This window comes from Cupressus sempervirens, chromosome 8 (assembly GCF_028749045.1).
Source record: "Cupressus sempervirens isolate cs-2001-9-10 chromosome 8, ASM2874904v1, whole genome shotgun sequence".
Taxonomy (NCBI): Eukaryota; Viridiplantae; Streptophyta; class Pinopsida; order Cupressales; family Cupressaceae; genus Cupressus; species Cupressus sempervirens.
In genome coordinates, this window is record NC_143125.1 from 177141420 (window position 1) to 177285598 (window position 144179).

General features: G+C 35.7%; 1 protein-coding gene across 5 annotated transcripts; it reads right to left on the reverse strand.

Annotated features, from left to right (window-relative positions):
* Positions 1 to 40770: 40770 nt before the first annotated feature.
* Positions 40771 to 99435, reverse strand: LOC149542137 (14 kDa zinc-binding protein-like). Of its 5 annotated transcripts, none has more exons than XR_016355430.1 (6): positions 99328 to 99435; positions 99013 to 99144; positions 90051 to 90137; positions 89722 to 89869; positions 41347 to 41587; positions 40771 to 41257 (listed from the first exon to the last, which is right to left on the reverse strand). XR_016355430.1 is itself a non-coding variant. In XM_089797171.1 (6 exons), exons 1-6 carry the CDS (start codon positions 99357 to 99359, stop codon positions 41190 to 41192), a joined length of 585 nt encoding a protein of 194 aa, XP_089653297.1. In that variant the 5' UTR covers positions 99360 to 99435; the 3' UTR covers positions 40771 to 41189. The 5 variants fall into 5 exon arrangements, 3 of the variants coding, with proteins under 3 accessions (XP_089653297.1, XP_089653296.1, XP_089653295.1); XM_089797171.1 differs by having other exon boundaries at positions 41470 to 41587; XM_089797170.1 differs by having other exon boundaries at positions 41470 to 41587; positions 99013 to 99150.
* Positions 99436 to 144179: the final 44744 nt, after the last annotated feature.

Here is a 144179-nt window from a genome sequence, read left to right on the forward strand (position 1 = left end):
TTTCCTAGGAGAGACTATGTTGGACTAGTTATAATAATAATATATTGAGACAAACAAAACGAGGTAGAGAGAGGAGGATAATGTGAAATGGATGGAGAGCTAGGGAGGTAAAAAGGAAGGAGAAATTAACCTATAGATGGGAGGGCGAGAGGGTGGGAGGGGAAAGTGATGACCTTGGGGGGGGGGGGGGGGGGGGGTGGGGAGGGGGAGAGAGGGTGAGAGAGAGTTTCTATTAAGAATGTAGTAAAGAAAAATTTGTCTTACTCCATTTTTGTTGACTCTCTTTTGTATACAGTAGTTAATGATAAGGTTTGGTCTTCAGGTTAGTGCAAGATATTGCGTCTCACTTTTGGCCAAAAAGTGGAAGTGTTTTTCCTGTTTTTGAAATATTTTGTCAATTGATGCTAAAATTTGAGGCATTTAGAAATTAAATATTTTAAAAAACTCCACAAATAAAAATTGTAGTGCCTAGGATCTTCTTTTTCAATATGTAATTTATTTGTATACCCATATGATAGTTTTTTTTTTTTGCATGGATCTTTAAAAACCACTTTTTCAAAATGCTTGTTTCAGGACCATACCACGCTTGTGTATGGACACCATACTTTGACACAACTAAATATTTTTTTGTGAATCCTTTTAAATGGAGTTACCTAACACACCAAAGATTGATGAGAATATTTTTCTTGAATTTTTTAATTAATTTTTTTTATTAATTTTTAATTGACGATTAAGAAAATTTCTAAAATGTCTCATGTACAAATACCATAATTTAATCAAAATTTATTTTTTTAACTTTAAAAGAATTGTGTGAGGATTGATTACATGTAAATTAATTTACAAAATATGAAAAATAAAAAAAGTTATTAAAGTTTTAGTGAATGTCACTATTTAACATTTAAGAGATACTTTTGATTAATAAATAATGGAAAAATAGAAAATGAACTCATAACACTATAAAATTTACATTTTTGAAATCAGAACAGTAAGACCTATAATGGGTTTTTGTTTTGTCAAAAAAGTCAATGGGGACAACCACATAAAAATTACAACAATCCCTAAAATTGTCGATTAAATGCCTTAGAAAAAAATGGTTCATGAAGGCATGGCTTGGTGGGACCAAGCCTATGCCATGCCTTTCCCCAAGGCAAAACCCAAAGCAAATTCACGGCCATTCCATATTCTTGCCTATGTCAACTAGAATCGGGCACTCGATTTGTAATTCAAAAATTGGGTGCCCAATTCAGTTTTAGCCATTGACAAAAATGGGCACCCAACTGTTTAAAAATAGGGTACCCAATTTTTAAACAATTGGGTACCCGATTCCAATCTACCTGTTGGGCTCCAAAAGATGCCCCACAAACCACTTTTCAATGATTGCAATGATTGAATAATAGTTTTGATCTGCAACAATGAATTCTATCATAGTTATTATATTTTCTTGTCTTCTTCTACAATTTGCAAGTTGTTGATTCGAATTCAAAACTGGCGCAAACATGGGATCAAAACAATGAAGAAATAAGAAATTAAAATTTTTCACAGATGAGGAGATTGCAACAAATAAAGAGCATGAAGCACAACACTAATGAGAGAGAAGACAAAGAATTAGAGAATTGAGAAATGTTTCAAAGGAGAAAAACATTGAGGATACCACACTGGATGAAGAGGTTGAAGAAGAGAACCCATTACAAGGAGATTCAGGTGCACATTCTAATCAAACATTCAATACAGGTGTGTCTCCAAACCCTTGATTTTTTTCTCATGATAAAATTGGTAATTTTTCAGAAGCGGGTTATGATTTAAATGATTTAGATTTTCTTCATGAGAATAGATTGTCAAACGATCATGCATAATAAACTCCAATGGAAATGCATGCCCCGAAAGAAATACCATGAAAATTTGAAAATAAGATTCAAATCCCAAATAGCAATGAAAATGAAATGCCAATTGAAAATAACAATTATATGAATGTAGACATAGAAACACCAATTACTAAACAAACATGTCAGAATGATGCTAAAGTGCCTAAACATAATTTTCATTTTCCTAATGATGTGCTAGATAATCTTGAGGGATTGGTTTCATGGAGACAAATTAGGACACATGCTAATAGATTATATAGACATTTTTTTATAATAGAAATTTAGGTTTCAATGTCAGTTGATGTTGCAACTAATTAAAATGTTTGAAATGCGAAAAGTAATGAAAAGGTTAGGAATGTATGCAAAACTCAAGAATAAAAATGAGTCTTTAAAACAAGTTGTATCCACTATTGCTAGTGCCTTTGATGTTATTGGAAAGAGAAGTCACTCTAAAGATAAGAATGCAGCACGATGAGCAATAACAATAGCTTTAGTTAACAAATCAACAACTAACAAAAGATTGATTAGCAACATAAGTGGATATCTTAATGTGAATTGTAAGACTTTAGAAAGAGCTATAAAGAGAAGGGTTAACTTTGAATGTGATCCAGCAAATATTTTGTGGACTTCTAGTGGTAGACTCTCGAGATGTGATATGAAACTTACTAGTGAAGTTAAAAGTTTGGTTGAAAAAATTTGGCATGATAATACAAGAGTATCACCTAATTCAAGAGATGTTCTTAAATTGAGATTTGGGTCAAAAATATGTGATCCACATCCTAAACACCTTTTGGACATAAATCAAGCTGAATTGTTTAGAAAATTTGTAGATGGTAAGGTGTTAACTATTACCATTAGTCAAAGGTCTTTGAAAAGTGCAAACCATGGTATGTAAGGATTAAAAAGGAAAGAATCACATGTTGTTGCAAAAATTATATTCAATTTCATTACCATTATGATGTATTTCGATCTATACGTGGTACCATGCATAGTAAAGAAATGTTGCAGGAATGTGGTATAAAAATACCACCTCAAATTATAAAGGATTTCATATTACATTTGTTTTGTAAGCCACCTAATGATCAATACTTTCTTTTTAATGCATGTCTTTCTAGTACATGTGATATGTGTGGCAATATTTCTTTGTTAGATGAATGTTTGCATGAAAATGCTTTGACTACTTTTGGACAAAAATTAGTTAAGGTAAAAAGATTGAAAAATATTGAACATCCATTGAAGGATGGGAAGATTGGAAGAAGGTGTGTTCTAGTTACATATAAAGTTAGTTGTCATGCATTTATGGATGAGTTTAAGAGTGTGATCATACCAAAATATGTTAAACACTCTCAATATGCTAGATGGGTTGATGAACAATTTCACATATGTAAGAATGCATTTCCAATTGGTACTATACTTTTAGTTGTTGACTTTGCAAAGAACTACACTTGCATTGCAAGATTAGGTACAACCACAATATTACAATTCAGTGCAAGTAACAATTTATGTTCATATATTTTATGGGCATGCACTTGATAGTATAGAGAAGGATCGAAAAATATTGAGAGAGTGCCATTTTTATATGAGTGATAGTAAACTTCATTCATCTAAGTTTGTCCAATATTGTTTCAAGGTCTTTTATGATAATTTAAAAGAGAGACAAATTCAAATGACACAACATTGGATATGGTCAGATAATTGTATAAGACAATTCAAGAATGCTAGAATGTTTTATTGATTGAGTAGGACACATAGGCAAACTAATATCCAACATGTGTGGAGTTTTTTTGAGGTTGGACATGGTAAAGGAGAACATGATGGTGTTGGTGCATGTGTGAAGAGAGCCCTTAGTAGAGAGCAATTAAAATTTGAGGAAAAAGCCAAATTCAAAAATGCACATGAGATTGTCAAATGGTGTAACAAATATTTATACACGGGATCGAGTGAGAACTCTACAAGAAAGTGTTTCTTCTACCTAATTGAAGAGAAGAATATCCTTTCAAGATATGACTGTGATACAATTAGTGGGTCTGCTAAATGTCATTCATTTGGGAGTTTAGATTCTAACACTTGGACTATATGGACTAGGGAGCTTGCTTGTTTTTATCAGTTTTGTCTTGCAGGTGAATGGGAAGAATGTGAGAATATAGAATGGGTTGAAGATTGGGAAAAAAATGATTAGCACCTACTGGCACACATTTTAAAGATGATATAGTAAATGAAGACCAAAATGTTACTTTTGCATCAGAAGATTGTAATCGTTAGACCTCATACAACCTAGCATGCACAATTTAATTAGATTTTTTTGTGATCATGCTTCAATTTATATTATTTATTTATGTACATGTAATTAATATAATTCAAGTACATACATGTCTTTAACATATTATTTATATATGTGCACATGTGATTAAAGTGTTTATGTACTTTATCTTATGTTGTAGGACATGACATATTTATGTTTTTATTGCACCTAATGATAACAATGAATAGATTGAGTATTGGCTAGCTAGAGGTGTGGAACCTAAGAAAAAATTAATATGTCATCAAGTAGACGATGATGGTTTTGAGTATCCAATTGGGTCTATCATTGTAGCTGGCACCTGGCTACATAGATACCTAACAAGAAGAATTGGTTTACTAGCATTTGAAGACTACCAATCTGAAAAGAAGATTTTACACTATTCTCATTTGGTTGTGGCAATGAATATCAAATTAGAAAGATACAAAGGGAGAATCACTAATAAGATATTATGGACAATTTCAATGGACGAGCACGAGACAATCATAGATGCATTGCAGAAGAGAGAGGATGCAGATGGTACAATGGGATGACTACATTTAAATCAAACACATGTAAGTTTTTTCTTTATTGTGCTATTTTTTATATATATCCTTAATATATTCAATTACATGTATGTATGCATTGTTAATAGAAAATTAGAGAACTTATATATACCTCTTATTCAGGTCTCAATTACAATTTATGCAAATTTAAATGTTAAGGTGGATCAAACATCAACATCTTGTGCAATTACACATAGTGAGTACATACAAATTACACAAAATTACATAGTTCAGATAGCTCATATTAATTTATGCTTTTATTAACATGTGTTTTTGTTTTAAAATTTCATTTTATTGGACCTCATTTGAAGAAATGTGTTGAACCAATTTTATAGTTTGAGTTTAGTTCTATAAATATGCCATTAACATTGTCTTACATATATTGTGAAACATGTTGTAAACATCTAAAAATAAGAGTTTACTTCTATTTGAAAGTTACAGGTGTACACTTGATATTATAAATTAATTGTCAATTCAAGTAATGACCTCCTAATTTTTTTCATTAATTTTACATTCAAACATGTTTAAATTAATGTTTGAATATATAAATAGTTAAAATTATTGTTCATGTACCATATACTTACAAAATGTGCCATAACATGAATAAAATATGTTGTAATAAAGAAAATAGTTTGAATACTTACAACACGATCTAACATAATAATATATACTACATATACTAGCATGATAAGAAGTGTTAAAAAAATAGTGCATGGTCTAACATGTCATAACATGATCTATGAAGTCAAAAAATACATATAATACAACTAACTATCCTAATACAAAGTGTATCAAAATAAACAATGTGTCATAAAAACACAATCTAAAGGTGCCAAAAAGGCCTAATCTATTTGATCTATAGTCCTCTTTAGTCCATGCGAAGAGGACTCAGATGGATCATCCTATGTAACATGAGCTATCTCATCATGTGGGACACCCTATGAGGCAGATGGGTCATCCTATGTAACATGAGTTGTCTCATCATGTGGGACACCCTGTGAGGCAGATGGATCATCCTATGTAACATGAAGTGTCCCATCATGTACATGCTTAATTGAAATGGGTTTCAAAATCTAGCTTGCAAATAAATTAAATATTCATTACATAATAAAAATAATACCAATGGGATGGGTGTCCCTCTGTAACGGGAGGAGGTGCACTATGAAAGCTACCAAATGTGGTAGTCATGAGGTCTTATAATTTATAATACATACATTTTTAAAATTTGATAAAGAGCATAATGAACTATGTACGTACATAAATCACAATACTAACCTCAAAGGATGATGTAGGTACCTCCATCTAACTTAGTCCTGTACTCTCAACAAAACTCATGGTGACATAGTCCTAAAATTATGGATCCATAAACATTGAGTCAAAATTATATATACATGAATTAAAAAGTATGTAAACTAAAAGGTACATAATTTGTACACTACATTTTTATACACTATAAAAACATGTGTGTGTGTGTGTGTGTGTGTAAGTAGTCACTACCACTAAAGTGTCTAAAGATATGCTAGCACGATGATCATCAGCATGTCTCACATGGTCAAAAGATGGAGTAAAAAATAAACTATAGCGAGGCCTATATGGATAAGTACAACCCATCTCCTATTCATAAAATCAAAACACATAAAATTATACACGTGAATCAAAGTTGTTTAGATTATAAGTTAATAACAATGTACATATATAAAAATAGTACAAATTATTTTTCTTGAGTCAAAAGTTCATACCGTAGGTATTTGAGGCTGTGCCTCAATGGTCAATTGATCAAGACCTATACTGACATCAAATTATGTAGTAGCAAAAAATCCCTACAAAATTAGATAAAAAGAACATATGAGCACATTTTATTAAATTTGAGTTTGAATGTACATTTTTATAGTGTAATTCAAAGTACATACTATATGAGGGATGTCAACATTTGTAGGTCTCGAAAAAAGACTGTACTGCCTCCGAGGAGGAACAATATCATCCATCCTCTATTGTTTCAAAATCAACATACATTAATATGGTTAATACAATTACACATGTATGTAGAAAGTAAATAACTATGTACTTTATATTTAAATTTTAATTAAAATTTTACTTGTAGCTCTTGACTATCTCCGGGCTCTCCCTACATGAGGTCAACAAATGATGACACATCAATATCATCACCATCATCACCATAGGTAGCATATACATCATCATCAAAATCATAATGGTCATTATGTACCACATCAACATCACTATGGGGACCTCTGCATATATCTCCACAACTAGTACAAATGTGTCCAAGTGGACGAATATCTCATGCCTACATCCACTGCTCTGTTAAATTTCTCAAAAGGGCACTCAATGAGGTAAGAGCAAATGGCACCACTCAATGATGGTGTGGCACCGAGACAACTGGTGTAGGAAGAGGTACGAGAGGCTAAGGTCATATGTGATTTCTTGTTCTATCACTCATCTTTTCCCCAGGCCTATCCTAAGGCATCACTCCACCAACCCCCTAAAATGCTCTAATATCAAAATAATTGGGTTTCAAACCCAATTCAAACTCAGCCCATAGTTTCTTAAGGAAGTACATGGGCACCTCATGATTAGTGTGTGGTGGATGGTCAAATACCATCTACCACTGCTCCTGAAAGTGTGTTGATATATGCGGATGTGTGCACCATCTAATAGAAATGTGAGGCTTCTTCTTGCTAATCTCCTCACCCATCTTAGGGTTTACAAAATATCTAATAAAATGTCATTTAATTATTTTGAGATTATGGACCTCTCTATAGGATAGGCTATCAAAATAATAGCCATGCATGTTTTGCCTCCATAATTTAAAGCTATCAATATTAGAATCCAAATGCTCAATAGAGAAAACAACGCCTTGCATGCTATCTCCAAGGTGTAGTAGGTGAGGAGGGGGTGGGCCTCATGCCTGATAGTCTCAATATCTCACATGAGGTCACTAACATTACACCTCATGCTCTCCCGCAAATCCTCTACGGTAGGTGGTGGAGGAGGACTAGGTGGTCATGGAGGTGGGGGTGGAGGTGGAGGTGAAGATGGAGGGGGCGGAGGCGGCAGTGGGGGAGGGGGAGGGGGTGGGGCTGGATCCATCAAATATAATCTACATATATGTTTAAACAACATAAGAAAACACAAAATTACTATTTAATAAAATAAATCTAAAATATCAATTATATAAATGCACAGATCTTTAAAACCCTATCAATTAAATAAATAAAGTTAAAAACTTAAGTAAATTTTGATGTTAAGGCTAATTGAACATTATACAAAATTTAAGCCTAATCATAAAATAATACTCCAAAAAACTATATTAATAAATCAACTTAAATGTGAATTCTAAAAATATCTTATATAAATATGTTTATGATTATGCCTTAGCAAATTTGTAAAATTAAGGATCAATATTAAAACAATTAGGATTGAACATATAAATAGGATTGAATATAAAATATTAACATTATCAGATTTCCACAATTTATTAGTAAATGTGATTATATTTTTTTATTCAATTTTGTCTTTTTAGCATCACTCCTTTCTTCTTTTTCTATTCTTGCACTCTTTCTTCCTAATGATGGAAAGAGGGGTTGTCAATGAGTTTAAAGATCTTTGGTGAACAAAGGGAACACCCCTCTATCATTAGCTCTTAGTCGAAGAGGTTCGACTTGTGGCTCATGCTCCCATATTTGATAGGTACACTTCTACGTGTTATAAAATCCTCCATCCAAGAAAAGGGGAGATTTGGAGGCTAGAAATGAATAATAAAAATGACATGTGACTCCAAAAACTATTTTCTTTTGTTTTTTCTCTAATTTTTTAATAGAATTATTGTTAACAATATCATTAAAAATACCATTTAAGATGTATATTAATAAATAAACAATCGAGTTTAATTATCAAAAGGTCAAGAGCATTGCAAATTGTTGCTAAAAGATAGCTAAATTAAGACTTCTTCTTTTACTCTATTCCTAATATTTGTAACATATGTTTTGAATAGTAGGTATCAAGGAATGATATCAATGGTATTGGGTGTGGTAGAGAAAGTGCATGCACAGATCTTAACACTACAACCTTAGGTTTTTGAATTCTTTGTCTCTACAAATATGGTGTCACTTCAAGTGATATTCACAAATTTGTTGAATCATAAAACAATTGTTTATGTTGGTTTTTATCTTGCGACTTAATGACCTTTTATAATTTATGAATTATTTTGGACTTAACTATAAAAGGCTATGATCATGTATCTACCAATATTTTTCTTTGCCAATAGGTGTACTTATGCTTCCTATTAATAGAATGTTCACACCAATTCATAGAATAAATGAATAATTTATTTTTAAATGATCAAATTTGGATTCAAATGTTTGGTAGAATATACTTTAAAAATAGAGTATGCACTTCTATAATTAAATTATAAATGTAAAATTGCAAAAAAAAAATTGTATTTTCAAATTGAAAGATTTTTATAATTATTTATAAAGTATAATTTTTCTTCCAATTTTATTAATTATTATAGTTGAAATCTCAAAGTACCAAATATCAATATTAATTATATTACAATTTATATTAACAAAGGATGAAGTTGTGTCTAACTTGATATCATATCGTATATGTTGTCACAATTCAAAGATAATGATGGGAAATTTGTATGATCAAATATTCATTCAAATGAGGAGGAGTTAAGGAGCATTTTAAATTTATATTGAGCTTCACTTATTGCATTTCCTAAGGAGAAAATTTTGGATGATACCAAGAATGTGTATCAAAAAGTGGTGTTTACTTATAGGCAACTTCATGTTTGATTACTAGATCACAATTATGTTTTGTGTAAATGTCATACTAATAGTTAGGGTGATAAAAAGATCTTAGTTGGAAGATATTATTGGATGTCCGTGTGTTTTTCTTTCTTATGGAAGATTCGATTATTTGTCAAATTTATGACACTCTAGCTATGTTCAATGTGAACAAACCTCATGCTAAAAGAATCAAACACACATATAAAGATAAAATCCGTATCAATTGAAATGTACTCTCTACATAAATTATGATGAAAAGTTAAGTCCTACATATTGTGTGGAAAAATTTAAAAAAAACCTAAATCATATTTAAATATCATTATCAAGAGAAATATTAACAAATTAATATAATTAGATTATAAGTGTATAGAATAAGTTTTTCTTGAAGTACTATTTTATAGTTTATCATTTAAGATTTCAATATTTCTTCAACCCAATTTAAAATCATTAAATAAAGTTTTCAAACCTAAGATTAAGATTACTTTCCATTATGGACCTACTGTTATGGTTACTTGGCTAGGGATCAAGTGTTAGGTTTAAGATTTGAAGTTACAATCAAAATTAGGGTTTAACATTTAGGATTAAGTTTATTAATGATGAGGGTTAGGCTTAGAATTAAGTTTATCAATTTTAATTATGTAATTTGGTTAAAAATTTAATCAGTGTTAGGGTTAGGCTTAGAATTATGGTGAGAGTGAGATTTTACATCAAGATTAATACTATGTTTATGGTTAGTGTGTAGTTTTATTTAAAAAGATATGGTTTTAAGGTAAGGGAGCACATTATGTAACACCTAGCCAAGGGATCCAAAGAACTAACCTAAAGTTTTACTAAGTAAGCAATAACATACAATAATACATAAGAAAACATAAGAGATTGCATTCCTTAAGGCCCAAGACATTGAGTCACATTTAATTTTTAAATAATTATACTAGAAGTAAAATAAATAACACATCCAAATGAAAGAATAACTACAAGTTCAATCCATATAAATAATATACTTTTTTTTTGAATGCCACTTGGAATTAATTCGAAATGCACAATCATCCACTATACATGTCACAGGGTATGAAAGGTTGAAAGAATATACATTTATAAAATAGATTACATCATCCCTTTCCAATCCATGAAACAAAGTACAATACAATAAGTAAAATCATTAAATACTTAGTTTTGTGTTTCGATCCCTTGGTGGTGTGTTAAACATTAAATACTTAGTTTTATGTTTAGGGTTTAGATTGAATTATTGTGTAGTTATGGTTCTAGGTTGAGGTTAGACTTAGGAATATAGTTAGTTTTACTTTCTTTGGTATATGGTTTACAAACTAATTTATAATTAATTATTATTTAGTTGAAATAAATATAAAATAATGAATGTAATTACATGTTTAAACAATCTAATTTACATCTATCTAATCATTCAACATTGTAATTTTTATTAAATACATTGAAACATCTTAAATAATAATTTTTAAATGAACATCTACAAATTTAAAAAATTAAAATATACGAGACTATTTAAATGAACAGATACAATAATCTAAAGAAATTACTATTTAACAATGGAAATTTACAATTTTACACATTAAAAGTGAAAAAAAATTAATAAATTGACAAAATTATAAAGCGTAAAACTGAAAATAATGAAACAAAATAGTAGAAAAAAAAGTAAAATATATGGTGTGCCAAAAAAGAGCAATAGGGGGTCAGTAGAATTCTAAAAATGGGCTTCCATATGTTGCTAAAATTGGACTCACGTTTTGGGTAAGTGCACAAAGTTGTGGTGCCAAAAGGGGGGTATAAGTGGACACCTTTTTCCTAAAATCAGCAAATTCTGGACTTCAACAAGAATTTTAAGATAGTTACGCTCAAAATTTTAAGATATGACAAAAACAAAAGTCGTAGTCCTTTGAATCTAGTTTCTAAACTACTAATTTTTTTTCAAAATGGTTTAGTTTTAGGTCCTCAAAAAAGGGGGCCACAGAAAGTGGTACTATTTATTCCAAAAAAATATAACATAGTACAAAGTGTGGCCCCCCTAAAATTTTAACTTTTTTTTTAAAATTCTTTAATCGCTCCGGTCAAAAGTTACCTAACACTATGTAGTTTATCCCAGATTTTTTGGGTAATTTTATAATGTGTATTTTTTTTTTAATGAATTTTTTAATTAGACCCATCCCAAAAACGTGAAATATCTATGTGCTCCCCCTAGAAATGATTGAAAACTAATCTAAAATCAAAACTTCTTTTTTTCAAAGTGTGTAGAATGGAGTCTAGTTTCTAAAAAACTAAGTTGTTACAAAATTCAATGAATGAGCTAAAATCTATAGCCCAATTAGTACATGGTGGTTTTTGACAAAAAATGAACATACATTCAAAAGAAATTATAGATGAAAGACTTAAAATAGTTCAAATTAAAAATAAATTATATGGTTAGATAGCTAACACAGAGACCTATAATGTTATGTAACCTGATCTTATCGATAGCCAACCACGAGGAATCTTGAAGGGGAGCACACAAGAAAAATCAATCATTTTTTGTATGTTTGCTGGAAAACACATCTCAAACCTGTTTATAAACTCCAAACCTTTGGGTTGGATCTCCAAGGCAAAACCAAGCCTTAGGCTTGGTTTTAATGCAAAGCTTTGAATAGCACGTGCACCCTATAGTGCGTGTGCCCTATAGCGCGCATGCGCTATTAAAATGCTATTGAATTCGAGGTAGTGCGCACGCACTATAGTGCGTATGCACTATTGAGACCTAAATTGCAAACCAAAACTAAGAGAGAGCTAGGGGGGTGGGGCGAGGGAATGGCTATTTGTGTGTGTGAGAGAGATAGAGAGAAACTAGGGGATGGGAGAGGGGAGAGAAGAAGTGAGAAAGAGTAGGGGTGGCAGAGAGAGTATAGGATGGGAGATAGAGGAAATGTGAGAGAGTAGGGGTGGCAAAGAGAGTACAAGATGCAAGAGAGAGGAAGTGAGAGAGAGAGAGAGTAGAGGTGGCAAAGAGAGAGTACGGGATGGGGGAGAGAGATTTAAAGTAGGGGATGGGAGAGAGAGGAAGTGTGAGAGAGAGTAAAAGTTGGGAGAGAGAGATTGAGAGTAGGGGATGGGGGAGAGAGAGAGTAGGTGGTGGGAGACAGAGTGGTAGAGGAAGAGCGAGAGAGAGGAGGATGGGAGTGCATGTGTGTGAAAGAGAGAGAGTAGGGAATGGGAGAGGGGGAAGATAGAGTAGCTTGAGAGAGAGTAGGCGATGGAAGAGAGAGTAGGTGATGGGAGAGGGAGTGGGAGAGGGAGAGAGAGAGGGGGGATGGAAATGTGTGTAAGAGAGAAAGAGAGAGTGTGTGAAAATGTGAGAGAGGGTAGGGGGTAGCAGAGAGAGAGTAGAGAGGGAGAGAGAGAGAGAGTGAGAGAGAGAGAGAGAGAGAGTGAGAGTAGGAAGTGGGAGAGGGAGAGCGAGTGAGAGAAAAAGTAGAAGATGGGAGAGGAGAGAGGGGGGATGGGTGTGTGTGAAAGAGAGAGTAGGGAATGAGAGAGGGGAGAGAGAGATACAGAGAGTAGGGGATGGGATAGAAAGAGAGTAGGAAATGGCAGAGGGAGTGGGAGAGGGAGAGAGAGGGTGGATGGAAGAGAAAGAGATTAGGCAATGGCAGAGGGAGTGGGAGAGGGAGAGAGAGGGGGGATGCAAGTGTGTGTAAGAGAGAAAGTAGGGGATGGGAGAGAGTGTGAGAGTGTGAGAGAGAGTAGGGGTGGCAAAGAGAGAGAGTGAGAGTAGGGGATGGGAGAGAGAGGGAGAGAGTGAGAGAGAGAGAGAGAGAGATAGTAGGCGATGGGAGAGGGAGTGGGAGGGAGAGAGAGAGAGGGGGAATGGAAGTGTGTAAGAGAGATAGAGTTGGGGATGGGAGAGAGTAGGCAATGGGAGAGGGAGTGAGAGAGAGAGAGAGGGGGGGGAATGGGAATGTGTATAAGAGAGATAGAGTAGGGGATGGGAGAGAGTGAGAGTTTGAGAGAGAGTAGGGGGTGGTAGAGAGAGCTTGTACAAGATGGGGGTGAGAGAGAGAGAGAGAGAGAGAGAGAGAGAGAGAGAGAGTAGGGGATGGGAGAGAGTGTGAGAGAGAGTAGGGGATGGAAGAGAGAGAGTGAGAGTAGGGGATGGGAGAGAGAAAGTAAAGAGGGAAAGAGAGTACTTGAGAGAGAGAGAGAGAGATAGTAGGTGGTGCAAGAGGGAGTGGGAGAGGGAGAGAGAGGGGGGATGGGAGTGTGTGTGACAAATCTAGAGAGTAGGGGATGGGAGATGAGAGAGAGAGGGGGGGATGGGAGTGTGTGTCTATGAAAGAGAGAGAGTAGGGGATGGGAGAGGGGAGAGAGAGAGTAGGGGATGGGGGAGAGAAAGTAGGCAGTGGGAGAGGGAGTGGGAGAGGGAGAGAGAGAGAGGGGGAATGGGAATGTGTGTAAGACAGAGTAGGGGATGGGAGAGAGTGTGAGAGTGTGAGAGAGAGTAGGTGGTGGCAGAGAGAGCTCATATAGGATGGGAGAGAGAGAGAGAGTGAGATTAGGGGATGGGAGTGTGAGAGAGAGTAGGGGATGGGAGAGAGAGAGTGAGAGTAAGGGATGGGATGGGAGAGAGAGAGAGATCTAGTAGGCAGTAGGAGAGGGAGAGGGAGAGAGATAGGAGGGATGGGAGTGTGCGTGATAGATGTAGAGAGTAGGAGATGGGAGAGAAGAGAGTGGGGGGATAAGAGTGTGTGTGTCTGTGAAATAGAGAGAGTAGGGGATGGGAGAGAGTGTGAGAGTGTGAGAGAGAGTAGGGGGGTGGCAGAGAGAGAGTACAAGATGGGAGAGACAGAGTGAAAGGATGGGAGAGATAGAGTGAAAGGATGGGAGAGAGTGAGAGAGAGAGAGTAGGGGGCGAAAAGAGAGAGAGAGTACAGGATGTGATAGACATAGTGAAAGGATGGGAGAGAGTGTGAGAGAGAGTAGGGGATGGGAGAGAGTGTGAGAGAGAGTTGGGAATGGGAGAGAGAGAGAGAGTAAGAGTAGGGGATGGGAGAGAGAGAGTAGAGAGGGAGAGAGAGAACTTGAGAGAGAGAGAGAGATAGTAGGTGACCTGGGAGAGGGAGTGGGAGAGGAGGAGAGAGAGGGATGGGAGTGCGTGTGAAAAATCTAGAGAGTAGGGGATGGGAGAGAAGAGAGAGGGGGGATGGGAGTGTGAGTGTGTGTGTGTGTGTGTGTGTGTGTGTGTGTGTGTGTGTGTGTGTGTGTGTGTGTGTTTGTGAAAGAGAGAGAGTAGGGGATAGGAGAGAGTGTGAGAGTGTGAGAGAGAGTAGGGGGTGGCAAAGAGAGAGTACGAGATGGGAGAGACAGAGTGAAAGGATGGGAAAGAGTGTGAGAGAGAGTAGGAGGTGGCAGAGAGAGAGAGTACGAGATGAGAGAGACAGAGTGAAAGGATGAGAGAGAGTGTTAGAGAGAGTAGGGGATGGGAGAGAGTGTGAGAGAGAGTTGGGGATTGGAGAGAGAGAGAGAGAGAGTAAGAGTAGGGGATGGGAGAGAGAGAGAGAGAGAGAGTAGAGAGGGAGAGAGAGAACTTGAGAGAGAGAGAGATAGTAGGTGGTGGGAGAGGGAGTGGGAGAGGAGGAGAGAGAGGGATGGGAGTGTGTGTGAGCGATCTAGAGAGTAAGGGATGGGAGAGGGGAGAGAGAGAGGGGGATGAGAGTGTGTATCTGCAAAAGAGAGAGTTTAGGGGATGGAAGAGGGGAGAGAGAGAGTAGCCCAAGAGAGAGAGAGAGAGTAGCGGATGGGAGAGAGGGGTGGATGGGAGTGTGTGTAAGAGAGAGTAGGGGATGGGAGAGAGTGTAAGAGAGAGTAGGAGGTGGCAGAGAGAGAGAATGGGATGGGGGAGAGAGAGAGAGAGTGAGAGTAGGGGATGGGAGAGAGTGTGAGAGAGAGAGTAGGGGATGGGAGAGAGTGTGAGAGAGTAGGGAGAGGGAGATAGAGAGAGGGGGATAGGAGTACATGTGACAAATCTAGAGAGTAGGGGATGGGAGAGAAGAGAGAGGGGGGATGGGAGTGTGTGTGTGTGTGTGTGTGTGTGTGTCTATGAAAGAGAGAGAGTCGGGGATGGGAGAGAGTGTGAGAGTGTGAGAGAGAGTAGGGGGTGGCAAAGAGAGAGTACGAGATGGGAGAAACAAAGTGAAAGGTTGGGAAAGAGTGTGAGAGAGAGTAGGAGGTGATAGAGAGAGAGAGAGAGTATGAGATGAGAGAGACAGAGTGAAAGGATGAGAGAGAGTTGGAGATGGGAGAGAGTGTGAGAGAGAGTTGGGGATTGGAGAGAGAGAGAGTAAGAGTAGGGGATGGGAGAGAGAGAGTAGAGAGGGAGAGAGAGAGAGATAGTAGGTGGTGGGAGAGGGGAGAGAGAGAAAGAGAGAGCAGCCCGAGAGAGAGAGAGAGAGAGAGAGAGTAGCGGATGGGAGAGAGGGGCGGATGGGAGTGTGTGTAAGAGAGAGTAGGGGATGACAGAGAGTGTGAGAGAGAGTAGGAGGTGGCAGAGAGAGAGAGAATGGGATGGGAGAGAGAGAGAGTGAGAGTAGGGGATGGGAGAGAGTGCATGAGAGAGAGTAGAGGATGGGAGAGAGAGAGTAGAGAGTAGGGGATGGGAGAGGAGAGAGAGAGGGGGATGGGAGTGTGTATCTGTAAAAGAGAGAGTTTAGGGGATGGGAGAGAGAGAGAGTAGCAGATGTGAGAGTGTGAGAGAGAGTAGGGAGATGGGGGAGAGAGAGAGAGAGAGAGAGAGAGAGTAAGAAGTGGGAGAGGGAGGATGGGAGTGTGTGTGAGAGATCTAAAGAGTAGGGGATGGGAGAGGAGAGAGGGTGAGAGAGATAGAGAGAGTAGGCGGTGGGAGAGGGAGAGCGAGAGAGAGTAAAGGATGGGAGAGGGGAGAGAGAGAGAGTGTGTAGGGGATGGGAGAGGGGAGAGAGAGTAGGAAGAGAGAGAGAGAGTAGGGAGAGAGAGAGAGAGTAGGGAGGGTGGAGAGTGATGTGTTCTCACATAGTGCATACGCGCTATAGTGTGTACGCGCTATGTGAAACCACCTAAAAAAGGTCAAAAAACAACTTTGGGGCTCGTTTCATTCATTCTCTACTTTTGTTTTGTTCTGCACTCTGTTATCCCGACAAAAATTGCGGGTTTCAACATAGCAAACACTCTTTCAAGGTGGCAAACACTATTTCAAGCTAACAAACACTATTTCAAGGTGGCAAACACTTTTGGAAGCTAGAAAACACCAAATTCAATCATTGGATACACGATTTGAAGACTTTTTGAATATTCCTTGTATAGAAAAGGTTAGTGCAATCTATTTTAAATATTGTTTGTTGATATATAGATACAAATTTGATTATAATTTGACATGTTGTTTAATATATAGTGAATTCATTGAAATTTGTATGTTTCAATGAAATGTTATTTCGAAATGGTTAGAAATTTGACAAGTCGTTTTATATATATATTGTGTATTCATTCAAATAATTATAATTTTTATATGTATTTGAATAATTTGTAATTTACACATTTTAAGTAATTCAAATGTTTGAATAATTTGACATGTAGAAATCATCATCATGCCAAGGAAGAAACCAAAAAATCAAACAAATGAAGATAGGGAGAGAGATTTGGCAATTAAAAGAGATAAAATGAAATTACTATGTGAGCAAAGAAAATTGCAAAGAAATAATGAAGAATTGACTTTCGAAGAGGATCAAGAACCACCGGTACCAAGAAACAAAGAGAAAGAATTGGAAAGTCAAAGAGAATGAATGAGACTGTTACGCTCAAGAAGACAATTGAATTGTGAAGCTACACCATCTTCTAATGTTGGAGTCATATCATCCGCTACACCATCTTCCAATGTTGAAGTCATATCATCCTCTCATGTTGAAGAGACACCGATTTGTAGATCCGACGATATACACACTTCATCATGTCATGTTAAAGGCACAACATCAACACATCAAGTAGGTGATATTCCATCTTTTGCATCTTATTGCCAAGGCACATCATCTTCGGTTCAAGGTATGCAATACACTCAACCTTATGTTGATGTTCAAAATGTTGAGAGAATTGAAGAGATTATAACACCTTCTAGAATTCGTTTTAGAAGACCAAAATATTTGATTGATATTGATAGTAACATTTTGAAATCAATGCCTGACAAGATTAGCAAGTGTACTTGTCAAAGAAAAGTTAATCGTATGTGGAGATTATTTTTTGATGAATTAAATATTATAGGTCAATGCCAATTATTTGTTGAAATGATGAGAAATTTAAAATTTAGGCCTATCACGAAGATTCTTGGGCTAAGAACGATGGATGATTCAAATGAAAAAAACATTGTAAAGAATCTAATGAATGCTTATGACAAAGTGGGTTCTAAATCACACACCAAAGATAGTAATACCACAAGACGAGTACTTACATCGACAATAGTAAGTAGCCAAATGAAAAAAGCTCGACTCATGAGAAAGACAAGAAAAACATTAAAAATTGGTAGAGGTACTCTAAGGAGAGCCATGCTAAGGTGTGAGAGATTGGAAGATCCAACAAAAAATGAGTTATGGACATTTAGCGGTAGACTACCGCGAAAGGATAAAGAAATTAGTGAAGCCTTGAAATCATTGATCGAAGATTTTTGGGAAAATAACACATGTGTTTCCCCTAATAAAAGAGATGTTGTAAGAAGGAGGATTGGTAGCCAAAATCGCGAGCCACATGCGAAACATTTTTTGGACACAACTCAGACACAATTTTTTGCAAAATTTATTGGTATGTATCCTCAAATTCGAATAAGTCAAAAAAATTTTGAGATGGGTAAACCTTTTTATGTGAAGATAAATCACACACGCACAACTTGTTGTTGTAGGATACATATTGAAATTTCTAACCATTTTGATATTTTTAGGCATATATGCGTAATTTTGCATTCTCAGTTTGTTTTGCAGGATTGTGACATAAATGAGCCACCAAGATCTTCAAGGGAATTCATATCCAACATTTTATGTGAAATAAGGGAGACATCATGCTTGGATGGTACGTGCTTATTTTGTGGTTCTTTGCAACTTTTATCAACTTGTCAACATATGGATAGTACACATGCAATTGGAAATGAAATAGTAGATTACGGAAAATTTAAGACAGAGACATATGCTCTAAAAGATGGAAAACATGGTAAAAGATTTGATTTAGTCATTGAAAAGATTCCAGTGTATGAGTTCATGAAGATTTTTCATGAAAACATTATTTACGAGTATGCAAGGCATACCCATAGAGCTCGATGGATGGATTTGCAATTCAAGTTGTGCAAGGATACGTTTCCACTGGATACCATTGTTTCGGTTGTAGATTTCGTAGAGAACTACACACTACAACCACAAAATGAGGTGCAAGCAAAGTATTATACTTCTCAATAAGTTTCCATATTTGTTCACATAACATTCATGCATTCACCTACAAGTACAGAGGATAACAGGAAGATTTTGAGGGAGTACCATTTTTACATCACCAATGATCAATCACATTCTATGGAGTTCGTACATGGTTGTTTTCAACTATTTTATAGAGATTTGGCTAACAGGGGCATCACATATCGTCAACACATTATTTGGTCAGACAATTGTGCATCTCAATTCAAGAATGCACGGATGTTCTATTGGTTGAGCAGGATGCACAAGTTGTGTAGAATTCAATACATGTGGAATTTCACAGAGGCTGGTCATGGAAAGGGAGAGCACGATGGTGCAAGCGATGCATCAAAAGAGCCTTAGCTCGTGAAAAACTAAAGTACAAAGATGGAGCAATATTGACAGATGCAAAATTTATCATCCAATGGTGTAACGCTACAATGGGTCCAGGTAAGGAAGGTGAGTCTACGGTTCGTAGATTTTTTTGGTTGATAGATAATACTAACATTGCACCATATCAGGATTGTTGCACACTAACAGGATCCAATGAGTTGCACTCTTTTAGAAGCTCTAATGTAGGTTCATGGAGTATCCAGACACGAAAAATGGCATGCTATTGTCCATCATGTGCAGAGGAAAATTGGAATGACTGTGAGTCGACTGAATGGGTGGACAAATGGGATATACGAGTTTTGGACCCAATTGACACCTATCGTCCCCCACAAGCACTGGAAATGGTACAGATGGAATCGTCTATTGACTTTGATCGCTTGTCTGATCTAGTGCAACCTAGTAATATATATATTTATATATCTTTGTAATTTCAATCTGTAACTTTATAAATTTTACGCAAGTATTTTCTGAATTAATGACCGCATTTTGTACATTTGTCACTGCAGGCCATGTTTTTGCTATTATTGCACCTGAAGACAATGAAGAAGGGATAGATTATTATTTGTGTCATTGTGTTCAAGCCAAACAAAAATTGGATCACTCGGTTATAGATGGTGAAGGTTTAGAGTACCATGTTGGTGCAGTGGTTGTAACCAGCACATGGCTTAGACGATATTCTATGAAGAACCCTAACTTGTGGTTATTTGAGGATTGGCAAACAGAGAGGAAGATTCTTCATTATTCAAATCTTGTTGTCGCATAAAATGTCCACTTGATAAAATATGGTGGAAAACCACATAATAAGAATCTTTGGAAAGTTCGCGAGTCAGACCACGAGGCAATACTTGAGACATTAAAATGTCGAGCAGATCCAATTGGCTCATTAGATTGAATACAGAGAGAGGGAGAGAGAGAAAGAGTGATCAACTGGATCCAAATACATTGTTGCAACCTCTTCCCCAAGACTGTCCACATGACTAAGGTGGACCGTATTGTTATGATGCGTAAGTGATGAGATTTAGTTTAAATCGTAGATTTTATGTTTTGATTTGTTTAGAATCTAGATTTTATGTTTTGATGTCTCCAATTTTTTTAAAGCTAGAACAATATTTTTCATATTTTCTCATTGTGACGATATTTTTATTTCATTGCATGTTCTCTTGGATGACAGGAGGGAGAGAAGAAAAATAAGTAGATTTCCAAACAGCCAGCTACACTTCTTCATGTAATTTATTCAAAAAAAATTTAACTATTTATTTCATCATGGTTGCCACCATTTGCAAAGCATTAGATGACGTCCTTGGGGTCAACATGTGGTGGGGATGGAATTAAAAGGGAAACATTTTTATCCCCACAAGTATTTGGTTACCCAAGGTTTGTGACAACCTCCTACAACCAATCTGGTTGTGAATCTTGCATTAGCAAGCTTAATCTAATATCAATGTTTGTTGTATGCTCAAGGTTTTATCTCCTATAATAGTCCACTGGCTGGTTCAGGTTTTCTAGTTGGGTATTTTTAGGTGCAATTGTACCTAGTCCCTTCATATTTTGTCCATAACTCCTCAACAAAGTGTTAATTGGTTCATCTAATAAGCCATTGATTTTTAGGAAGGATTCAATAGTGATTTCCTCCCCCTCGCTTTACAACTCATCAATATTTGCATCATCTATAGTAGTTGTTTCTTCTGATCCACTACTTGTGGGTTGTGGTTTAGATCCCTATTTTCCATCCTCATCAACAATGAAGCACTTTCTTGGGCCTATATCATTCACTAAAACCTCCCTATTCAAGACCATATCCCTATCCTATGGAAACCACTCATTATATTATCAGGTGTAAGTGCCAAATTGGAGGCTTTGCTGGATAACATTCCTAACTCCTCACGACCAATATTGATTTGAGGGTTCCTAGCCAATCACACATTCCAAATATGTTTTAAGTAAGATTTTAATGGTAAGAAAAAACTAACATCCAATGATTGACACCTATAGATGGTATATGCTACAAGTGACACACAATCTATGCCCAACTTCTTTTCTTTATCAATTATTTTCCATGTCATATGGATTCCATGATCATCAAATACTAGAAGACACCTTTTTGAGAGAAACACCCCACATGGAATTGTTCTTACAAAGTGGTCTAGCCAATTCAAGAATAATTGTTTCATCATCCATCCATGTACTTGCACTGCCATGCAGGCCTTGAGATCATAATTGAAAATGTAGTTTTTTATATGTCTCTTAGCCTTGAACAAATAAAAATTGGAATTCTCTAACCAACAGTAATGTAAGGAGACCCACCCTGCTAGTTTAGGCCACTATACCCAAACTAACCAATGACTTCTTCTGATCCTATAGGATTTCTTCCTGACCCTATTCCCAAGAGGATATCTCCCAACTATCCCCTTCCCTAGGATCTATGCACACCAATTGACTATGTCAACTTCAATCACCCCAATATTCAAATGAAGGCATTTTCTCTCTACTAGGAAAAATTGGGCACAAACCCCAATGCAATATCTAGGGTTATTATATGGTCCTCAACTTGATATTTCCAAACTCTCCTAATCATCACAAGACTCCACTCACCAACCCAAATCATAGATGTCCTTTTCTTTCTTACTTGACCTACTAGGTCTAGAGCCCCAATTAGGCCAAAATTTTCAAACTCACTAGGTGCTCTTGCACCATTCTCCCCATGTGACAAAGAACTCATGGTGGATAAATCTGAAGGAATTTCATAGGAATACCTTTCTTTCCAAAATCACTCTCATCTATCAATGTTACTTCAGATTCGGGTTGATCCTTCCATTTGATAAGATGCTCCATAGAGGTGCCATGACAAGTCTTCTTCTTGATTCTTGAATCCATAACCTTTTCAGCTTTTGGCTGAGATTATAATGGGATAGTGACTTCTTCAACCTTTGATTTTGTTTTTCCTTCTATGAGTGTAGGCCCTTTATATTGAACTTAGTCCTTGACATTAAAGATAAGGTAAATTTCCAAGTTTGGTGGGAGTTCTATTTTGTCGGCATTAGAACCATAATTTGCAAGTACCTTACAAGGTCCTATCCTATGCATTTGTAGCTTGGTTGGAACACCCTATACAAGTACCAAAACTCGTCCTTGGCATCATATCATGGCCTCAACACCTTGGATCATCTCAAAACATCTCATCTAACATGTTCCAACTCCTTGCACACTCTTAGCAACTCATCTCTTACACTTTCTCAATTTTGCCTCTTCTAGGCTTGTTCCAACTAGCCCTTGCCAGTCACTAATTTGTTGTTTTCTCCAAAATTTTCCATAGAACTTCCTAAACTATTGGGTGATTAAAATACCCTTTTCCTCACTCTAAAATATACTCCAAAATCAACTACACTTGTTTTGTAAAATATCACTCAAAACTGGCTATTTCAGTCTGCCAACTAGGCCTAGTTTGAGGCCATTTACAAAGCAATTCACAATCCCTTGACTTTTGGAACTCCCATGACCCAAAAAAGTCTTAAGAAATGACTCAAATGCAAGGATTCTTCTATTTTTTTGGTCTCATGATCAACTTTACAATGGTTTTTACAAAACCCTCCTTTCTAGCCCCTTTACCCTAGGGCTTTCTAGAACTCTTACTTTGCAACATCTCTAGAACCCCAAAATGGTTCAAACACCTTCACTTTGGTTATATTAGATTACTTCAAACATAAAATGCAACTCTTGTTTGGAGAAAACACTCAATCCACCTTGGGAGCAATCACATACCCCTTTTTATGCACTCAAATTTAAGGGAAAACTATGCAAATACTTCTTAAATGGTTTCAACACTCGACTCTTCAGATGGAAATGGTTATTATAGAATCAAACCAATAATAAAAATCCAAAACTTGAGGTTTCTCAACACTCAACAATCAAATTTCAAAACTGTTACCAACACTTACTACTAGGACAATTTCTAGTTTTAACAGTCAAACTCCCAAACCATGCAAAGGACCCCCCGCTGTTTTTGTATTTTTAAACACTCTTTTTGGAGACCTACAATAACCTCTCTCACTTTTTGGAGATCACACTCCTTTTTCATTTTACGACGCCATCTCGGGTGATGTTGAAACTTGCAATGTTGGCTAGTACAAAGTTGCCAACTGCCAAATCTCTCTCACCTTTCCTCATGAGATCGAACTGTCTACTCCATTAGCTCCATGTGGCCGGGTAAAACCTTACCCCAACCTTGTCCTATCCCCTTCAGTGCTCGAACATTCTCAGGCATGCCAATCCAGAATGTCCCCAAGGGTCACTAAATGCCATAGGGCTGCAATCTTTGATGGGGCATTTCTCGGAGCTCGTGCAAGGTATGGATGCGATTTCAGTTCCTACAGGACCGTGTTGCAGAGACCTACAATAACCTCTCTCACTTTTTGGAGATCACATTTTGTTTTCATTTTACAATGCCATCTCGGGTGATGCTGAAACTTGTAGTGTTGGCCAGTACAAAGTTGCCAACTGCCAAATCTCTCTCATCTTTCGTCGTGGGATCAAATTGTCTACTCCATTAGCTCCGGGTGGCCAGGTAAACCTATCCCCAACCTTGTCTTGTCCCCTTCAATGCTTGAACGTTCTCAGGCACGCCGAACCCGAATGTCCCTAAGGGTCACTAAATGCCACAGGACTGCGATCTTTGACGGGGCATATCTTGGAGCTCGTGCGAGATATGGATGAGATTCCAATTCCTACAGGACCGTGTTGTAGAGACCTACAATAACCTCTCTCACTTTTTCAAGATCACATTCCATTTTCATTCTACAATGCCATCTAGGGTGATGTTGAAACTTGTAGTGTTGGCCAGTACAAAGTTGCCAACTGCCAAATCTCTCTCATCTTTCGTCGTGGGATCAAACTGTCTGCTCCATTAGCTCTGGGTTGCTGGATAAACCTTATCCGCAACCTCTTCTTGTCCCCTTCAGTGCTCGAACGTTCTCAGGCACGTTGAACCAGAATGTCCCTAAGGGTCACTAAATGCCATAGGGCTGCGATCTTTGATGGGGCATATCTTAGAGCTCGTGTGAGGTATGGATGCGATTATAGTTCCTACAGGACCATGTTGCAAAGACCTACAATAACCTCTCTCACTTTTTGGAGATCACATTTCGTTTTCATTTTACAACGCCATCTCGGGTGATGCTGAAACTTGTAGTGTTGGCCAATACAAAGTTGCCAACTGCCAAATCTCTCTCATCTTTCGTCATGGGATCAAATTGTCTACTCCATTAGCTCTGGGTGGCCAGGTAAACCCTATCCCCAACCTTTTCTTGTCCCCTTCAGTGCTCAAATGTTCTCAGGCACGTCGAACTAGAATGTCCCTAAGGGTCACTAAATGCCACGGGGCTGCGATCTTTGACGAGGCATATCTCGGAGCTTGTGCGAGATATGGATGAGATTCCAATTCCTACAAGACTATGTTGCAGAGACCTACAATAACCTCTCTCGCTTTTTGGAGATCACATTATGTTTCCATTCTACAATGCCATCTCGGGTGATGCTGAAACTTGTAGTGTTGGCCAGTACAAAGTTGCCAACTGCCAAATCTCTCTCATCTTTCGTTGTGGGATCAAACTGTCTGCTCCATTAGCTCCGGGTGGTTGGGTAAACCCTATCCCCAACCTCTTCCTATCCCCTTTAGTGCTTGAACGTTCTTAGGCACGCTGAACCAAAATGTCCCTAAGGGTCACCAAATGCCACAGGGCTACGATCTTTGACGGGGCATATCTATGGGTTGTCAATACTTCGACTATACTTTAAGTCAACAATTATCAATATGTGAAAAAATGGAACTCGTTGTATTTTGAAGTACTGAGAAGATGGCCTTGCCCTTCCCCAGGAGTTTCAGAAATGGGAGACATTAGGTAAGAGAGTGAAAATGTTGCTATCGCTTCAACGCACATGACGCAATTGGAAATGCAAATGTTGATGGTAATCATTTTGTGATAAGGGAGAGATTAGGGATGATCATTGTTACTATCTCTTTAGTAGTGGAATTTTGTTTTCTCTTGAATTTGGTGGTGGGGGATCAGTGGTAAGTCTCCTTGGATATTCCTTCTTATGATGTTAGTGACAAGTGTTGCTCTTTGAAAACACTTGTACAATCTTTTTTAAATTATTAGATAAAAAAAGAGAATTGTAAGTATTAAAAATGATTAGCCTTTAGTTCCTAGAAGATCTTTATTTCCCCATCAATGCATTTAGAAAGTTAAGTTTTAAGAAGACCATAAATAGAAAAAATTAGAGAAGTGATTTAAACATTTATATTGATTGGAAACACGTGAGTCTTGAGTTTCCTCTACCTTTTAAAGAATGTTCCTTAGCTAGCAGACCTAATTCCACATTCCATAAGACTTTAATTGCGCTAAAGATTTAGGAAACCAACTGCTCTAAGATAAAGCTTCCTGGTCAATAATAATCTAGCCTATTGAGGTACATAATACTTCTCAATTAAACTTGTGTTAATTTAGTATTAATTTTGTAATTAACTACAATTTCAGTATCTGTGTACAAGGGGTGACTGAGAAAACTATTTGAGGTCCAATTTGAAAATATATTTGTAAGGATCTCAACCAAGGTTCACAACTTCGATGATTAATACATTCATTCAGGCCAGAACCTCACTACAAAAAAATAATATATAAAAAAGGTAGTGAATAATGTCATGTCTAGACCCAAATCAACCAATGAAAGTCAAATTAGCATAATGTGGAACAACAATATATGCATTGAGTGGGTTGTCATAAAAAAGCTTCATAATAAAATTCATGTCTAGAATTAAAAGACCTTAAAGAACATTTATGCTTGTAACACAAATGGCCATTCAAAACTGAATATGATTACAATATGTGAAATAGCATTACAAGAACTTGTAATGCTCTTGTGAACATCATGTTAATTCTTGTAAGAATCCCTAAGATGCTTGTTATACTCAAAATTTTGTTGAAATTGAATTAATTTTTATCTTTTCGGTTAATTGGCTTAGGGTGATATATGCTTCTTGGATGGAATAATGAGTTCGTGATTAACTCTGTATTAAGATTCATAGCATCTTCTAGTTATTTGCAAAGGAAATTTATAAATTACTTGCTAATGTCATATGGCTTGCTTGAGAAAGATGTATGTGTTCTTATTGATGGGTACTAATGACTATCCACATTTAGTTCTTCAATATCCTATTTGACAAGCTTTCCATAGACATTTTTTTGTCATACTAAGTATTTTTGAAAACATATTTGAGTAGAAGGACTACAGTAGATACTATATGATGTTTTAACAAATAAAGTAATGGGTTAAAGACTATTATTTCCAAGGTATTATGTCATAGTATTTTAATTGTAATGATCTTAGACTAATGATATTCTTGAAGGTAACTTCGACATGCAGCAAGAAAGACAACCTACAACCAAGGCTATATTGTGCCTACAACCAAAGCCATAAATGCTCATAGCCAAAGCCACTAGTGCACATAGCCAAAGCCATGGATGCTTATAGCCAAAGTTACAAGTGTTTGCAGCCAAAGCCATGAGTACATGAAGTCGATGATCACAATTGTTTACAACTATTCACCAGAAACAGCTTCTTTGCAGTTTTTGAGAAATACTAATAAAGCAAAAAAGAACATCTACTAGTTGGTAGACATAATGGCAACTCTCTAGCAATTGAATTTAATTTCATACATGCACATATCTAATTTAATGTCATACATGAACATATCTAATTTAACGTCATACATGAACAAACATATAATATAAAATGATAACCAATAATGTCATATACATTAACAAACACATAATATATTATGATAACCAATAATGTCGTATATGAACAAACATATCATATATTAACCAATAATGTCATACATCAAATACGTCATACATCAAATATAGAATGTCATATGTACATCAAATGTGTATCGAATATGTCTCTCAGATGCCTATATATATACATGGGGAAGGAAACAAGTCTCTATATATATGTATCAAATATCTCAACTACATCTTTTCCTTCCCACGAGGGGAAGGAAACAAGTCTCTCGACGTCCTCTGCCATCGTGTGGAGGGAGACAGTGGAGATGACGGGGCCCTCCTGACACGCTCACTTGACTTCTTGTTGAGGCTCTTCTCCAGGTCCAATTGATACAAAGAAAGTAGATATGAATCAATATTTATTATACGTTGAAATCAAATATATGTACTCACAAAATCAATTATTTTCTTACTGCCAACAAATAGTCACTCTGTAAGTCCACCTCAAATGCTCGTGGACGATCAGGCGTGACAAGACCCTACAACAATTCAATAAATATAATCACTTGTAAATAACATTAAAAATTTTGAGATTAACTATTATAAACAACAACTAAAACGAAGAAAATTCTTTCATACCTCCGTCAATGGCTGTGAGCTAGCCACAGCTGCGGCCACTCCACTATCAACAGACTGTCATAGATGAGGAGGTGTGTCCGACATCGTGAGCTGCATGTCATACAATACACATTATATCTAACATGAAACATGGAATAAACATAATCAAATGAATTAAATTAACATGAAACAACTGTACCTGTGTGAAGCTCGTATGATGTCTCTGCTCTGCGTCTGTGGTAAAGGTTGAGGGTCCTGTGGAGAACTGATGCACATGCATATTTTTTTTGGTCAATCCTTAATATGATTACGTAATAAATATATGTATTAATTAAAATAATTAAATTGATACATACCTCAGGACTCGTCGAAGGGACAAAAAATGGGCCTGGGGGATCGCTGCTAGGCCCAGGAACACTTTGACCCTAAATTTTGAACAATGTCAATAAATCCTAATTAATTAATCATTCACTATACATATGAAATGTGATCAAATTAGTAATTTACCTGTGTGTCAATGCCAAATGTCTCGTTCAGGAACTGATTGGTGACAAGCCCATCATCTGCACCATCTCCGACATGAGTGCCAAATGTGCATAGGGATCCGCATGAAGTGCACATGTGACCATGACGTATAGAAGGCTCCCCCTCAACTAATGGGCTTTTGGAATGGATGAGGGTCTGGGTCAAAGCATTAATGGTCCCTAGAGTGTTGGCCTCTACATGTTCCTTCACAACTGAAGGAATAATCACATGCTCGCGCTATGGATGGACCACGGCTGCCCTAACTACATTAGGGTCACGACGTGCTCCTGGCCTCTCAAATGATGACCCCCCACCTCTACCCTAGGAGTCTAACATATCAAAATAATTGGGAATCTCCCCAAGGACAAACTCACAATATAATTTCTTCAAAAAATACATGGGGACCTCGTGATTGTTGCAAGGAGGGGCATCAAAAACCATCCACCATCTATCCCAAAAATTATTTCTAATAGCATCATGTATGCACCAATGGATGGGGAATCGTTTAGTACCCTCTCTAACAGTATTTTGCTCACCGGGTTTTCTAAATAATGCACATATACTACCTTTTGGTATTTCCTTTTTTCTAACATCTTCATATGACAATTTATTTGCATAAAATCTTTTTTGTTCATCCCTCTTAGCCCGCCAAATATCTAACTGACCACTAACTGAGGCTATCTGAGTGTGAATGGATTCGAGGGATGATGCCAATTGAGCCCTCATTGGATTGGTTTGTCCGGATTCTCTCAACCGAGCAATGATTCCTTCTAATTCAGTTTTGCCTCTCTCTATTTCATTTCTTATATTTTCTTGTGTGCCTGGTGGAGGTCTTGCAATTGGTTCAGGTTGTGGAATTTGTTCTTCTTCTTGAGGAGGGTTTTGGTTTTGGGGTTCTTGAGGGTTTTGATGTTCTTGTGGATTTTCTGGTTGATTATGAACATTTCTTGATAAAAAATCAATTGAAATTCAAATAAATAAACAAATCTAAATGAAATTTGTAAAAACCCTACAAAAGAATATTAAAAACTTACAAAACAATATGAAAAATATATCAAACAATGCAAAGTTAGGTTTATATCACTTACGGCGTCGTCGTGGGTGCGCTTGTGGTCTTGAATTTCGTCGACGAGGAGGCATTTTGGCAAATGGTGGTGCAAATGTTGAGTCTTCAACTTGCGTACCCGCTGCTCACTGTAGGAGTAGAAGAAAATGCTGATGAAAATGACGGGCTGCAGGTTTGCAACCCATCATATATACTTTTTATTTTTTAAAAGCACGCGCTATAGTGCGTACGCACTTTTTAAAATAGGAAAAAAAAAATTCTTGTCACCTTTTTGGCACCACAACTCGGTGCATATGCCCTTTTGTAAAAATGAACAAAAAGCCCCAACAAATTGGCTTTTATTTTAAAAATATCAGGTACCCAATTTGTTAAAAATCGAGTATCCAATTTTAAAAAGAAGTTTGAGCACTCGATTCGTATTCAAAAAATAGGGTACCTGATTTTTTGAGTATGGATCAGGTACCCAAACCACGTTTTTAAAATTGGAAACCTGATTTTTAACAAATTGGGTACCCATTTCTTGAAGGTCTCATTCCACAGAATTGACTTCTGCGGAATTGTGACCCAACTTTGTGCTATTACCCCTTCATTAAATCATATTGGAACAATAATGGACTCCCTAAAAGTTCTTAATACATAAAACATAGAAATGAGAATTTTTTAATGGTCATTGATTCTAAGGTTATGAGGCTAATGCTTTCTAATGTCTTTATAAATTGTATTGCCACATGACTTGATGAGATCATTTGAGTAATTTTAATTGTTGTCTGTAAATTTATGAAGAAACTATTGAAAATAATTGTTTAATTGTTTATATGTCATTGATGTTACAAAAATGTCACACTCTAACCTAGCATAGCTAGTGTCAACTGAGGTCAATCAAGACTCTAGTATCAACTAAGTAGAATTCAAAAGGAACCAAGTTGAATTGGTCATCAAAGAAAATTAGTGTAAACCGAGTTAGGTTGGTCAATGAAGGGTGCTAGTATTAACCAAGTAAGGTTGGTTACCAAAGGAATTCAATATTAACCGAGTAACTTATTTCAGTGTTAGCCGACTATCAGCAAAATACCTTTGTTAATTAAATGGTTAGTACAAGTTGACTTAATGGATCTTAATTGATTGTTTGAAAGGGTATTCAAGTCATCTTGTCATTGGGTTTCATATATATGAAAGGTCAAGTTGTGGATTAAAGTGTGGAATATGAAAAATGAAGAAAAGATGAAAAATAAGAAGGATATCTGATTAAAGACACAACATCCAAGGAGCTACAAAGAATATTCTAATCAGGAAGGATCTAGAGGTTAAGCCAAAACAAAGGTCTAAATTTGCAAATTCAATTGCTTGATCAATCAAGTCGATCATTGTTACTCTCTAATAATTGTAGAAGTGAATAAATCTCTTAACAGAGTTGACTTAAGTCATTTTGTAAATCCTCTAACAAGGTAGTATGTATTGATTGAAGTGTCTAAAGACCTCTAACAATTCCACTCCTAATAGGGTGATTCAAATCCTCTAACAAGATCACACCTAACAGTGTATTTTGTAACCTTTAATAGGGTTGGTTCCTAACAAATCTCACATCAGAAGAGTGAAAAATTGTAACTAGTTGCATTGGTGGTTTTTCCCAAATTAGGTTTTGTTAGCTGCCCAAAATATTCAAGCCCAAGGTTCAAGGCTTTCCTTTGTAAACTTCATAACATTTGAACTGGTTCAATAGTTTAGAGATTCAGAAGGTTCAAGAGTTCGGCTTCAAAGGTTCACATGGTTCAGAGTTTAATATGCAAATCATTTCTCTAAAGTACAAGTTTTGATGTAATGGCAATAAGTACAAACTCAAGAGTTGAAGTTGTGCTTAGCAAGCCAATTGATGACATGGTTTAAGTGCTTTGGTCTCAACACAAATAGATACTCAAATTGTGAACTCAAGCAAGTTCAATGTTTAGTTCAAATTATCAGGCTCAAAATCACCAATCCACCAGTTAAAGCTAACAGATGCAAAATATTCAAAGCCCATTTCAGAAGCTTACTTCAAGTTTTCAAATACAGGCTCATGGATTTCATGTTCAGTTGTAGTGGTTTAGAGTTTAATGATGGAAATGTAGAAGCAAAGTTTGGACTCAAGTTTTGAGTTTTAAATAAGAACATGAATTGAGAAGTTATAAACATGAAAGCCAACATTTGAAAAGTTTCACCACTTTGAGCCATGATTTCCAAATTTGTCCATCTGATTTTGATTGAGTGCATCACTAGGAAATGATCAAAATGTTTCTCATGCCAAGGAGGTAGGAAGATAGTGACATGGCCTTCGACATGGTTTTAGTGTACACTGCATATGTCAGTACCCCATTTATATAAACTCTATGAAATTGTTGTGCAATTATGCATATGTGTGAGTAGCCAGTCCAACTATTTGATAGAATGCCCAAGTTTGGTATGCCACCACTATAGCGATATAGACACTCGCATCTTTCAGATATAGATAATATTCTCAAAGCTCTATGTACAAGGTTTAACTTTCCAAGTGGATCTATGAAGTTTCATTAGATGCCTGGCTATAAAATGTTGTGATTGGGTATTCTTTTTTGACACTAGTTTTCCATATGTTTCACACTCGGCCTTCAAGAAGATACCGACTATGTTGTTACAGCCTTATTACCAAGCATGTGGAAAACTTGAGTTCTTAATGGACACAGTGACACAAGAATCATGCAAATGTTGGTCTGATCAAAATTGTGGAGAAATGAAGGTTGAGGACTCCCCATCTTGAAATTAAATATGAAATTTAAAGTTCTCACACATGGACATGATTAGATTCAACACGAATTACAAAATCAATCCATTGAGATCTATGTTTCAAGGTTTGAAAGTGGTGGTAACTAGCAATGATTTGCACAATATGGAAAGTGAATAACATGGTTCATCAGACTATGTATGAGGATCTCATCATCATTTAATCATCACCTATGTCATCAAAGTGGATACCTCTGAAAAAGACTAATGTGTATAACAGTGCACTTGATCTGAAGCTATGGCACGTATTGGGTATGCTAGAGAAACCCAACTCCACATGAAGAAAGCATGCTAGTTCAAGTCTCAACACTCTTGGAGGCATCACACATCTGTATTGGTGATGAGTGGATAATAATTTCCATCGAATCATGAACTTGCACATGCAGGTGAGCCCGATCAATAAGGACTCGACTATTCCCACTATCCAAGTATATGAATCTAGAGAATGCACACATTGATTATCTAACAGGATGTTGTAAGATAAATGTGCATATGAATTGTTTAACAAAATGATCACAAGACATGGAATATGTTGATCCCCTAACATTTTCATGATGGTTCCCGATCACTATTATAAAAGATTTCTACCATGATGAAGGGTGCTACAACTGTCAACCAAAAAACATCAACATTTGTCTCCAAGCAACTAACTTGAAGCCTGTTGACATTATGGTCAAGATTTTTTATTAGTGACTCACACTTAGTCAAATGGTTATCAGCTACTGAACTTATCTTGCAGTTACAATGTTAACCAAGTAATTCAGGTTCTACCAAGTTCTACAGCTGCTACCAAGTTCCAGTATCAATATTAGTTTACACTGAGCAATATCTATCGAGTTGACGAGTATCAATGCAAACTAAGCTTCATTGTATTTACCAAGTTGATTAGTGCAAATAGTGGTCTTTAGTGTTTACTGAGTTCATAGCATCAGTGATGTGAATCAAGTGTTTATTGAGCTAGGAAGTGTCAACCAAGTGATTCAATTTATACCAAGCTTGCAGTGCTAGTGTTGACTAAGTCTTGCAGCGTCAACCAAGTGATTTAGTTTATATGCCAAGTCTCACAGTTTTCATCAAGTCACCAATGTTAACCAAGTTCAAACTACTTGGAACTTATTAGTATGAACTGAGTTTCTATGTCTACCAAGAGCATGACAATGTTAAGTGTTACAATGGTTGTCAAGTATCAAAACCTTACCAAGTTTATCTTCAGAACCCTAGTACTAGTAGTTGAGACAACTTTGTGTATTTTGGTAAAACTTGTATTGTGGCCAACTTTGATGAATTGTAATTTGGATTGATATATATATATATATATATATATATATATATATATATATATATAATGTATTGTATCACATCCAAGGGAGATATACAAGGACATATGATGTGAATATAACAAGAAAAAAGGTGCAAATTAAGAAAGCTATAAGCAGTATAAGGAGAAACAAAGATTTATCTATCACAGCAAGGTGATCATTACACTCCAAAGGAATCTCAACTAGCAAATCAGAGTTGCAAATCAGAGATCAATCACTGGTTCATCTTAACAAGTGGAAAAGTTAAATCCTTTCACAAGGTAGACTTAAAAATCTTTTGCAAATCTCTTTACCGAGCACATACTTCATTATATGTTTTGTAAATTCTTTCACAAGGTGGACCTAGTAGTCCTCATTTTTCCTAGCAAGGTAGATCATCAAAAGTGATCAATTGTAAGCCTTAACCAACCAACTTTATACTATAGTACTAAAGCTTGTGGGTATCATCCTCACCCCAGTTTTACTTTCTATTTGGAAGGTTTTTGGGTCACCATATCTTGTGGCAAAGTGTTATGAATGTTTTAATGCTTTCAGTTTTTCATCCATGCAATTAGATCAGAATATATATGAAGGATTAATTGGTGAAATAAGACTAATTTTTATTGGTTCCTGATTCACTCCTCCCCTCTCAGTAACCTAGCCTATCCTATATTTCCAACAAAGCCTTCCTTTTTTATATTGAATATTTTTGTTAGTTCACAAAATAGGGAAGAAAAATCATCTAGCTTCCTATAGTATTTTATTAAAACAATTTATAACAAAAGGCTTGTAGATAGCATTTTTTGGAAAAGGTATTTGTGAGGTCATTTCTAAAAATCTCTATGGATGTCATAGATCAGTTTTAATAATTGAAAAATAGACTGATGCAAGGAAAAAGATAAATATGCAACTCAAAGCCAAGGAGATAAGACAAGGAGATGATTCTTCATTTTCTAAAGGAAGTAGACTATGGGTTGCACATGAAGGGAATGTAGAATGTTTAAGCAAGGGGCAGTTTTGATGGTGATCAAAGATATCCTTTTTAATTTAGTTTTCTTCACTAGTTTTCTACAAGTATTTTGATTATTAGTAGTATACATAAATAGTTTTTTTCTTTGGGGTTGAATGAAGATTCTATCATTTCAAAGATTGTGTACTTTCGATTGTTCTCATTCTTTGTTTAGGTGTGAATCGAGATTGAGTAATGGAATTAAATTCTACTACTTTATTCATTTGTTGCAGAGGTTGTTCCTTTTTGTTTAATCTTTCTCTTTCTTTTAGGGTGCATGTATGGGTGGGAAGAGTACATATGCTTCCATCGCTATATGCTGAGTCTTTTCTTTCTATTTCAGTTATAATAATTTGCCCCCTATCTAATAATAGTGAGGGTAGCCTTCACTTTCAAATTAAAAGCATTCCTTAAATTCCATTCTTTGTATATTCAATTAGGGAGTTGTACCCTATAAAATTCAGAGGACACTTGCATAATCCCATTGCAATGTGATCCAATTGTTGGTTCTATTTTGTCTTCAATTCTGGGTGTCTTTGAGTCATTTTGCAAGCTTTTTGTGTGAAGACAAATTTGTTTACCAATAGGTTTCCATGTTAAATCTCGATGTCTCATGTGTTCATTTTATGTGCTTAATGCTTTATGTTTCTACAACTAAGTTGCTAAATGTTAATACACATTAATATCTTAAGATCTCTTTGTTAACTGAGTTACAGTGAATGTTCAATTCTAACTAAGTAGTGCAAGTATATGGTTTAAAGAAAGCTCCTAGAGCATGGTATCAAAGACTTCATGGATACCTCGTAAAAATTGGTTTTGAAAAGACAAATAATAACATCAATTTGTATATCAAGGAAGGACCTTATAATATCATATTTCTTGCAAAATATTTGTAGATGATATCTTATTCACAGGACATGATAACTTATGCAAATCATTCTCTGAAGAAATGAGGAAAGAATTTGAGATGTCTATGTTTGGTGAAATCAAATTATTTGTGGGTCTTCAAGTTAATCAAATGAAGGATGAGATAATTACCACTCAATCAAAGTACATTAGGGAAATAATGAAAGTATTTGGAATGGAAGATTCCAAACTAGTTGGTACACCTATGTTTACTAGACATAAGCTCTCAAAGGATGATGATTCAAAAGAGATAAAACAAACTACTTATAGATCAATGATTGGAAAACTTCAATATGTGGTTCACACAAGGCTTGATATTACATTAGTAGTTGGTATAGTTGTAAGACTTTCTACAAATCCTAGAGAAAATTGTAGAGGGAGTTCTTAGTAATGAAGAATCGAAATGAAACTATGCATATTATAAAATATTATAACTTACTCTATTGTAGTATGTTTTTTCACATAAAGACATGTTGTGTTTCCATCAATTCCAAAGAGGAAGATTATTGAAAATAATTATTTAATTGTATATTGTCATTTACACAAATGTCACACTCTAACTAAGCATAGCTAGTGTCAACCAAGCTCATACAAGACTCTAGTTGTTGGAATTATAGATGGAGTAACTAAGAGGGGGGGGTGAATCAGTTATTCTAAAAACAATTCTCAAATCCCTTAGATGTCTATAATGCTTACTTACTGCTGAAACTCAGTAAACAATGCAAGAATGTTGTAACTCGGTAGATTAACTAGTTAGCTTTCATAATTATTAATATGCATCCAAAGGTTAAATAAATGAACACAAGAGACACCAGATTTAACATGGAAACCCAATATGGGAAAAGCCACCAAGTAACTAGTCACCAATTTTTCACTCTTCTGAAGTGAGCCTTGTTAGGAGCCAACCCTGTTAAAGGTTACAATACACACTGTTAGGTGTGACCTTGTTAGAGGATTTAATCACCCTATTAGGAATGGTCTTGCTAGAGGTCTTTAGAAAAATTCAACTGAACTGTTACCTTGTTAGAGGATTTACAAAATGGCTATTAAACCAACTTTGTTAAGAGATTTAAAATCACTGCTACAATAGTTAGAAAGCAACAATGAATTGACCTGAATAAGATACAACTAAATTTGTTGGCTAAAGGTCTCTATTCAGCATCATTAGATCCTCCTTGATCAAATATGGCTCTGGTGCACCTTAATGATCTCTGATCATCCTTCAAATTCGCTTCCACAATAATCGGTTCTCATATCTCATTAATTCCACACTTGCTTCTTGCACTTTTAGAATTTGCAACTTGATCTCTTACTTATACCATTCAAATGGTTAAGTCGGCTCATTTACATGTTACATTTACCAATAAACCATTCATCAATTAGCTACAGATATTATTCTTAAACAAATAAACGTCCTTTATTGGCGGACGATGCTCGATAAATTTTGCTTCCAAGAATTTCCAAAGTTAACCTTCTTGACTCGGTTAACATTACAATATCTTAAAATCCTTTGGCTGTCGAGTTTACTCGGTAAGAACTGCTTTTACCAGATTACCTTTGATGATCGAGTGGACTCGGTAAGAACTAAATTTCTTTGATTACCTTGAATGCTCGGCAGGAACTATATCTTCCAATTTTCCTTTGATGACCGAGCGAACTTGGTAACAACTGCTTCTTCCATATTATCTTTGATTACCGAGTGAGCTCGGTAAGAACTGCATCTTTTCTTGGCTGACCTTCTGAGCTTGGTAGACACTGTTCTTTGCCTTGCTAAACTTCTGAGCTTGATAGACATTGTTCTTTGCCTTGCTGACCTTCTGAGCTCGGTAGACATTGTTCTTTGCCTTGCTAACCTTCTGAGTTCGATAGACATTGTCTGATAACTGATATGACATTTGTGTGACATCAAAGACAACACACAATTTGAACAATTGTATCCAACACTAGTATCAACCGAGAAGAATTTAGAAGGAACCAAGTTCAGTTGGTCATCAAAGAAAATTTGCGTTAATCAAGTTAGATTGTTCAATGAAGGGTACTAGTATTAATCGAGTTAGGTCAGTTACTTAAGGAATTCGGTATTAACTGAATAACTTATTTCAATGTTAGTTGACTATCAGCAAAATACCTTTGTTAATTAAATGGTTAGTACAAGCCAACTTAGTAGATGTTAATTGATTGCTTGAAAGGGTATTCAAGTTAACTTGACATAAGGTTTCATATATATGAAAGGTCAAGTTGTGGATTAAAGTGTGGAATATGAAGAATGAAGAAAAGATGTGAAATAAGAAGGATATATGATTAAAGATAGAACATCCAAGGAGTTGCAAAGAATATTTTGATCAGGAAGAATCTAGAGATTAAGCCAGAAAAGAGATTTGAATTTTCAAAGTCACTTGCTTCATCAATCAGGTCAATCATTGTTACTCTTTAACAATTGTAACACTAAATAAATCTCCTAATAGAGTTGACTTAATAGTCATTTTGTAAATCCTCTAACAAGGTAAGATTTCTTGATTGAAGTGTCTAAAGCTTCTAACAAGCTCACTCCTAATAGGGTGATTCAAATCCTCTAGCAAGGTCATACCTAACAATATGTTTTTAAACCTTTAACAGGGTTGGCTCCTAACAAGGCTCACGTCAGAAAAGTGAAAATTTGTAACTAGTTGCATTGGTGGTTTTTCCCAAATTAGGTTTTCATGTTAAATCTTGGTGCCTCATGTGTTCATGTCATGTTCTTAATGCTTTATGTTTCTACAACTAAGTTACTAAAGGTTAATACACATTAATATCTTAAGATTGTTTTGTTAGTTGAGTTATAATGAATATTTAGTTCTAACTGAGCATGCAAGTATATGGTTTAAAGAAAGCTCCTAGAGCATGGTACCAAAGACTTCATGGATACCTAGTAAAAAATAGTTTTGAAAAGACAAATGATAACAAAAATTTGTATATCAAGGAAGGACCTCAAAATATCATATTGCTTGCAAAAATTTTTGTTGATGATATCTTATTCACATGACATGATAACTTATGCAAATCATTCTCTAAACAAATGAGGAAATAATTTGAGATGTCTATGTTTGGTGAAATCAAATTCTTTGTGGATCTTAGTTAATTAGATGAAGGATGGGACATTTATCACTCAATCAAAGTACATCAGGAAAACATTGAAAGCATTTGGAATGGAAGATTCCAAACTAGTTGGTACACCTATGTCCACTAAACATAAGCTCTCAAAGGATGATGATCAAAAGAAATAAACCAGACTATGTATAGATCAATGATTGGGAAAATTCAATATGTGGTTCACACAAGCCTTGATATTGTATTAGCAAGTGGTATAGTTGTAAGATTTTTAGCAAATCCTAGAGAGAATCACATGATGGCAGTGAAAAGAATCTTGAGATATCTAAAAGGAACTGAGGATCATGAGTTGTGGTACAAGAAAGGAGGAAATCTTGAATTAAGAGCCTTCACTAATGTAGATTGGGAAGGAAGCATTGATGATTGAAAAAGCAATAGTGGAAGAGCATTCTTTCTTAGAAAGAATCTAGTGTCTTGGACAACTAAGAAGCAAAATTGTATTTCTCAATCCAGAGCAAAATAAGAATATGTTGTTGTAGGAGTTAATTATTCCAAAGAGATGTGGCTCAAGTAGTTGATGTCAGGAATGAAGGAAGAAATCAAGTGGGGAGATTTACTTCTGGGGGGGGGATGAATCAGAAGTAACTAACTTTAACCTTTTCAGAACCTTTTTAACTAATATCATTCACATGCATCTAATTCATCTAATAAACATAAAAGTAAAGACATGCATGGAAATAGATAACACAAGAATTCGGTAACCTGGAAACCCTTCAAAATGAGAAGGTAAAATTGGGGTGGGGATGACACCCACAAAGTATCACTATAGCAATATGTAACTATTTAAGGTTACAACGTTCGACCACTTCCAATGGTATGCCCTTTGAAAGGCATGTCCTATTAAAGACTTTATACCCTGTTAAAAGTGACTTGGTTAAAAAAATTACAAGCATTCACTTGGAATGTTACCCTATTAAAGGATTTAGCACCTTGTCTAAAGGCTTACAACATGGCTATTAAACCAACCTATCATAATAGGATTTTCATTCCTAATACAATTTCTAGATAGTATTAGAAAGTCTTGACCTAATCACTTGCAATCCTTAATTGTTGATTCTAGATCCTCATTTTGCTCTATCTGTTCTGATCCTTGTCTGATCTGATATATCTCTCTTTGTAACTCTGATACTCTATTCTCAATCAACTGAATTCTGCAATGTTGTTCTGCTCTTTCTAAGTCTTTACACCCTTTTACACTTTGCTATAATTCACCCATACACTTCTCACATGCGCACATACAATGGGGTTTCATCCTCCTTTTAAAGTCTTCGAAGACTTAGGGTTGGGCATGAATCTACGATCAATATTCATTCTCTTTTTTCCACTCAATTCTTTCACTTTTTCTATTGGTTGCATGCCTTCTCCATTTTTCTTATTGGTTGCATGCTGATTACATAGGTAATGCAAAAGATTTGATATTATCTTTAAGATCCTTCGAGATTTATCCTATGTCGGCTAAAAAATGGTTTACATCCAAGTTTGTGAAGGCATAAACTCATATGTTGATTTTTTGTTACTCAGCACTTACTAATTGTTGATGCTTGACACATATAGGAATTTAGTCTCACTCAACTCCTACAGTAATTTTGTTTCGCTTGGCATCTATACTTTGCTTGACACCTATAGTGACTCAGCATCACTTATCACTCGACACTTGAACTTAAATTATAAATTAATTTTAATTTAGTTTATGCACATTAAATTATAATTTTAAAAAATGTTAGTAAATACCTATTGACTAATCCTTGCAAATACAAAAACTTGGAACTGCTAATAACATACCATGTGATAATATATTATCGGCTTGTAAAAATGATAAATATTTTTCATTGTCTTTAGAGTCTTAAATCAATTAGAACTCCAAGATCTGAGGCCCATCATGGTTCCGAAAGGCGCTATACGGAAAATTTGAAGGGAATAAGCTAAACAGTTAAAATGTTCGACCAAGATTACTTGCTTATGTATTTTTATTTCAAAATTCACGAGTATCCTTTAGTATCATATCTCAGTTCAAAATTATTCATTGCATAGATGAATAGGTTAATATACGTTCATCTCATTTCCAATTGTACCGGAAGAGTCGTGGGCCGCAACAGGATACACAACTTCAGTAATTTGGATGATTGTTAAAAGTAATATACCCTAAACCAAAGTATTCTTACATGGGATGAATTTCTTCGGACTGGAAAGAAAAAATTAACAAGAATTATCAGGAAATATACAAGCTCAGTCTACGTACAAACAATGTCTTCTGGAGAAATCTACAACTGATATTGAAATGAAACTTTATTAGAACTGATATTTTACCAGAGATTCCAACCTATCTCAACGGGACTATTTACTTTACCCATCTCAGATATAGTCCATTGACTGTGTAAGTCGAACAGTACAGTTTTCTTTTGAATAACCAAAAGATAAATTGAGTATATGCAATGTTTATCCAACAAACTTTACTGCATATTAACTGATTGTGTTTCATATTATTTCAGACTTCGGTCGGTACCAAACAAGGAGAGAAAAGAGGTCTGTACGTCCTTACTTATATGCGAAATGTATGATGGTGCGACATCAAATTTTAAATTAACAGCAATGTTGAACCTGGAATTTCGCCCTTTATCATTGCAAACACCAAGTTATCCAAGGCAAAGAAAAGGGACATCCTTCAACACAAGCTTAAATGTATACTCTCAGCCAGCAGGCCATTTCATTTGCCTTCCACCTAATATATGCAAATGGATATGGTAAACTGATTGACCTGAAAAGTGAACACAAAAATATTAAGATACCTGAATTTTCCAAAGTGTTTCATATAGGAAATATTTGAAATCTAACGAAAGATGTTACCATATTTTTCTTTTACTGAAAAAGCTAAAATTGCATAATTGCACCATCTGCAAGGAACTTTCAAGAAAAACTATAGCAAAATTATTAGCATATTTATGCCAATGTTCAAGATTCCATTCTTACAACCACCAGGGCCGTTGTTGATGACTACACGATATCCTTCTGATATACCCTCCTTCTCAGCAACCACCTTTGCACTGTAAAGCAAGTACCCTAGGATATCAGCATGCCTAGGTTCTGCCTGCACAATCATACATACGATATCATATAATATAACATCTGCTTATAAAAGGTGATATTTCAAAAAATTCTGAACGTAAAAATAGGAAAGTCAATAAATAAAACAGGATAGCAAAGGAAAATTGTTGATATAACTTCAGAAACTGCTACATTTTACAAGAAGGCACCTTCCAAAAAATGGATCTCTTAGAGAGTCTAGATTGCTGCAATCTTTAATGATTAGAATTCTATCCTCTTGATTGGAAGTGGGAAGCATGGTTATAAAGAAGATGAAAAATCATCATCTAGTATGCCAAGACAGCCAGAAGATTCAAATTAAACAAAATATATCGAGGAACATACCGTCATGTTAACTTTGCTTTCCTCGTACATTATTCTGATGAAAATGACTAGTGTGTGTAGCTGTTGCTGTGACAGGAAGGACCAGGAGTCAAATACCACTAGCATGGCTTGCACCCTATTGACCTTGCACTAAAATCATATTACTGTACTAATTTACTATTCTTAATGAAAATCTTGCATATAATATGTCTGCCATTGCATTTACTTTCTCAGATGCTGTTGCTTTAGCATCCCGTCCTCTACTGATCTCACTTTATGGTTACAAACTCTATTAATCAAGGAGATCTGATAGGGCTTGGCATCTAGAGTTAGTTTGAACTTTGAAGTCATTTTGTATCAGGTATTTCAAGAGAAGCAATTTCAACTTGCAGGAGGGAGAAGAAAGCCTTAAGACTCGGGAGCACTTAGGAAAGCACCAAGTTCTACAAATTCTAACCACGCCTCTCTTGTGACAAGTTGATACTTAAACACAAAGCACCAAGATGACCCAATTTTTGGAATGCAACAATGTTTACAATATCAGGCTTACATAAGATCGCCAAAACTAATAGCTGCTCTTATTTGAGTTTCTGAAATGATTGATTTCGAGTTCTTTTAAGGTTGTTATTGGTCCACTCACAGAGAAGGCAATAAGCATATAGAAGGAAAGACAAATTTCTTACATCCAAGAAACATTTCATATCAGCACTATCTCACAGATTAACAGACACATCCTTTCATACTTCTGGCTCATTTTACACTGGGATATAGACAGTTAGCCTTCATGTTTGAGAACATGTGAAGGCAACACCTATATAGTAACATCAAATGAAAGGATGCTATAAGCGAACAAATCAACAAATATTGTATATAAATTAGCAGGGTAATTTAGAAGTTTAAACAGAAATTGAAATATACAGTCAGAATGTTTGCAGTAACGTTAAAAGGATCTTAAGATGAAACTGAAATGTTTCAACAACTAGATTTCCAGATTTGAGATGCCTCTTTCACTTTTCACTAAGAACTATTTCATGTGCAGATTTGAGGTGCCTGCTTCGTAAGAGACATGGAGAAACAAGAATTTCTTTTTTTGATTTCCAATACTAGAGGGTCTCCAGAAAAAAGAAGAATCCTTCTAGATGCAATATTCACAGGGCATCTGGTTTAAGGAACATGATAATAACACAAAGTTTGTCACACAGTTAACCTATAGGGTACATGGCGATATATGCAGCTTGCTTGTGCCTAGCATAGCCCTCATTTTTATAGTCACAAATAGGTAGTTAGGTCAGCATGGGTTATATCCCTAGCATAAGTATGGTATCCATCGGAGGTAGAGTTTATTTTATTATTACATTATTAATCTTGTTTTTATTGAAGACTATTAGAGGTATACGCCTCAAAATGGTAATGATATCATTTATTTGCAGCATATTTTTTCTATTATCTTTTCTCTTCTGCAAGTTATTTCATTACCACTACCATCAAAGCATGAGCTTGGCATCTAAAAGTTGAGGAACTTGGCATCTAAAAGTTGAGGAACCAGGTGATTTTTAAAATTAAGAGTCTAGGTTGTGAAATGCAATCTCCTAACTTGGTGATTTAAAAAAAAAATAGGGGTGATCAAGGACATGTTGAGTATACTATTATAGATGGAAAACTCACAGAGTTTTTCCGTAGAAAAACTCGCAACTCAGCAAAGGAAAAAATTGCCGAGTTTTTAAGAAAAACTCTTTTTTTTTATTGTTAAAAACAAAAGGAAAATCAATGTTTCTTTATTAAATTATACAAAATCCAGACAATACATGAATTTTCCTCAATATTTTGATCAAAATCCGGACTACACATGAATTTCCCTTCATATTTTGATCAAAATCTGGACTGTACATGAATTTCCCTTCTTATTTTGGCATTTTCAAAAAAATTCCAGGTGTTGGAGGTCAAAATCCAAGCATACCATGAATTTCCACCACTTTTGATTATCTTGGCTTGAAAACTTTCTGTTTAAAAATTGTTAGATGGGTACTTTTTCCCTTGGAGGAATGTTGAACTTGGAAATTTTCCTAATTCTGGTAATTATACATACTACAGTTATTTTTTCCTAGGTGGCATGTATGGACTACGACAAATTTTGAAGTGTCAATTTTTTCCTGACTAGAGTGATTTTTCCCTCGACTGGAGTTTGGAATGAGATTTTTTACTAAGTGTTGGAAGTGTCCGGCCTAAGGTGGATTTTCCCTTCAAGAGCTATTTTGTGAAAATTTTCGAAGTACCAAGAATGTCCATACTAGGGTCAATTTCCCCCCTCATGATGCCATGTTGAGATCAGATTTTGTCTATGTACAAGATGAATCATATCCAAGCCTTGATCGGTTTTTTTCCCACTTTGCATGACTAGGATTAGGGTGTGGTTGTGCCCTTTGGATCCATAGATGATGTGTTAGAGAGGGAAATGTGAACTAAGTCAAATTTTTTGGGAGTCCATGCCTGAGTCGATTTTCCCTATTATGGCTTTTTTTTATTATTAAATAATGTAAATATAGGGGAAATTTAAATGTAAAGTAAGAAGCCTCTAGAAGGGTATCAAACTTGTATCCCACATCACTTGTGGGAGGTAAATCAACAAGCTAAACCCCTTTAAAAGGCCATCGACTAAGAGAAGAAATCATAAGGATTTATAAAGACAAAGTGGCTGAAAAGTCTGGAGCAAGTGACTAGGGTGAAGCACAATCCAACATTGATGATTGGAGTCTAGTTGAAGGAGGAAGGTGAGTGCCACTGAAAGGAGGCGTAAAATTGCTGTAAGTCTGAGGTAAGCCATGAAAGTGACTGAAATCTGAGGATGATCTCCAAGGAAGTAATTTTGTGCCAAACTTGAGATTTTCATCATCTTCTAAGACATTGAAGGCCATTGGAAGGCCAAAGACAAGAATTTTACTGTCCAAATCTGCAGACCTCTGAGATGGGTGATTATTTTTAGAAATTCGTGGAAATTTTTTCAAGTCCCCAAATTGCCAAGCACTCATTCTAAACCAATCCCCCATCCTTAAGCCTCAATTTGGAGGCCATTAGAGGGTTAAATATGAGGTATGCAAGCCCAGATCTGAAAACTTCATGAACAGGGGTGATTTTGTTTGAAAATTTATTAAAAATAATCCAAGTGTCTAACCTGTCCAAACTTGTTTGCTGAGTCTTCTCCTACCCATTGCTCATCATTTCCAACAATCACTGGACAGTGAAAATCTGTGGTAAGGACGTCATAAATAAAAGTTTAAGGCCTTGGTCTGAAAATTGTATTTTTTTTCTTATAAGTTTGGGTTTGTCTTCATTTGTAATCTGATCCAAAAGTTATTGTAGACCTCTCCCATCATACTCAATACCATTTTGCAGCCATGAAAGGACTAAAATAGAAGTATGTTGCAGGCCTAAAGTCTGGATATTCTCAAACAGGGGTGATTTTCAGAAAATTCATATAAAATCACTAAGTCCCCAAAGCATTCCAAACTTGTTTACAGATCAATCCCCACACCAAAACCTGCCATTTCCAATCATTTTCAGTTACTTGGGATCTGAGGTAAGGCTGGCACAAGCAAAAGTCTAAGGACAATTTTTTGAAAAGTTCAGTTTTCTTTTAGATCTGGGTTTGTCCTATTCATTGCAGTCTGATCCAAGTCATGTTAGCACCTTGTGGATGTCACCCAGAGGTCATTTTGAAGGTCCTACAAAGATCTGAAAAGGTATGTTGCAGGCCTGTCCTCAGAAATCAGGACTTCTCTTGTCATGACCGTAAGGTTTGTCCCAAGTCAAATCCATTCATGCTCCTATGCGAACTCACATGTATTGATTGGATTATGTTGGGATTAATGTTGGAGCCCGTTTAAAACTAATTTTCAGACTTATTCACCTAATGTCCTCAGAGAAGCAGAATATAACAGGGGTCTGGTTTTATCATTTTTTTTTGCAAGTAAATCATGGTTCTAATGCATGTTTAAATGACAAACCTTATGTTCCAAACCTTCTATTGTGAGGTTTTCACACCATCACCCCAAATTTTGGGGGCCCCTTTTTTCTCAATCACCCAAACAAATTTTTTTGAAGTTGTCCAAAAATTTCCAACTTTAGAAAATTTTACGTCTTAGACATCTTTAGGCCAAGGGAGGAGGATAGATTTTTTTTTTACCCGGTTTTAAACTTGATTTTCCAAAACGACTAATTTTATCCTTAAGTCAAACAAGTTTCAAAGAATAACACTTGGCAAGATAAAATTGTGAATTTTGTACCTAGACCATTTTTTTTGAAAATTTGGATATAACAGTATAAACTTGAGTAATTTTCAAAAAATGGAATTTTTGTTAGATTTGGGTTTTCCGAAAAATCTTGAATTTTTTCGGTAAAAAAATTAGTTTTGTGATGGTGAAATCAAATGGAAAATCGATTTTCGACTCTAGAGAAATGATTTTATTTTTGTTAAAATTAAAAATTAAAATTGCATGGCAAAATCGATTTTGGATTTAAATTGCAAAAAATTGGCATTAAATGGATTAAATTTGCCTTGAAATTTTTAAGTCTTTAAAGAAATTAGTAATTTAAAATTGAAAAAATTGCTTTTGGCTTGCCAAATCCAATTTTTAATGATATATTAAATACTAAATCGTCATTAAATGGAAACATTTAGCATCTCCAAGGCTTTATTTATTTTATTTTTGCAATTTTGGTCTAACCGGCAATTTAAAAATGCAAATTTCATTGTGGCAAAATTAATTTTTAGCTTATCATTTAATTTGGGCCAGAATTGTGCATTAATTAATGTTTTTTTTCCCTCCTAGGTGCGAGTCGGCCAGCTAGAGGAGTGTGGAGTTGAGTATAAAGGGGTTTCCCCTTTCTTTCTTCTCTCATTCCATCAAGCAGCTTCTTCCACTCTTGGCGATTTTGGCAAAGGGCAGTCTTCTCTTGTCTTTGGCAAATTATATCTTGGAGCAGCTCTTCCTTGCTTGCCGATTTTTGGGAGCTGCCTCCTCTTTGGCGATTCTGGAGCAGATTTGTGTGTTTGAATTCTGATTTTTTTTACGCTTGGGTGAATTTTGAGTAGGCAGTGATTTTTCTTAAGGAAGACAATTTTTTTCCTAGATTTTGGCATTCTTGCAAAGGTGGATTTCCATTGTTAGCAATCTGATTGTTTTTCCATGAAGGCTGCATTTCTGCCCTAGGCAACTTTTTGTGGCAAATCAGAATTTCTTACCCTAAAACGATTTTTGTGGAGCTGTAATTTTTGTGGAGCCGAATTTTGTGGAGCTGCAATTTTTTGTGGAGCCGAAATTTGTGGAAGAAAAAATTCTGATTTTCTAGAGAGGCTGCGATTTTTCTCCTAGAGATTGGACGATTTTGTTGGTGAAGAAAACAAGTGATAAAATCTGATTTTTTTGGCACATGCATGGGCAATTTCAAGTGGACAAAATTCTGATTTCTTCAGTTAGGGAATCAATATTGGCAAGGGCCTTGAAATTCTTAAATCTGATCCAAAATTCAAAAGAAGACCCAGCCATTGGTAAAGGTAAATTCAATTCATTTAGAGTTGAAAGTGGTCCTTAAGCGAATTTCACTCTTTTGTTCTGGTCTAGTTTTGTTTATCTTGGTTCTTCTTGCATTCATCATCCACCACTTCATCATCCCATCCTAGGTTGAAGATTGGAGATTGATGAGTGTAGAATCCATGATAGGACATTTGAAGAGGCAGAAATAAGCTAGACCACCCTAGGTTGAAGTTGGGAGATATAAGTGTAGTCCATCTTAAGGTAACGAAAAGGCAAAAATAAGTGGTAGTCCCACCCCTAGGTTGAAGATTGGAGATTGATAAGTGTAGTGATAGGACTTGGTGAGGCAAAAATAAGTTAAAATCTATCGATAGAAAGAAGGTTGGAGATCGATAAGGGTAGTCCATATCACTTAGAACGAAAGGGCAAAAATAAGTGTTTTGGATGGTAGATGTTAGTGCAAGCAAAAACCTTAAGGGAACAAACACTAAGAAAGACAAAGAGGATATGATGCCCAAAACAACTTTCTTCTCGAAAATGAGGCGAATAACCGATACCAATGTCGATACAGTAAATATGATACAGATAAAGGACAGACTAAAAGAAGGACAATTCCCCATGGCAAAGGTCTACAAAAGCAGAATTGGCTGCACGAAGGAAAGAAAGGAGTCACCAGATCATCGAGGCTCACAGTGGCAGACTTAAATTAGAATATGGCGATCTCATGGTGCTTCTCAGCCGGATCATGGGCCTAGCTCAAGGTATGCAATTTGAAAACTGGATGTACTTCTTTATTGATGAAATTGCAAATGGAAAGGGCAAATTTGATTGGGCTAGAATTATAAAGAAAAATCTAAAATTACAACTTAGGGCAATGCAAAACTAGAAGCAATTCCACATGGGGTCCTAGCCCTTTTATTTGATTGCAAGCCGGCAAAGATTGAAGTGCGAGCTTTGATGAAGAATGAAATCGAGTGAAGGGCGAATTTGATTGAAGATTGAGATTCAAGAAGTCCCGCAATTTCAAGAAAGAGCGAATTAATAGAAGAGATTTGAAAATATTTGAGGCTAGACAAGGCTTGGCTATTTGTACAGCTAGCATGGTTGGATTCGAATGGGAAGGTTGGAAGACCAGGAAGGCAAGGATAATGGGGGAGATTAAGTTCAATTTCAAGGTAGTGGCCAAGAGCAAGGCTCTCAAGTTGCAAAGAAGTTTGCATCTAGGGAAGCCGCCAAGGCCAGGACAAGATCCTTTCAGGGTCAGGACATCAAGTACAAGCAAGTTCAAGTGGTGATAAGAAAGTTTCTAAGGACAAGCTCAAGCATCCAAGGCTTCACCTTGTCTCAAGGATTGAATAGATTTATAAGATAAGGTTGATGAGGTGGCACTTTCATGTGCATGCAATCAAATCATGCCAAGTGTCCTATGTTCTCATTGGTTGACAAATTATTGTAATTTTCTCATTGGCCCACAAAGTTGGTGCCCTCACGTAATTGGTTGAATAATGGTAACCCTAATTAGGGTTTGTAAGATATAATCTTGGCCCTTGATTTTGCCTCTTAATCTCGGCCATTCATTGTAATTTGGAGCCTCTATATAAGGCCATTTTGCTCTCATTTGTGAGGGAGTTATGTTGGAGAATTGTTGCCAAAATACCATCAAAATTGTTCTTTATTCATTGTTGTGGCTTGTATGGTGGATAAAAATGATCATTTTGGTATATTGCATGGTTATTCTCTGTCATGCCCAAATTATGAGGGCAAAAACACACAATTTTTTTTTTTTTAAATTAATAATAATAAGGTTCACTAAGGTTTAAGAGTTGATTCGCAAGAGCAAGAATAGGTTTACTACATACATCTTAAGTTTAAAATCTTGAGAAGAAATACATCGATAAAGTTAAATTCTCGTTATTAAATTGGTATCAACATTTGGGTTGTTATTACATTAAGATTTCAACGATATATTGAAATTGTTTGAGCAACAATATAAATTGATCTTAAATTTAACTATGCAAAACAAATTACATTATCTTATTAGTCTATCATTCTCATCTCTCAAATTAAAGTAGGATTTCATTTCATGTTGTTAGAGTAGAAGTAGATGGCTAATTGTATGGTGATGTTAGTGAATGTTTGATAGGGACCTATATACTAGGCCACTAGCATCCTAGCGGCTTGTTAGGAAGTCTTGTGTGGTAATCTAGTCCAATCACTCCCAAGTTCTACTTGCATATCATCTTTCCACTTGTACTTCAAGTTGGGTTGGAAGATAGGTGTCGGTGTGAAAATCTTGAGTATCCCTTAGAATCATTGCACCAATGGAGGTAGCGCCACTAGCAAGCTTTCATTTGGTTAGATCCCCGTCCATTTCCTAATTTCTCCATCCATAGGAGTAGTAGTAGAGCAATAAGCATTTAGTGGTAGGAGTAGTTGAAAGTGAAAGTGATCAAGGAGAGAAGAACAAGACAAGCAAGTGAAGTACCACCAAGTTATCTTCGAATGAATAACGTAAGCCCGCCTACGTGATTACCAGCAAATCACATCGATATACTGAGTTAGTATCCATAGGTGTAAGGAACATTGGAGTTCTTGCTTATGTCTTCATAAGTATTAACTTTTCAAGAGAGGAATTGAGGACTTGATATTCCATATCAAGTGTTTAATTGCTATATGTTATGTAGTACAAAAACTAACATCAACACCTTCACAATATTTTTTGTGCATGGATTTTGAGCATGGTTTGGATCAATTGCAACTCATTTTCAGGCTTGCCCTCAGAAATTCTTTGGTTAGTTTTGATCATGAACTTGATTTTAATGCTGGCTCATTTTGTTCAATGCTTAACAAGGATTCCATGAGCGTAGAATTTACTTAATTTGGAATGCTGAGATCATCTTAAGAGAAATTAAAATGAAATTGTAGACTTGTCATCAGAAGTTTTAAGCGTTCCAAGTAACTAGTTTGCTGTCATGATTGGATTGTTGTTTGTATCCAAGGTCTTGTGGGAATCCTAAGTCATGGTTTGCAGTTAATTTGATAAGTCAATGGAACTGATTTGAGAATGTTATCATGACTGATTTGAAAATCAGAAAACATAAGTTTGTCCAAGTATTAAGAATCTTTGATCTCTTGATATTCTTGCTTGCATTTCGATTGTTTCTTTTCTTGGATTTGTTCCTTATAAATGAGTGTGAAATTAATCATTTGATCCATGGATACATTCAAGCACTTTGATGATCTACACTGAATACTTTCTTCAGTCTTTAATCCTTACTAACTTTGAGCCTTCTAGCAGCAATCATGTTTGAATCAAAAGCAAGGATAGACACAAGGAAGTGAACAAAGGAAGGTGCATGACAAGTTCAAGCTCAAGGCCAAGGATGCCAATGAAAGAGGACTAGGCTAAAAGCGATTGAGTTCAAAGGACAACACTTCAAGATGATGCACTTTGAAACTGGAACAAAGAAAAGAAACTTCAAGGATCAAGCTGAAGGAAGTATCCCAAGGTCAAACCATCATCAAGCAAGGACATGAGGAAAAGTTTGAGGCTGAGAACAAAAAGAATTCAAGGAAAAGATTCCTATCCAGGGAGTGATCATGATGATGATCGATCCATACAAAGAAGTGGATTAAGGATATTTTTTTATGCCAAGAAAGAAGTTAATGAGTTCAAGGAATTGCTACAATGATCAAAATCGAAGATGAAGATGACAAAGAAGAATTTGAGACGATGAAGGTGGGAATACCAAGGCTTCAAGCACTGTAAAGTCCATCCATCCAGGAGAAAGAAGTCCAAGAAAAATGAAGAGTTCCTAAGGATAGGGTACTGGATTTAAGATAAGGCTTGCATGGAGAAGTTAGAGACCATGGACTTATAACAAACAGGCATTCCTAGTATTGACATGAAGGAACTTAGTGAACCTTTAGTTAAGCTTGTTGATTTTGCTAAAAGGGAGAAGGAGAAAGGGGCATACATCTTGGATGATGAGTTGTATGGTGACTAGGCAGTTTCCTTGTTTCTTATTGGTCCTCAGGCCATTGCATTTTTTCATTGGCTTATTTGGTGGTGCTTCATTTCTACTGATTACTTTTTGTTACCCTAGTTAGGGTTTGTAATGGATTAATCTAGCCCATTGATTTCAAATCAATCTTGTTCATTCATTGTAAATGGGGCTCCTATATAAACCCCACCCCTCTCATTTTTAAAACAAGACTTGTTGGAGAATTGTTGCTAAGATAATGCCAATTTTTCTCTACTTTTCATTGTTATGCCTTGCACGGTGAATTGTTGTGATCAAGTTTGCATTATTCCATGGTGATCCATATTTCCTCACTTAGTTTAGGACTTCATTTCATTTTGCTTATTAGGGCTTCATTTCATTTTGTTTAGAAGTAGTTTAGTTAGATGAAAGAATTGTGGATGTTTACTTGTTTGACTTGAATATAGACTAGACCACTAGCCTCTTATTGGTAGTAGGAGTGCCTCGTGTGGTGAGCTAGTGAAAGTACTTAACTTCAATTGATATCCAATCTTTAGTTTGCATCCATTGATGGGACTAAAGAGGGTAGATATTAATTTGAAAACCATTAAGTATATCCTTAGAAGCTTGCACCAGGTGGGTGGAGTTGTTGATTAAGCTACATCTAGTAGAGTCCAAGTCCATCCATGATTCCTTGTATTCGTAGTAGAAGTAGAAGTAGAAATAGAGGTTAGAAGCTTAAGTTGGAGCTGAAATGGAAAAGTCAAACCATATTTTCATTGCACATTATGAAGCTAAATCTTTAGAAGTACAAACAATTGATGTCCATTGAATGAATAACGCAAGTCCCCCAAGTGATTACCAGAAAATCACATTATTTCAATATTTTTATTGCACATTATGAAACTAAATCTTTAGAAGTGCAAACAATTGATGTCTATTGAATGAATAACACAAGTCCCCTAAGTGATTACCAGCAAGTCACATTATTTCACTAAGCAAGTATCCACCATTGAAGGTAACCTTGATGTCATTTCATGATCTTACTTTGCAAGCTTGGCATGTGAGATGACCATATATCAAGAGAGGATTGAATATTTGGTGTTTCACTCTGAAACATGAAGTGTTCAATTCTGCATGTTGTAGTGGAATAAAATTCGCATTAATAAGATTCTAGCACCTATTTGTCGCCTCTTTCGAAGTTCTCATTTTCCATGCCTCGAAAAGCATATAGATGATATCTTTCACAAACATAATGCTGGAAGCAATCAGCAATTCAACGGCAAAAATTACAAAACATGGAAGTAATTATGACAACTATCTTTATCTGTCATCACCTTGATGAGCTTGTTTTGGGTAAATAGTTTCATTCTACTAGAGCTGGACAAGATCATCATAAGTTTGGAGAGCACAACCGCGAAGCAATCATGCTTATCAAGCTTTTTGGGAATGATGATCAGCTGCCACGAGTGCCATCTAGCAAGATAGTTGCAGATATTTGGACTGTTTTAAAGGATCTTCATGAAACATTAGATAAGAAATCTGCATTCTTCCTAAAGAACCAGCTATTTTCCATCATGATGGATGAGCGTATGTCCTTAAAGGATCATATGACAAAGATAAATAACATTTGAGATCAGCTAGAGGCCATTGGTCAAAAAATGGAGGAAGAAGATATGGTAGTCATAACTCTAAAAAGTCTACCTAAATCCAATGAGCACTTCATAGAAATGCTCAACAATGCTGCAACTGATGTTAAAGTTTTCAAACTTGTGCACTAAACTTTTGTAGCACGATCATTGGAAATAATAGTTTAATCGAAGTGCCACTTCATCCTCATCAAATCAAGCCTTCACAGCCAAAAGGGTAAAGGCACAGCTCAATCGTCTTAGCAAAAAGACTCCAATCAGCTGCAAGATAGCTCGAAGAAGAAGAAAGTTCAGTGTAACTACTACCACAAATTTGGTCACTTAATAAAGGATTGTCAGAATCAGCTTGCTTCTAAACAGGAGAAGCGGGAAGGGTCTCAAACTAAGGTCGATGTCGCAAGGCACATGGAGCAAATAGAATTTGCATTTTATGCTTTCATGATGAAATGCCCTACAAATCATGTGAAGTATTCTGCTTGGTACATAGACTTTGGTATTGTGCAAAGATCTTGGTGCTTCTCGCCACTTCACTCATCAACATCAAATTTCTCACCTTTCATCGATTCAATCATTTCTGGTAGAGAAGAGTATGCTATTGTTGGCAAGAGCAATATGCAGATACAGTCTAGTAGAAGGAATCTCATATTCCTCAATGTATACAACATTCCAAGTATGGAACCAAATCTTCTCTCAGTGAGCCAGATTATGCGGCATTCCCCTCGGCTTGATGTGATTTTCACTTCTCACAAGTTATTGGCAGTTGATCTTGCGACTCACACTACCATAGTTGTTGGCGTCAAGGATCATGGTCTTTACAAACTTGTGGATATGAGTGATTCTCTTGAGCACGTTTTTGCAACTAACTCATCTTCCATCAGTAATCTTTGGCATTAGCAGTATGGCCACCTGAACATTCACTATCTTGCTCAATCTAGGCATTATCTTACTTGAGATTTAGACTAAACATTAAAGTTTATGGAGCTTGTCAAGTTAGGAAGTAGCACAGGACTCCATTCAAGGATGGTAACTCATGGCGAGCCTCAAAGGTGTTGTAATTAGTTTGCACTCATGTATCTGGTCTAATGAATACATCTTCTATTACTGGTGTCAAGTATTTCTTTCTTTTTGTCAATGATTTCATTCATAAAATGTGGGTGAACTTTCTTAGACAGAAATCAGATGTATTTACTATATTTTAGAAATTTAAGGCCTTAGTAGAAAAAGAGCCAGGGTGTCCAATAGGCACTCTTAGGCCAAATAATGAGGGGGGCCAATTTTGTAATAATGCTTTCTCCAACTTCTATGATACACACTACATCAAATGCCAACTAACCACATCTTACCCTCCACAAACATTATTGAACGTCAAAATTGCACTATAATTGAAATGGCTAGGTCTGTGATGGAATACAGGGGTGTTCCTAAGAAATTTTAAAGAGAAGCAGTATTCACTGCAAACTATCTCCTTAATCAGTCTCCCACACAGGTTGTTAAGGAAAAGACTCCTAAGAAAGCCTAGACTAGTCAGAAGCCTAGGGTGAATCATCTGAAAGTCTTTGATAGTTTGGCATATGTATGGATACTAGATGACCAACACTCCAAGTTGGATTCCAATAGTCAGAAAGTTGTGATCATAGGGTAAAATGGCAACCACAAGGCTTACGGACTAATTGATGTGGGCACTAATTGCCATATCTTCAATCATGATGTTTTAGCTTCCCTTGTCTATGCAAAATTATGAGGATCAGCCTTTGAAGGCTTGTTGATTTGGTTGTTTGACTTCCATTTGGTTAACCTAATGGGAGGGATGACGCTGACTCTTAACTTTGATGATGCATTGCCTGAATTTTCTCTAAATAATGCTCCTTTTGTTGAACCTATTCCAACTTCCTCCTACATCTAATGTTGGTTTTACTAATCTTCGGCCTAAACGGTGGGATAAGACCATCAGCGATCTTCATTCTGATGAACTCGTTAATGGCAGATCTTTCAAAAGAAAGAGAAAGCAACAAACATTATCAATTTTTCTCTTGCGGCCAACATTCATAGTATTTTTTAGCCTCAAACATGTATTAAGGCTAAAGGGATTCTTATGTGGGAAAAGGTGATGGAAGTTAAACATCATAGTCTTCTGAAGAATAACACTTGTATTCTTTCAAATCCTCCTCCATGAAAGAAGCCTATTAGCTACATATGAGGGTATAAAGTCGAGTACAAAGCTGACGAAACCCTTGACAAGTACAAAGCTCTTCTGGTTGCTAGGGGCTTCTCACGAAAATAAGTGATTGACTATGAGGAAACCTTTTCTCCTACAACAAAAATGAGTGCTATACAGCTTCTCCTTGCCTTAGCAGCTCAATTTGGTTGGAAATTCCATCAAATGGATGTTGAAAAGTGCCTTCCTCAAGGGTGAGTTCCAGGAAGAAGTCTACATGATGCAACCTCCTAGTTTCACAATTGCTAGAAAAAAACATCAAGTGTGCAAACTGGTGAAAGCACTTTATGGCTTGAAAAAAGCTTTGATGGCTTGGTACATAAAGAATTGACATGTACCTTTTGGATAATGGTTTTCAAAGGACACTGGTGATGATATTCTTCTTCTTGTTGTCTATGTTGATGACCTTATTATCCCTAGTAGTTCGGCACCTGTGATCAATCAGATTAAATTGTTTATGTCAATCCCTCGACATGACAGACTTGGGACTTCTACACTATTGTTTAGGTGTTCAATTTTGGCAGACTTAAGGTATTGTCTTCTGTTAAAGAGTATAACTGCAAGAGAGATATTCAAACTTCCGATTATTTGCTGCAACCCTTTATTCAGATATCTGTTCCTTATAGACTTTGTTCGGTCTTTCTATAGCTGGTTCTGCTGTTTAGCCATTCCAGCTCTTGGTTCTTCGTGTTCAGTTCTTTCACTCTGTGCATTGCTCTAACTTCATCATGGTGTCTTCATATCTGTGCTTCATCATACTTGTATCACACTTGGCATTCATTCTATGCTGACATGGCATCGTGCGAGCGTCATTGGTATCGCTGGCAGACTATTTCATCAGTGTAATGTTTCATTTATTATAGTCGATCAACCAGTTACAGGTGGAAGTTGTCAATTATTCCTTTGTGTTGGTCATTTCTTTTATAAAGATGTCCATCTATGTTATTATCATTTGCTGGTTTCTTTAACATTGTGTGATCAAGTTTGATGACTCGGTTGTTTCGTTCCAGCTCCTTATGTTCAAAGGCTTTTATATTTAAGTCATTAAAACTCTTCTTGCATGTGTCCATTCATTTTTTGGTTGTCACATAAGTTCTATAACCATTCTTCATTGCTTGATCGGTGATATGCCTATCAGATATCATGCAGTTTTATTTATGGGACAAAAGACTGATTATCTACTCCCGAGTTTTTGTTCATATTCAATGAAGTATTATGCGTGTGTGATCAGTTCAGAGATAGTCATCTCATATGGATGCTTCTATTGTGATAATTATTGCAGATGAATAAATTCCTGGGTCTTTGCATTTCAAACAGAACAAAATCTTTTGTAATAAGTGTGATTTGTTATTAGTAGCGGATGTTTTACTTCTGATTTACGTCACCTCTCAGAGTTTGATTGTATTTGGTCCCATTTTCTTGAGAAGAATATTGTGTGGAAAATCTATATTTTTTTCTTATATCAGAAGTTGTGAAATCTGATAAAAACTTCTCAAGCTTATTGACTTATTAACTATATTGAGTTCAATCATAAGCTCTCATTTTTTATCAAACTTTAGATTTATAATAAAGGCGCTATCTTTTAGCGTGGTTGGGTTTTTCCCTCAAGTGGGAGGGCTTTCACAGGGCATCTCTTGTGTCCTTGTGTTTCTTACTTTATTAGTTATTCATTTATGCTGTTCTAGTTTCTGAATTTAAATGGTACAAAGTCAAGTTTAAGGAAACGATCTGAACCAGAATAGAAAAATTGGATTCTAGAAGGTTTGTAATGTCTGATAGGTGTCCCATATGTTCAGTGAAGTACTGAATTCTACGGAGTTCTTGCTAATTGCATTCTAGTGGGAATTAAAGCGATTATGATGTTCAAAGCTTCCAAAGCTTTCATTTTTGACATCAACAGGGAGGATGCTCGTCTATGCTTTACATGTTTGGCATCTGCGTCTATGAGGATAGCAGATGTGCTAGTGTTCAATTTTTCATTCTCTGATTGCACTAAAACTGTGTGATGGTGTAAAGTTCAATTGGGGTAAAACTGTGTCAGAACATCCCTTTGATTGATAAGGGGCGAGGCTAATCATGAAGCTTCAAATGAATGAAAAGGCCTTGGTTAAGTTGTCCAAGATTGATTAATTGCATTTTCTTCCCACACTTTTCATGACAGCTTGTAAAGTATTATATTGACACTACTTTACTTAAAATAGTTTATGGTTCACCATTTGGTCTGTTACTTGGAGTTGACTGGTTCCTGAATTATTCATTTTGCTTGTAAATTCTCTGATTGCTGGTCATAGCAGTTTGCTCATGAGTACAGTCAGATTTAATAAACTAGTAGTATTTGGAAGGCTTGAATTACTTCAATTCTGCATGGTGGCAGTTACATCTGTTGTTGACTGAGTACTACATATGCGTATCTGGAAATCTGAATCTCTAGGTGCAAAGATCAGGAATGCTCAATTGGTGGATTGAGAGAAAGACTAGGCATTCAAGAGATAAGTATTTTATACCTTTTCAATAATGTTCATAAATCGTTTAGGTAATTATCATTTCTTGACTGAGTACTACATATGCATATCTGGAAATCTGAATCTCTAGGTGCAAAGATCAGGAATGATCCAATTGGTGGATTGAGAGAAAGACTAGACATTCAAGAGATAAGTATTTTATACCTTTTCAATAATGTTCATAAATTGTTTAGGTAATTATCATTTCTTACATTAAAGTGGTGAATTACGTATGCTTTTAGCATTTGTACTTCTCTTTGAATACATTGATCCTATAACACTATTAGTAGTCGCTACTAATGGTTGCAGATAAGATCAAGGAGCATAAGGATGTTGAGTAGATTGAATTTTTGGAAGAGCCTAGTCTGGCTCATGATTGCTGTGCAAATATTAAGATTGAAAAGAATTCAGTCTATTGATATATTCGAAATTCTTCCTTCTGTTTTGTGACTTCTAATATCCTAGCCATATCAACAAGCTTGCTCGAGAACATTTATGGTTATAGATTTGGGTGGTTGTTTGTATACTCATACATCAACTTAGTGGAGTTTGGATCATCCATATTGGTATCTTCTGAGTTATTTCAGCGGGTAGAAATGGTCTTTTCAAAACCAAAGATGACAAAGATGAGACACAGCTCCAAGTCTAGCTCATTGGTGTATTAACAACAAATAAAGAGATAAGTATTTTATGTTTATACCTCGAATAGTGATCATGTAAAATTCATGGGATACTATTGGGGGTAGTGATTGGTCTGTATATTTCTCTTCTGGGTAGGTTGATTGTGTGAATTATTGCTGACCTCTCTAAAATGCTTTCAGGACAGATCGAGAAACAATCTTGAAGACCCACTCACAGCCATGGGACTGAATTGATAAAATATCTATCCTGTGTACTTTTGTGAAGGATCAATTTTACCATGGGATGGTGATGAGAAGATTGGAATCTTTGCGAGTTGCTCCAGCAAACCATATTTATGACATTTCAATTTTTAAGTGACTGACATTAGTTAAAGAATCTGAATTATTTGATTTCAGTGATTTCCAAGATCGTTTTTTCAGAAGTGTCTTCTTGGCCATCATGGTTGGAGGTTTGCTTTCTATCATAAGAGAACACAAGTCATTGCTTCTAAAGGTTATTCTTCATTTTTCTTCATTTTTTGGCCTGCATCAAGGGGGCACTGAGCTTATTTAGCTGTCAATCTGAGATCAAAGGTACTTAGGAATGATGAAAGATTGCATTGAAGGGAGGTAGAACCTGATGCAAAACATGAGTAACTTATGCAGGCCGAAGAATGAAGACTAAGCAGTCTGGCTTGAGAACAGCTTCTTCTAAAAGGATGAGATGACACTCAGGGGGGACTTCTTTGCAATCTCTCAGGCAGCAGGGATCAAAAGAGAGCTTCGTGAAGAATTCTTTATGTCAGCTAAGAGGCTTGCAGTATTGCAAGGCCAGGTGCTCAGTTCCATGGTGCATCTCTTCAACTGTAATGAACAGAATTGTAAAATCGATTTGGATCTGTCACTTAGTAGCTCCACAAATTTTCAGTGTAAAGTGATCTATGATGAGGTCGAGGAGGACAGTCCTGAACTTTAGCATGTCAAAAGTTTCGGAGCTATGTGTTGAATAAAGTTCCTCTAAGGCAAGCATTGCAGGAAATCTTTGATCACGGAGGTCAGGAGGTAGGTGCAAGTGCTTGAAGATTCCAAGGGAGCTTGTGTAGCATATGAAAAGTGTCAAATCCTTTGTAGAGGAATAAACTTGTGTAATAGTGTGACTGCTAAAGCTACTTGTTTGGTCATTTATTGGAATCAACTCTATTTTGTTCTAACATTCAAAGAAGTGAAAATATTGCCCCTGTTTGAGAGGTTGTCCGACTATTCATCACAGACAATCTTGGACAAGAATGTCAGAAGGTTGATATTAGACTCGGAGGTAGTCTGGCCTTAGATGAGGAGGTCAGAAGGTTGATATCTGAAAGCCACATCATCATGAAGACTTGTTAATGAGTTCTTCAATGTGAAATCCCTTGTTAATGAGTTCTCTGCGAGAGAAGTTAAGGTGAAATTCCTTGCTAAGGAGTTCTTCTCTGCAAGAGAAGTTTGAGGTGTGATCCCTTGTTAATGAGTTTCTATTGGGATTAGGAGAGATTGTTAGCACTTGGAGTGGTTGATTTAGGTAGCAGACATGTTATATTGATGATAAGTTTTGTCATTGATGTCAACATATGTTTTATGGTTGCAGACGGACTCAAATTCTATTTGTTGCAGGTCATTCATCAGTTCACTACAGGTAGTGATTAGCATTTCAAGATATGTGAGCTTATATTTGTGTTCAAGGAGTGTAGACATTACATCTATGTGCGTTGTACTTCATGTAATATTCTAGTTGAGTTATAGATCATTTTGTGAAGACTGGTAACAAACTACTGAGTAGGGAAATATATCAGGGGCAGCTGCAGTATTTTCGCTATAACTTGATGACAAGCATGAATTAATGTTGGCAAGCATAGAAGATGGTAGAAGACTTGTTTTTGCGCGTATGTTTGGATTTGTGGATCATTTGGTTAACTCTGGAAAGGTCGCTTATGTGAAATTTGTGATGTATTTCACTAGCAGCCGACCAAGTCATTGTAGTGTGTTGATTATTACTGGAAAATGTAAACTACGTATTGAAGCATGTGGAGCACTTCATGTCATGTTTGTATGATTTCTTAAATAGCCGTATATGCCTTAGCATTGTCCTATGTATTTAATTATGCATTGGAGAAGCCCTAATAGGCCAACCAAAATGATTGTTTGTAATTGGTATAAAAGAAAGTTATTTTCCTCATTTGTAAAGGTATGGAATGATAAACATGTATGTGAGCCTTGATGTTGGATTGTCAAAGAAGAGCTAAGATGTTGTCTGATGCTTTGAGAAAAGGTATGAGTGAAATCTATCATTCCTAGTGGACTTCAAAGAAACTATTTTGGCAAGTAAGTTGCAGATTAGTCAATTCATATTTCTTGGATTTGTTATCCTAAAGTGAAGGTGGTTTAACCTTTTATCCTTAGTTACCCAGGTTCACTAGTTTGGCTTGAGAACCCTGCCTGGGTTCGAACCGGTTCAAAATATTGGTCCAATTCAGCCCAGGTTTGAATAGGGTTCCATTTTCCTTGGGCTGGTTCAAACCCGCAGTCCAAGAATTCAAGCCCATGCGAATTTCAGCTACCCAAGTCAAATTTGGTGTGAACCCGGGCGAATTTGCACTAATGAACGTTTTGCAAGTGAATTTTTATAACAAATTTGATATTTTTTGAGTTCTGGTTGCCCTAAAAAGTGAATGTAAATAGGTCATTTTGGCTTCTAACATCATTTGTGGTGTGCAAATAGGTGATTTTGTGAGAAAATAGGTGATTGAGCGACAGTAAGTTTGTGCAAGGTGGAGTTGAAAGATTGGATTGTTAGCTATATTGAAGTATTTGTGCCTCATTGCTACATCTTTGCAAACTTACAATAACCAAAAGAGGTAAGTTCTTGTTTTATATTGCTTTTGTTTCAATGTTTTGTTTAAGCTTTTTTCTTTTTACTTTTTCAAATATCTTTCATTGCCAATAAGATCTAGCTATTATATTCCCTAAAGGCTAAAATTTAATTCTCAATAACAATATGTCAATATGTACACAATTTCTTATCACAGGAAAAGGAGCTTCAAATGGATCTACATCTTCCTCAGTAGGCAATGCCAATATCCCACGAAGAATAAAACCCCCATCTTATTCTCTTTTGTGGAAGTATGTCGATATTATACAACCTCTTCCAGGAGGTGGTGGCTTCCATTGGAAATGTCGAGGTTGTGATGTAGAAAGAAACAATTCATATTATTGTGTGATGGGTCATTTGTGTAAATACCTTGGTAGAGGAGTGAAGAAATGTCTTGCAAAAAAAAATGCACTTGTGCCAAACTCATTAGTATTAAAATATATTGGAGAGCATGAGCAAGCTGAAGAGAGAGATGAACTCAGACAAAATGCCATTGATGGCAATAAAAATAAGAAAAGAGCAAAATGAATGAAATCCACCCCAGATGTTGTGATAGAAAATCACCCCTTCTATACTACCTCAACTGCCCCTAATTCTCAAAATGAAGTACCCATTCAACACAAAGGAAAGGGACCACTTGTAACTGCATTTCAACATCAGAGTATGGAAATTGCCGACATTGATGCGGCAAGATGCTTGTATGTAAATGGGTTGTCTTTTAATCTTGTTCGCTCTCCATATTTGAAGTAGATGTTGAGAAGTGCTAATAAAGCACCTGCAGGGTATTTAGGTCCCAGTTTTGCGAGAGCACAAACCACCTTGTTGGATGGTGAGGTCAACTTGATTGATGAGAAGTTGAAGCCCATCAAGTATTCATGATTTGAGACAAGGGTAACAATTGTTTCAGACGGGTGGAAAGATGCTAGAAATTGTCCATTGATCAATGTATTGGCGATGTCCCCTAAAGGGGCAATGTTTTTGAAAGCAGTGAGGGACAAGTAAAAGATAGGCCATTTATTGTTAATATCCTAATTGAGGCCATTGAACAAGTGGGTGCAAGACACGTTGTCCAAGTCATAACTGACAACGCAAAGAATTGTAGAGCTTCTGGTTTGTTGGTTGAAGAGAGATACCAACATATTTTTTGGACACCTTGTGTAGTTCATTCTTTCAATCTTATGCTACAAAGGATTGGGAAGAGTATTCAGTGGTTCAAGGAGGTGTATGCAGAAGTTGAGGATACCTAAATGTTCATCACAAACCACCACATGACTCAAGGGATATTCAAAATGTTCTCACGTTTGGAGTTGTTGAAGGTAAGTAAACTTGAACTCAAGTTTGTTAATTTTAAAAGAAATAGTATCTTACAATTTCTGATTTTTTTATTATGTAATGATATGTATTCTTTTGTCAAGTATGTATCTAAAAATTTGCAATAGTTTTGCTCTATTTTATGTTACAGGTTACTGAGACATATTTTGCATCAAATGTAATCATCTTGAGACGACTTATGCAAGTAAAAGAGGCACTTACCAATATGGTAATCAGCAACAATTGGGCTGTCTGGAGGCAAAGCAACACTGAGAGGGCAACCAAAATAAGGAAGAGGATATTGGATGAAAGTTGGTGGGAACGTGTGGAATATCTCATAAATCTCACCGCACCCATTATGATCATGCTTAGGTATGCAGACATGAATAGGCCTTGCCTTGGAGAGATCTATGATGGCATACACTCAATTTGGCTTAAGAAGATCAAGAAAATTGTAAATGAAAAGGAACAAGATCTTCAAGGGACCTTCTTCAAACAATAGCAAGAAATTGTTATAGAAAGATGGAACAAAATGATCACTCCTCTACATTTGCTTGCCTATGCATTGACACCCAAATACTATAGCACACAATATATTGATCTACCAAGAAGGCTACCAACCTATAGAGACATAGAAGTGTCTGATGGATACAAGGTAGCATTTGAAAGACTCTTTCCCAATGATGAAAGGCGAGATTTGATTATGGATGAGTTAATATAGTTTGTGAATGCAAAAAATTGAAGTAATGATGCTCTTCGTCATCGGTTTAGGAAGGATGCTCATAGTTGGTGGTACCTCCATGGCCAAAGATTCCAAACATTTCGGCCCCTTGCAATCAAAGTGATATCACAAGTTTGTTTAATTTTTTAAAAATAGTTATTAGTTTCCTTTGTCTTCATAAATTGCTAGAAATTCTAAGATTTAAGATGAATAATTTAAATTTTATTTTAATTTTTTACATGTCATGTCTTCGTAGATTGCTAATTCATCCACTTTAGAGATAAATTGGAGCACATATTTTTTCATCCATTCAGTGAACCGTAGTAGGTTGCAATCAAAAAGAGCAGAGAACTTGGTGTTTGTGCATTACAACTTGCGTCTCCTCTCACACAAGACTAAAGAATGCAAAGAAGGGGAGACAAAGTGGTGCAATGCAAATGCAGAGTTGGCGCACTTGGATGCTTTTGCTTCTCAGGTTACAATTGAAGACTTTGAAGATATTGATGCCCATACTATTGTTGTTGGTGTTGATCCCATTGGCCTTAGCAAGGACTACGAGAAGAAGGAGAAGAAGAAGAAGAGGAATATTAAAATTTTATACATTATGATTAGTTGAAGCTTGAACTTAAAACAATGATACGTGAACTTGTTGTAACGATTCATGGATCATGATTTACTTTTAACGTTTTGAATCTTTGATGTTGAACTTGGAAATTTTAAATTGAAATATATGATGGTATGATCTTGATATATGATGGTATGATCTTGATTCATGATGCTATAATTACAACTTACATGTTTAAACTTTATGCCTATGGTGTTTTTGTTGTTTAAAATTGTAACGAGACTCGGACTCGGCTCGGACTCGGCTCGGACTCAGCAAGGGTAACTTGACTCGTGACCCGGCTCGGCGATGACTCGGTGGTGACTCGGCAAAGTGAAAAAACCTCGAAATTTTGAGATTTTTTAGGATTTAAAGAACATTCCATGCACCCATTATTGAATAAAGCGTAAAGACACAATAACATCATTAAATAGAAGATAATTTGATCATAATGCACATGCCACATACTTAAAGTTAAAAACTTAAAACTTAAAAGTCAAACATCGATTACATATGTACAATACTACAAAGTTACAAACTTACAAAGGTAAATTGCTAAAAGTAAATACTATATTACTAGTAATTAAAGTCAAACTAAGATAAATCTATGCAAACCATCAAAATGTATATGTATTATCATTTATGCATTATTAAATCCAACACATCACTATAGACTGTTATGGGAGCCCTTTTAGGGTTATATGAGTTGTTTACCGTATAGGGTAAGAAGTTAACACATGTAAAACACGATTCAATTCAGAACAGGTACTTTATTCATGTATGCACTTGCAGATTACAATCCGATTCCAATGACTACAATGATCTATCGATTCTAACTAATGATTCCAAAGTCCATCTCGGACATGTACATATACCTTTCCGAAGGGGTGACTCAAGCGTCATGCGCCCGTTCGGATACTAATCTACTCGTCGGCTACACTATACATTTTACCAACAACAATTCTTCTCAACTGGTCAGACTCCCACGACTGATATCCGCAACGATTGGGGGTCCAGGGGGCAACGTCCCCGACGGGGTCCTAGGGCAAGACCAAAATAGCACTCCAAAACCCACACGAAACTGCATGAAACACACTATTTCTGTCATTTTCTTCCGATTCTACACTTTTTTTGGCAACTGCTTATGTCTACCCTTCCCTTTGGCATCATGCATTACTCATTCCGAACTGTTTCAATTTGTCGTCGTTTTTTTTTTTTTTTTGCTCTTCCACTTCCTCTTTCCTGTAGACTTGCTTTGTGAATCAGCTACAGCAATTCCTCTTCCTTTCCTGATACCCTTCGTCTCTGAAATGTAAAAAAAAAAACATGTAAAAAATTATATTTTAAAGGCCCAGTTTCAAGCTTGTCACGGCCGAGTCAAGGAGGCCGAGTCATGTGAGTCACCGAGTGACTCGCGGGTCATGCAAGTCACGCGAGTTACTCCTCGTGACTCGCCGCTCGCGGGTCACGAGTCATTGTGACTCGGCGAGGTCAGCGCGACTCGCTAACTCACGTGACTCGCCGCAAGTCACGTTACCCTGGACTTTAAATGCCTGACTAAGATTATAAATCCTATGATTTTATGATACTCTATGCTTCTAGGCTTCATATATATATATATATATATATATACATATATATATATACATATATATATATATATATACATATATATATATACATATATATATATAATTTTTGCATGTTTTTGTACAAATGAACCCAAAACTCTTTCTAGAATTTTGCCGAACTAGCGAACTGGTTCTTTGAACCTGTATTTCGAATTGAACTTGAACCGGTAACTAAGCTTTTATCCTTTGAGCGGTGTGCTTTGGCAATGAACTTTTTGCTCTCATTAACTCCTAACAAGGGTTCAAGATATACTAACAGTGAATTGTCCTTTAACAAGGACAATTGTACTAAATGCATTGTATTTGACTCCTAAAAGGGTCACATCCTTTCACAAGGAACTTATATATTAGTACATCATTTGATGGGTACCATCCCCACCAAAGTTTTCCCCTCTGACCAAGGGTTTTCCTCAAGAACATAAATCAATGATTGTACATTGTTATTTTAATTGTTGGTGATTAGTTTTATAAGTTTGGAATTAATTATATTTATGCAAATTTAATTCACCGCCCCAACCCCCTCCCCCCCCCCCCCCCCCCCAAATTGTGAGGTGTGGACTTTACTTCTTAACAGGTGTTGGTGATTAGTTTTATAAGTTTGGAATTAATTATATTTATGCAAATTTAATTCACCGCCCCAACCCCCTCCCCCCCCCCCCCCCCCCCCCCAAATTTTGAGGTGCAATCCCTTGTTAATGAGTTATTTTCTCTGAAAAAAGTTTGAGGTGAAATCCCTTGATTCGCTTTCTGCGAGTATGCATGGTGTGAAAGAATTCTTCTCAGGGAGAAGTCAAGTTAAATCCCTTATTCCACTCTTTGCAAGTAGATATGGTGGGCACATCCTCCACGAGTAGGCATGGTGGGAGTCATGTGTGACTCCATAGCTGTATTTTTATGTTGTTTTTTGTTTCACCCTCTGGGAGTGACTATGGTGAATGGTTTTATGCTGAGATAACAATTTTATATTGAGAAAATCCATGTTGACATTTAGATGACACTCTTTTGTTTGCAGACATATGTACTTGGCATGTGATGACATGTTGAAGATCTCTCTCTTGCTCCGAGCGAGTGTTGACAAATATAGCTGCAAGAGAGATATTCAAACTTCTGATTATTTACCGCGACTGTTTATTCAGATATTTGTTCCTTATGGACTTTGCTTGGTATTCCTGTAGTTGGTTCTGTTGTGTTTAAGCTGTTCCAATTCTTGGTTCTTTGTGTTTGGTTCTTTCACTCTATACATTGCTCTATCTTCATCCAGTTGGTTGCCATGTTTGTGCTTCATCATATTTGTATTACACTTAGCATTCTTTGTATGCTGACATGACATCGTGCGAGTGTCATTGGTATCGATTGCAAATTATTTCATCTATGTAATGTTTCATTTATTATAGTCGACCAATTACGAGTGGAAGTCGTCAGTTATTTTTTGTGTTAGTTATTTCTTTTATAAAGGCGTTCATTCAGGTTGTTATTGTTTGCTGGTTTCTTTGACACTGTGCAATCAAGGTTGATGACAACTTTTTTGTTCTAGCTCCTTATGTTAGAGTTTTTATACTAAAGTCATTAAGACTCTTCCTGCATGTGTCCATTTTTTGGGGGTTGTCGCATTAGTTCTATAACCTTTCTTTACTGATTGATCGGTGATTTGCCTATCGGAGATCTTCAGTTTTAAGTATCCACTCCCAAGTTTTTGTTCAGATTCAGTTAAGTCTTATGCGTGTGATTGGTTCAAAGATAGTCGCCTCATATAGAGGTTTCTATTGTGATAATTATTGCAGATGAATAAATTCATGGGTTTTTGCATTTCAAACAAAACAAAGTCTTTTGTAATAAATGTGATTTTCTATTAGCTGCGAATGTTTTACCTCTGATTTACATCGTCTATCAGAGTTTGATTGTATTTGGTCTGATTTTCTTGAGAAGAATATTGTGTGGAAAATCTATGTTTTTTGTTATATCAGAAGAAGTGAAATCTGATAAAAGTTTCTCCAGCTTATTGATTAATTTACTCTGTTGAGTTCAATCATAAGCTCTGATTTTGTATCAAACTTGATCATTCTAATAAAGGCACTATCTTTTGGCCTGGCTGGGTTTTTCCCTTGAGTAGCAGGGTTTCCTAGGGTATCTCCAGTGTCCTTTTGTTTCTTACTTTATCAATTATTCATTTATGCTATTCTGGTCTCTAAATTTAAAATCTTTTTGTCTTGGTGTAAAAGTATGCCTATAGTCTACTGGATAAGTTTCGGATGCAAGATTGCAAACCTATATCCACATCTATAGAGAAAGGGTTGAAGCTGACAGCCAACTCAGATTCACCTGTGGTGAATGAATCAGCAATCCAACAATTGGTGGGCAATGTCATCCACCTTACTACTAGGCATGATCCCAGTTTTCCGTTGAGCTACATTTTGCAGTTCATGACAGCCCCAAAGGCTGATCATTGGGTTGTAGTGAAGCATATGCTATGTTATGTGAAGGGCACTTCTAGTTTTGGTCTTTGTACCCTACAAGCCACGATCCTAGACTTATTGGTTTTACAAACTCGAATGAGGTGGTTCTACTGATTATAGAAAACCAACATCTAGGTATGTTTTTTTTTTGGTATGGACTACCAAGAAGCAGCAAGCACTGGCTCTTTCCTTGACCAAAGTTGAATATCGAGGAACAGTTGAGGCAACTTGTGAGGTAGTTTGGCTTTGAAGGATGCTTTAAAACATGTAGATGTCTCAAGCATATCCTACTTCCTATAATACGATAATAAAGGGGTGCTCAAACTGACCAATAATTTGGTCTTCCATGAGAGAACCAAGCATGTTGACATTCATTGTCATTTAGTTCAGCAACTTGTTGAAGATGGATCAACTCAGTTGTTGTAAGTTCCGACTACAAATCAGATAGCAAATATTCTCACCAGAATTGCCTAGACAAGTTTTTAAAATTCAATGGGCAACTTGGTGTAATTGATAGATTGACCATTAAGGGAGGGCATTAGAATAATATCTATATTATTTCTTATTTAATGGTCAATATTGTACCTCATGTAAATATTAGATACTTTATATTTTACCACTGTTTCACAATAGAACCATCATCTTTGTACAACCATAAATGAACGTGTAATCATTCAATTAATTCATTATTTTACCAATTACTTGCATAATAGTTCTCCAAGGGCTTTCTTAAGGCGTGATACATGCAAAAAGCTATTAGACCTAGTGTTCTCTAGAAGTTCTAGCTCATATGCAACCTCACCAATCCTCCTTAAACTACAAGGTCCATAGAATCGTGATTACAACTTCTCAGCACCACTTCTCTTAAAGGCATATTGTCCAAAGGGTTGTACCCTCAAGAATACCATATCTCCCACCTCAAAATCCCTCTTGATTTATTGGAAATCAGCTTAAATCTTATATTGGTTTTTGAGTGCCTTCACAATATCTACGCTTTGCTAAATCAAAACTTTAGCTCCTATTAGTCTACAATCTGAAAGTAAAAAATCCATAAATGAAAAAGCATCATAATCATAAAATGCCTTGAAAGGATTCAAACTCAGAGACGTGGTAGGTTGAATTGTAGCAATATTCTCCAAGGCACAATCACTTGAGCCGCATTGTTTTTTGTCTTATAGCATAGTTCCTCAAGTATCCATTTGATCACAAATTTCATTAACCCATCAATTTGAGGATGATAGTTGGTGCTTGGGGTCAATTTTATTCCCGTTAGTGAAAAGAGCTCTTCCGAAAGCAAGCTGACAAATTAATTGTCCCTATCACTTGAAATGATCTTTGACAACCCATAAAGTCTAAAACTCTATCTAAAGAATAGATCAGCCACTTGTGAAGCCTTGTATTCTGAAAATATAGCATGGAAATATAGCATGGAAATGAGCAAATTTGATAAGCCTAACAATATAGCATAGATACAATCCTTTCCTTATGGCTTTAGGAGTCTAACAATGAAACTCATGGAGATGCTCTCCCATTTATGATTTGAAAGGGGTAGGGGATGCAACAAGCCAGCTGGAATACATGCTCTATTTTATTTTGTTGGCATATCAAACATTCCCTAACATGCCTCAACATATCATCTTTGAGGCCCTCTAATGAAAAATGCTCCCTCACATTTATGTTGTGTAGCACCTTGGATGACCAACAAGTGGTGTGTCATGACATGCCCTCAAAGATTTTTTTCCCCCTTTCTTTTTGGTACAAGAAACACCTTGTCCTTGTAAAAGAACTCATCAACCACTTTATATCAATCATCCTTTAACTTCCCATCCGAAATGTCAGTACCAAATGTCTTCTTGGCATTTTCAACAATTATAAAAACCTTCTAATTAGCAGCAGATACATCAATCATAGAGCAGAATACATGCTCTATTTTATTTTGTTGGCATATCAAACATTCCCTAACATGCCTCAACATATCATCTTTGAGGCCCTCCAATGAAAAATGCTCCCTCACATTTATGTTGTGTAGCACCTTGGATGACCAACAAGTGGTGTGTCATGACATGCCCTCAAAGATTTTGTTTGCCTTTCTTTCTGGTACAAGAAACACCTTATCCTTGTAAAAGAACTCATCAACCACTTTATATCAATCATCCTGTAACTTCCCATCCGAAATGTCAGTACCAAATGTCTTCTTGGCATTTTCAACAATTATAAAAACCTTCTACTCAGCAGCAGATACATCAATCATAGAGCATAAATTGTTGACTTGGTGGTCAACCCCTACTTGGAGATTCGTGAAATGCTTAACCGCCTCCCATGGGTCAAATTAAATCTAGCATTTGTATGGGGCATTGATAACTCGAGCTTTTGGTGCAACGGCAAATGATTCCAACAATGAGTATCATAGCCTTGGGTCATGGGCCCTAGTCTCCCTTCAATGGGTGCTAAAGGCTTTGTCGGTGCTAAGGGAGCGATTGTTGACTTGTTGGTCAGCACCTCCTTGGAGATTCATGACATAACCACCTCCCATGAGTCGAATTAAAGTTGGCATCTGTATTGAGAATTGATAGTTCGAGCTTTTGGTGCAATGGCAAATGATTCCAATAGAACTAAGGTTTACTCTAGAGTGCATCACCTACCCCATTATGCTTTCCCTTAACATACTCGATATTCTCATCATACTCTCAATGAAGTCATGGTGGCCGTTATTGTTGGTGTAACTAAATATTAATAATTACACCTTACTTAAGTTTAATTAGGATAATGCATTTTTGTATTAGTTGTCATGTTAACACATAGGAGTTTGCACTTTTATTTGAGCACATGTCTCACAACTCTCTTTGTGTGGTACAACTTTGTGCTTTTATCCTCTCATTGTTGCACATACTTTCATGCACAATGGAGGATAATCCACCCTTGGTGGGCGTGCTTATCACTTGCATCACTCCTAGTTATCATACATTGCCTTATATTTAGGCACATCTATATGTATTCCATCTAATTACCCATTATTATTTGATCATCAATGAATCGAGTCATTTGAGGATCATATCATTTTGTCTCTCTTGTGCTATCAAATGAACTTCTAGATCTTGGTATTTTCATTCTTTGTCTTAGGCAAATTCTTAGATGGTATCAAAGCCAAAGGAGCATTCATTGGTTACCCATTGGAGAAGGTCATTGTCTCCCATTTTGCAGTGCCACGATTCAAATCCAGAGTTTCAAAAATTATTGAGAGCATCTAGAGCAAGATTTGAGCTCACTATTGTGTTTGAGTGGTTGTTTCCACGAATTTGATTATAAATTTGCCTATATTCGGTGAAAGTCAAAATTGAGGCAAAAAAATTTGCAAATCAGACTTGACAGCCCAATCTGCAAACTTGGTAATTTTTGGTAATTTCCATCACTATTTCCGGATCAGATTTTTTCATTACTATTCAGCATATTTTTCTGCAAAATTTTGGTTGGGCACTACATCTATATTTTGTCAGACTTCTTTTGGACAACGCAACATTGACAAAGCTCTTGCAGGTGACACCACACAGATCGAACCTGAGAACAATGAAATATAATATGAGCACCTATGCTTGAAACACACAACAAAGGTCTTATCCTTCGTGCTCTCCCTCTACATGCAGATTGTATTCATTTGATATCATTGTGTGTCGGGAAATACAAAGGGACCAAGTAATCAAGCACTATGAATGTGGGACTATAAAATCCAACCAACAATGCTTAAGATTGCCCACATTAGCAGTTTTTTGTGTTGGAGCTCACCATTCCCTGCATTTGGTATGCAATGGATGCTTGGCTGCAATTTAGTTTGGTAGAGAGCCCAACCCCTACTTGGCGACTTGAAACATTAGAGCAGCACATGCAACAAGCCATGGGCAATTTGACATTGATCAAAACATTGCCATCCATCAACATCAATCGCAATGCTCATGTGATTTACTACAACCCAAGTTTGATCTATCGACAAGATTTGCATTGGCAACTTTCTCTAACATTGGCATCACAGAGATCTTCCCAAATAACATTTGTTAGACATAACATCTCTGAGCAGAGACAAGCATGCACACAAACCTACAACATCTGTATTGTATACGATTTCTGACTTGCATCTAGCCACGATCTCGATCCAACTTGTAGCCATCCACACAGGTTGACTTTGTCTCAATCTACAATGATCTGAGCAAGAAAGAAACCTATAGAGATCTGAGCTCTTCCATCCATCCAATCCATACACCTTCCATCTTAGTAAACATTATCATTGACACTATCGACATTCATTGATTGGTGGCATTTGTGTTTTTTGGCACTACATCAAGCCAATTAACATTGACATCACAATTGCGCCCCAATCCATAGGCAGTGATTCCCAAGTAGCCCCACCCAAGCAAATCATCTCATAGAAACATTGCTACATGCATCTTCACTACTAAACGAGATTAGCAGCACATCAAACCACACAACGAGCACCCACTGCCCCTTGTTGACACATTGATATCCATTGGTATCTCAACTGTTCAATTTGGTAATGCTTCCTTAAAAAATTGCATTTTTTGCAATTTTTGGCTGATTAAATTTGACGCCCGTTTGGGTGTCATTGGGCGTTTTTTATTTTTGATGTGACATGACCAAAACCATCAATTTTAGGCAAAAGCCTACAACGCAACGCTAACTTGCGAGCCTCTCATGTGGGAGGTCTTGGGTTCGAATCTACCTTCGCTTAACATATAATAATAATTGATTCCAACAAATAATAATAAATCTAGGCTTCGATCGTTTACCAATCAAAAAAAAAAACCATCAATTTTAATCCAGTCCTTGCATCAATATATCGTTGGATTTATTTTGATGGCTCCCTAACCATCATCTCTCAAAAGATTTATTTTGTATTAACAACCTTTTAACTTTCAAATTTAGGTTCACTATTCTGTTGATGTCATCTACTTTGAAAATCATGCAGCCCTCACCATAAACATTTTTGATTTGGCAGTCCAACTTTGGGAGGCCAACTTGGTCATCCGGGCTCCAAATCGGGTGTAGTTTTTCTATTTTAGTTTATATTTCTTGAAGGTTTCAATGACGCAACTATTTTCTACTTTTGGTGTCATATTTTTCAAAGTTTGCAGATTTTGGCGACTATACGCATTCAGTCCTAGTTTTGGCAATTTCCAAGGTTTTGTTCAGGCTCATACAGACACATTTTCATGTGCATTTTTTTTTGAAAATGCATGATTTTTTGTCTACTTTCCAGATCTAGTATTAGTTTGGAGCAATTATAAGTGGACATAGTAACTTTAGCATTTGGTCAATTTTGCCCAATTTTTGCACTTGTAATCATTTAGATCCTTGAGTGATCTAGTCTCTTATATTGTTGACTCTGCTATATCTTCATATTTTCTATTGTAACCATCAAAATCAGAAATCCACTTTGTTTTGACATGTGGCAATTGTATATGCACTAAATTTGAAGTGCCAAAACATCTATTTTGGGGGGTTCTTTGGTTGAGTAAATTTGGGGGGGTTGACTTGAGTGATTGTGCTTCTCTTTTTCTTGCATTTTTTCAGTTTTGCATCACAAATTCTTCATTTCCAATACTAACTCCACATAACTATGCCACATGAAAAGAAAATGTATGGACTAGGTTAATGAAGAAAGGCTTGATTCTCTATGTGAATGGAACAATTCCAATTCCCTCTGGTCCTGATGTAGATACTAAGGGCATAAATGATTGGAGAAATGAAGACTCTATGGCTTTAGGAATCATTAGAAAAGTGGCCACTAAAGATCCTTTGTTTCACATTACACCCTTGAACACTATCGACGAAGCTTGGAGAAAAACTTGAAAGTTTGTATGGTAAAGTGGATGAAGATAAGGGATTCACAATTCAAGAAAAACTTCTCAAATTGCATCCTAAGAACTTTGTCACAATCCAAGATTTCATCAACAAAGCTATGAATTGAGAGCACAACTTAGGGATTCTAGTATTACCATCAAGGATTCCCAACTGATTCATCATATGATGGACAATCTTCCTTCTGAATATCCAAATTTTGTTTCAAGCTACAACACTCACAAGTTGTATGGGAAGTGCATTCACTACACCTTCATTTGAGTCATTTGGAGAGATGTTGATGTTGGAACAATCAAAATTGATGAGTACGGGGATTCTCAAGGCATTGGTGGCTAATCAAGGGAATCAAGGAAAAAAGAAGTAGAAAAAATGGAAACACGAGACACAACATGAGAAAGAGCAATCCACCTCCTCACACCAAGGCAACAATAAGGGAAAATCATCCAAGAGGGAATTGCTCACTTGTGCATATTGCAAGAAGAATGGACATGAAGAACATCAATGCTATAAGAAGGAAATTGATGAACTCAAGAATCTTCTTAAGAAGAATCAAATAAGTCTACCTTCAAGAGTGATTAATTCATCCTCTTCTTCACATTCCAATTTTGATAAATGAAAGGATCACAAGGGCAAAGGTCAAGCTTTCATTGCTACTTAAAGTCATGATTCAAGTAGATGGCTTCTAGATTTAGGGACTTATCATCATATGGCATCTTCACGGTCTATGTTTTCTTCGTTTGATCCTTGTCACACTCCACCTATTTTGATGGGCAATCATGCTTACATGAATGTCACTGGGAAAGGCACTGTTCATGGGGGAGGGGAGATACTTCAAAGATGTGTTGTGTATACCTCACCTAAGTCATAATCTTCTTTCGATCTATCAACTCACTAATGAGGCAACAAAGAGGATTGTGGAATTCACACCTAATTTAGTTTTTATCAAAGACTTGGAGATAGAGATCATCGCTGCAAGGGTGTTTGATCATGCATCCCGGCTATACCACTTTGCTCATCATAATGATAGTGATTCTTCAGCAGATTTTGATCACACTTCCAATGTTGATTTAGATTTTGCGGACTTTGGCTACTTGAACTTGGATATTCTCACATGTGATCAAGTTCTTGAGCCATCCATTTCTTCTCCTCCCATTAAATCTTTGGTTGTTTATAATGATGCTTGCATTAATATGGCCATGGATTCAAGTGATTCAGTGTAGAAGGATATTCCTTTTCTTCTAGACTCAGTTCCATGGGATGACTACTTGACAGACATTGCAGGTTTTTTTTGGAGTCCTACATTGCAGATTTTTTTTTTTTTGGAGACACCATTGATGACATTCATCTTCTCTTTGGTGAAGATTATCCTTCTTCAGTTGTTGTATCTTCATTCTCTACTTGATCATTCTTTCGAGGTTGACATAATGGTGGATACTTTGATACAGCAATTGGAGATCACTTTCTCTTCAAAGGAAACACTTGAGTCTTTGATACATCATGTACATTCATCCTCAGTTGATCCTGACTTGTCAATGTCAGCAAAGTGGCATAGTACACATGATTTGGAGGAGGCACCTTTCAATATTGACATAGGGACACTTGAATAAGTTTCGGAGATTCCATACATTTTGAGGTTTCTTCCTATGGATGGGGGAGGCTTCATTGCTACAACTTTGGTTGTGTTCCTTTCTAAGTGGTGGAATGTTGTTCTACAGTCATGGAGTAGTTTCTGCATCAAGCCTGGAGCATCTACCATAGGTGTACATTCTACATTGAGAGGGGGCTACTTGGTCTCTCTTCCAATTCTGCTCTCCTATATGGGGATTCTCTATTGTATATGCATGATGTATGTCATAATGGGGGGTCTTAATTACTCCCTCGATCCATGCATCTTCTTTTTTATCTCTCTTTTTGGGGGAGGGTTTTTCCCATGAGGTTTTCCCTCTTTCTCCACATTATGAGAGATTGCATTGCATATCTTTTGCTCTTGCATATTGTACATGGGTACCTAACATGGCCTAGTAGCCGCGACCATCATGCATTTTCATCTAGTTGTGTAAGCTTAAGTGCATTCCCCTAAGTTGCACTTAAAAGGGGTTGTTGGTGTAATTAAATATTACTAATTACACTTAAGTTTACTTAGTACAATGCATTTTCATATTAGTTGTCATGTAGATAGATAGGAGCTTGCACTTTATTTAAGCACATCTTGCCTCAATGAAGAGCACATGATTACACTGAGAGGGGGGTGAATCAGTATAATAATAAATTTGCCAATTTAAAACTTTTATCCAAACAATTGATTTCAAATGTTGAAATGAACAATTATGCACATGAACACAATAACACAAAGATTTAGATGGAAAACCAATGTGGGAGAAGACCACGGAAAATAAATGTTCTTATATAAATAGTTCTTTTACAATGGTTTGTAGGCTCCAACCTACTGGAGGCTACAACCTCTATGTTTATGAGCACCGACTCACTAGAAGATCCAACTCCCACACTTCATAGGGTCCAGCCTACTGGAAGCACCAACTCCCTCTGCTTGTCTTCGTGAGCACCAACCCACTGCACACAAACTGATTCTCCACCTTGATAATGTTACTCAACTGATGATGGATATTTCTTTCAAACAATTATTTCACAACTCTGGTTGCACATACTTCTTTTGATCTGCTGTATTCCTCTCTTTACATTTGTACACTATTATACTCTTATCTCATGTTTTCCTTTTCTATTATAGATTTATAAAAGATAAATCTATAAATATATTTTTCTTTCCTGAAATATTTTAGATATATCGGATTATAAATCCAGATTCATATATTTTATTCAACCCTTCTAAATGTTCCTTCACCCTTATGTATTTCTCATTTTTCTGCTCCTCAAATCTGTACTTCTCTTTTCTTTCACCACTTCTATTATTTTCTGTTCATTACATCTCCAAAATATTTTTATTTTTATTTTCAATACAATCTTGTCCCCCTTCATTTCTACAATCAATGAAATATATATATATAGGCATATAATGAACAGTCCTATCTTTTCAACGAGACTTATCATAATATCAATGGTGTAACAAATGGTTTTTCATATCGAAAACAGAGACAGTTTAAACAAAGAATTTCCAACATTAATAAATAAACAACTGAAATCCTTTTCAAATGACATTAACTGTTTCCGAAGTAATCATAACCATATCAAAGTTCATTTGAAAATAACTAGTTTAACGATAAACTGAAAATAATTGTATCCATGATCATCTAAAATAACTAGAGTAATGATCAACCAAACATTGTTGTATTCATGATCAATTGTAATAACTAATTTAACAATCAACTGAAAATAACTATATTTGAAATCAACTATCCTTTCTTTATACAAGTCAGTAAATGCTTAATAAGGAAAGAAGGAAAGAACATACAAGAATCATCCAAAGGGTCTTTAGCTGGTTGTGCAAGCCTTGGCTTTGGTGAGAGGAAAAGCATTGACATAGGCTTAGCCTCCCAACCTCGGACCATACTTATCTCCACACAATCTATTAAATTAGAAAGGCCCTCCCTACCTCGGGATTGGACTTGGGATGTTCTTAGTCCAACCACCTGAGCATCTTGGTGTTTAGAATGTCTGCAGAGTTATGAAACGGACATGCTTGCATAACTGGCACCTCTGACATCAAGTGATCATTAGATGGCAAACATGCCTATAAACTACCTTGGCCAAGGATTTCAAATGGGTTCATTGACCCGATCACCACTGCTCGACTTGACAACAAGTTTCATTACAGGGATGAGCATGAGCTATTAAGTATGTTTAATTTATTTATTATTCATGCCTAATTTCTCTTCTGCTTTCTTGGAGATTCATACCACCTCTTCACCTTACTTGGCTATACAGCTGATGAGTCCCAGGTATCTGCAATTTCCTGAGCAATCTGCTCTCTGCATATGTTCTAGAAGGATTTGTTGCTTAGTATGCTTATCACAAATTGTGATTAGAAAGACTATGTTCTTGAGACTAATTGGAAATATTATTGGATAGTATATTACATTCCAGACTTAATTGCATTTGTAAAACGCTTCCTTAAAGATTGTATCTAATTTATTATGAAAGTTTAAAGAAAAGGAATGATAACAAAGGACATGGAATATGCAGCAAAACTCATATTATAGCTTTGAATATAAATCTAGAAAAGAAAGAATCTTGTGAGCCTAACTAGCTTTTATGGAAAGCAATAAAATGATATTGGAATAACATTACATGACCTGATGTATACTCTTAATATGTCCGAAGCCTTGCTATCGAATTTGAAATCTACCATCCTTTTGACACTGCAGACATATCCAAATGCAAAATACTTATTTCTCAATAGGCTGAGTAGATACAGCAGAGAAGCTGCTTGTAAATGGAAGTTTAGACTGGTATGAAAGAGGAATTTTGGTACACGGGATTGTGTGAAGTCGGGTGCTGAAGGTGGCAAAGAGAGTAAGTAAAATCGTAGTCGGGTGTGCAGAATAATGATCCCCGACTCCTCTCACGGCTTCTATATAAAAGAACAAGCTATGACTTCTTGGCTTCCATCGGTTTAAAAGGTTATATGTCAATTCAAATCACCAAGTGTTAAATCGATTGAAAAGAAAGGAAAAAAATAAAAGGTTGGAAGAAAGAGATGGAAAAATTATAATTCAATTATTATTTTAATATATATTTACATACATTCATGTAAGTATATCAATGGGGTGGTATCATTTTATTAAGTTATTATAATATAATAGTGCCATTTCATTTTTATATTTATATGTATGTGTGTGTCTGTGTGTATATATATATATATATATATATATATATTAATAATATAATAAAAGATCAATTAAAACCCCTTGAAGTATGTTTTATATTTTAATTTAGATTTTTTTATTTTTTCTTAGATTATTTTCTTAATAGCTCATGCGGGTCCCACAAATGTATCTTGTGTTCAAGTCATTGAGTCCTTTCCAAAGAACTTTAAGGTCAAACCTGTCGATCCTAATAACTGAACTAAGTGAGCATCCCATTCTGATGATCTCGTTTAGCAATGCTTCCCCCCCCTTCATCTTCACCTGCAATCACCCATGAAAACACTTCTGCCATAATAACAATTCTATAATAATTTCATATAATCATTTGAAAAGACTTTAAATTATTAATCATAATTTTAAATCAAGCAAATGTTAATCATCTAATAACAGTTAATGGTTAGCAACCATCTTCATTAACAGTTAATACAAGGTATATAAATAACTACCTATTTCACATGATCATGAAAGAATAATCCATTAAATCCAACGGTTATGAGCAAGCTTTAAAATTAGGTCAAGTTTTGGGATGTAACAAATGGCAACTCTCAAAAAACTTATTATTAGTTGCACCAACTAATTTTAATCGTATGGCCTTTTACTATTATAGATTATCGGGCTCCTTATATGTTACCACCATATCCTTTAAAATATATTTTGGATCATTAAATTTAGCTGTTCGTTAAATCTTCCGCTGCTTATGAGTTATGTTTCATCAGGACTACCCATATTGTTTGTATACTGCTATATACAACTTCCATGTTGCCGCCCTGTTACTCTTTATTCATCATCTTCATTTGACTGTAGCATATATATTATCACTGCTCATATTTGTTTGCTCCATATATCGTGACATCTGTAGACCTCCTCTCTCGTAGATGTTTGAAACAAAACTGAAACTGCCACACAATATGTTAATAATTTATTCTTTATTTATACAAGGGATTATGGCACTTGGTAGTCTGATAATATTTCTTTGACAAGCAACGTGACATCTGATCCAGGTCTCTGCATATCTATACAAATCGTGACTCATCGTTATGTTTATGGTGCACTTCTAATGTGAAGATCTTAATCGCAGCACACACCTTCAATATTTTGACTATCAAACATGTTGAACGGTATTATAAATTTTGTTTATTTTATATAATTTAATACCTGTGCCGCTGATGTGTATCATATGCTTCTATAAGGTATTCGCTAACTTCTATTAAGAACTCTCAAAGTCCCATATGAATAATTTTTCTGATCCATTGTGGTGTTTAGTTCAATTAAACCTTGCCATCATTTATGTTGTATTTTATCCCTGATATTGTCGTCCGGCTCTTTGTCACTTCATCAAATACAGAGATTTGTCTTTGTTTCAGGTTTGATTATTGTTGTATGGATTCGGGTGAGCTCCATTTATTAGTAAGTATAATCTTTTGACTATCATTTTATGGCTCCAGTTCATCCACTGTTATACCCACATGGTAATAATCTTCTACTGCCATAACTTTTTTCATGGTTTCTATTTCTGTTTATGATCCTCTTATGTCTCTGACATACGATGGCCCATGAGTGTTTAACCAATTTGATCAAGCTGACGTGATACTCCTAATTCGAACAATGATTCTTTTAATTCATCAATTAAGGTGATTTCTGATTCAGTATGGCGTCATTCTATGCATGTTCTTGTTAATATTCTTGATGGCATGATCAAATCTTTTCGTTGATCTATTCAAAATTCATATTATAAATGGCCCAAGAGCTTCTTCGTGATTCCTGTAAATGACTTCAATACTTATCACTGACATATTGCTGGCCTTTATTCTGCATAAGTTTCTTTCATAATATTTTACTTTGTGAGTTCCAGTTTTATTATTGTTTATATACAATCGGCTGCCGTGTTCTCTGTTGAACATGCCTTCATTACTTGTTCTATGTTACTTGCATAATTAGAACAACCTCATTCCTTACTATAGACGAATACTATTTGTAATATACTCCATTGCAGCTTCTAATCAACCAAACACTGAATATGTTTCATTCGAGTATAAGGTTTGACCATAGTCTCTACTTTTTATGAAGTTGACCATAGTCTCCACTTTTTATGAAGTTTGACCATAGTCTCCACTTTTTATGAAGTTGATTATGGTGATCTCTTTTGACTACGTAAGTTTTTCAGAATACTCCAAGCTGATTGTATCTACTATCTACATAGTATGCCTCTAAATCTTGACCTTTACATTGCTACATCATTCCTTCAATTGCTTCGTAGTTAAAATATCCTGCTTATCACTAATTATAATGTTGACAACTTTCACTTGCAATCTAACTTATGACATCAATGAGAATATATGGCAGTCTCAATTTGGGGAATTTTGACATCAATGACAACCTTTTCATCCCTCACACCTCTCTTTGTGTGATACGCCTTTGTGTTATTATCCTCTCATTGTTGTACATACTTTCATGCACAATGGAGGATAATCCAACTTCGGTGGACATGTGCTTAGTTGTTGTGCTTATCACTCGCATCATTCCTAGGTATCATGCATTGCCTATATAACAATATACTTGAGCACATCTATATGTATTCTATATGATTACCCATTATTATTTTGATCATCAATGAATCAAGTCATTTGAGGATCATGTCATTTTGTCTCTCTTCTGCTATCAATTGAGCTTCTAGATCTTGGCACTTTCATTCTTTGCCTTAGGCTTTTTCTTACACTTATCAATGAATTAAAAGTGAGCTAAGGATGAACCTCGAGAGGGGGACATTACATCATTACCTCCTTGATCTTGTCAAAATCTCTATGCACCAAAAGGCTCCAAGACGAGGTTCCTTTCTTCATCGAATTAGTCATTGGGGCTAGAAGTTGTGAGAACCCCTTTACAAACCTCCAATAGTAGTGGTGAAGACCCTCAAATGTGACAAACTCCTTGGTCTAGGCAAATCTTGAATTGCCTTGATCTTTTCCTCATCCACACGAAACCCTTGGCACTAATATTAAGTACAAAATATAATATTTCACTCAAACCAAACACCTCAACTATGTGCCTTAAATGATCCTCTAGAGTATGCCAAGTACCTAGTTTAGAATGAATACTTCTCAAGTATGCCAAGCACCTCATTTAAGTGCCTCAAGTGATCCTCACATGCCTGGCTAAAAATACAAATGACATTAAAGAAAACTAGCATGAATTTACTAAATTGTAAAACAAATACTTTATTCGTGCAATGACTGAAAAGTGGCATTTCAGCCTAAATGGCATAATTAGGAACTCATAATGCCTATAGTGACAATCAAATTTTGTTTTCTGCACATCCTCATCTCTAACACTTTTTTTATGATACCCTAACCATAATTCAATCTTAAAAAAGCACATCACACCATGAAGCTCATTTATCAATTCATCAATCCTAGGCATAAGGTAGGATTTTTTATTGTCTTTTGTTGAGTGTCCTATAATTGATGCATGTCCTCATAGTCGCATATTTTTCTTAACCAACAACATGGATGAGGCAAATGGATTCGCAATAGGCCCCCATCCCTAATGTCTCCTTAATTGCCTTCTAAATCTCCTCCTTGTGTCTCCTAGGGTGTCATTAATTTGCTGTGAAAACAGTTTTTGCTCCTTCCTCAACCTCAATCACATGTTGAAAGCCCCTAACTAATTGTATGCCAAGAATAATTTCATTCCACACCTTGTTATATCTATCCACTATGGACTAAATTTTAACATTATAGAACCTCCTATCCCTGTATCTATAATCAATGATTTTTTCACCCAACCTACTTGGTCTCTATAAAAGGCTCCTTCTATCCTCTTGGTTGAAACCGACACAGGAGCCCTACTGGATAGGCCACAAAGAACTACCTCCTTTCTATTAGAAAGGAGCTTCAACTACAAGGTATGATAATTTTGTCTATTCACCAAGTGAGTGCAACCATTGCAACTCCCAACAGCAACTCCTTCTCACCAATGTCAATCACATACAAGTCATATCACATCATGTTTCTCCTAGAGTCACTCCAAATGGTGAATCCTTTAGTGCATGGCAAAGTATACTCGTCCATCACTGTAACATTAAACACTTCAAAATCTTCTAACCCATATTAGCTACCAACCATTCATTAATGAAGTCATGGGTAGCCCTTATCAATCAAAATTGTCCCCTTTGGTCATTCTAAGATTCCTTTAACATGAAAAAGAAATGATCTAGATGCCCTTCAAAGTGTTACAACTGTATCACTTGGATGATCTCCTCCTTGGTCTTAATGCTCAACCTCAATTATAGCAACCTAAAGCTCAAGCTCATCATAAAACACTTCAATGCAATGTGTTTGTCCCCTTCCCCTTCCCAAACACCTATGAACTGGTTGTCATGGATCTTGAGAAGCAAAGCATACATTTTTTTCTTTTAAGTTCATTCTTGAACTCATCAATCTTGCTTGGTTGTTGGTTAGTTCCTTAGGTTGGGAGGAAATCTTCCAAGGAGGTTTCATGTCTAGACTCAATGGTGCATTCTTGGAGTAGAATTTTCTTTTAGTCACTAAATCCTCCCAAATTTAGGGCTCTGCCAATGGCCACCTACAAGCAATTTAGATCAAATACACCTACCAAACCTTTGAGTGGTTTGGATAGGCCCTCTACGAAAAGAACTAGTAATCTCCTTTGTATCCAACTAGAACTATTACTAATAGCCTTAATTCTGCAACATAGTGTTCCACTATGCCCCATTGCCTTAACCGTGCCAGCTCTCTAAAGTGCATCTTTGGATCATTTCTATCAAATTCTCCATCAATCTTTGGCTGAACTCTTCTAAAGTAATGATTGAGTTGTATCCTTGGGTCACCATTATGTAGTACTAACACTAGTATGCTACATCTTTATGATGCAAGGTGGAAAAATTGATGACTTCTTGTTCAAACATGGGGTTCGTGAGAAAGTACATATCCATTTTTGCAATCGTGCTCTTGCTAAGCAACTTCTCGATCCATCAAAAGTAAGTATTGTAATCTTTCCCAAATGTTGTTGTATGTCCCTCCAATGTTGCTCTTCATACCTTCTCCTACGTCCATTTATTGATTTTATGTGACTCTGTGCATGTAATGTCTCAGCAGATGGTTGGACCTAGAGGACTATAACCAACATGATATCTTGTCATCTCATTGTCTAAATTAGAAATTACTTGTTACTCTTTTTCAAGTGGGTCTTCTCCTTTTTGCAAGAATCTAGCTCTAAGGGTCTTGAATGAAGAATAAAAAAAAAATCAATTACTGGCAAAGTAACTTCCTTCAAAACCATTCAAATTTGACCTTCTAGTGCTCAATTGTTGATTCATTCCTCTCAAGGTCCTCACAATCTATGCCATAGACCCATAGACTCCCTCGTGAATTTAAATTCACTAGTCAGCTCTCTGATTTCATTTCTAATGACCAACTAAAGGTTGATTTCTTCATTCTTCTCCCCAATGTCTTCTTCCTTTCTCATTTCCCTTTGCTAGTACCTGATTTCATGATCACTCCTCTACATAAATCTTCATTATATAGCCACATTAGTTTAAAGAATGTACATTAATAAAAAAAAATCATGATCCCAAACAATAAATTTTAGAATTTTGCAAAGTAGAGTTTATCCTCACAAAATTTTGAACTATATAGTCTTCACCAAATTAGAAATATATGAATGTATTTCAAGGGAAATTAAATCTATGAGATACCAAGCTTCAAATACCAAAAAAATTGTTGCTACGTAAAACAATTTACTCTTAGTTGACATATTTTCTTGTTGCCAAGCCTAGTCTAATGCAAGCCCAAAGGGGCCTAGTAGAATTTTCTCACTACTTAGTGATTAATTCCAATGATTCATAACTAGTTGCGAGCTGTGCAAGTATTGATTGCCCGCAAGTTGAGTATAAATGTGTGGGTTTTTCGAGCCTGCCACCATGACTCGTTGGGTCGTCAGTTATTACTTGCATAGCCTGTAGGGATAGCAAGTCATGTCATGACCTGCCGAGTCCGTGGTCTATGACATGGTCAATGGCAGTCAAGCATGACATAAAAATAAAATAGAGAACTTATCCAATCTTTTATTTTTCCCTAAAAGGCATTTCTATTTGATTGTTCGGAGAAGAAGAGAGGAAAGAAGAAAAACAAAAGGTCGTGGATTGTAACCAACAATGTTTTTGGGTTTCAATGCAATTAGTCTATGTTTGGGCAGATCCACTTGATTAGGCATAATAGATTGATTGTGGAGAGGTTGAATGATCTTGTCTTCATTCATTACAACCTCTGACTTAGAACCAAACAGATTTTGGACACTGACTCCTTTGGTTCACTCTAGCAAAGATCAATCCAGAGTCTGAATGACTCACTGAGTCTATCGATCTTGTCTTCACAAAGGGGGACCATAAGTGGGTTGACTAGGCAAATAGAGAAGCTAAGGCTGTGGCTATGGTAGAGGAGTATAGAGCACAATTAGGCATTGTTGATGTTGATCAAAATGGCACCACACACAAGTAGAGACCATGGCTTGTCAATCATCCAAAACCTACCTTAGACACCTTCGTAGGAGGCCTATAGAATACTCTGAAGCTGAGGCTAAGCTAGAGCCTGAGCCATAGATTGTTTTTGTTCACACATATCTTTCAAAACATTTGATGTCATGGATTTCATGGATTTTATATACATTTGACAATATTTACAATTCTACATATTTAAGTTTTCTATTTCCTTCAACTACAATTTACAATTTGTACTTACGCGATGGATGTATGTTTATATATGTGATCAAATTAGCTTTTGCTTGATGATGTTATGGTGTTTCTAAACGTAATTCAATAATGGGTGCATGAAACAAGATTTAAACAATGTTGCCCCAAGTTTCCAAGACAAGGACAACAAGGGGGCGGTTATATAAATATAGGGAAAATATAACATATATAAGGATATACATTATATGCATGTGAAAACACAGATAAACCCTACCATTCAAACATCATAGAACCTCAACATACAACATTTCAATACTCAAACTCAATGCTCAATATGCATTCATAATTTAAACTTATTGTCAATGTGCATGTAATATTATAATAATAACATAAAAATCTGAAATAAACCCAAGAACATAATTCAGAATTCATTGTCATTAGCAACAAGGACAAATAATCCACCATCCAAATTGAAGCACACTACTATCATCTAATTCTGGAACTATTCCTAAAACTGCAAATCCAACTCGTTGTAAGTGGACTAGTATTAATACAAACGGTCTAGTATATAGTTCTGATCATGATATAGACTTGTTAGAGTAAGATGGTACCTTGATGCAGCCTCCAATATTCACCATATTTTCCACAAGGACCCAAATCAACCCAAAACCAACCCAACACTGATGTATTGTCACAAAATGATATAAAAATCAATGTTCTAGGGTCTATAAGGCACTATTGGGCTTTTCCAACACCTTGCAAACTGTCTGCTATACATTCAAACATCATAGAACCTCAACATACAACATTTCAATCATCAAACTCAATGCTTAATATGCATTCCTAATTTAAACTTATTGTCAATGTGCATGTAATATTAAAATAGTAACATAAAAATATGAAATAAACCCAAGAACATAATTCAGACTTCATTGTCAATAGTAACAAGAACAAATAACCCACCATCCAAATTGAAACGTACTACTATCATCTAATTCTGGAACTATTTCTAAAACTGCACATCCAACTCGTTGTAAGTGGACTAATATTAATACAAAACAGTCTAGTATATAGTTCCAATCATGATATAGGCTTGTTAGAGTAAGATGGTACCTTGATGCAACCTCCAATATTCACCATATTTTCCACAAAGGACCCAAATCTACCCAACACTGATGTATTGTCACAAAATGATAAAAAAATGAGTGTTCTAGGTCTATAATGCACTTTCGGGCTTTTCGAACACCTTGCAAACTGTCTGCTATATAATTGAACGTGTAGCATGACTATAACAGCATTCTTAATTTCATGATTCTTAATGTAATTTTGACAAATACCAATCAGAGAACCCAAAATAGAAAGAATTAACTGAAAACAGGAATAAGCATGTTAGGGTGTGGTTCGGAGAACGGGCCCACTTTAAAATTAAAATTGAAAGAGTTTTATTAAAAGAAACTGTTTTAGGAGCTGACATTGTCTATCAGATTGGGGACACACATCTGTCTCAAGGACTTCCAAGGCATCCCCAACATCCTCAGGACGTATGGGCATTCCCAAAACAAAATTTCAAAGTCCACTAGTTTCTAGGACATTCCCTGTGAATTTTAAAAAAAGGGGGCGGAGTGGGGACTTCCCTAGCCATCCCCAAGTCCCCGAAACATTTTTGGTAGGAGGATGGAAGTTTTTAGGACAGAATGCATCCTCGGGTAACACTGGCTTTAAATCATTAAAAATCTCTGTATTTTCATTTTGTCGAGTCATTGTAGAGTCATGGGTGAGACGCAGGTCGAGTCAACCTTATTGAGTCATGGGCGAGTCGCAAGTCGAGTCAACCTTGTTGAGTCATAGGTGAGTCCGAGGCATGGAACCATGATTATTTCACTATAGGTTGAAATGGTATGACCTCCGTATATGCCCATGGAACTCTGATTTGTTATCAAATCCAGATAATGATGTAGTTGAAGGTGGTCCTAGAATGGCAAGCGACAAGTCTGTCCTCATTTGAATGTTACCCACCTCGGAGTTAAAATAAGTTTTTTACCCTAAATCTGCTTTGAGATATACCTATAACAAGTCTAGTAGCTTGTTACCCTAGATCTTCCTCAAAATATTCCAACAACAAAGTCTGGCAGCTCTAAATCTTGATATCGTTATGTTCCCTAGAGCAACCATGTGCAGTTTGTGTAGTCTGTGGGTTGTTGTTCACTAATATAGTGACACCATCCTTGATTTTGGATCTGGACTGACTATCCTGCCAAGTCACTGCTGGATTCCACCAAAAACTCTTTGGTAGATCTTCAGGAAAGCCCAACTGGACAAAACAGAGAGCTTCCAACCTGCAAAAATTTAAAGCTCCCCCTCATTTGCCCCAGCAGTTTGTTAAGCTCTTTTCCATGGTGGTTAGGCTTGATGCTGAAGGCTAGCAATAGTGACCAATGAAAATCAAACTCTAATTTAAGCTAACAAATTAAACTTTGCAGTCCAAAATGCACCAAGGTAAGAAGAATTGACAAAATAAGACCAAGGGTTTCATCTTGACCATGCTGACTGATAGTCTTCCTTTTCCAGTGGTGCCATCTTGTAAAAAAATCCAAAATCATATCACCCCCTCCAGCCTCTAGTGACACCCAGCTAACAAAACTAAATTTATAACTTGAAAATGGACACTTGGGTCCCAAATTGTGGTGCCTCACATAAATCCAACTTTAAATTAACTTTATTTTATTTTTAAAAATTATTGATTAATATTTTATCGTGTGTGTTAAAATACACCTTTTTTTTCTAATGGCTGTCTGACCAGCTCGAAGGGGGGAATGACAGTTGCTTTGTCAAAACTTTTGACAGATGTAATCATTTGAATGTAGCAATTGGATACCTTGGTTGACAACTTGACTGTATATAGTATATACTATATACTATAGACATACTTCACTAATGGCCTAGTTTAGCAATATGCCTTGGTAGTCTACATATAGTAATCAATTGCTGATACAAACCTCAGTTGCACAGTGTGCATGGATTTGTATCGACGGTTTGTTTCCCTGCAATAAGTTTGTAATCTAATGTGCTTAAACGATGCATTATGCGGCACGCCTCCTCATGGTGGACAAGTCAGGTACTTGATGGGGCTTGTTGGGCAACAAATTCATGTCAAACATTGAGAGCCATGTTCTAATACAATTATTATGATGTTTTTGAGCCATTTTCTAGTGCAATTATGATGATGTTTTTGAGCCATGTTCTAGCCATGATGCATCTATATACAGCTGAAGAGATGAGAGAGAATGGACAGAAACCCCCAATAACCATTATAAGAGGATGTTAGAATATGGTGCTTATTGGGTTACGAAATAAAATTCTAGGCCTGCAGATTTTTTTTGCATTAAAATGTAAAGGTGATTTGCAGACATAGTTTAAAAGTGAAAATGGTCCATACACACAAAAAGTGCAAGTGCTCCATCAGCAAATTTGAAATCTTGAAATTGTCTCTGGACTCACTTATGTTGGAAAGAGTCAAGTTATCACAACAGTTATAATTAAAAGGAGAGAAGTTTCAAATAAATCCACAATTTTGGTAATTAGAGAAGGGGAGATTTCAACCTCCTCAAAGGGGGCCATAAAAGGAGCTCAACTTTCACATTTGTAAAGCCACTTGCCACAAATAGGAGAATGCTCAAGAAGCATGTCAAGTACTCTATTTACAGGCACCTGATTGTGAAGAACTGTAGCATTTTATTTTCTTGGGTAAACTGAATAAGCAAGGTCGTTTTTCAAAATATTATTGCATTTTACATGTTTTCCTACTTATATAAACTTTTGTCTCAATTCTTATGTTGATAATATATGAAATTTCTTCATGCCATTATATTCTGCATAAATGTTTGATTTATCATTCACATTATTTTAAAATTAAATCACAACTTCTGATATGATCTGAACTTTATCACATACAGCTGTAGCTAGTCATATGTAGTTTGACTAGAATAAACTGAACAATTGTGTTATTGTAAATCAATGGTAAGTGCGAGAGATTGAGCATCATGCCATAACAGGACAAAAGCCTTAACAATGTCTTCTCTGCAGCAGACACTGATGGTTTGTAACGATTTTGTAAATCTACAGATGCACCATGGTCAATCCATGTTTTGATAAAAGTGAATAATATTGTAGGTTCAGCTCAAAATCTATATCCTAAATCGATTGAAGCAATCACTGGAGATTCCATTGGACCTACCACTATCTACAGGATTGAAAATGGCAGGTGTTAAGATTCACCTTAGAAAGCTGGGTCAAGCCATCTCGCTTCTTTGGAATCAGGAGAATGTGGACTGGTGCCTGTGGATTGATATCTCGAAACGCCAGTACCTTCTCATCCTCATAGACAATAGTTGCTGGGATTTCTTTCCTTATAATCTTATCAAATCTGAAACCCAAATGACACCTCTCTTACATCTAACAGAAATTGTAAAGTAATACAACTTTTAACACAACAAAATAAAATCAACTGCTCACGTCCCCTATAAACATTGGCATTGACAACCAATCATGGAATTCATCAAACCAAGCTCCAATGTTATATCTACCAAAAAATACTAAAAGCTTACATGGTTGGGGATCCAGTGTCTGCAAAGGCAGCAGCTGATTTTGCTGCAGCTTCCTCATCTACTGAGGCTCTTGGAGAACAGAAGAATCTGCACAAAGAGAAAAATCTAAATCAATTTAGAATCTCTTCAAATTAAGGCTTAATTTGAATGACATTCACATAATGCCAACATTTGTCAGTCATGTTACCACTTTACATTTCTATATCCTTAAATTGTACCCTCCCGATAAGATTGAAATAAAAAACATTACTTCCATCCCAAATAGTGTAATGTCCTCTTTCTAGCATTCATAGCATGATGTTGTCGTTAGCCTATTTCCCCACAGTCCCATAGGCTAACTAAAACATTAAAAGGGCTTAGAGGCCATTTGGCCTAGACAGTTTCAGTTGCAGGTCTTTCTGAGGGGTTCTGGGGCAACTTTGGGCACACTTACTATTTATAGTAAGTCATCTTGGACATGGCCGGACATTCAGTCACAATGGTATGTCGATGGTAATTGTTTAAAATCGACAGGAAATTTTATTTATCATTGATAAGATTTGTTATGCATTGATAAAGCCATTTTATAAAGTTAAATTTAAATATTTAACTTTATTAATGCATAGACTATAGTTTGTGGGAAATATTTAAATTAAAAGAGTTCCCTTTATTTTTATAACACATTGGAGACATAAGGTACATAAAGGGAGTTATGTTTTATCCCACATTGAGAAAACGAAAGATTGAGCTCTTGTGAGAACACTATAAAAGAAATGGAAGAGCTTTTTTTTTGTATGCTTGGATGAAGATTAATGTTATGTTGTTGGATATCTGATTATCGGGCTTGGAGGACGGAATCCCTCTTTGCTAACATTCTCTTCGCTGTTGGAAGACACAGTCAGGAGGATCAAGGGTGTTTTCACTTCAGGAAACACAATGGGTTTCATTTGGGGCGTTCGCATAAAGAAATTGACAAGGGTTTGAGATGCAGATCTGAAGTTAGTTATTGCTATAGTGCCGCATGAACAGTATTTTGCTACAGTCGGCATGAACAGTATTTTGCTACAGTACGGCGTGAACAGTGTTGGTATCAAGTTTACTTATTTTTCCGGCTGATTAGAAGTTTGGAGGGCTGCCGACTACATCTGCAAAATAGTACGGCAACTAATTCCAGGTTTCTTCTGTCAAATTTTGATACTTTGCATAATAATTGTTGAATACAAGTCTGAATAGTTGTTGCAGCCTTTAAGGCAGCTGTAAGTGCACATCTACATTTAAAAATCACCCTTTATCAGCAGATTGAAAGAGTTTCCAGATTTTTCATATACTGTTGAATGTGTGCCAAGTGTTTGTGAAAATGTTATGATGTGTATTATGCATTTTAATGTCACTTCATAGTTGTTTGTAAATCTACTCATTGGAAAGCAATTTATTGAGGAAATCAGCTTTATGAGTTTGCATACAAAGTGTTTGACAATATTCCTTAAGTTAAATTTCTACAAGTCAAAGTTCAAATCAGGGGAGGATATTACAGTGGTATCAGAGCTATAAGTCCTGCCATCCTGTGGAGGTCTCATAGGAAATTTGGAACTGGCGGATAGAGAGGAAAGTGTTCGATGAAATGCCAAAACACTAAAATCAGAGCATTTATGTTTGAGCATGCGACAGGGGCCTTATAATTTCCGCAATACCAGAGCAAGACAAAGTAGGAGTTCAGACCTGCAAAGCAAACAGTCTAGTTCATCCGTACAGGGGGGTATAGAATCCAGTCATACAGACACAGCGGAGGTATTCTTTGATCAAGACAGCAATATGGGTGACCGAGATGACAGGAATACAAGATTAGGTGGAGGCGGGAATGCCGGTCCAGAGCCTGGAGAGGAAAGATTCTTACAGTTATTAGAGACCTTGGTACAGGGTCAGCGAGTAGCAGAACAAAGGGCACAGGAACAGAATCAGAGATTGGATCTTATGATGCAGATGATGGCTCGTCAAATGGGGTTGAATGCTAACATGGGTGGAGGAAATAATCAGAATGGTAACAATCAGAATGGAAATGATCAGGATGGGACACATAATGGAGATGAACAAGTTGGGAACAATTTTGGTCATGCACCCCAGCGAGCTAGGACAGTGAGTTCAAGGCCCATGATTCCTACATTTCCTCCTAGAGCTCCAGAGCAGCTCATACCAGAGCCCCAGATTACTGATATACAAGACTAGTTGAGGAGAGATTGGGAAGCCGGAGGGCCAGATTTTGCTGCTGCAATTACCTTTAGGGAGTATATGGATGTGCGGATGAAACATATGCCACGTGGACATGACAGGAACCAGAGCTATGAGCTACGGAAGAAAGTAGGGAGACTTGAGTTACCATATTATGATGGCTCAGGAAATTCTACAGCAAGAGCTTGGGTTCAAAAGCTTAACACATACTTTCAATTGAACCCTATGCCCGAGGAAGAAGCTATTAAGTACGCAGCAATTCATCTGGATGGGTTAGCACACGAGTGGTGGCATCATGGTATGGTCACTATGGGACATGCACACATTACCTCATATGTGGAGTTTACAGAGAGGCTGATTGAACGTTTTGATAGGAAAGATACAGAACTCCATTTCAAAGAGTTAGCTCAGCTTAAACAGTGGGGATCATTGGAAACATACATTTCAGAGTTTCAGAAACTTGCAGTGTTAGTAACAGATGTATCTGAACGGAGGATACTAGTTCTATTTATGGATGGGTTAGCTGATCCGTTGAGAGGGTGGATTAAAGTTCTCAACCCTCCCACTTTGCAGGAAGCCATTAAGAAAGCTCGTGACATGGATTCCTCTTCATCTTCAAAAAATAAATTCCAGGCAAAGAGTTTCCCTTGAAGGAAAGATAAGGACAAGAAACCTTTTCATAAAGAGGTTCAACCAGCTAAGGAGGAAAGTAAGAGGTTGGACAATGAGACACTTAATGATCTCAGGAAGAAGAAGCTTTGTTTTCATTGCAAGGAGCCTTGGGATTTGTCACATAAGTGTCCATTGAAAGCAAAAGCTAAGCAGATGGAGTACTTTTCAGCCGAAGAGTCAGTAGATGGAGATTCAGAGCAGTCATCTGAATCAGATGGAGATGATGATAGTTCTTCACAGGAGGAAGCACGCGGTGATAGCACGATAGCTCAATTGTCAAGTATACAGGAGGCCATCACTTTTAGAGTTAGGGGAACCTTGGATGGACAGAGAGTTGTGGCACTCATTGATACAGGGGCGACACATAACTTCATTGATGAGAAGTTTGTGACACGCAGAGGGCTACATACAGAGGAGCATAGGGGATTTAAGGTGATGGTTGCCGATGGCTTCAAAATTGAATGTACCAAGAAAATCTCCAACTTGCAGCTTCGTTTGGGAGATTATGACATGACAGGAGATTTCTTTGTGGTCAACATTGGTGATCAGGATATGGTGCTTGGGATGAACTGGATGAAGTCTCTGGTAGAGTTTACATTTAACCTTGAGAAAATAGAAATGAGGTTTGAGGCAAATGGTAAGAAGATAGTGCTCAGAGGTTTGTCAGATGGGAGACTTCGAGTGGTGTCACTCAAGCGGATGCAGAGTTTCTTTAGACATGATCAGGTGCAGTGGGCAGCAGAGTTTAGAGTAATGCCTGAGATGACAAAACAACATAAACAAGATTATCCACCTGATGTACAAAAAATAATAACCAAACATACTAAGGTGTTTGGTGAGATACCTCCAGGGAGACCCCCGGATAGGGGAATCGAGCATGTTATTGAATTAGAGGAAGGGGCTAAGCCAGTTATCATCACACCTTACCGCCATCCGAAGAGATGTAAGGATCAAATAGAAAAGGCAATTAAGGAGTTGATTGACATGGGGCACATACGGCCAAGCAAAAGTCCTTTCGCTTCTTCAGTAGTATTGGTGAAGAAGAAGGATGGTACAATGAGGATGTGCATTGATTATAGGGAGCTAAACAAGAAGACAATCAAGAACCGATACCCTATCCCGCGCATCGATGAGCTTATTGATGAATTGCATGGTGCATGCTACTTCTCCAAGATTGATTTGAGGTCCGGCTACCATCAGATATGGGTTAGAGAGGTGGATGTAGAGAAGACAGCTTTTAGATGCCACTATGAACATTTTGAGTTCTTAGTCATGCCCTTTGGGTTGACAAATGCCCCTGCCACTTTCCAGTCCTGTATGAATAGAGTGTTCAGAGATCAGTTGAGGAAGTTTGTGTTGATATTTTTTGATGATATACTGATATACAGCCGTACTTGGGAGGAACATTTGAAGCATATTGATACAGTGCTCAGTATTCTAGAGAGGGAGTCATTATATGCCAAGATGAGTAAATGTGAGTTTGGGATGACAGAGTTGCTCTATCTAGGGCATATTATTAGTGCAGGAAGTGTTCGGGTTGACCCAGACAAGATCAGGGCCATTCTGGATTGGCCACCACCGAGGAACACTTCACAACTCAAGGGATTTCTCAGGCTTTGTGGGTTCTACTGCAGATTTGTGAAGGGATTTTCACAGATAGCAGCACCACTTACAGATTTGACACGGAAAGATAGTTTCAAGTGGTCAGAGAGGGCTCAAGATTGTTTTGACAGGTTTAAGGAGCTGATGAGTACATGTCCTGTTTTAGCCATTCCAGATTTCACCAGGCCCTTTGAGCTGCAGTGTGATGCCTCGGGAGAGGGCATAGGAGCTGTTCTCATGCAAGACAAACATCCCATCGCATATGAGAGTAGAAAATTACGAGGTGTGGAGAGAACCTACAGCATCTACGACAAAGAGATGCTAGCAATCATGCACGCACTAGCTAAGTTCAGGCAGTACTTAGTGGGAAGCCAGTTCACAGTAAAAACAGATCATAATAGCTTGAAACATTTCCTTGGACAGAAGGACCTTAATGACAGGCAACAGAAATGGGTGAGTAAATTACAGGCCTATGATTTCGACATAGCCTATGTCAAAGGGAAGAAAAATATTGTTGCAGATGCTTTATCTAGAAGGCCTCATTTGCTTGCTGTTGGGATAGTCATGGATGATTGGAGAGAGATGATCTTGGCAGAATATGCTAAGGATAGTTGGGCATCTAGCATTATTGAGGGAGCTATTCAAGATAGTCGATACACTGTCGTAAATGATCTGATCATCTACAAGGAAAGGATTTATTTAGTACCCGGGTCTGCTATGAAGCAGAAGATTTTGAGGGCATTTCATGATTCACCAATGGCAGGACATCCCGGATTCTTTAAGACATATCGGCAGGTGAGAGCGCGCTTCACTTGGAAAGGACTCAAATCAGAGGTGCTTCAGTTTGTGAGGGAATGCCCTGTGTGTCAGCAGAACAAACAGGAACATTCTTTTCCGGGTGGTTTACTACAGCCCCTACCCATACCAGAGAAGAAGTGGGATAGCATTTCCATGGATTTTATCATAGGCCTCCCCAAGGCACAGGGTCAAGATTGTATCTTTGTTGTGGTAGACAGATTGACGAAATTTGCAAATTTCTTTGCAATTTCGTCTACATATTCAGCAGCACAAACAGCAAACCTATTTTTTCGAGACTACATGGGATACCATGGAGCATAGTCAGTGACAGAGACAGCAGATTTATGAGCCACTTTTGGCAGGAGTTGTTCAGGTTATGTGGAACAGAGCTCACTCCGAGTACCAGCTACCACCCCCAAACTGATGGGCAAACAGAGATAGTGAACAAATGGGTTGAGGGGTACCTTCGAAACTACATTGCAGGAGAGTAGAAGGCTTGGGTGAAGTGGCTACATCTAGGGGAGTACTGCTATAATACCTCTTTCCATATGTCTATTCAAATGTCCCCTTTTATGGCACTATACGGGTATGATGCTCCTAATTTTTTGGATTTGTTATTTGGGGACAGCAGGGTGCCTAAGGCCAAGGATACTTTGCAGGAGTGCCAAGACATTATGCGATCTTTGAAGGAAAATTTGCAAAAAGCACAAAATCAGCAGAAGCAATATGCTGATCAGCACAGGGTTGAGAGGTCTTTTGAGGTGGGAGATATGGTGTACCTCATGTTACAGCCGTATAGACAGTCCTCTCTCAAGAAGAGTGGAGCAGAGAAATTGAAACCACGCTACTATGGACCGTTCAAAGTAATCAGGAGAGTGGGCGAAGTAGCTTATGAGTTGGAGTTGCCTGCAGATAGTAAAGTGCATAATGTGTTCCATGTGTCACGCCTTAAGAAGGCATTGGGTCACAATGTGGTGCCTTCAATAGTATTGCCACCTCTTGATGATGAGGGAAAGCTTATCTTGGTTCTCGAGGCCATACTTGACTCCAGGGAGAGGGTGCTTCGCAGGAGGACTATCAAGGAGTATCTAGTGAAGTGGAGGAACCTACCTGTCGAGGATGCTACTTGGAAAAATGAGCAGATATTGCAGCATCCAGAGCTGAAATTGTTTGAGGACAAGCAATTTTGGGAAGGGCGGACTGTAATGTCCCCTTTCTAGCATTCATAGCATGATGTTGTCGTTAGCCTATTTCCCCACAGTCCCGTAGGCTAACTAGGACATTAAAGGGGCTTAGAGGCCATTTATCCTAGACAGTTTCAGTTGCAGGTCTTTTTGAGGGGTTCTAGGGCAACTTTGGGCACACTTACTATTTATAGTAAGCCATCTTGGACATGGCCAAACATTCAATCACAGTGGTATGTCGATGGTAATTGTTTAAAATCGACAGGAAAATTTATTTATCATTGATAAGATTTGTTATGCATTGATAAAGCCATTTTATAAAGTTAAATTTAAATATTTAACTTTATTAATGCATAGACTATAGTTTGTGGGAAATATTTAAATTAAAAGAGTTCCCTTTATTTTTATAACACATTGGAGACATAAGGTACATAAAAGGAGTTATGTTTTATCCCACATTGACAAAACGAAGGATTGAGCTCTTGTGAGAACACTATAAAAGAAATGGAAGAGCTTTTTTTTTGTATGCTTGGATGAAGATTAATGTTATGTTGCTGGATATCTGATTATCGGGCTTGGAGGACGAAATCCCTCTTTGCTAACATTCTCTTCGCTGTTGGAAGACACAGTCAGGAGGATCAAGGGTGTTTTCACTTCAGGAAACACACTGGGTTTCATTTGGGGCGTTCGCATAAAGAAATTTACAAGGGTTTGAGATGCAGATCTGAAGTTAGTTATTGCTATAGTGCCGCATGAACAGTATTTTGCTACAGTCGGCATGAACAGTATTTTGCTACAGTACGGCGTGAACAGTGTTGGTATCAAGTTTACTTGTTTTTCCGGCTGATTAGAAGTTTGGAGGGCTGCCGACTACATCTGCAAAATAGTACGGCAACTAATTCCAGGTTTCTTCTGTCAAATTTTGATACTTTGCATAATAATTGTTGAATACAAGTCTGAATAGTTGTTGCAGCCTTTAAGGCAGCTGTAAGTGCACATCTACATTTAAAAATCACCCTTTATCAGCAGATTGAAAGAGTTTCCAGATTTTTCATATACTGTTGAATGTGTGCCAAGTGTTTGTGAAAATGTTATGATGTGTATTATGCATTTTAATGTCACTTCATAGTTGTTCGTAAATCTACTCATTGGAAAGCAATTTATTGAGGAAATCAGCTTTATGAGTTTGCATACAGAGTGTTTGACAATATTCCTTAAGTTAAATTTCTACAAGTCAAAGTTCAAATCAGGGGAGGATATTACAAATAGGCCTCCTTGACCAAAATACATTTGAGGACATCCCATTAGCCTCAAAACGTTCAATAATTTTGCAAACATCAGAAGAGATAACCAAAAATGAACTTCGAAAGTGGCAAAGCATTCACCTCCCACTACTTGAGCCTCATAGTGTCGAGAACAACATCCACACAATACATCATATACCATGAAACCTCTAATATGAGTGCAATATTAAAAAGAATGTGTTTCAATTATACAAGATATAATATTCCATAAAAGATTTGTTGCTTAAAAAACACAAACGAAGAGGCTGGTAAAAGAAATTAATCTGAAAGCTGCTATACAATTTATGAATAAAATGTAATTTACTTCATATCAAATTGTTAAATATTCTCTTCAAGTAGCCAGCATTTAGTGTGGACGCCAAAATGGCTTCAGAATATCGTTGGCCTAGAAGTATAACAAGCCACCTTTTTCTATGTTATATAACAACATTCTCTTGTTAGTTTTTTTTTCTCAATTGGATGGGAACTATAATAGGCCCACAGCCTACATTTTCCGGAGTTGACGAATGTAAGGATCTTAATGGTGTGAATGCAACACATATATGTTGCATTTTGCTGAAATTTAAGAGCTTTGCATGAACAAAAACTGTGCTTTTTTATTTTACAACTAGATAATATTTTTTTATTTTCTTTACTAAACCCCACACATCTCAAACTTTTTTCCTTGATGTTGAGAACAACAGGTCCATAGGCCACCTATCTAGATTTAATTTTATTTAAAGCCGGTGCCACTCGGGGTTAAAATGCTTACACCTCCTTATTAAAAATGAAAATCATTTGGTTTTTAAGTACAAACCACTAGGAGAACTACATGAGCTTACAACACAGATCACAGTTGCATCTAGAATATCTGCAGATCTCACCAAAAATTCTCCAGAGATCGTGTCTTCCTGAAAAAAGCTTACCTCCTTCCAATTGCTAAAAGTCCAATTTCGTAACTTTTGAATATCACCAATATATTTGCCCCTACACGCATATGCGTTGGCTCAAACCTGCCATGGTTTCTTCACGTATTCCTAGTTCAAAGTAATCTTCGGAGTATGAAATGAATCTCCAAAAAAATATAATTAAACCAAAAGAAAAGAAAAAGGTTTGTCATGTATTTTCTAGAGTAAAATTAGTTTTCAATCATGAGATTAAAAACGTGAACAATTTCCCCTATTTCTCCTATATGGCTTCAATTAGAGGGAAATATACCTTACTCTGACATGATGAGGAGGATGATTTCGTAATTGTGGCTTCAGAGGTAATCCAGTTCTTTGCATTCGATTGCTGCAATTCCATTGGCCGCTGCTGCCCATTGCCGCTCGCACTAACGGAACCCTAACCCTGCAACTAGAGCTTATGCACATTGAATTATGTAACTCCATGGCAACTGAAACTGTGACCAGCTATTACAATGCTATATGAATAACAACCTGATTATGTCAACTGCCATATTAAGAAAGAAATAAGTATTTAAACTTTATGTACAGGTATTATTGCTAGCACTTGTATGTCAGATGCACTCACTGGAGAGGAAGATGCATGTGTAGAGACGCCATCACTCAGAGCCACCGCCAACGGCAGAGCTTGCAGCTAGGGACCAGGAATTGCACTCACATGAGCATTTATTAAATTGTATAGCTTTGCTCTTTTTAAGTATTAATAAACCCAGACTTCGACTCATCTGACGTTGAAGGATACGTAATAAAATGATAAATTTTAAATATAGTTTCACAACATAATATTAATATGGAATGTTACTATATTTTTAGTCCCGCCTATATATAGGCGGAGACTATTGTTTTCACCTCAAATATGAGGATTTGTTTGCTTGGGAAATCTTGGTGTCCTCAAAAATATTTTACACAAATCTTATGTCTGTTCATATAAATTTAAAATATAAATGACGCACGACAATAAATGATTTAATCAACTGCTACATTCATCAATTTCTATCTAACCAAAACTATAAAAATTATAAAGTTTGTACTGCACAATTATCGTCACTTTCGCTACACAAATAATCATAAACACATTTGTTAAGATATGTAAAATATATATTTTATTTAATTTTTTTAATAATTTTATATTATATTTTAATTTTCAATTAACTAATATTTTAGAATTAATTTAGAAATAATTTTTTTATTTTTATAAAAATTATTGAATTTAAATAAAATAATAATAATTAAATAAAAATATTAAATAATTATATTGGTTTCAATTAAAAAATTAAATATATTTGTTTTATAATTTTTTATTCTAAATAATTGTCAAAAAAAATTTATTTTAATTATTTTCATAAAGTAATTTTTTTAAATAATTTGAATAATTATTTTATGTTAAAATCGTTAAATTTGAAGAAAGATAATAAAAATTATCAAAATAATTTAAATATTTTATCAAAATTGATTTCAATTTTCAAATACAAGAATACTTTCTTTGCTTAGTATTTTAGTTTGAATTCTTTTCTTTCAATTAAATTATAAATTTGATAATAATATAGATAGTCATAATTACATTAATAATTATATTTTTATATTACACTTTTAAAAATTTAATATAATCTTCAACATATATTATAATTTAATAATTTTGATAATCTTCAACAATGAAAACATTTTTTCAACATATAATATATTAATTTTTCAACTATTATTTTATGTAAAAAAAGTATAAATATACATAATTATATATTCATTGTAATTGGAATATCAAAAGATATAGAAACTTAGTTAGCTATTAGTAAAATTAAATAATCTATTTTCAAATATTGGGAAGTGCAAGAACGAGGAAAGGTATCAAGGTAAGCATAGGGATCTTACTGAGTTTTTTCGAAAACTCACTTACTTTAAAATCTTCTTGCAGGTGCAGACTACTATGATGATTGAACGGGACAATATGAGGAGGTTCCTTCGTGATGGGCATGCTGCTCTTTACTACCTTGAGCTTAAGCGTGGGTACCAGTGGCATAGTACTTTGGATGATCTGCATGTTTTTGAGCAAGCTTGCAATAGATTGAACAAAGATATTAGAGAAAAAGGGAATGCCAAAAAAGAAGAGTTATTTATGATGGTGCAGATTCAAGGGCATAAAAGTATAGTTTGGATGGAAGGTCCCTTAGGCTGGACTGCCTGGGTTGACAATCACTATGATCTTCTCAGCTAAATAGTTTTGCTTTTCCTCCTTTTGTTGCTTTGTATGTTCAACTGATACTTTCTCTTCTGGGTGAGGCTTGGCCTCCTTGTGTATATTCGTATTGATACTCTGGTATTTTTTTCTGATTCTGAAACTCTTATTTCTAATATAAAAATATTGGGATCTAATTTAAATGTTGGTGGTTTATTCTAATCTCTCATATCATAATTATTTAGGCTTTTCTTTATTTTTGCACAATATTTTAAACAAATAGAAGGTGGCTTGTGAAGGTTTTGAAATGGAAACTTTGGAACTTTTATGACCTTGAACTTTATGACTCTTTCAAGCTAGGATATGTATTATATTTATGATAATAATAATAATAACTATCGCAAGTTAGCCTTTTAATTATTAAAAAATCTGTTAATAAATACAATTCAAATTTTATGTGCACTAAATATTTAATTTGAATTAATCTTAATATTATATTATAATATATAATAGATCTAAACTATAAATCATCTATAATTAAAATTTAATGTTATCTATAAAAAATAACAAAATTATTTATATGTATATTGTCATAGTTTTCCTCTCAAGTTAAATATTAAACATTTCTTGAGTACATTTTTTTTTGTCAAAGTACCTTTGCAAAATTGCAAGTCTCTTACTTTTCCATAAGGCGGGACTATAGTTGTTACACAACTCTTGTTTTCTTTTGCACCCCACTCTATTTACTTTTTCTTCGTAACCATGGACCATATTCTAAAGTTTGAGCAGTAAGATTTAAAAAATTTAATTATTAAACGTGAATTTCAATTTTTTCATTGGCCAAGCCTATTTTAGGTGGGGTTTTCGTGCTTTTTTGAAAATTAATATTGGACATAGATATAGTTGCTAAGTGTTAATGTTCATTTATGGCATGTCAAAAATGCATAAGGAAGTCGATGGGCAAAAAGGTGCGGTAAAGAAACAACACCGACATTGCAAGCAAGTGAAAAATAGTAGATTATGTTTTAGTTTTCATATTACAAGAACCAGTTGTTGAGACTTTGGAGTTCAAGTGAATGACATCAAGTATACAACTATATTTACCTTTCGCAAAAGATATGTATGTATTTGTTACGAATATGGTTATGCAGACCTAGAAGAGAATCATTATAATTGTGCATTAATGATAATTTTTCTTGCCTCATCCTCTGTTGACCTCTCCATGTTTTGTTCAAATGTGAAAAAAAATGTTTCTATAAAAGCCCCTTTGGATAGAAATATTTAGTCAGCCTTGAAAAAAGGTTAGGTTGCAACATAAAGATCTAAACGGTCATGATGTAGCTAAGCCATAATTGATGGTGTTTTTGTACAGATTTTTTTATGGCTTTAGGGGAAATGCATACTATCTCTGCACATATACTTTGTAATGTCATAAATAATGGGGTTTTTAATAGATTTTTTGTGATTTAAGCGCCAAATCCTCCAACCCAAGAATGACAGGTCAGAATGCCCTCATGGCTTCATTTGTTTGTTAGTTGTAAGATTTACATTAACATTCACTAGCACTTTCTTAATATATTTTGAGTCTTTTAGTTGCCCATGCTTTAGCGGAAGTGGTTTTGAACCCATGACCTCCACTTTCTTTGTAGGTTATTTTGTAGGAGGTCCAGTCATATTAGGGCTAGATGCATGAGGCCCAACTCTCCATTCTAGGGCAGTGAACTCTCCATTCCAAGGCTTCACCCTAAGAAAGCTTCACCCCTACCTATATAACTAGGGTTTGGATCAAAGATATTCACTGTCATATCCCCTTAATTAGCCAAATTGTAATTATAAATTGTTTTAAAACATTTAATAAATTGGTCATTTTATCCTTTTGATACAAAAGGTGTTGATCATTCCTCTCTTATAATTATATTACAAATATTTTAAATTTAATACTAAATCAAAATGAACTAATCATTTAACTCTCATGAACTACAAATACTTTTCAATTAATATAATATAACCATATATTATATTACAAGAATCCTTATTCAATATATATGGCATACATAACTAATGCGATAAATAACATATTTAATAAAACAAGTCAAATTGGTCATAAAACATAAGACATGTCCTCTCGTTCATGCCTTTCCAAGCCAAGGTCAATGGTATTTATGAGGGCAAGGATAGGAAGGACGGATCATCATCAGGTTTTGGACATTAAGCATTGAACAAGGATCTGGATCAAAGGTCAAAAAGCAAAAAGCGTGGAAAAGGGAACCAACACCAGACATGTAAACTGACTCCATTAAGTTCTACACCAAGATCCGCACCCAACATACGCTTTAATCTCCATCAGGCTCCATGTGAGGTACGGTCTACAGTACATCAGGTGATAGCCATTAACCAATTTTGAGGTTAGTCTAAATAATATATGCCTATTTCCATTAAAATGTATATTTATACAATTTAACATTTAAAGGATAAATAAAATTAAATAAAAAGTAATTAATATTAGTTTCTTACTAAAGGAATATATTAGGATGATGATTGAATAAAAGGAAACAATATCAATTTCCCACCTAAAAGAATATATTAGGACAATAATTGAATAATGGTAATTAATATTACTCTCTCTACCAAAGGAATGTATTAGAATAGTAATTAATAAAACTTAAATTTAATAAGATTATAATTCTCCAAAATGAGATAAGGCCTGCAGTGGAATGGGTTGGGTGACACCACTCGAAGGTACTAGGTAAAGCCTACGGTGGGATGAGCATCCAGCTTCATCGTTCAAGGGAACTAGGTAAGGCCTACGATGGAGCGAATATCTTAGGGTGCATCATACAAGGGCACCATCTTGGGAATAATGATTGGAGAGAGCTAACAATAATAAGGGAGAACATTAAGGGCCACTGATTGGGTAACAAGGCACCCTATTATGGTTTCTCCTCCTATAAATTGGACGATAAATTAAGCATCTAATATTATAGAAATGATGCTTCTTATTGAAAATAGTTTGATAAAATCACCTTAAGATTAATTTCTTTATGTTCTCAAAAAACTAAGAGTATGAATACCTTATCAAGGGTCTATTATAGGAAGATAAGTGGTATCAGAGCATCTTTCTTGCTAGCTTGTGGAAAGTAGTTAATGCAAAAATACCAAAGGGATCAGAGAGCATTAGAAAGGGAAGGAAGGAAACATTCCACCAAAATGAACGATCAAATAAGTAATGAATTAAAAGCCTTCATGGAACAAACAAACTAAACTACTCAAGCACTCATGGAACAAACTAAAAGAAATGCTCGGGCTATAACCGAGCAAAGTGAAACAGACAGACTCCTCTTAGAAGCCCTTCGTAATATAAATAAGAATGGGAGAGATACAAATTCTCACCAATCTAAAAATGATAATAATCAGTTGCATACACCAGAATTAGAGTGTAGACGGACAAGACCCCCCTTCCTACCTAGAGAAGAACAAGAAGATGAGGATGAGTTAAATGAAATAAATAATATAAATGATATTATAAATGAGTACTCTAAAATTGATTGTGAACTTAGAAGGGAAATACCTTTTAAAGACTATTGTGATGCCCAAATGAAGTCATTCAGTAAAAAAAGAAGACATCCACATCAAGAAAAGAACCTAAAAGAGGAAATAAATAAAGCAAGTCTCCCAAAATTTGACAGATTAGAAAGAACTATTGCACACTCATGGGTACAAATATTGGATACTTATCTCTCCTTGAATCTCATGACAGAAAAAGGTGCTATTAAATTTGTTGTGCTTCAACTAAGAGGAGTAGCACAAGATTGGTGGCAACATGGTCTTAACAACCAAGGGCATAAACAAATTAAGAGTTATGATGAATTCACCCAAAAACTCATAAAACAATTTGATCGGGTAGATCTAGAATGGTACTTTAAAAGGTTGACCCAAATTAGACAAGAGGGATCGATATTGGAATTCACTAGAGAATTTGAAAAATTGTCAGCTATGGTACCAGAATTATCACAACAAAGACTTATTTATAGGTGGACTAAAAGAGCCAATCAAAAGTGCAATAGGCGCTCATGAACCGACCAATTTGGAAGAAGCAATAGAAAAAGCCCTAAAATTTAACCCCCAAGCCAATAATACATCAAAGATATATCCTAAGCATTCCTTTAGGAATGATAAAAGTGGGAAGCAAAGAACCTTTGTTCCTAAATGGGAAAGAGAAGAATTAAGGCAGAAAAAATTATGTTTCAAATGTAAGGAAAAATGGGAACATGCACATATTTGCAATAAAGGAAAGGATCAGATCAAACCAAATGTTATATATGTAAGGACCCTTGGACACCCTGGCACAAATGTAATCAAAAAGATCTTATTAAGAAGAAACTATGTTTTGATTGTAAGGAAGCATGGGAACTAGGGCATAGATGTCGAAAAAGAGGTCAAGTCAAGTTAATGGAAGAAATAACCTATAAATAAAAAGATGAGGAAACTCCTAGTAAAAAGATAAAGCTTGATGAAGATAAGGAGGATGATGGTACTTTAGCCTATATCTCAAAGGAACTGAAGCATCAACCCTTTAGAATCAAGGGAGTAATAAAAGGGAAGAAGGTAACTGAATTGGAGGATACTGGAGCTTCCCATAATTTCATTGACCAAATTTTAGCTTCCAGACTAAACCTAGAGACAAAAGATTTTAAAGGGTTCAAGGTAACACTTGCAGATGGATCTATGACTCCTAGTAAAAAGAAAATATCTCAACTAAATATCACCCTAGGAAAACATCCAGTGAAAGAAAAATTATATATTGTAGACATGAAAGATACTAACATCATCTTGGGTAGACCATGGATACATTCCTTGGGATGCTTTATCTTTGATCTCTCAAAACTAGAAATAGCTTCCTTCATAAAGGGAAAAAGGTCACCTTGCATGGGATATTAGATGGATATCCTAGGGTAATATCAGCAAAAAGATGGAAAGAACACTTAGACACACACAAGTAGAATGGGTTGCCCAATGTTTAATCTTGGATAAATCAACTCTGAAAGAAAAATCAATTCATATAGATATACAACCCATATTAAAAAGACATAAAAAGGTCTTTAGTGATATTCCCCTAGGTCTTCCTCCAAAAAGAGGGTTTGAACATTCCATTGAGTTAGAAGAAGGGACAAAACCTATTGTTACTACTCCTTACTGCCATCCACACAAATATAAGGAAAATTTTGAGAAAACCATAAAAGAATTACTGGAGATGGGTCATATTCAACCAAGCTCTAGCCCATTTGCTTCATCAGTTGTTCTTTCATAAATGAAAGATGGTACAATGAGAATGTGCATTGACTAGCAAGCTCTAAATAAGAAAACAATTAAGAATAGGTATCCAATTCCAAGGATTGATGAGCTTATTGATGAACTCCATGGAGCTTGCTACTTTTCAAAAATCAACCTAAGGTCAAGATATCACCAAATTTGACTAAGAGAGGAAGATACTCCAAAAATAGCATTCAGATGCCATTATGGAAACTTTGAATTCCTTGTTCTACCTTTTGGGCTAAATAATGCTCCTACTACTTTCCAATCATGTATGAACCATATTTTTAGAGGACAACTAAGGAAGTTTTTGTTAGTTTTTTTTTATGATATCCTGATTTATAGTAAAACATGGGAAGGTCATCTGCAACATATTGATAAAGGATTAAGTATCTTAGAGAAGAATTCATTATATGCTAAACTCTCAAAATGTGAATTCAGCATGGAATAAATCCTATATTTGGGACACAAAATTAGTGTCTAAGGAGTTAGGGTGGATGAAGAGAAAATCAAAGCAATTCGAAGTTGGCCGAAACCAAAAACATTAACACAACTCAGATGATTTTTGGGATTATGTAGCTATTATAGAAGATTTTTGAATGGATTCTCTAGACTAACTACCTCCCTTACTAATCTCACCAAGAAAGGAGCTTTTTGATGGGGACACAACCCAAGAACAGAATGGACACAACAGAAAAGGGAAAATTATATTAACTGAGAAAATAAGCTAGTACAAGCAGTACAGGAAAATAAACTTCAAAACATGCCCTAAGGGCTTACGATAGCATAAATTTGGACATAATTTCTCCTTTCAATACCTCCTCTCAAACTCCACTCCGAACTGCCTTTTACAATGCCAGAAATCTCCTTAAATAGACCTCGGAGGGTTAAGGACTAGGAGTACATTCTAGAAAGTGCTAGTAGGCTTCCACCGACCAAATAGAAGGTTCCTGAAGCTGCGTTAGAAGTCGGTGCAAATCTAGAAGAATCCAGAAATGGTAATTGAACTTTCGGGAGGCATAACTTTTGAACCGTAGCTCCGGTTGAAAAACCGTTTACATTTTCGAAAAGCTCTCGAAGTGCTCTATATCCCTATGGAAAAGCTTCGCTCATCCCCCATTTTTGGCCCTTTTCAAGGTCATTTAATGCCCCTAACCTAACTTCAAAGCATTCTTAGGAGGTCTCCAAAACTCGAAAAACTGCAATAACTTTCAAACCGTGGGGCCTTTTGACCTGATTCTTTTTTTGGAATGCTCTAAATCACAATTACATTCATCTGGCCAATTTACACCTTCTAGGTCACCAAAATGATGGCCAAATTGCATGCTCCTATTTTTTAGGGATTTTCTAGCACATTGATAGTTGAACTGTGAGAGTTGGAACCTTTATTTGACCCAAATGGGTATCCAAAAATGTAAAGAAATGAAACAGAAACTAAGTCTAAGTACATTTTTTTTTGGGTGACACAGGATTGCCCTTATACCTCTGGATGCTCCTACATCAGACACCCAGGGTAGATTGAAAAGTGACCCTGTCACTTTATGGATGGTAGAGGAAATCCCAAATGGGAAACGTCAGCTGCTGAAATCCAAGTTGAGTCCTTGATTGGTCGTCCTTTCCATTTGACCAAATACTCTTCATACTGCCTGTTTCTGGTACTCCTACCCACACGATGATCTAGAATGTCTTCTATCTGCTCCTTCTTAGAAGCAGGAATTGGACATGGCTCTAACACCAGCTCCTCATCTGCACTATCATCATGATACTCTATTAAATCTGCAATATTGAAAATGGGAGAAATGTGAATACCATCTGGCAGCTCCACCTCATATGCATTTCCTGAGTCATGCTTCTTCAGAATTTTGCAAGGGCCAAATTTCTTCATTTTTAGCTTGTTGTAAGTACCGGCTACAAATCTTTCTTTTCGTAAGTGCACCATGACTAAATCTCCTACTTGGAATTCATTATGTCTTCTCCTTTGATCAGCCCTAGCTTTATACTCTTGATTCATCTTGGTAATGTGTGCTTGAACCTCCTCATGTAGACACCTGATATGTTCAGCAAATTCCTTAGCTTCAGCACTTGTTCTTTTCCCTTGTTCTATCTTCCTCAACTCTGGTGCAGTCCTTGGGCTATTCCCATATACAATTTGGAATGGTGATTTTCCAATACTCCTATTTATAGAGTTATTGTAAGAAAACTCTGCTTGTGGTAGAATCAAATCCCATCCCTTGGGCTTATCCCCAACTAAACATCTCAGCAAATTGCCCAGACTTTTGTTTACCACTTCTGTTTGGCCGTCAGTTTGTGGGTGATGCGTGGAACTAAATTTCAAGTCTGTTCTCAACTTTTTCCACAATGTCCTCCAGAAATACCCCACAAATTTAGTATCTCTGTGAGAAACTATACTCCTTGGAAGACCATGTAGTCTTACCACCTCTTTGAAAAACAAGTCTGCAATATGGATAGCATCATGAGTTTTGTGGCATGGAATGAAATGTGCCATTTTGGAGAACCTATCAACCACCACAAATACTGAGTCATTACCCCTTTGTGTCCTCGGCAATCCAAGAACAAAATCCATACTTATGTCCTCCCATGGCCTTGATGGAATAGACAATGGCTGATATAGGCCAGTATTGTGACTAAACCCCTTGGCAACTTGACAAACCTGGCAACTCTGTACAAACTTCTTCACATCCTGTGAAATTTGAGGCCAAAAATAATGTTCTCTAAGAATGGAAATGGTCTTATCTCGACCAAAATGTCCTGCCATCCCTCCACTATGTTTCTCCTTAATCAGATTTTCCCTCATGGAACTCCTTGGAATGCACAATTGACTACCTTTGAACAATATGCCATCCTAAATCAAATAGTCTAACCACTTGGTTCTATCTACAACAACAGGTTCTTTACAAGCTTTCCATGCTTCAGCAAAATCAAGATCCTCGGGGTACAAATTCTTGAGTTCATCAAACCCAACTACTTCAACCTGCATTGTTGTAAGCAACAACTGTCTCCTACTTAGTGCATCTGCAACCTTGTTAGATTTTCCACTTCTATGCTTCAACACAAATGTATAGCTCTGCAAGAACTCTACCCACTTCATATGCCTCTGATTCAATTTACCTTGACTATTTAATTACTGTAATGCCTGATGATCAGTATACAAAACAAATTCCTTTGGCAATAAATAATGCCTCCATTTCTTTAAGGCTTGAGCTATTGCATAGAACTCTTGATCATAAACAGAATACTTCTTCTTTGCATCATTCAATTTTTCACTAAAATATGCAATAGGCTTACCTTCTTGGCTTAATACAGCCCCAATAGCGCTGCCACTAGCATCACAATCCACCTGGAACACTTTTCTAAAATCTGGAAGTGCCAACATGGGTTGTTCTGTTACCTTCTTCTTCAGCAATTCAAAACTTCTCGCAGCAGCTACAGTCCATTTGAACTCTTTTCTATCCCCTCTTATTGTATCAGTTAGGGGTGCACATATGCCACTGAAATTCTTAATAAACTTCCTATAAAAACTAACTAGACCACAAAATGATCTTACCTCAGTAGCAGACCTTGGAGTAGGCCATTCCAAGATGGCTTTTACCTTCTCTGGATCCATTTTGAGACCTTCGGATGATATAACAAACCCCAAATAGACTAACTCCCTTTTTGCAAAGTTACACTTCTTCAGATTAATTAATAGTTTCTCTTCCCTTAGCCTTTCAAGGACACTACGAATATGCAATAAATGTTCTTCCAAAGTCTTGCTGAAAATTAAAATATCATCCAAATAAACAATAACAAATTTTCCCAAGAACTTCTTAAGTACCTCATTCATGAGCCGCATGAAGGTGCTTGGGGCGTTTGTCAATCCAAAGGGCATGGCTAACCACTCATAAAGACCCTCCTTGGTCTTGAAGGTTATTTTCCACTCATCTCCTTCTCGAATCCATATCTGGTGATAACCACTCTTCAGATCTATCTTTGTGAAGTACTGAGCTCCACTCAAGCAGTCTATAATATCATCCATCCTTGGCAAAGGAAACCAGTACTTGATGGTGATCCTATTTATAGCTCAACAATCTGTACACATCCTCCACTCTCCATCCTTCTTTGGTGCAAGTACTGTAGGTACTGCACATGGACTTAGGCTCTCTCGAATCAAGCCCTTCCTCAACAACTCTTGAACCTATCTATTTAGCTCCTCTGTTTCAGTAGGAGTCATCCTGTGAGCAGCCTTGTTAGGCAAACTAGCTCCTTGAATCAGATCTATCTGATGACTGATTTGCCTTACTGGTGGCAATCCATTTGGAACATTATCAGAGATAATATCTCCAAACTCCCCTAGTAAATATGAAACTTCAACTGGTATTTCACTACTACCTTCTTTATCTTTCCTAGGAATCAAAGCATAGCACATATGCTGATGTTTCATGCCATCTAAAAACTTCCTTTCATCAACAAGACAAATCCTAGCACTGCTACATACCTTTTCACCTTCCTTTTTTATGGGCTTCAATTTGTGGCGAACTCCATCCTTTGTCAGAGAGTATGTGTTTGCATGTCCATCATTTACTGCATGTCTATCAAACCGCCATGGTCTACCCAACAATAGATGGCAAACATCCATCAAAATAACATCAGAGAGAACTTCATCATGGTAACTCCCAATTTTGAATTTTACTAAACATTGTTCACTTACCAGGACCTTATGATCATCTTTTACCCAAGCAATCTGATAGGGCTGGGGTTGTTTCTCCCTCTTGAGCTTCAGCTTAGAGACCATCTCTTCTGATACCAAGTTATTAGTGCTACCACCATCAATGATCACGTCACAACATTTATCCTCACACTTGCATCTGGTACGGAACAAAATCCTCCGTTGTCCTGGTTCAATCTCACCACTTAGTAGGACCCTTTCATTTACCAAGGTCTCTCCTCTTTCTGCATCCTCTGAATGTGATGATTGTGCATCCTCATCCACATGAGCAAGCCTAGCTTGGCTCTCAGCTCTCCTATCTGTCCTTCCTTGTCGTTGAGTGCATTCAAAGGCACAATGACCTTCTTCATTGCAATGGAAACAAGTACCATGGAAGCCTCCTCTTCCTTTTCCACGTCCTCTACCTCTTTCTCTTTGATTTCCAAAGTCTTGATCATGGGAGCGGTTGAAACCCTCATTCCTTTGGTTCCTGCTAGTACCCACATCTTCGTTTTTCTTTTGGGTTTCATTGCAGCCTCCAGATGATCTACCCCTTCCCCTTCCTCCTTGACCGTGCCCTCTTTGTCTTCCTTCAAACCTTTTATTCAGCTTCTCTTCAACTCGTAGGGAAAACGGGTATGCCTCTTCAACGCTGGTCATTCTTACCAGACTTAATTCCTCCTGGATGCTAGGTCGCAACCCACTGATATAATGATAAACCTTCTCCTTATTTGCTTCTGCATGCCCCACTCTAATCAAGAGTCAGTAAAATTCCTCTATATATTCTTGGACTGATCTTCCTGCTTGCTTTAGCCCATGCATCTTCTTAAACAAATCAAGCTCATAGTCCACAGGAATGAACCGCTCCTTCAATTTGTCCACCATGCAATCCCATCTCGTTATCTTCTCCTTTCCTCTTCTATTTCTTTCCAATTGATCCTCTTGCCACCAAATTTTGGCATGGCCTTTCAATTTGGCCTTTGCAAACTTAACCCTATCTGGGTCCTTGATATCCTCATACTCAAAGTATTCTTCCAGTTCATTGATCCAATCGATCAACTCATCTGGTTTTAGATTTCTTGAAAATACACCCACTTCAATTGTAGGTCTTTTCCCAAACTTAGTAATGGCCCTAAAGAGCCTTTCCTCTGCATGATTCAGAACTTCCCCATCAAATTCCTCTTCTGGTCCCATTACTTCTTCTTCATTGTCATCCTCACTGTTGTCACCTGCGGCAACATTTGCTCCTCTACGGAGCTCCTCTTGCAATGCCTGTACTTGCCTTTGGAGGGCTCTAACCTCCCCAAGATTAATAGCTCTAGCCCTTATACCACGCTCTCTTCGTGGAGGCATCTTCCAACTTGAACCCACAACCACACAATGCTCGTGCAAACTGCCTCACAGTCAGCGCTCTGTCTACACACTCAGGAAAACCAGCTCTGATACCACTTGATGGGGACACAACCCAAGAACAGAATGGACACAACAGAAAAGGGAAAATTTTATTAATTGAGAAAATAAGCTAGTACAAAAAGTATAGGAAAATAAACTTCAAAACATGCCCTAAGGGCTTACAATAGCATAAATCTGGAGATAATTTCTCCTTTCAGTACCTCCTCTCAAACTCCACTCCGAACTGCCTTTTACAATCCCAAAAATCTCCTTAAATAGACCCCGGAGGGTTAAGGACTAGGAGTACATTCTAGAAAGTGCTAGTAGGCTTCCACTGACCAAATAGAAGGTTCCAGAAGCTGCGTTAGAAGTCGGTGCAAATCTAGAAGAATCCAGAAACGGTAATCAAACTTCCGGGAGGCATAACTTTTGAACCGTAGCTCCGATTGACGAACCGTTTACATTTTTGGAAAGCTCTCGAAGCGCTCTATAGCCCTATGGACAAGCTTTGCTCATCCCCCATTTTTTGGCCCTTTTTGAGGTCATTTAATGCCCCTAACCTGACTTCAAAGCATTCTTAGGAGGTCTCCAAAACTTGAAAAACTGCAATAACTTTCAAACCGTGGGGCCTTTTGAGCTGATTCTTTTTCTGGAATGCTCTAAATCATAATTACATTCATCTGGCCAATTTACACCTTCTAGGTCACCAAAATGATGGCCAAATTGCATGCTCCTATTTTTTCAGGATTTTCTAGCACACTGATAGTTGAACTGTGAGAGTTGGAACCTTTATTTGACCCAAATGGGTATCCAAAAATGTAAAGACATGAAACAGAAACTAAGTCTAATTACATTTTTTTTTGGGTGACATAGGATTGCCCTTATACCTCTAGATGCTCCTGCATCACTTTTTCTTGGAATGAAGAAGCACAAAGAACCTTTGAAAAACTTAAGGAAGTTATGAGCTCTTGCCTAGTTCTTGCAATATCTAACTTTTCTTCACCATTTGAACTATATTGTGATGCCTTAGGGGAAGGAATTGGAGCAATATTAACACAACATAAGTATCCCATAGCATTTGAAAGGAGGAAGTTGAAAGACATAGAATGAACATATTTAATGTATGATAAGAAAATGCTAGCCATCATGCATGCCCTTGAAAAGTTTAAATAGTATCTAACTTGCAGAAAATTCATTGTAAAAACATATCACAATAGCCTTAGATTCTTTTTCAGCCAAAAAGATTTAAATGATAGACAATAGAAATGGGTGAGTAAACTACAAGCATATGATTTTGACATCGAATGCATGAAAGGAAAGAATAATATTGTAGCTGATGCCTTATCACGATGACCACACTTGGGTACCATGACAACAATAACTACAAAATGGAAGACACTATTGATTTCTGAATATGCAAAGGATCAATTTTCCAGCCATATATTAGAAGGAAGAATACAAGATGAGAGGTATCAAATTCAAGATGATATCATCCTATACAAAAATAGAATGTTTATTCCACTAGGATCCAAATTTAAAAAATGAGATTTTGAAGACTTACGCAAATGGGGTTGCAAGCTTTAGGTTTAACCTTGGAGGAAACTCTGTAGTTAAGTGTGCTCAGGCTGGAGTAGTACTAGGATGGGTGACCTCCTAAGAAGTCTCGGTGCTTCACCCCTGTGAGCATCACCTAGATCCAATGAGTGCTAAGTGTTCCATTTATTCTCATGAGAGATGGATTCATGTTGAATCATGACTCATGAAACATGGGTCAATGAGTTTGACTCAAAAATCACATAGTTAAATCTTGATAGCAATATCACAATTTGACTTGCTATGGAAATTATCTCTTACTTATCAAATGATAACCCACTTTCAGGACACCAAGGATACTTCAAAACATATAAGAAAATAAGAGAAAGATTCACATGGAAAGGTCTCAAAAAGGAAGTTCTCAAATATACTAATGAATGCCTAGTTTGTCAGAAAAATAAAGAAGAACACACACATCTAGCAGGACTTCTCCAACCATTGTCGATACCTAATAAAAAATGGGAAAGAATTTCTATGGATTTTATTATAGGATTACCAAAGACACAAGGGAAAGAAAACATTTGTGTGGTGGTGGATAGCCTAACTAAGTATGCACACTTCATGGCCATATCAACAAACTTCAAAGCCCCTCAACTAGCAAAACTATTCTTTAAAGAAATCTTCAAACTACATGGACTTCCTTGAAACATTGTTAGTGATCGAGATCCAAAATTCCTCAGCTTATTTTGGAAAGAAATATTCAAACTATCTGAGATAGAGCTTACACCTAGCACCAGTTACCATCCACAAACTGATGGTCAGACAGAAATTGTTAACAAATGGATAGAAGGATATCTATGAAACTATGTTACAGGATAGCAAAATGGATGGATTAAGTGGTCGCATTTAGGAGAATATTGTTATAATACCACCCATCATATGTCAATAGATATGACCCCCTTTCAGGCACTATATGGATATGAAGCAACATATGTTAGAATTTACAAGTGGGAAGATTTACTTCTGAGAGGCGGGGGGGGGGAGGGGGGTGAATCAAAAGTAACAAACTTTTAACTAAGATCAATCACATGCACTTAACATATCTAATTAACATGAAAGTAAAGACATGCATGAAAATAGATAACACAAGATTTGATCACCTAGAAACCCTCCAAAATGAGAAGGTAAAATTGGGGTGGGGATGACACCCACAACTTATCACTACAATAATATGTAACTGGTTAAGGTTAGAAAGTTTGACCACCATCAATGGCCTGCCCTGTTAAAGGCTTTACACCCTGTTAAAAGTGACCTGTCTAAAGGATTTACAAACACTCACTTGGAATGTCACCCTGTTAAAGGATTTAACACCTTGTTAAAGGTTCTACAAAATAGTTGTTAAGCCAACCTATCTTCATAGGATTTTCATTCTCCTAATACAATGACTAGAAAGTATAGTAGAATGTGTTGACCTAATGACTTACAATCTTCAATTGTTGATTCTAGATCCTTGTTCTATCCAATCTAATCTGATCCTTCTTGATCTGATATAACTCCATTCATGGTGCTAATACTCTATTCTAAACAACTTGATTTTGTAATGCTATTCTTCCTCTAAGTCCTTACACCCCTTAAAAAAATTCTAGCATTCACTCACACATTCTCACATGACCTCTTACTCTTCTGAATTATTGGGTTTCAACCTCCTTTTAAAGGTTTTGAGACTTAGGGTTAGGTATGAATCTACGATCGAGATTCATCCATCTTTCTCACTCAATTCTTTCCATATTTTCTGATTGGTTGCATGCTCTCTCCATTTTTCTGATTGGTTGCATGTTGATTGCATAGGGAATGTAATAGATTCAATCTTATCTTTTAGATCCTTCAAGATTCATCTTGAGTTGGCTTAAAAACAATTTACATCTAAGATTGTGAAGGTACAAACTCATATGTTGATTCTATGTTACTCGACACTTACTGATTGCTGATGCTTGACACATATAGGGTTTTAATTTTGCTCAGCTCCTATAGAAACTCTGTCTTTCTTGGCTCCTATACTTTTCTCAACACATATACTCGCTCGACATCTATACTAGCTTAGCATCAATTCTCACTCGACACTTGAAACTTGCTTGACACCATCTATCTGCTTGACATCTATTGTAATTTGGCACCTATTGAGATTCTGTCTCAGCACATACTGTAGCTCAGCATCTATATTATACTCAACATCAACCTTAGAATTTTCTTAAGTGTGTTGACACTCAATTGTCAAAACCAATCTAAGACCAACAATCTCCCCCTTTGACATGAGTGTCAAAAATACTTAAGTAAACATTATGAATCTGATCTCTTATGAGTACAATATACATCTTGTTTGACATATGTCCAAATCTTCAAAAACTTGTTCAAAATTTTGTAGAAGACTATATACCTTAAAAACTTGTAACTCCCCCTGAGCTGATGTGCCATTTCTGTATCTAAAACTCCTTGTTAAATTTTTCTCATGTTGATTATTCTAATACTCTTTATCTTTGCCTTGTCATTCCTTTCCTTGTTTGCTCTATTTCTATCTACTCTGTTTCTGCTCCCCCTTTCACACATCTTCCCTTGCAGTTTTTGTATCCTTTTGGCTTTATCTCCTTATCTCTCCTCAAAGCTCAAAATTTTATTATCTCCCCCTTTTTTATTATTATCTCCCCTTTGGGTATACCCCCCTTTGGGTCTCATTTATTATCTCCATAATGTATTATCTCCCCTAATTTATTAAATCTCCCCTTTTTGACACTTATGTCAAAGAGTTATATGAATGAATTGAATACTTAGCCAAAAAAGATTTGTTTACCTCCATAATGATTTTCAGAGCAACATCCCAATTGTCTAATGCAATTTCTAGTACTTTATGCTGGATGGTTGTCTCTGTTGCAAGGTGTACTAGTCCTTCTAATGTAGAAATATTGGAATCTTTTTTCAAGACATTCTCTGCATAGGCCATTTCTTTGTGCAAAACTTCCATGTGAGGGGTTATAGAAGACTAGATTTGTATTAGCTTGGCCTTGGTGTTTGCCTCATTTGTTGTGAGTACAACTAATTCCTTTTGTGTGTGAAGCGTTGTAGAAAAATACTTCTCACTTTGAGCTAGATCCTTTGGTAGCTGCATGCTAGATACTTTAAGGTTCCTTTCCAAGCTCAATATCCTCTAGTTGGTCTCTTGTGTGAAGAATGAAGAATTAAATAGTTTGGAGTAAAATGAGAATATATTCTCAAGTACTACTTTTACCTTCTCAACCTTCTTTGCCAACTCCACCTATGACAGTGCTATCTCACTAGATATTTTCTCATTTAACTTCATCTAGAATTTCTTTTTAGACCATTTAAGCAATTTGGCATTGGTGTCCAGGTCTTCATTATGTACCTAGTCCACTATGTTGCATAATTACTCCATTATGGGCATTGGCTCATCAAGTACTTGCAAGCTAAAAGCATCTAGAAAGATGTCCTTAATTTCTATCAATGCTTGCTGTGGACAATTTAAATTTGGCAAAGATTTAAATCATGCAATCTCGATCAATCAAGACTAAATTAAAAAGAAAATCAAAAGAAACACAACAAACTTTTAAATCAAAAATTGCATTAGGTCATTAATCACCTTTTAAATCAACAAGACCTAAATCAACTTTAAAAGAGGAAGAAAAAAATTCAAATTCATAAAATAAAATGCAAAAAGGGAGGAAGAAAAAGAAAAAGTGTTGAAAATAAATCATTTAGTAAATCAATAAAATCACTTTATCCTCACAAGATGAAAATCTCACTTTTACCATTTAAAAGAATTTGAAAAATCCTCATATTATCCCCAAAACCAAGTCCGTTGGACTATTCCTCATGGCCTTTTATGAGATATTTTGAGTTTCACTTTCACCCCCAGTCAAAAGTGAAAATCTTGGTTCTTACCCCAACCCCTTCTGAAATCCTATAAATAAGGAGGAAATCTAATAGACAAGGGACCCAAGTTTTTATGCATCTACACTATAGGCATATTTAGACTCATTGTTTTAGCATTTTCATTATAATGATTTCATAGCATTGTTAGTATCATTTTATGTCATTTAGCATCATTTTGTATCATTTAGCTTCATTTATTGCACATTTAGTCCATAGAATGATCATTTCAAGAGCATTTCTAGGAGTTGCACTTCTCATATAATCTGCATTATAGTCATAGATCTTGCATTTTTCATCATAGATTTGCATTCTTAGCAATATCCCATTCTAAAACTGTCACTAAAAGGCTGGTCTGAGAGCTATTTTAGCGGTTGTAGTTAGGGAGACATGATACGTTTGTAGAGATTACTTGTTGTTGGTGATATCTTGGGTCTAGCATAGTCTATCATCAATCCATTTTCTTTCTACGTTAAACTTTCATGAATATCAAAAAGAAAACAAATGTCATTTGTATACTACTCCACAAGTGAGACTAGAATCCTAAGTCTCTGTTTCATTGAATTCTTGAAATCTTCAAAGTAGTTGGTCATGAGTGTCTCAAAATTGGTTCCCATTTGTTTAATGTATTCATTTACTTGGGCTACTATGGACCTATTTGTCTTCTAGCTAACCTTTCCAAAAGAAGGAAATTCATTCTATACATAGAAAAATATACATATCAAAATTGCTTTGAATTTACATTGAGCTCCCTTTGTTCTTCTTATAGCTCCTAATTTTTCATTGATCTGTTGTAGTTGCAGTTCAGCTAAATCATAAGTATGATCCTTTTTAACAAGTTTATAACCAACATCCACTGCAGTATAGGGAACATTGTTGAGTCTGCTAGATTGGTAGAACTTGTGGGATATGACTCTGACAACAAAATCAACAAGAGGATCCTTAATGGTATCTATGGTCATGCCTCTCTTGTTCCACTTAGGTCTAGTATTCTTCTTAATAGCTTCTTTGGAGTCACTCCTGAGGGTTTTAGGTTGATCTAGGGTTGGATACCTTGTTACTCTATGAATAATCCTTTTTGATATTTTAACTGGCCCATCTTTTGACCACAAGCTACCATCATGTATCCTACTGAGTACAATTCTAATCCATTCAGTCTTAAAAATAGTAGGGAAATCTAGGGCATGGGTTGAGCTCTTCTTCTCAATGATTTGATACTCTTCTTTTAAGACTCCATTCTCACACAATCTATCATATGCTTCCCTGATTTCCATGTCTCCAATAGCACCTATTTTATAGTTATAACATCTCTTAACATCTTGAACCATTCCTATCTTAGGAGGAATTATGGATAGGGCTCTGGCTGGGTCATTCTTGTCTGTAACTTTAGAGATAGATCAAAAATCAGGTTGCTTAACTTCATTTGACACTAACTCAACTTCAAACGACTCTTTTTCTTGGGGTTTTCTAGAACTAGAGGCCATTTATGCAATCTAGGGTTTCAATACAAAGAAATTTCAAAACTGCGTGGCTCAACACAAGTATAAATACCTTGAATCATTGAAACTATGTTGAATCTCTGTTAAAATATGCTCAAATGCTTGGAACTTTGCTTGGAAATCGTTCTGCGCTCTTCTTGTCTTTTGCTCTTTGCTCGCGATGGTGAAAAGTGATTCAAAATATGATCATATAGCCTTATTTTATAACATTTAATGCTTAGTGTATTTATAGTTCTCCAGTGGCTCCTTAAGCAATTCAACTTAACTCAACTTCCATTGTCTTTCCAAACATTTGGCATACACTAGAGTTTCCCTTACTTAGCTTCAAAATAATTTTTTCTTCACTCGACATCCACTACTAACTTGGCTACAACTAACCACTTGGCTTTTACTGACTTTGGCAAACAACTCGACATGTACTGGGACTTTACTCAGCATCTGACAACAACTTTTCTTACTCGGCAACACTTGTGAAAACTTGAAATTTTAACTTTACATCTCTATTCATGCTGATCTCTCCTTTTCCGTACTTACTTATCTTGGAATTGATGTATGATAAAACATTAAATATCAGTCTGACATACCTTCTTTTGCTTTGTTGGATGAAGTGTGACCACTTGACCTTTTAGTTGAAGTGATCCCTTCATTGGATATGTTGCCACCATCTTTCTTCCTCCATATTTTATTCATCTCTCTTCTGATGTGTTCAACATCCACCTTCTCTTTTCCTTTGTTGAACTCTGAGTTAGGTGCCTTTGACCTTGTTGGGAAGTTCTTACTAATGTGACCAGTCTTTAAACAACTAAAGCATGTATTTTAGCTCAACCATCTGTTGTAATTTCCACTGAAATGTGTTCTTATGAAATTTTCAGGAATGTGTCCATATTCTTAATAGTAGTGACAACTTTGCCTAGTGTTGTAGTCCCAATTGTAGTGATGTCCATGACTTTTGGTCTTTGTTGGTTGATTTGGTGTCCACATAGGCTTTGATCTGCACTCAAAGTCTCTATGTCCATACTTCTTGCAATTGTAGCAGTGACCTTCAAATCTTGGTGTTCTGATGGTTCTAATCCTACAATCATGTGCATGATGTCCTTGCTTGTTGCACTTGTGATAATGGCCCATATTTTTGGGTTTGTCATGCTGGTTAGCATTCTTGCTCCTACACACATTAGAGGTATGTCCCTTTTTACCACAAAAATGACAAGTAGGTTTAGTATTCTTACCTTTGTCATTTCTTTCTTCTGCAGTCTTGGATGACTCTCCTTTTTCAATGCTAGTGTATCCTAGTCTTGAAATGTCATTGTTGGATCTTGGTGATTTCAGAATTTGTTCCAAGTACTTGATAGCTTCATTAGGTTTGTTGAAGCTCTTTGAAATCTCCTTCTCTCTTTTTAGGTCATTTTGTAGTTGTTCATTTTGCATCTTTAGCATGGAGATCTCAATGTCCTTGACATTCAGATCATGATGTGCATTCATCATCTAGCTTAGGGTGTCTAATTGCATGTTAGAAATTCTTGCAAGCTCAATTGACTTTTCCTCTAATCTATTAGCAGGGTTTCTCTTGTCATCTTCTATCATAGCCTTATCTTCAATAGCTCATTTCTTCTATTTAGTCACTTCACAAAGCATCATGGCTTGAGATTCTTGTTCAATCTTGAGAGTTTTGATCTCTTCTGCTTGAGCTCTATTCTTCTCCATCAGGTCTACTATTGCTACATCAAACTTCTTGGAATCTCCATTTGCAAACACTTTTGAGGTGTCAATTTTATTGTACTAGGTATCATTCTCAGCTATGGCAATCTCTCTTCTTCTCTTTAAGGATTTTCTCAGTTCTTCCCTGGCTTCTTCCAGAGATTGTAGAATGAGATGTATCTCAATTTCTTGGTTCTCTATGATCTTCCTAGGTTTGTAGACTTCCATTTCTAGATCTTTTTCTCCAAGCTATAAGGCTTCTCCTTGTGAGAACTTAGCTTTGATACCAAATATTGGAATTTACAAGTGGGAAGGTTTACTTCTAAGAGGGGGGGGGGGAGGTGTGAATCAAAAGTGACAAACTTTAACCTCTAAAACTTTTAACTAAGATCAATCACATGCATTTAACATATCTAATTAAAATGAAAGTAAAGACATGCATGAAAATAGATAACACAAGATTTGATCACCCAGAAACCCTCCAAAATGAGAAGGTAAAATTGGGGTGGGGATGACACCCACAACTTATCACTGCAACAATATGTAAGTGGTTAAGGTTACAAAGTTTGACCTCCATCAATGGTCTGCCCTATGAAAGGCTTGCCCTGTTAAAGGCTTTACACCTTGTTAAAAGTGACATATCTAAAGAATTTACAAACACTTACTTTGAATGTCACCCTTTTAAAGGATTTAACACCTTGCTAAAGGTTCTATAAAATAGATGTTAAGCCAACCTATCTTCATAGGATTTTCATTCTCCTAATACAATGGCTAGAAAGTATAGTAGAATGTGTTGACTTGATGACTTACAATCTTCAATTGTTGATTCCAGATCCTTGTTCTGTCCAATCTGATCCGATCCTTCATGATTTGATATAACTCTGTTCATGGTGTTGATACTCTATTCTGAACAACTTGATTCTACAATGCTGTTCTTCCTCTAAGTCCTTACACCCCTTAAAAAATCACTAGCATTCACTCATGCATTCCCACACGACCTCTTACTCTTCTAAATTATGGGGTTTCAACCTCCTTTTAAAGGTTTTGAGACTTAGGGTTAGGTATGAATCTACAATCGAGATTCATCCATCTTCCTGCTCAATTCTTTCCATATTTTTTGATTGGTTGCATGCTCTCTCCATTTTTCTGATTGGTTGCATGTTGATTGCATAGGGAATATAATAGATTCGATCTTATCTTTTAGATCCTTTGAGATTCATCTTGAGTTAACTTAAAAATAGTTTACATCTGAGTTTGTGAAGGCACAAATTCATATGTTGATTATGTGTTACTCGACACTTACTGATTGTTTATGCTTAGCACATATAGGATTTCTATCTTGCTTAGCTCCTATAGCAACTATGTCTCACTCGGCTCCTATACTTTGCTCAACACATATATTGGCTTGACATCTATACTAGCTCAACATCAATTTTCACTCAGCACTTAAAACTTGCTTGGTACTGTCTATCTACTCAACATTTGTTGTAACTTGGCACCTGTTGAAATTCTAGCTCGACACATACTATCGCTTGGCATCTATATTATACTCGACATGAACCTTAGAATTTTCTTAAGTGTGTTGACACTCAATTGTCAAAACCAATCTGGGACTAACAACATCTTTTGGAGACTTTATCCGAATAGAGAGTCGAGTATAGGGTGCTTGAGATTTCATACAGGAAAATATAAACATCATGAATTCACTCAAGAACAACCTAAATCAAGCACAAGATCAACAGAAGGTTTACACTGATAAAAAGAGAATAGAGAGGACATTTCAAATAGGGGATATGGTTTTCTTAAGACTCCAACTATATAAACAAACTTCCATCAAAGCTAGTGGAGTTGAGAAACTCAAAACCTAATTCTATGGACCCTATAAAGTGATAAAGAAGATAGGTGAAGTAGCCTATGAACTGGAGCTTCCCTTAGATAGTCAAATTCATAACATATTCCATGTGTCAAGACTGAAGAAGGTTTTGGGGCGACATATTACTCCATGCTTGGAACTACCACTACTAGATGACGAAGGAAGATTAATCCTAGAACCAAAAACTATCATCAGAATATGAGAGAATATGAGAGAAAAGACTAAGGAACAAAACCATTGAAGAATACCTAATTAAAAGGAAAGGATTACAGGTGGAAGATGCAATGTGGGAAGGGTCTCAAATATTGGGTCACAAGAACCTTAGAGGAATTGCTTGAGGACAAGCAATTTTGAGAGGGGATGGTTGTCATATCCCCTCAATTAGCCAAATTGTAATTATAAATTATTTTAAAACATTTAATATATTGGTCATTTTATCATTTTGATACAAAAGGTGTTGATCATTCCTCTCTTATAATTATATTACAAATATTTTACATTTAATACTAAATCAAAATGAACTAATCATTTAACTCTCATGAACTAAAAATACTTTTCAATTAATATAATATAACCATATATTATATTACAAGAATCCTTATTCAATATATATATATGGCATACATAACTAATGTGATAAATAACATATTTAATAAAACAAGTCAAATTGGTCATAAAACATAAGACATGTCCTCTCGTTCATGCCTTTCTAAACTAGGGTCAGTGTTATTTATGAGGATCAGGACAGGAAGGACGGATCATCATTGGGTTTTGGACATTAAGCATTGAACAAGGATCCGCATCGAAGGTCAAAAAGAAAAAAGTGTGGAAAAGGGAACTAGCACCAAACATGTACACTGACTCCATTAAGTTCTACACTGAGATTTGCACCCAACATATGCATTAATCTCCATCGAGCTCCATGTGAGGTACGGTTTGCAGTACGTCAGGTGACAACCATTAACCAATTTTGAGGTTAGTCTGAATAATGTATGCCTATTTCCATTAAAATGTATATTTATCCAATTTAACATTTAAAGGATAAATAAAATTAAATAAAAAGTAATTAATATTAGTTTCTTACTAAAGGAATATATTAGGAGGATGATTGAATAAAAGGAAATAATATCAATTTCCCACCTAAAAGAATATATTAGGACAATAATTGAATAATGGTAATTAATATTAATCTCTCTACCAAAGGAATGTATTAGAATAGTAATTAATAAAACTTAAATTTAATAAGATCATAATTGTCCAAGATGAGATAAGGCCTGCGGTAGAATGGGCTGGGTGACACCACTCGAAGGTACTAGGTAAAGCCTGCAGTGGGATGAGCATTTGGCTTCATCATCCAAGGGAACTAGGTAAGGTCTACTATAGAGAGAATATCCTAGGGTACATCATCCAAGGTCACCATCCTGGGAATGATGATGGGAGAGAGGCAATGATAATAAGGGAGAATGGTGAGGCTCGTTGATTAGGTAATAGGGCACCCTATTATGGTTTCTCCTCCTATAAATTGGATGATAAATTAAGCATCCGATATTACATAAATTATGCTTCTTATTGAAAATAGTTTGATAAAATCACCTTAAGATTAATTTCTTTGTGTTCTCAAAAAAATAAGAGTATAAATACCTTGTCAGGGGTCTATTATAGGAAGATTCAAAAAGGGTGACATTACATTCACTAGCTCATGGAGAAGTCCACCTTGTAGATTCTATCATCCATCTCATACATTCTTCAATAAGTGATACAACTGCTTAGTCACATCTATAGAGCTCAATCAAACCATTAAAGTGGGCCCCTATCCAAACTATCTATCTCGACTGACATTACCATTATCCTTTTAGATGATTAAACCCTATCCATAGTAGCTTCTACACGAACCATAGGCATCTCACCTATGAGCCCTTCTATTTTGTGTCGCTCTCAAAAGACTTGTTGCTCAGGGTTTAGTAATGTCACTCTATGTCAGACTAGAGAACTATAGTTTGGTTTTATATATTTCAAACATATTTTAGCTGTAATACTATATGTTACTTTTATAATTGGAAATGTCTATATGTTTCCATGTAGTTAACTTGTTGTGGAATGTAAAAATATATCTTTTATAGATACCAAACTGTTTCATTTGTACTTCATATTTTCAGCCTTCGTATTCTATTTGATAACTAACCTTTACTGAAATTTTGAAACCCTAACAAGCATAATATTATTGTTATGATTGCAGATGCTTACAATTTATGTTTGTACAATCATAAAAAATAGCTTTTAGAATTAGAATGATTTAAGTTGGTTTCTGCAATGATTGATTTTTCACATTCGTTTGTTTCAAAATCTATTTACTAATTAGTTAATCTAGATAAAAGAAAATATGATTGCCAGACTTTGACCAAGCATCATCTTAACTAAGATCTTCACTTCTAGAGTTAATTTTATGTTTTATCGAATTTGAATTTCAAGAACGTGATCTATTCCTAAAATATTCAAGTGGTCTCATGACAACGATTTTATGCACACAGATGATAGGTGCACAGTTGGCTGGGTTGGGATTAATAGTAACTAGAGACATATAACACAATCTTGCTATAGGTACACTACCTCATATATTCACTAATCAAATGAGCCATTTACAAATCCCTTTCAAATTTTTATTATTAGTAATAATAAGATCAATTTTCTTACAAGATCATTCTCTTTTTCTTAATAATCAATTGAACTTTGTATAGAATCCTTTACTTCTTTTCAAAAAATCAAATGAATGGTTTATATGGTCCTTCCATCAAGAGCCTATGTCTTGATTAGAATTGAATTTAATGTGGGACTCATTTGATTTCCATTTGTTTTGAATCCCACAAACTTTTATTTTTATATGATATATATGTTCATCTAACATCTAGAAATGTACTTCATCTACAAGCTAAATGGTGGTTTCACATGACACATGATTCACATAGATATGAAATCAGATTTAATTATTAAAGGTATAATCTAAATTATTACTAAAATTTGGTTGTTATTTGATTTATTTTGTTACTTTTATATCAAAATTTGTACCATATGGAAATTAATTTATGTATTTGTTTTTTTTTTAGGGAGGTGAAAAGCAAACACGGTACTGTACAAACCATACTATTTTATTCAAGCATGTCTACACACACATAAAGAAGGGAAGAACCCACCATTCATCTCAAGTTTAATAACGGTCATAAAATGTGATCTAAAATGCAAGTTTCACAATATCTTATAGCATTATATTTGTTTTATAGGCATTTTAGGATCAAAGGTATAGTTTGGGAATAATTCACCAAATCTCACTAATTCTAATAATTTAAAGGATGAAATGAAGTTCTACACATTTTGGCACCTTTCCCAAGTAGTATACAAGATCATAAGCTTTATTTACCTTTAGTTTTAAACTTTCAATTCACATAATGATTGCAACATATCAAAATTATGACTCTCAAACCCTTGTCATTTTAATGTATCCCTTTTGCACTAGTCTTAGTTTCAATAACTATTGTTTGATACTAAAAAAAAGATAAGTATTGAATTTTATGCACTTTTATGCCTTGGATTTTAATTACTCGCACATATCAGGATCCTTAGAGGATTCATTTGTCTTAGACTCCTGATTCTATCACAAAATGCATTTTCATAATAGCTATAGAAAATTCATCTCATTGGAATGTAATGGCACACAAACTGAACCAACTACATCACTACCTGCAACACCATTCATCACTACACAAAATACACAAGTGACAACAAGAGAATTGCATCATGTAAAAATTCCACATTCACTGTGATGCTTGAAATAAATAATAGATCATGACAAAAATGAAGAGATAACTATCATGACAAAAATGAAGAGATAACTAACAAAAATGGAAATACCAATCATTATCTTCCTACCCACAAAGTGAGGCATCTCAATTATAGTAAAAAGCAACATGTATTAGTGTATCAAAGATAAGCTTAACACTGGTACAACAGGCTCATGGGAAAATTAGCCATTCATTGCATTGCATAAAAAAATAGAATATGTAATAGCAAAAATGGAAACAATGTTCAAGGAAAAAAAGGAAGCATCAAGTTGATGATGATACAACACATACCAACGTGCAGATGCATTTGCATCAATTTTACATATCAAAGCATAAACAATTGTTAGCACATAGAAAAATCTCAAAATCAACCAAAACATACCGATGGGTTATAAATGACACACCAATAAACCCATGCAGTATCTATAAAATGTTGCACCTTCACAAAAGCATACAAATCGTTGATAAAACATTTCTTGATGCTTTCAATTTTCTTCCAATAGCACATTGAGAGAAGAAATTTGAAATGGGGAAAATGGTATGTACCCAATGTTTCAAAGCTTCTATACCTGGAATAGTTCATCCTTTTTTTGCACCTTGGAAGATATGAAGAAACATATGCATCAATGTAGTACATATATTAACCTCATTGAAAGAGAGGCTTGTATCCTTGTGCATTTCCTTTGCACAAATAAGGCATCTACGTTACAAAAGGTCGCAATATAGCCTAAACAAAATAATTATTAATGTGTCCATAGATCTTGATAAAGTACAATGAGTATTGCCTAGAGAACTAGACAATAATAGAGAAATTACAAAAAGATTAAAGTGAAAACTAGAGTATGGAAATACATAGGCTTAAGGCAATGTAAGACCCTTGTGTGTACTGAATGTGTTATCAAGTCTAGCAAGAACACCCTTGTGTAGTAAACAAAAAAATCTCATAAATGAGGACTAGGAATCCCTCCTAAGGAAAAACAAGAACAAATGCAACTACTCATTGATAGAAAAATGGAGGATAATGACAACAACGAACTTGATAATGAACCAAAATCAGAATCCCTTATCTATTGGTAAAATGACACACACTCAATAAAAAATCTTGACACAAATATAATCGAGATTGCACCTTTGAAAGGAATCAAACCTCTTGGAATATTCTTGGATGCCAATTCAGAAGAAATGAACTTCTCAATTCTATTATACTGTTATTCAAGGCCAAAAGATGTTGTCACAAATTTCACATTCCAAAAAATAACAAAATGAGAGCTTATGCATATGGACAAAGATTGTGCCACACATATTACATAAATTTTATTTAAAGTAATTAAGCTTATCATTCAACAAATATCATCCCTTGCATTGGTTTGCATAAGAAAAGCTGAACTAAAAGGTAAAAATTTGTTGGCAAAAGATGTATGCAATCCTACAAACATTGAACAAACATTAAGATCACCAATTAGTTTTAGATCACTAAAAAGTGTCTGTACATCTCTTGGTTACCTAGAAAATACAAGGAAAACTATATTTGTGACGATACGACAATTAGGACCACCAACATTCTTCACAATATTGACAAGTGTTGAGCACTTCTAAACACCACTAGTCAAAGTTTTACACCATACCTGCATTGACCACAACCTTGAATACATTGAAACTATAAATGATAAAAAAATGGACTTCCAAAAAAGACATAATCCAGTTCTATGCACATGTTATTTCAATCATCAACTTAATGCATTTTCTAGAATGATGTTGACAAATACAGATTTGTTCGGCAAAGTGTTGGACTACTTCTTTGTCACTGAATTCCAAAATAGAGGAAATGAGCATGTGCATTTTATTCTTTGGATTCGAAATGCATTGATATATGGGAAATGCAAAAAATAAGAAATTCAGAACTTTGTTGACCAATATATATCTTTTGACTCATCACTTCTAGATGAAAACCTTGTCAAAATTCAAACACATCATCACACAAGAAGTTAAAGAAAAATAGGACATCAACTTGTCACTTCAACTTTCCTATGCCTCTAAGGAGAAAAATAACTATTCTAGAACCTTTACCAACACCAAATACATGAATAAAAGACAAAGAAAGAGAGCTCTTCACACAACTAGAGCATAAATAGTACTCAAAAGATATTACATTTGAATAGTTTCTCAATGGCTTCCAGATCACTAAAACCAATTACATCCTAATGTTGTGCATGACATTCAAAAGAAGAGCACTACTAGTAAAAAGAGACCTAGACAACGTTTGGACAAGTGCACCTACAAAGCAAGTGCCACCATTATAATATGCAAACATTGGTACACAATTCATACTAGACACCTATGCTATTGCATCTTACTACTGCTCCTATATGAAAAATCAATATACAACAACAACATTAGCATTTCAACAACTACACAAGCAAACACAACAACTTATGACAACAAAAAATAATACATTAAAAAAAAATGGAAAAAATGTGTTCGCCAAAACAAGAATCCTTGTAGAGATATAGCAAGGAACCTTGACACACAGGATGGTCTGATCAATGGTGTTGATGTCACATTCCAACTACATACAAATGATAGAGAAGAGGTCCTCTAGATCGAGTTCAATGACCCTTTGGTTGGAAAACTACAAAGAAAAAAAATGAAAAATATGTATAGAGAAAGAATACCATCTACACGGAAACCAATCAAGTGAATTGCAAGAAGGGTTTGAACCATAATAAGCATAGTCATACGATCAAAATTCCCTCTACAACTTGCATCTACAAGAACTATTCATAAAGAACATGACCTCATAATGGACACTATTGCTTTTGACCCCACCAAAGTCTATCAAAATGGTGTTACACTTCTCTATCTCATGTAAGAGACATAAAAAAGTTGTACTTGATGAGAAAACTACATCACAATAATTTCAAATTGTTAAAGAAAACCAAAGTTGAAATGCAATGCCTCCAAACATCATCACAATGGCCACTACATTATAGTCTTTCTCCTACATCATCAACCACCATCATAATATGTATTCTAAATACTCAAAGCCTACAATTGCATACACATGAAGTAAACCATGATCATGATTTGTAGTTGATCTCCTAGAGACAAGAACCAAGCACATCAATCAACTACCATTGCTCAATGAAAAATTCAACTTCTATCCTACATACACTATTTATGGATTGCTGGCATGCTGCACCAAAAATAAAAAACTAAAAAAAGAAGAAACATTTACAATAAGACACCTTGAATCAATAGCAATTGACATTTCTCGCATGTAAACATCCTTGTGTATTGAAATTGTATGTCTAACACCAACTACAACAAACGATCTAGTTTCATAAAAAGCATCACCAGAAGTTTGTCAAAACATTTGAAACTACTAATTGTAGGAGACTACAACATCGACATGTTGAAGACAATAAGAAAACAATCACAACTCTTTGAATTTATGCAAGAAGCAACCTCAACCATATCTGGATACTACTATGGTCTCACAACACATGCCCCATTTTGAGTCATAAAATGGGGACCCCTAATTTCAAAACCTCTTTAAGAAACCCAATTAGGTGTCTCAATCATTTAGGATCCTCATCTTGGTCTAGGTCGGTCCTTGGTCCTTGATTAGGTAGGATGAAGTAGCTTCATAGGGTTAGAAATAGAATTTTAGGTTCCTAAGTATAGAAAGTGTGTGCATGTACACACTCTCGGAGGTGCACAACTTCAAAGATGCACACTAGGCCACCTCTTCCCATAAATAACCCTTGCCCCTCTTCATTCCTCACTTTTTTTCTCTTGAGCTTCATTGAACCACACCTTTGCCATATGCATAGCTCCATACATCTGCGTCCTACATCCACCTTAACTAAGGTATAGAGCTCAACTATTGAGGATGCACACATGAGCATGGGTGCATCATCAATAGGTGCACGTGTGAGCTAGATAAACAAAATCCCACCCAAAAAAGAAACTTTTCCTAATGTGAAGTGCATATTTGTACACATGCACACCTTATGTAGGTGTGGTAAATGCATGTCTACACATTTTGTTCTATTCATGTTTTAAATGTTATATAATTAATAGCACATATATGCACCTACACAGGTGCACTAGGTGCACATGTGTGCATTTCAGACTCATTAGGGGATTTTAGTTAGTTGTCTTTTGTTTTAGTTAGTTTTTTGTCAGTCTAAGTCATGTCTTAGCATCATCATGGTTTACAACATCAATGGTACTAACATTTCTCTCTTTTGTACAAATATAATGGTGTCATCCTCATCCTCCATGGCCACAAAAATAGCATCAAAGTCAGCTACTTTCAAATATCAAGGAGCACTGAAGAAATCTCAGTTCCAAGAGAAACATTCTGAGATCAGAGACACTGAATTAGGCCACATTGAGTGGACTATTTTTCTAATCCTATGTGATAAGCCCAAAGAGAGGTCAGCCATGGTATTAGCTTTGATCCGGAGTGGATTGGTGAACATCACTTCTCACCCAATGTCAGTTCAATCATCCAAGTTGATCATGACTTTGGCTCATCACTACGTACCAGAGGAGAAAGTAGTCAAGAGTGTGACTGGAGAGATAGTCTTGGATCTTAGACCTCAAAATGTTAGAAAGGTCTTTCACCTACCATGGGTAGATCAAAATCTTCAAATCACTTATGAAGGCACAAACAAATGGTATAGAGAGAACAAAACAGAGGCCAAAGAGTGGGTACAAGGGAAGTACCTAACCAAAATAACACCCTTAAGAATAAGAGATGGAAAGGTAGACAAGACCAAAGACTTCATGATTGATGATATTGGCTACTCAATTGTTCTTTTAAGTAGAGCTATGGGCCTTCCTGCAACAATTTGTATGGAGACATGGATGCTGCATTTCATTGAAACCATTAGGACAAGCAAGATGCCTACTAATTGGGCCACATTTATCAGTGATAATTTGGATGAGTAGCTAGTTTTAATGAAGAATGATCCCTACTTTTATATGACCTCCTATATGGTATATATTTTGGTGTCAAGAACCACAAATTATCTAAGACTATATAGAAAAGGAAGTATGCAAGATGTAAATGCTTGACTTTATGTAGTGCACCCATAGAGTGGTAAAGAAGAAACTCCCACTACAAAGTATTGAATATAGGGTGGTCAATGATGGGTTTATATTTTCCATCATTAGGTTCATTAAGGGAGACTACGTTAAGAGGATATTAGTGGAATCTTGAGCACGGATAATGCAAGTTGGTGCTTACTATATCCAGTTCAAGACATTTACTTATATCCAAGTAGTCGGTACCCTCTTGTGCCCAAAGAAGCTCCCACGATATCCATTGGATAGATTGATATTATTAGAGATAGTAAGGTAGTTGGCCTTTGTGTATGATAGGGTAAGGAAGTAATACAAGAAGACTTGGGTGTGTCCAATCACCATCGAGGTCTTTGAGGTAAAGTAGAAGGAAGATATTACCACATTTGATTTAGAATGGGATCAGTATCCTCTTGAGGATTACCAAGCACCTTGCCCTTATTTTGACAATATTGGGATAGCACAATATTTGGTTTGGAAGAAGTTTGTGCTTGGAGAGGCACTTGAGGATCATTGGATGAATGTGATGGATGACTATGATGTCTATATTGGGGACTATTGTAGAATAAGTCTACAGCTGGCTGAAATGGTGCTAAACATGGAGATACCCCTCAAAGCATGGGACAAGGATGTCATCAACATATTAGATCCCTTGTATAATAGGGATAATATTTATGAGAGACTCATAATGAATGCAGCAATTGGGCAGGAAGAGAATGATGACATCAATCATTAGGCTAGACATGTGGTTGAGATAACAACAGAATAGATCAATAAGCCTTTTTATATGGATCCAATCCCTTAAGCACCAACTCTTTATGCTACAACTCAACGTAAGAGAGGTAAAGGAGAAAAATCCACTATACTGACCTACCCCACTAAATCACCAATTAGGCCAGAGACAGTACACCAATGTCATGGAAGAAGAGAGGAGAAGAAGTTTGAATCAAACACTATCTTTTGCACCTCAAGAGCCTATCTAGGTTAAGACCTCAGAAGAGGAACAACAAAAGTGGATCAAAGAAATGGAAGGCAAGGGACCAGATGTTTTTGACATCTCAAATCTTGTTTCATGCCAGTGAGAATTGAGATGGTAGGAGAGAGAATGCAGGATACTCCTCAAAATGATCCATTGGGAGAAGATTGCAATCAACTACCTCCCTTACCACAAGATCCTCTTAGTGTTCCTCCTTCACTAGTACATGATGCACCATCAATAATGGATCAAGGATTAGTGGCCCTACCTTCTCGAATAGTTGAACTTGAAAGTCAAACTCTAGAGGAAGGAGAATATGTGCAATTACATGCTGATGAAGTATGAAAGGAAGGGAAGATTATGGAAGAAAGGAAACAATCTCCTCCTGATACAAAGGCTAGGTCCCCAACCCAATGTGATACATAAGCTCACTCTAAAGTTCTTACTCAACACAAGAAGACTCCAAAGAAGAGTGATAAGGGAAAGGAACTTTTATCAGAACCTACCTCTTCTACTTTATATATGTCATTGATCGAGACAACACTATCATGGCTCAAGAAGGAAGTCTTGTTTAGACAGGAGAGACAATTAGAGTTGACAAAAGAGAAGGACATAGAAAAATTGGTAAAAGCAATCAAGAAGCTTGAGCCACCTAAGGGTGATGTGAAAATATTGGCCTTCATAATAAAGAATCAGGATCAGGAGCTTCTGACACATATTTCCATTCCACCCACTCACACAAATATTGAGGAATTGACTCCTAAGGACTACCAAATAAAGGAGGTAGTATTAGGGAAGCCCATGGTGGACACAACCAAGCTTCTGATCACTACATGTCTTAAATAGGTGTTCATACATCTTGGAAAAGATGAATTAGAGCTTTTGATGCTAAGGAAACAAAATGAGTTGTTGAGAGGGTATATGAATAAGGTAGTGGGCTCTATAGACTTGGATAATCCTAAGATTTCTCTTGGAGTTGCATTAGAAAGAAAGGAGATAGGGTAACCTATGGATTCATTTTTGGACATCTGCCAGAGATGGCATCATAGTTTTGAGCAAAGAGGAGTGTAAATAATACAAGGAAATTTGAACCTTCTAAATAACATGCAAACTAATGCCAACAAATTGGTCAACATTATAAACCAAGATTTTGGGTTGATGGATGAAATGCATACCTAGGCCAATGATTTGCAAGCATTGAAATCTATAAAAGGGAAAAGGTACTAGATGCTAATGGAGATTTATTTTGTAGGGGAGTTAGATAAGTTAGATGATTAGATGGAAAATATATCTCTAGGAAATAAAGTCCTGAAAGGACTATACAAAGATATTTGACAAATAATAAATAAAGCTTAAGGGCAATTTTTGGAAGCAGACAAATACTACAATGCTGCTAGCCTTGAGATTGTTATGAAGATGAATCAAGAACTAAAATTTCCTTGGTGCAAACAATAGTTCAAGAATTTGAGGCTTCATTCAAAATGGCTTTGTTAGAAGATGATGTCAAACATGTGATTGAGACAAAACAATCATTGTTGGAACTAGATTCTAAGTTGGAGGATTTTACTGATACAAGGATAGAAGTAAGTAACTACTAGAAAATAGTTCAAAATAAGTATGATTCATTAGATTTGTTGGAGGCTAAGGAAGTAGTAGAGATAATCAAGAAATTCAAAAGCAAGCATCCAGACATCATTTTGGTATAAAGGGGAAGAAAACCCAAATGCTGGAAATCAAGTTTTGATACTTAAAAGAATTTTTGGATTTTTGGGTCCTATCACCAAGGTGTGCTTCACCAATGTGAAATTTTCCAAGGTGTTCCAAATCAAGAGGCATGCCAATAATTTTGAACAAGTTGTGCATTGACAATTAACTACTAGTTGCTATTTTAGAGCATTCTATGCATCAAAAACATGTTTTGACAATAGTTCAACTCTCGAAGACACCTATAGAAGGTCAAGCTTCCATTTTTAAAGCTCTTCATGACTCTTAGATCATCTCATGGATTCTCTCTTCTTATCTTCTTCTTTTATTGTTTTAAGTCATGTAAAGGCTCATGCACCCATGATTGATATAAACAAGGGTGGAGACCTACTCTGCACCATTTAGAGAATTAGTTTATATGTAAATAGTTTCATTTTATTAGTTTTTAGCATAAGTAGCATTACAAGAGTTCTCACTCCTAGCACAAATGGAGATAAAGATTTATTTTAAATACATGGATGTAATATGTATTCAATGCTGACATTTTGAAAGCGATAATATATGTTATTGGTGCTCTAATTTTGAGTATAGTAAATCTTGGTAGAATGTGTTATTTTTGTGAATGCATGTTCATGAATAATAATGGAGTTAATAGGTTTATTGTGTTATTATAATTGTCTAATCTTTTAATTATGGTGTTTTCCTTTATTTTAACAAATTTTGTTGTTATGAAAAATTGGAGAAATGATCACTATTGTTCTTACATAACATTATGTCTCATGTGAGCTCACTTTCCATGGCCTCATGATTTGATAAAACATGAAACATCTTTCAATTTTTATTTGAAGTTCTCGTCGATGACTACATTAGTGGAGTTGAGGAAGCATTGCTCCTAATTTCCTTGCTTTCTTACCAGATCCTTTTGACAATTTAACTTGTAGACATGTTATTACTTTGGCTTAAGTCTGTTAGGAATTTCCCTTTCAGTAATTGGCTTTAATCTCTTGTTACTTTATCTTTGTTATTTTCTTTTCAAACACTTGGTTAAACTATGAATTCACATAGTTGCATTGGTTAGAAATTGCATTCACCATAAAATAGAAATTACAAAAATATATCACTTTTGTGGTTACATTTCAACAAAGTTGTGTAGATTGGTGGGTACTAGAAAAGGCCTCCTTGTGAACATTCAAATTTATCTTCAATTGAGTTACCCAACAAGTTGAAAAGTAACCATCTAGAACCTTCAAGTTGGTCATTGATCAACTTTTCAAGAGAGAGATTCCAAATAATTTTTGTCATTAAGCATCACACAAAACAACTACTCAACAAAAGTGGTACTAGAAGGAGGACCAAAAACCATTTTGCCCAAAAACCCAAGTTGGTGTTTGAAAGTTCTGCTATTTTTGGAAGTTTTGAAATTTTTGGTCTGCCACTGTTAGAAGGTGTACTTTTTCAAAATAAACAAAAACTGGAAGATCCTAATCCACTGACTCCATTTCAATGAGCTTTAAGGTCTTCACCTGGTGGACATGAGTTTCTAGAACTCAGTCACTTTTGCAAGCCTCCAAGTGATAAAGGGGATACCAAGAATTCTATCACTCCCATTTCAAATTCCATCATCTTCCTCAATTCCATCCTTGAACTTACCTCCACCTATCATTCTGCCTAATCCTCCATCCATGGGTTTCTTTACAAACTTAGGTGATTCACTAATCAATTTTCAAGGTCCACTCAATGACCTTCCCAAGAACCCTGAGAAATTCTACCCAAGTTTCATCTATGGAGAAACACAGATAACCAAGGTTCACATTAAGGTTTTCAAAGAAATATGCAATCGAATACAAATTCAACAAGAGAATGTGGTCCTTCATTTTTTCCCATATACATTGGGAGAGGTTGCATTTAACTGGTATGTGAATATGTCGTCGGGATCTATTCAAAATTGAGTAGCTTTTGACAATTTTTCTTGGATCAATTCAAAATATTCATCAATCTGGTTGTTATACACCACCAGTTCATATATATCAAGAAGGATCCAATAGAGACCATCTCATGATTCAATCATCACTTTCACATGGCATATCGTAAGTTGGAAACCCCTTACACTATACTAGATGGGGTTGCAATTTAGATTTTTCTAAACTCCATGGACCATCTCACTGCTATCTTCCTATGAAAATTGCATATTGCAGATATTAACACACTAAAAAATGTCTTCAAAAAAATTGAAAAATACCCACTGTCTAAAAACAACAAAGATTGTCACCCAACACTAAAATTTCCCAGCTGATTCAATCACAAAACACCTATCCAATTGGTAGTCTTGGTTTTCTTGTAACATCACATCTACAAAATGCCACACGATTCTAGTCACAAATTAGAAATGAACAGTGGTCATCTAACATAACTACTATAAGTTATAAATACTAGACATAAATATTTATCTCAATGCTTTTATGCAGTATTCATAATCCAATTCCTAACATATATACTCCTTGTTGTTGTAGTTCATAGTGCCAAAACACACACCTACAACTACATAAGCCTAGAAAATATATGCAGATTAGCAACATCGCCAACAACACTATTGTTGCTCCTAAAAAATGTCACACAAACTGGTCCATGAGGTTCAAAAATTATCATATTAGGCCTAGCCACTTATATAGAACCACTAACTAACAAGTGCACTACATAATCATTAAAAGAAATTGCTTTAGCAAATTTGTGGGTAAGTCAAAGAACAACAAAAAATTGAAATTATATATTTGATTAGATTTTCAATATCAGTAAAATCAGTTACAATTTGTCTCATACCAATTGCTTCTAGGTAATAGGAACATTAAGAACAAAAAAATCCACATCTCACCATACCAACCACTTTGCACAACTTGCCAACAATAGTGTCCTTATCAACAATGAGTAATGCAAGAAACATTCATTGAACTAAGTGTGCAATAGACATAACATTTCAATTCAAATCTTATCTCCAATGTATCATCGAGATAGAAGAAAACATCCTTGAATGCAGTCTACATGGAAAGCTCTTGTAAGACTACTTTCTATAACTCACAAAACTCCAGTTTGACAAGTACACATACACCATGTTTGCAACGGTTTTACATTATGCAAAACTTTGAGATACAAGGCACCTCCAAAATCATGATGGACCATACAATTACTTCAATCCCAAGAGAAACACCAAGTGTAAGAAATCATATATAATTCTTTACTATTTCCATCAGCCAGAATCAAATATAATTCAAACAAATACAAGCACACTACTAACTCATATTCACAAATTGTAGGGTACATAGACAACATATGGTCTTGAAATTTTGGATGATAAGCATCAAGATAAAATTGACATCCTCATAAAAACAACAAACCACTTTAATATTTACCAGTCTTCAAGTGTCTATAGTATTTGATTATATCATTCACATTACATTACTTCCTACCTCTAACTACCACATTCCTACTATGCAAAGATACCATGTATATGAAAAGCAATTAATGTCAAAATTTTGAACATCCCTTTTTGCCACTTTCAGAGGAGTTACAACACAACATATAAACTAGAAGCATATAGGTTTCACTTTTTATACAGGAACCTATCAAATATATGGACTTTGTAAAAAAAATCTACTAGTTCAAAATCATGCTTGTATATGGGTTTTTCTTTTCACAATCAAACACACAAACCATATGACTTATGTATATATTTTCTACATGTTTATACAACATAACATAATATAAATTTGACATGATTACATAACTCATAGACTTTTGAAAACTATTCACTTCCTACCTTTTAAGAATAGAAATTTTTTGTAAGCTCAACATGCTTCATGTAAATTTCTCTAACTAATTTGTTTTTGTTTACTACTGACTATATTAAAGACTGGACAACTAATTATGGACAAAATTCAAGTTTCAACACTCTACAATCTAAAAAACAAAACATCCTAGCCTCAATCCCAAAAGATAGTGAGTACAACTCACATAGAGCTCTTGTTTAAGTACTTGTTCTTTAGTTTGTTCCCCCTCTCATGCTCACTATATCTCCTTATCTTTTTATCAATATATCTCATCATCTAAATCTCTTTGTATATCTTCCTCTCAATTTCTCCCTCTCAATGTCCCACTCTTTATCCCCCTAGATCTCTTCTATATGTACCTCTTGAGCTACCCTATTTATTTTTCTCTTATCCTCTCATTCTATATTCATCTCTGTCTTTATCTTCCTCTTGCCCTTCCATCTCTCTCTCTCTCTCTCTCTCTCTCTCTCTCTCTCTCTCTCTCTCTCTCTCTCTCTCTCTCTCCATGACCCCCTTCCTATACCTTTAAATCTATACATTTCTATATTTCTTCCCCCATATCTCCCTTTATCTTTGTTCCTTATTGATATTTATAGCTCTTGGTTAATGATGAGGCATATTAATGTCTCAAATTTGATATAGTTTTTATAGTTTGAACTTACTCTTTGGGCCTTGTGAAAAACATTTCCAAAACATCTATTTTAGGTATCTTGTGAACTTATGTTGGATACAGCTAGAACTTATTAAACCTGTAGATAGTGGGTATGACATACTTTGCTTAATATTATACATAGAATGTAGTATTTCATATAAATATTTTAAGCTATGTTCTAATATTTGAATAAGGGTAGGATTTTTATTGTGCATATGTGTTCTGGATGTTTCTAACTTTTAGGAAATGGAGAAGTGATTCAAAGAGTGGTGATTATCGTATTAAAGGAAGAAGATGATGAAGAATGATTGTGGCAAAGGAAGCACATATTAGTTCATCTAGCTAAGCTGCACCTATAGAGCAGTTATTGTTCCAAAAAATCTAGGAAGACTAACTTGCTAAATTTCTTATAAGTTGTTATTTTGTTGCTTAGTAGTAAATGTACTATCATGGTTGATCTTCTGCCTTCTTTTCCGGTGATGTTTGTTCAAGAATTTTATGTTATGTTTTTAATAAGTACCCAATCCTCTATATAATGGATTTGGGATAATCTTAGTAAGGAAGTAATGAAGAAATAGACAACACTGGTTTAAGATTCAGAAGTGTGTTTTCTGTTCTTCATGAATTATTCAATCGATGTAACTAAAGAATGATTTTAATGAAAGAGTGATTTTGGAATACTTCTTACATTAGTAGATTAGCAAAAACCAACCAAGGGGGCCTACTTGGGAGGTGGAATAGATTTAGGTAGATTAGATTCATTCCTTGCAATTTGTTGTTTTAAGATAGATTTACTATATCAGTCCAGTAGCATTGTTAATGTGAAAGTTCCTGTAGCACTTGTGGAAAATGATCATAGTGGATGTTTGGAGTTGTTAACTAGTTTAGATTCATTTTTTTAAAAAAATCTCTCCTCAATTATCTGTTGTTAGTACAAGTGTGTTTACTATTCTATATTAGTAGTATAGATTCCTTTCATGTATTTTACCTTCCTGCAACATAGGTGTTAAGACTCTTAAAGGAACTTAGTCCACATACTGTGCTGACCCATTTCAAGTCCTACATCCTTGGGTTGACAATTCAAGTGTATTTCATGATGGAATAGATAGTCTTCAGAATAGACATAGTATCCTTGAGATGAATAATGGTGTATTTATCTTCATATATTATGGAACCGTACAATTAGCATGAAGTTATGAAAATTTTATCAAATTATTTTATCCAGTGAAAAGGCGTTAGTAAATGTTTTTGTGCATATAGTCACTTTCATTTAAATAATACAGTTTTCATATTTAATTTAACTAATCACATGTTCATAAAATATATTTTATAAATGCAATATGCTAAATTGTAAATGATTGTTAAAAGTCATTATAATATTACTACACTAAAATCAAGTACTAATAGGATGACCCCTTTAAGAACAACTTACTTTATATTGTCTTTAAGGCTTCATATATAAAATTGGCAATATTTCCCTTTATCTTTGAAGCCTTGAAAGATACATTCAAATTTGTTTTGCTTAAGTTCAAAGATTTCAAAAAAAAATATTGCACAAATGAAATAAATTAAGTAGAACATATAAATAGTTTATTGTGCTTAATAATTTTGCGAGTTATATGAGTATGATCTTGCTTTTATAGGTGTCGTTGTGAGTGGGTTTGAAGCCCAGTAATAACAGTACAAATATTTTTTGTTTGTGGGCATCTATGTAGCCCATGTGGCTTGGTGGAACCTTCTTTTGTGCGCTTGATCTATGTTTTTATTTTGGTTAAAATAAAATTTTAAATTTTAAAGAAAAAAATTAAATATTTAAAATTTTAGGGAGAAACTAATAAACAATCAAAGACATGTCAGAGGTACTACAAATTGTAACAATTGATATTAAATTGGACCAAATCAGAGTCACCAACTTTGATCATGTCTACGGGGGAAAATGAAATCATCTTTTGAATGTCTTTATTCTTAACTAATCATCTAAGTCTTTTGATTCATTACTATCTATTGTGCAAAATTTGAGTGTTTATCAATTTATTGAAACTTTTGTGAAAACAAAAATTTGTAAAGTAAAAAAATGAATGCAATAAGAAAGAGGAATGTAATCTGCTAAATGAATTTTTTAGGATAGACTTGGGAAACTCCCTCATGAGTATAAAAGTTCTAACTTCCATATGTCTCAAATACAAGGATGGATTGGTCTATAAAAGGTGTTCTCCTCTATCATTCAAGACCAATACTTATGTAGTAAATAAATAGTTATATCGAGCCTCACTTGTGCCTCTTCACTAGATGTACATGACTATGACTCCCCTTGATGTAGAGTGTCGAGAATGAGAAAATGTATTTATGATTACAATTAATGTGTTTCCTTTATTGTAATATGGGCAAGCTAGATTGTCGGGATGGTTATCTTGGCCTGTTTATTAATTTAGAAATATAAAGAAGAAGACACTAATTTATTTTAAATTAAATAAAGTTAATCTAAATTTAGAAACATAAATTTAATTCTAAATTGAAATTTATCTAAAAACTCAATCTTAATAAAATAGTATGTTAATCTAAATGTAAAAGATCATCTAAACTAACTTAAAAAACAAAAAACTACTTCACATGTGAAAGAGAAGTTTTTGTAAGAAAAGGAGAATTATTTCCCAAAGTTAACCAAAAATACATTTGTGAGTCTTCCTTTAATAAACACCATAAAGGATCAAAATACAACATATAATGAGTATAGCACATTTTATTTTGTTTTTCTATTCAAACAAAAACTAATGTGTCTCTTTCTTAAACATGTTATATTTTATGATCACCCGCTTGATTATCTTTGTTCAGTTAACTAATGGTTACACTTGAACTTTACATATACGATGGGTTGTATATTTTGTTCAATAGATTAATCAATGAATTGTATGAGTAGTTGAGTTGTTCATTGGATTAAATTAAATATAATACACTACAAAAAATAAGCCATAAATAATTCTATCTTCCTCTCACTGCCACCTAGCCAAGGGCAATCATGAACATTTACAGTCTACTTATCATTAAAGGATGGGTGGGAATAGTTAGTTGTATACTATAACTTCTATATTGATTTTTTATAGTTGTGTGTTGCTCTTATCATCAATAGGCCCTATTAGGTTCATCGCTAGCTACAATATATTTTCATAGAAATAGATTTTATTTATTACATCAAATCTATATTTTTGTTTGAAATCACAAATAAAAAATACACACTTCATAAATATAAAATAATATACAAGAGAAAAGTGACCATAGAACATGCAATATTCATACCTATAAACTATGTATAATTAAAATTTTAATTTTAAATTTTATGTAGAAATAGTAGTTCATGCATATACTTATTAGTATATGTCATAGACAGGTAATTTATGATCCATTGAGGTGCCCATTTTAAAGGTTGACCATTAAATCAACCAATAAAAATAAAGTATTAAATTTTCTATATACAAAAATAATAGAGATATAATTAATTTTTATTTTCACTAATTTTTAAATAAGAAGTTTTTGATTTCTTATTGGTTAAGGTGATCATATAAATCATTTTTTTTGTAAAAAATAAAAATAAAATTATTAATATCATTAGCTACGAGCCTTCGCCATAATATTTTCCCATACTTACAAAAAATTCTCCTTCCCTTGCTTCTAGAAAATTCTTTTCTCTCACCTCCCCATATGTAGAATGGTCTAGAATTATTGGAATTCATATGTGCCCAATCCAAATTATTTGAAATTCTCTTCATCAATCAACTGATATGACACTCTACACTGTTAGTAAATGTCTCACCAGTAAGGTTTGACATCAATGACAACATAACAATTGTTCCAATTGTAGTTTCCAACAATCTCTCTATTTGGTATTGATGGCAACACCTCTAGTTAACATGAAAATTTAAAAGAGATTCTGATGATTTATTAGTAATAGCTACCTCGATGATTTGATACAAATCTTCATTAATATCCTTAGTTTCATTCCAGTTCTTGTTTTGCACTTACTTACACTTCTCCTTCTATGATATCAATTGTATATTCTTCAATGCTAACACCAATTGTACTACCAACTGTATTGGAAACACCTCTATTCCTCTAGCCATATTCTCCCTGTAATATGCATCTAGCCTCATATGTCTCCCTCTTTTGGCTTCAATAAGTACATATAGATTCTCCCTCTTTTATCTCAGCACATACTCTCCCTTAGATATGGATGGGAAATTTATAGACATTCTCCCTCTTTCATACTAATATAGGATGATAACTTTACATATATCTCCCTCTTTGAGAACAATGCCAAAGATGTCAATCATTCACATATAAAATCTTCATTTACTATCCGACTAATATAGAAATATTACTTCCTCTTTCATCTTTCTTCATAAATCCTTGTAGTCTCATCTTCTTATGTTTATGTTCTTTCTTTTCACAATCTTTAGGAAGTTCCTAAAGTGCAACCTCATGTATGAATGTGTAAGATATTCTAATCATAACATTTGATGCAATGTTGCATCTCTTCTCAACTTGCTTCAAATAGGGGAATGACCCCTAACTTTTCTCATAAATACTCATAAGCATCCTTAGGTAATTTCTTAGTGAATATGTCAGCTATTTTCTCCTTTGTATTTACATATTCCAGTCTCACTTCTTTCTCTTGTACTAACTCTCTTAAGTAATGATACGTGATAGCAATGTGTCTAGTTCCATGTGCATGATAGGATTCTTTGATATGTTTATAACACTTGTATTATCACAATATATCACCATAGGTTTAGTAATCTCTTCCTTCACACCTTTCAACAATCACTTGATCCAAACAATGTTTGAACAATTTAATCCAGTAGCAACATATTCAGTCTCTATTGTGGATTGAGAAATATAATTATGTTTCTTGCTTGTCCATGAAATCAGTCTTTTGCCTAGAAAGAAAGCACCTCCACTTGTATTCTTTGTATCGTCAATGTTACCTACCCAGTCAGAATTTGTGTACACTTTCAACTCAAACTTGTCACTCTTTTTGTACCATAATCCATAGTCTTCTATTCCTTTTAGATATCTCAAGATTCTTTTCATTGCCATCATGTGATTTTCTCTAGAATTGGCATAAAATATGTCAACAATACCAACAACTAATGCAATGCCAGGTCTGCTATGTACAACTTATTACAATTTGTTAATCATTGACCTATACAATGTATGATTCAACTTGACTGAA

Coding starts and splice junctions, on each gene's coding strand:
- LOC149542137 (XM_089797169.1), bottom strand. CDS start 99,185: ATGGAGTTACATAATTCAATGTGCATAAGCTCTAGTTGCAGGGTTAGG. Junction 89,870..90,050: donor GACACTGGATCCCCAACCAT/GTAAGCTTTTAG, acceptor TTTGGGTTTCAG/ATTTGATAAGATTATAAGGA. Junction 41,258..41,469: donor CAACAACGGCCCTGGTGGTT/GTAAGAATGGAA, acceptor TTCACTTTTCAG/GTCAATCAGTTTACCATATC.